At 35.7% G+C, this 144,179-nt stretch overlaps 1 protein-coding gene and 5 pseudogenes across 1 annotated transcript; 3 read left to right on the top strand and 3 right to left on the bottom strand.

Annotated features, from left to right (window-relative positions):
* Window positions 1–14,554: 14,554 nt before the first annotated feature.
* Window positions 14,555–16,363, bottom strand: LOC141553097 (WW domain-binding protein 11 pseudogene; annotated as a pseudogene).
* A 16,655-nt stretch (window positions 16,364–33,018) lies between these two features.
* Window positions 33,019–37,435, top strand: LOC141553084 (WW domain-binding protein 11-like; annotated as a pseudogene).
* Window positions 33,186–34,377, top strand: LOC141553075 (uncharacterized; annotated as a pseudogene).
* A 50-nt stretch (window positions 37,436–37,485) lies between the features above and the next one.
* On the top strand, window positions 37,486–38,547 carry LOC141549414 (SAP30-binding protein pseudogene; annotated as a pseudogene).
* Window positions 38,548–49,211: 10,664 nt separating this feature from the next.
* Window positions 49,212–74,022, bottom strand: LOC141549407 (pre-mRNA-splicing factor 18-like; annotated as a pseudogene).
* Window positions 74,023–77,403: 3,381 nt separating this feature from the next.
* Window positions 77,404–106,219, bottom strand: PSKH2 (protein serine kinase H2). Its single transcript, XM_074278936.1, has 3 exons — window positions 105,993–106,219; window positions 100,086–100,752; window positions 77,404–77,763 (listed from the first exon to the last, which is right to left on the bottom strand). Exons 1-3 carry the CDS (start codon window positions 106,217–106,219, stop codon window positions 77,470–77,472), a joined length of 1,188 nt encoding a protein of 395 aa, XP_074135037.1. The 3' UTR covers window positions 77,404–77,469.
* Between the last annotated feature and the right edge of the window lie 37,960 nt (window positions 106,220–144,179).

Raw genomic sequence — 144,179 nt, 5'->3', positions numbered from 1 at the left:
TCAATTGGAGAATGGTTCGGTTTCTTATAAATTTGGGTCAGTTCTCTATATATTTTGGAAATGAGACCTTTGTCAGAACCTTTGTTTTTAAAAATATTTTCCCAATTTGTTATTTCCCTTCTAATCTTGTTTGCATTAGTATTATTTGTACAGAAACTTTTTAGTTTGATGTAATCAAAATCTTCTATTTTGTGATCAATAATGATCTCTAGTTCTCCTCTGGTCATAAATTCCTTCCTCCTCCACAAGTCTGAGAGGTAGATTATCCTCTGTTCCTCCAATCTATTTATTATCTCCCTCTTTATGCCTAAATCATGGACCCATTTTGATCTTATCTTGGTATATGGTGTTAAGTGTGGATCCATATCTAATTTCTGCCATACTAATTTCCAGTTTTCCCAACAGTTTTTTCCGAATAATGAATTTTTATCCCTAATGTTGGAATCTTTGGGTTTGTCAAAGATTAGATTGCTATAGATGTACCCTTTTTTGTCCTTTGTATCTAATCTGTTCCACTGATCTACCGGTCTATTTTGTAGCCAATACCAAATGGTTTTGGTGACTGCTGCTATATAATATAGCTTTAGATCAGGTACACTTAGACCACCTTCCTCTGAGTTTTTTTTCATTAGTTCCCTTGCAATTCTTGACCTTTTATTCTTCCATATGAATTTTGTTGTTATTTTTTCTAGGTCATTAAAATAGTTTCTTGGGAGTCTGATTGGTATAGCACTAAATAAATAGATTAGTTTGGGGAGTATTGTCATCTTTATTATATTCGCTCGGCCTATCCAAGAGCACTGAATGTCTTTCCAATTATTTAAATCTGATTTTATTTTTGTGGCAAGTGTTTTGTAATTTTTCTCATATAATTCCTGACTTTTCTTTGGTAGATGGATTCCCAAATATTTTATACTCTCAACATTTGTTTGGAATGGAATTTCTCTTTGTATCTCTTGCTGTTGCATTTTGTTAGTGATATATAAAAATGCCGAGGATTTATGTGGATTTATTTTGTATCCTGCCACTTTGCTGAAATTTTGAATTATTTCTAGTAGCTTTTTAGCAGAGTCTTTGGGGTTCTCTAAGTATACCATCATGTCATCTGCAAAAAGTGATAGTTTGATTTCCTCATTTCCTACTCTAATTCCTTGAATCTCTTTCTCGGCTCTTATTGCCGAGGCTAGCGTTTCTAGTACTATATTGAATAGTAATGGTGATAGTGGGCAACCTTGTTTCACTCCTGATCTTACAGGGAAAGGTTGCAGTTTATTTCTATTGCATATTATGCTTACTGACGGTCTTAAATATATACTCCTGATTATTCTAAGGAATAATCCATTTATTCCTATACTCTCAAGAGTTTTTAGTAGGAATGGATGTTGGATTTTGTCAAATGCTTTTTCTGCATCTATTGAGATGATCATATGGTTCTTATTAATTTGATTATTAATATGGTCAATTATATTAATAGTTTTCCTAATATTAAACCAGCCCTGCATTCCTGGAATAAATCCTACTTGATCATAGTGTATTATCTTGGAGATGATTTTCTGAAGTCTTTTTGCTAATATCTTATTTAAGATTTTAGCATCAATATTCATTAAGGAGATTGGTCTATAATTTTCTTTCTCAGTTTTCGATCTACCAGGTTTAGGTATCAGTACCATGTCTGTGTCATAAAAGGAGTTTGGTAGGACTCCTTCATCCCCTATTTTTTCAAATAATTTATATAACATTGGGGCTAATTGTTCTTTAAATGTTTGGTAGAATTCACATGTGAATCCATCTGGCCCTGGGGATTTTTTCCTGGGGAGTTGATTAATAGCTTGTTCTATTTCTTTTTCTGAAATGGGACTATTTAAGCAATTTATCTCCTCCTCTGTTAATCTAGGGAGCCTATATTTTTGGAGAAAGTCATCCATTTCACTTAAGTTATCAAATTTATTGGCATAAAGTTGGGCAAAGTAACTCCTTATTATTTCTCTAATTTCCTCTTCATTGGTGGAAAGATCCCCCTTTTCATTTGTAAGACTATCAATTTGATTTTCCTCTTTCTTTTTTTTGATCAAATTTACCAAAGGTTTATCTATTTTATTGGCTTTTTCATAAAACCAACTTTTGGTTTTATTTATTAATTCAATAGTTTTTTTACTTTCAATTTTATTGATTTCTCCTTTTAATTTTCGTATTTCGAGTTTAATTTTTGTTTGGGGGTTTATAATTTGGTCTTTTTCTAGCCTTTTAAGTTGTAAGCCCAATTCGTTAATCTTCTCTTTCTCAATTTTCTTCAAATAAGCCTCTAAAGATATAAAATTTCCCCTTATTACTGCTTTAGCTGCATCCCAAAGATTTTGATATGATGTCTCATCATTATCATTATCTTGGGTGAAATTGTTAATTGTTTCTATAATTTGCTCTTTCACCCAGTCATTCTTTAAGATGAGATTATTCAGTTTCCAATTACTTTTTGGTCTATTTACCCCTAACTTTTTACTGAATGTAGCTTTTATTGCATTGTGATCTGAGAAGAAGGCATTTATTATTTCTGCCTTCCTACATTTAATTTTGAGATCTTTATGTCCTAATATATGGTCAATTTTTGTATAGGATCCATGAACTGCTGAGAAGAAAGTATATTCCTTCCTATTGCCATTCAGATTTCTCCAAAGGTCTATCATACCTAGTTTTTCTAATGTTCTATTTACTTTTTTAATTTCTTTCTTGTTTGTTTTGTGGTTTGATTTGTCTAAATCTGAGAGTGCAAGGTTGAGATCTCCCACTATTATAGTTTTACTGTCTATTTCTTCTTGCAGTTCTCTTAACTTTTCCTTTAGAAAGTTAGATGCTATACCACTTGGTGCATATATGTTTAGTATTGATATGGCTTCATTATTTATGCTACCTTTCAGCAGGATATAGTTTCCTTCCTTATCTTTTTTAACGAGATCTACTTCTGCTTTTGCTTGATCTGAGATAAGGATAGCTACCCCTGCTTTTTTGGCTTTACCTGAAGCATAATAAGCTCTGTTCCAACCTTTTACCTTTACTCTGTATGTATCTCCCTGCTTTAAGTGTGTTTCCTGTAGACAACATATTGTAGGGTTCTGCTTTTTGATCCAATCTGCTATCCGTCTCCGTTTGATGGGATCGTTCATCCCATTTACATTTACAGTTAAAATTACTAATTCTGTATTTCCTGCCATCGTATTATCCCCAGATTATACTTTTTTCCCTTGACCCCCCTGATCCCCCTCCCCGATATTTAATTTACAGACCCCCCTTGTGACGCGCAACCCTCCCTCTTTTTTTTTTTTTTTTTTTTTAGGATCCCTCCCCCCTCCCTCCAAGTCCCTTCACTTATTCTCCTTTTCCTTTCCCCTTTTCCTCTCCCCCCTTTTAATGAGGTGAGAGAAAATTCTCTGAAAAACAAATATGTTAATTATTTACTCTTTGAGCCTCTTCTGATGAGAGTAAGATTCACACAATGATTCTCCCCCTCACTAAGTTCCCTCAGATATGGTGTATTTTCTATGTCTCTTCCTGGGATGTAGTTTCCCTCTTTTTATCACTCCTTCCCCTTTTTCTGAACCGACCTCCTTCCCTTTACCACACCCCCCTTTTTTTCTTTTATATCAGTAAAATCAAATTATCCTTGAGTATTTTTTATATACCCACAACAAAGTTACAGTTCTCAAGGGTTCTGTGTACCTTTTTCTGTTTCTCTTCAGTCTTGTGGATGTAGATCAAATTTTTTGTTTAAGTCTGGTTTTTTTCTTAGAAACATATAGAATTCCTCTGTTTCATTGAATGACCATCTTCTTCCATGGAAAAAGATGCTAAACTTAGCTGGGTAGTTCATTCTTGGTTGCAGTCCTTGATCTTTTGCCTTTCGGAATATCAGGTTCCAGGCCCTTCTATCTTTTAATGTGGAGGCAGCCAGATCTTGGGTGACCCTTATTGTGGCACCTTGGTATTTAAATTGTTTTTTTCTAGCTGCTTGCAGGATTTTCTCCTTTGTGTGGTAATTCTGCAGCTTAGCCACAATATTCCGTGGTGTTCTTTTTTTAGGGTCTATTTCAGAAGGAGTTCGATGAATTCTTTCCACATCTACTTTCCCTTCTGTTTCTATTATCTCTGGACAGTTCTCTTTGATAATTTCCTGTAAAATAGAATCTAGGCTCTTTTTTTGGTCATAGTTTTCTGGAAGTCCAATAATCCGCAGATTATCTCTCCTAGATCTATTTTCCAGGTCTATAGATTTTCCCAGTAAGTATTTGACGTTGTTCTCCAGCTTCTCATTTTTTTTGTTTTGTTTGACTGATTCTTGGGTTCTCTGTGAATCATTCATTTCTATTTGTTCCATCCTGACTTTTAAGGAGTTATTTTCTTCTTTCACAGTTTTTAGTTCTTTTTGTAAATGCCCAATTTCGTTTTTAAATGAATTATTTTGCTCTATTGAGTTTTTTTCCATTTCCCTAATTTTTTTTTTTTGAGAATTATTTTCTTTTTCCAATTCAGAAATTCTATTTTCTTGAGACTTTTTTATCTTTTCCAATTCAGAAATCCTACTTTCCTGTGTTTTTTTAACCTTTTCTAATTCACTAATTTTGTTTCCCTGCATCTCCTGTGAATTCTTTATTTTTTCCAACTCCAATTTCAGGACATTATTATTCTCTATCATAACTTCCCTTTCTTTTCCCCATTTTTCTTCGATCTCCCTCAATTTCTTAAGAGCTTCTTCTAGGAGAGAGTTATGTGATGGGGGGCAGGAATTGTTCCCCTTTAGGTTGTTATCTGATTCTCTGCTGTCAACTTCCTCGGGGTTGGACACCCGCTCTTTCTCTGTATAGAAGGAATCTATGGTTTTTCTAGCTTTTTTGTTCATACTTAAAAAAAATCTTTTGGGGTCTGTCTCTGGGGTAGGAAATTATTTACTTCTTTACCAGCTTCCTCCCAGACGGGATTGATGCAGCGGCTCCTGAGCCTGAGCTAAGAGAGAGCTCTGGGAGAGAGTTCCCCACCCTCTCCCTGGGAGTGCCTCAGAGGTGATTAGCACTGCTGTGCTTTGAGGGCGTAGAATAGTGAAGACAGCAAGAAGCTCAGCCTATGTGTCCGGGTGGGGAGTGGGTGTCTGCAGCAGGTGACGTAAGAAGCCCCTGCGCTCAAACTGGAAGTGTCTGCCAGAAACCGCGGTCCCTAGTTCAAAGGTTCCGCTTCTCTGGGACTTCCTGGAGCTGAGTTCCACTCCCTCCAGCTAAGCTAGGCAGTGTGTGTTGCCTTGGGCCGTATCCACCCACTTGTCAGTCTCTTAACTATTCTCAGGAGGTAGCTGAGGCCACACCCCCTGGTGCCGAGTCACCCCCAGGGTCTGGGGAAAATTTAATCTGAGTTTTAAAATATTTTGGCTTTCTCTTCTGAACTGCTAAATAATTAGCAATGAAGAGCTAACAGCCTGTGCCAGATTCCTTTACCTCAGTGGCTTCTCTGATCCCAGAGCCCTTCCCAGCGCAATGGGCGCAGTGTGCCCCTACCCCACCGTCTGTGCTGGTCTTTCTTATTCCTCCCCTGAGAACTGACCTTTCCTGTTGAAACTCCAGATTCTCTTCAGCTGGTAAGTCGTGCTTCCAGTCCTTGTGGTATCTATCAGTCCTGAGCTAATTTTGAGACTTAATTTATCTAATTGGTTGTGAGGGAGTGAGGACGTTCACTGAGTCGTGTGTTTCCTCTCCGCCATCTTGGCTCCGCCCCGATTTGTCTTTTTCTTTAGAATTGGACCAAAATTTGCTAGATGGGGGGAACTGAAAAAGCAGGGTGAGATTCCCCTAGGTTTTAATGTTTGAAAAGGAATAAGTATAAGTGGAAAGAGATTCTCTTTTTTGATTATGACTTAACAGTTTTGGAAGTGAATCTGATGAGGGGTTTCCCTCTCAGGAAAAAGAGGAAGATGCCTTTTGGGTGCAGCTTTAGCTACTACTTTAGGTATATAATACTACTTAGGGGATTGTCTTTAACTTAAATGGAATCACTTGTAGATTTAGGTAACTTTTGGAGGACACATTTTAATTCCCAAGTGTATTAATACTTTACAAAGACTTGACTGACTACTTAATAGAAACAGTTTTCCAAATTAAAATTCCTACTCACACTCCTATCTTTTCTTTTAGAATCTGGAGAGTTAATAGCTTTATTTCTCTCACAAGTCTTGCTAACATTACTTATAGATTTTTCAATGGTAAAATTAATTTTAAAATAAAATTATTAATATCCTTAAGTGATAGTATTTAAGGCTATGATAGGAATGCCTGGATGAAAGTTTCATAAGTACAAATTCAAAAAACAAACAACAACGTAACTTTTGGAACTTTAAACACATTGCTCTGATGTGAGAGATACTGGGGCGGGGAGTGAGAAGCAAAGATGGTCACCCAGATACAACTTAAACTTCATCTACCAACTTTCTTTGGACTACTATAGAGTAACCCACCCCCCAAAAAAACTTTTCCCTAGTGGCATTAAATTGGCATTTAACTTAATTAAATTTGCTTAAAGTACTTGTTAAAACTCCACCCAAAGAGGAAAAAGCACCTTTTTTTGAGAGAAAACTTTTTATTGGATTCCACCTCCAAAGGTGTAAACTCACAATCAAGAAACAAAGTCAAATTAAAATTAACTCCTTTAAACTTCCTAACTCACCATGGGAGATATAAATACCAAGTGCTGGGAAGTTTCTCCAGATCCTAGCCTGGCTCTCTGGTTGCAGGAGCCTGATGTGCTTTGTGAAGTCTGCCAACTGCCTATATTGTTGCTAAGGGGAAGGTCTCCTATCTCCCTCAGGAGAGACTAAGTAGGGCTTTACAGCTGCTGAGGCAGGCCTGTGGCCCTCACTGGCTCCAAAGAGCAGCAGAAAGGGGGTGTTTCACAGTGTGATGATCATATCATCTTAGCCTTTTACTGATAATACTTTTAGAGTACTGGAGTATTGGTTTGATTGAAAAAGTTTCTGTCTCTCCTTCTCTGAGTAAACCACAGAAGTTGTGGAAATGGGGCAGTGATCTGCATCATCCCCCAAGAGTGGGAAGGTCATGAACCCCACTGACCAGGCTGGAAAGGAAGTTTGGAAGAAGGAGTTTAAAAAAGAATAAGATTTTTCTGGTCTCCAGAGAGTGCGGGAAGAGGAACAAGCGGCAGAGGCGCTGGACTTGAGAAGATGGCTCCCTCTCCCACCAAACATCAAGACAGAACACATGACAAATCAGAGGATTGGTCTAAAGATAAAGAGGCCACCAAAAAGTCAAGTGAAAAGGACCATGGAAGAGACAAAGCTTGGAAGAGGCGCAGTGCCTCCAGTGGTAGCAGTACCTCCAGGACTAGCTCCACTTCCACCTCCAGCTCTGGCTCCACTACTAGCACTGGCTCTCACAGTAGTTCTACCTCTTCTTCAGCATCTAGCTGGTCTTCAAGTTCCATTTTGAATCAAAGTCTTGGGGCTCTGCAGTAATTGGAGGTGTCTTCTGAAAGAATTCAGGCTCTCTCCAAATCAAGTAAAGGCATTGATTTTATGTGATCAGCAGATTCCTTTCTTGTTTTTCTTTTTGTTTTTTTAGATTTATACATGTGTAGTCATGCAAAACATTTTCATATTACTCACGTGATAAAAGAAAACAAACACCAAAAATAAACAAATAATCTAAAGAAAAATACAGTAAAAAAAACAAAAAACCTTTCAATTTGTGTTTAGACATCATCAATACTTTGGATAGGAATGGATAGTATTTTTTTTTAATAATTTTTTCCACAGTATATATGCATGAGTAATTTTTTTTTATAATATTATCCCTTGTATTCATCTTTCCAAACTCTCCCCCTCTCCTTCCACACCCTTCCCCTGATGACAGGCAATCCCATACATTTTACATATGTTATATTCACAGATACAATATATGTGTGTAAATACCATTTTCTTGTTGCACATTAAGTATTAGATTCCGAAGGTATAAGTAACCTGGGTAGATAGACAGTGGTGCTAACAATTTACATTCAATTCCCAGTGTTCCTTCTTTGGGTGTAGTTGTTTCTGTCCATCATTGATCAACTGGAAGTGAGTTGGATCTTCTTTATGTTGAAGATATCTACTTCATCTTCATACAACATTGAAGTGTACAGAGATCTTCTGGTTCTGCTCGTTTCACTCAGCATCAGTTGATGTAAGTCTCTCCAAGCCTCTCTGTATTCCTCCTGCTGGTCATTTCTTACAGAACAATAATATTCCATAACCTTCATATACCATAATTTACCCAACCATTCTCCAATTGATGGACATCCCGAATGGATAGTATTTTTGATGGTAAGTCCTTTGAAGTTGTCTTGGATCACTGAATTGCTGAGAATAGTTATTCATTTTACAATACTGCTGCAGCGCTTTTCACTTTGTATCAATACCTATTTATTTAATTTTTAAAATTTTTTCTTAAAATTTTTAAAACTAATTTTATAATTATAACTTTTTTTTTGATAGTACATATGCCTGGGTAATCGTTTACAACATTATCTCTTGTACTCAATTCTATTCCAAATTTTCTCCTCCTTCCCTCCACACCCTCCCCTAGATGGCAGGCAGTCCCATACTTGATAAATATGTTATAGTATATCCTAGATACAATATATGTGTGCAGAACCAAATTTCTTGTTGCACAGGAAGAATTTGATTCAGAAGGTAAAAATAACCTGAGAAGAAAAACAAAAATGCAAACAGTTTACATTCATTTCCCATTATTCATTCTCTGGGTGTAGCTGTTTCTGTCCATCATTGATCAATTGGAACTGAATTAGATCTTTTTTGTTGAAGATATCCACTTCCATCAGAATACATCCTCATACAGTATCGATGAAGTATATAATTGCCTGGGTTCTGCTCATTTCACTTAGCATCAGTTCATGTAAATCTTTCTAAGCCTCTCTGTATTCTTCCTGCTGGTCATTTCTTACAAAACAATAATATTCCATAACATTCATATACCACAATTTATCCAACCATTCTCCAATTGATGTACATCCATTCATTTTCCAGTTTCTAGCCACTATGAAAAGGGCTGCCACAAACATTTTGGCACATACAGGCCCCTTTCCCTTCTTTAGTATTTCTTTGGGATATAAGCCCAGTAGTAGCACTGCTGGGTCAAAGGGTATGCACAGTTTGATAACTTTTGGGGCATAATTCCAGATTGCTCTCCAGAATGGTTGGATTCTTTCACAACTCCACCAACAATGCATCAGTGTCCCAGTTTTCCCACAGCCCCTCCAACATTCATCGTTATTTGTTCCTGTCATCTTAGCCAATCTGACAGGTGTGTAATGATATCTCAGAGTTGTCTTAATTTGTATTTCTCTGATCAGTAGTGATTTGGACCACCCTTTCATATGAGTGGAAATAGTTTCAATTTCATCATCTGAAAATTGTTCATATCCTTTGACCATTTATCAATTGGGGAATGACTTGGTTTCTTATAAATGAGTCAATTCTCTACACATTTTAGAAATGAGGCCTTTATCAGAACCTTTAACTGTAAAAATGTTTTCCCAGTTTGTTACTTCCCTTCTAATCTTGTTTGTAATCAAAATTTTCTATTTTTTGATTAATAATGATCTCTAGTTCTCCTTTGATCACAAATTCCTTCCTCCTCCACAAGTCTGAGAGGTAAACTATCCTATGTTCCTCTAATTTATTTATGATGCTGTTCTTTATGCCTAAATCATGGACCCATTTTGATCTTATCTTGGTATGTGGTTTTAAATGTGAGTCCATGCCTAATTTCTGCCATACTTATTTCTAGTTTTCCCAGCAGTTTTTGTCAAATAATAAATTCTTATCCCAAAAGTTGGGATCTTTGGCTTTGTCAAACACTAGATTGCTATAGTTATTCACAATCTTGTCCTGTGAACCTAATCTATTCCACTGATCAACTAGTCTATTTCTTAGCCAATACCAAATGGTTTTGGTGACTGGTGCTTTATAATATAGTTTTAGATCAGGTACAGCTAGGCCACCTTCATTTGATTTTTTTTTTCCATTAATTCCCTTGAAATTCTCAACCTTTTGTTCTTCCATATGAATTTTATTGTTATTTTTTCTAGGTCATTAAAATAGTTTCTTGGGAATCTGATTGGTATAGCACTAAACAAATAGATTAGGTTAGGGAGTATTGTCATCTTTATTATATTCGCTCGGCCTATCCAAAAACACTTAAAGTCAGATTTAAATAATTGGAAAGACATTATTTTTGTGGCAAGTGTTTTGTAATTTTGCTCATATAATTCCTGACTTTCCTTTGATAGATAGATTCTCAAATATTTTATACTATCAACAGTTATTTTTAATAGAATTTTTCTTTGTATCTCTTGCTGTTGGATTTTGTTGGTGATGTACGAAAATGCTGAGGACTTATTTGGATTTATTTTGTACCCTAAAACGTTGATAAAGTTGTATATTATTTCTAATAGCTTTTTAGTAGTTTTGTTCTTTTAGTTAGATCCTGACTATAGACAGTTATTTTAAATGGAATTTCTCTTTGTATCTCTTGCTGTTGGATTTTGTTAGTGATGTATAAAAATACTGATGATTTATGTGGGTTTATTTTGTATCCTGCAACTTTGCTAAAGTTGTGGATTCTTTCTAATAGTTTATTGGTTGATTCTCTAGAGTTCTCTAAGTATCTCATCATATCATCTGCAAAGAGTGATAATTTGGTTTCCTCATTACCTGCTGTAATTTCTTTAATCTTTTTGTCTTCTCTAATATAATATTGAAAAGTTATAGTACTAGTGGCAAACTTGTTTCACTCCTGATCTTACTGGGAATAGTTTCAATTTATTCCCATCACTTATGATGGTTGCTGATGGTTTAAATAGATACTACTGAGCATTTTTAAGGAAAATTCCATTTATTCTTATACTCTCTAGTATTTTGAATAGGAATGGATGTTGGATTTTATCAAATGCTTTTTATGCAGCTATTGAGATAATCATAAATAGGTTTTTGTTATTTTTATTATTAATATAGTCTGTTATGCTAATCATCCTAATATTGAACCAGCCCTGCATTCCTGTTATAAATGCTGTTTGGTCATGGTGTATTATCCTGGCTATGACTCTCTAATGTCTTTGATAATATTTTATTTATGATTTTTGCATCAATATTCATTAGGGAGATTGGGTCTATAATTTTCTTTCTCTATTTTCCTCCTCCCTGCTTTAGGTATCAGTATCATGTCTGTGTCATAAAAGGAATTTGTAGGAGTGCTTCATTCCCTATTTTTTTCCAAATAGTTTACATAGAATTGGAGTTAATTGTTCTTTAAAAGTTTGGTAAAATTCACATAAGTCTATCTGGCCCTCGAGATTTTTTCTTAGGGAGTTTATTAATAGCTTCTATTTCTTTTTCTAAAATGGGACTATTTAAGTAATTTATTTCCTCTCCTGTTAATCTAGGTAATCTATATTTTTGCAGGTATTTCTCCATTTCACTTAGGTTATCAAATTTGTTGGCATAAAGTTGGGCAAAGTAACTCCTAATTATTGTTCTAATTTCTTCTTCATTGATGGAAAGTTCTCCTTTTCCATATTTGAGACTACCAGTTTAATTTTCCTCTTTCCTGTTTCTAATCAAATTACCTAAAGGTAAATCTATTTTGTAGGTTTTTTTCAATAAAGTCAACTCTTGGTTTTATTTATTAATTCAATAGTTTTTTGGGTTTTTTAAGTGTCAATTTCATTAATCTCTCCTTTTATTTTTAGAATTTCATGTTTGATATTTGGGGGTTTTTAATTTGCTTTTTCTAGCTTTTTAAAATTACAAATCCAATTCATTGACTTTTCTTTCTTTATTTTATGCAAGTAAGCATCTAGAGATATAAAATTGCTCCTTAAAAGCGATAAACTGGGAAGACATTTTTACATTCTAAGGTACTAAGGAACATTTTTACATTCTAAGATGCAGACCTCATTTGCAAAATGTATAGAGAATTGACTCAAATTTATAAGAAATCAAGCCATTCCCCAATTGATAAATGGTCAAATGATATGAACAGACAATTTTCAGAGGAAGAAATTGAAATTATTTCTAGTCATATGAAAAGGTGCTACAAATCACTACTGATCAGAGAAATGCAAATTTAGACTACTCTCAGATACCACTAAACACTTCTCAGAACTCATATCTCAGGAAAAGATAATGACAAATTTTAGAGGGGAGGTGGGAAAACTGGGTCACTGCTACATTGTTGGTGGAACTGTGAACTGGTCTAGCCATTCTGGAGAGCAATTTAGAACTATGCTCAAAGTTATCAAACTGTGCATACCCTTTGACCCAGCAGTGTTACTACTGGACTTATATCCCAAAGATCTAAAAGAAGGGAAAGGGACCCACATGGGCAAAAATGTTTCTGATGGTCATATTTGTAGTGTCTAGAAACTGAAAACTGAGTGGATGCCCATCAGAGAATGGCTGAATAAATTGTGATATGTGAATGTTATAGAATATTATTTTTCTATAAGAAATGACCAACAGGATGATTTCAGAGGCTCCTAGAGACTTACATGAACTAATGCTAAGATTATTATATGCGGCAACAACAAGACTATACAAAGATTAATTCTGATAGACCTGGCTGTCAGCAACAATGAGATGATTCAAACCAGTTCCAGTTCTTCAGGAATGAAGAGTCATCTACACCCAGAGAGAGAGCTATGGGAAATGAGTATGGAATACAACATAGTATTTTCCACTCTTTGCTTGCATTTTTGTTTTCCTTCTCAGGTTTTTTTTTCCCCTCTTTCTTTCTAGATCTGATTTTTCTTGTGCAGCAAGATAACTATAAATGTGTATACACACACATACACATACACATATACTTTAACATATTTAATATGTATTGCACTACCTGCCATCTAGGGAAGGGGGGAAGGGGGAAGAAGGGGAAAATTTGGAACAGAAGATTTTACAAGGGTCAATGTTGCAAACTTACCCATGCATATGTTTTATAAATAAAAAGCAATAATAATAAAATAAAATAAAATTTCCCCTTATTACCACTTTGACTGCATCCCACAAATTTTGTCTCATTATTGTCATTCTCTTGGATGAAATTAATTATATCTATGATTTGCTGTTTTACCAATTCATTCTTTAGGATGAAATTATTTAGTTTCTAATTACTTTTCGGTCCATTTTTCCCCTGGCCTTTTATTCAATGTAATATTTATTGTATCGTGGACTGAAAACAATGCATTTACTATTTCTGTCTTTTAACATTAGATTTTGAGATCTTTAGTTCTAACATATGGTCAATTCATGGTAGGTTCCATGAACTGCCAAGAAATTATACTCCTTTCTGTCTCCAATCACTTTTCCCCAAAGATGCATCATACCTAACTTTTCTAGTCTTCCATTTACCTCTAACTTCTTTTTTATTTATTTTGTGGTTTGATTTATCTAGTTCCAAGAGAGCAAGGTTGGGACACTATACGAGCTATGTTTTCCAGAGCTAATGAATGGATAACTTCAAAAGCCTGTGATATAGTTTGTTTGCACTAAGAAAAGGCATTGTTCCAATGGTAATGCTACATGGATGTAAGGGAAAGACCAATAGTAGTAATAAGGGATGTGGGGATTGAGCTCTGTTCAGTGATGAAATTAGGTGACAAACATCATCTTCTATGCCAACCTCCCCCCCCCCACAGTGAGTATCTGATGATCTTTTGCCCTGTTCAAGGGAATAATATATTCAACCAAAAATTTTGTTCTTTTGCAAGAGTGGCTGCTTCATAAAACCATCACCTACTTTTCCAGCCTTTTTATCTAATAGATGAATATCTGGACACCTAAATGTATCGTGCCTTCCAATTTGGGTTTACAGCCTTTGGGTTTTTCCTCTGGAGACAAGATTGAAAACAAACTTCCTTTTTTTGTAAAGCATTTATTTCTTATATAAGAGACACAGAACACAACTAGTTTTGTCACTGAGAAATCATTTTAGTTAACACATATGTCTAGTTTCCACCCCCAGACATCCTGCTTCATTGAATGGAAAAAACACCATCTATATGCTATAATCAGTAAAACTTTTACAGAAGAATTACAAGGAAAGTATTAAAAAATGAAGTTAAAAATCCCAAAAGAGATAACATTTGATTTCTGACAAATTTCTCCTCCAGTGCCTGACCCAACTCACTTGAGGAAAATCCTGTCTATCTCATGCTTCAAAAGGAAAAAGAAAATGGTGAGAGTGAATATAGGACACATATGAAAGAATACTTCTATAAAAGTTTATCAGTCTACTCAGTATGGAACATCTTTATCTTCTGTACAATTAAATCTAACCAAAGCTAAATAACATTAACTTATTAAGTAACAATACACTGAAGTGAGAAAACGCTATGATAGAGTACAGGTAAAACTCTTCTGCACTTGGGTCCAAGATATAAGAACTCCTACCTTTAGGAACCAAGTTTTCTACTATGACAGTCTATGATATCTGCGATCTTTAAACCAATAAATTCAGAGTAACCCCTCCATCTCTTTCATGAAAGCTTTATACACATCATCCTTGGTCTGTCCTGAAACAGGAGCAGAGGGGCCAGATTGAGGGACAGTTTTGGCAAGGGGTATAGTAAAATCCTTTTCTGATGTCCTTTGGGAAACAGCAGCAGTAGCTCTTTTGTTTTCTCGTCGAATCCTCAGTGCAGTGGGCACAAATCTGACCATTTCTGCCTTGGGATTGGTGATTTGTGGCTTGGCACTGATGATAGCTGTGACTTTCTTCTCAATGGTAGCTGCGGTAGTATCATGCATTTTAGGTCTCTGGATCAAATTGGGTGGAGAACTTAAATTCTGTGCATTGGGCAAGGGAGCTGAAGGAAAAAGCCCAGATGGAACAGGTCCAGCTTGGAGTACAGAAGGTGGGCCTATCTTCTCAGGAGGAGGCAAGGGGCTGGCTAGAGGCTCTGGGGGACACAACCTTGGTGGTCCCTCTTGAGGAGAATGGCCAGAAAGTAAAACCTTAGGTGAAAGTCCTCTAAACCCTGGCATTCCAAGTGGTCTTAAGAAGGGAGTAGCTCCTGGGGGTGGACCAGGAAGGAGCCCAAGAGCTGGTAGTAGTGGTGGAGCAGGGTGGAGTCCTGGTATGGCAGGCAACTGTCTTTGGGCAGGAAGAACAGACTGTGGAGGTAGTTGCTGTTGCTGAGAAGCAGTTGATGAGAATGTCACATCAGGAAAAGATACTGACTTGTGCTGCTGCTGCCTTGTGTCCTTTGAGTCCTCAGAATCCTCCTGATCATCATCCTCTGAAAATACCTGAGCTTCTTGCCCCTCTTCAGGAATTTCCTGACCTGCCATTCTAAGCATAGTAACTTGAAGAGGTGTTAATTGCTTCATGTTTTTCTTTTTCTTTCCTGATTTTCCAGTGAGAGCTGAGATTTTTCCCTCATTATTCTCCATCTCTTCATCACCATAAAGGAACTCACCCCCTTCCCAGGTGACATCTGATTTGTCACAACTGCTGTTATCATGCTTATCTTGATCCATGTCTTGAGAACAATCTTCTTTTTCAATGGTGCTGAAAGCATCATCACCATGACATCCTTGAGCAAGTTCTGGACTATAAAAACTATCCTCCTCCTGCTGAGGAGAAACAAGTTCTAGAGCAAAGCCCACTTTATGGCTGTACATCTGAAGAACTTGGAAAGGAGGTGGCCCAGGGGGTGGGCCTGGAGGAATTTTGCCAGGAGGCAAAGGAGGAACACCATGTCCAGGCAAAGGAAGAAGAGAAATTGCCCTGGTGGGAGGTCCATAGGCAGAAAGATTTTTGAGAACAGACGATGACTGAACAACAGGCAACTGCATTCCTTGGACCGAGATGTTAGAAGGAGCATGAGGCATGTTGGGCAGTGGGATGCTTTCTACGTCAACATTCTGAGCATTCTTTACAGCATCAAAGTATTGACTGAGCTGGGCCCTCTTCTGCTCACACTGCACCTCTAACTTTCCAAGTTCTTTTGCTATATCTGGATTTTCCTTTTCGTAGACTCGGACAATTCTCTGATAAGTTTCCTGAAGTTTTTTGCGTTTACTTTTGAGCACATTTTCATTCAGCTGTGGCTGCTGTAGTGGATTAAACTCCATCTCATCCAATTTCTCAATGTCGCAGATAATCTGTTTGGGATCCTTCATCTTCAGTACAGCAGCTCTTGCCATCATTCGTTGTTTCTTGTTCTTTTTTAATTCCCTCTTCCGAGCTTCCTTTCGAGCCTGGTCAGTGGGGTTCATGAACTTCCCACCTTTCGTGCATGATGCAGATCTTTTCCCCATTTCCACAGCTTCTATGGCTCAATCAGAGAAAAAGGGACAGAAACTTTTTTATTCAAACCAATGCTCCAAAAGTATTATCAGTAAAAGGCTAGATGATCATCAGACTGAAAAACATCCACCTTTTTGCTGCTCTTTGGATCTAGTGAGGGCCACAGGCCTGCCTTAGCAAGCTGGAAAGCCCTATTTCTCTCTTCCGAGGGAGATAGGAGACCTTCCCCTTAGCTTGTTGCTCTGGGCCTTAGCTACTGCCCAGCCTTTGGAGATTCACCTTCTCCCTCAAGTCACTACTCTTTTATAGACAGCTGGCAGACTTCACAAAGCACATCAGGCTCCTGCACCCAGAGAGCCAGGCCAGGGTCTGGAGAAACTTCCCAGCACTTGGTATTTATATCTCCCAGGGTGAGTTAACAAGTTTGTTTTTTTTGTTTTGTTTTGTTTTGTTTTCCTGAGGCTGGGGTTAAGTGACTTGCCCAGAGTCACACAGCTAGGAAGTGTTAAGTGTCTGAGACCAGATTTGAACTCGAGTTAACAAGTTTAAAGGAGGTAATTTTAATTTGATTTTCTTTCTGTCTGTTGATTTTGAGTTTACACCTTGGGAGGTATTTTTTTTTTTCTTTTTTGGGTAGTTTTCACAACTACTTTAAGGAAATGAAGGTAAGTGCCAATTTAGTGCCACTTGGGAAAAATTTTCTTGAGGGGCAGGTCACTCCATGGCATCTCAAAGTTAAAGTCTGCAGATGAAGTTTAAATTACACCTGGGTGACCATCTTTACTTCTCACCTTCCCCTAGTATCTCTCACATCTGGGCAAGGTATTTAAAGTTCCCAAAGTCCCAGCATTTGTTTGTTTTTTGAGTTTTTATTTTTTAAGAAACTTTGATCCAGTCTTTCCTATCATAGCCTTAAATACTCACTTAATTTCAAAATTAATTTTACCACTATAAAATCTAGTCTTATAAGAAATGTTAGCAAGACTTGTGAGAGAAATACAGCTGTCTTGGTCTGTACCAAGGTCTGTCTTAGGTGTTAACTCTCCACATTCTAAAAGAAAAGATAGGAGTGTGAGTAAGACTTAATTTGGAAAAGTGTTTCTGTTAAGTAGGCAGTCAAACCTTTGTAAACTGTTAATACATTTGGGAATCAAAATGTGTGCTCAAAAAGTTACTGAAGTCTACAAGTGATTCCATTTAAGGTAAAGACAATCCCCTAATTAGTGTTATAGACCTAAAGTAGTATCTAAAGCTCCACCCAAAAGGCAACTTGCTCTTTTTCCTGAGAGGGAAACCCCTTATCAGATTCCACTTCCAAAACTCTAAAGTAAGTCATAATCAAAAAAGAGAATCTCTTTCCACTTATACTTTCTCCTTTTCAAATATTAAAACCTAGGGGAGTCTCACCCTGCTTCTATAGTTCTCCTCATCTAGCAAATTTTGGTCCAATCCTAAAGAAAAAAAACCAAATCACAGACCAAAAGTGCATGTAGAAATCAAAGATGAGATGTAAAAGCTTTGTTGGAAAATGTGCTCCCCAGGACCTGGAGCTTTTATGAGTGTCAATAACCTCCCAGCTGACTTTCAACTCTATCTACAATAAGCATCAACTACTACCACAAAGATAAATTCCCAGGAAAACCAGAAAAACAGGGTATTGGAGAAGCTACTTCAAGTAGTATGGATTCCTTTTAGAATGTTTCTTCCACATTCTCATCAAGAGATCATTGAGGGTCTACTCCAGTAGTCTTGTTCGTATATTATTACCTCCAAATGTTTTAGAAGCTTTTACTTCAAGCCTACATCTGTTTTCTTAATCAGTGCTCCTAATCTGGGGCTGATCCTAATGAGTCTAGTGTCTCATCCAATTGACAAGCCCATAGATATTTCAAAATGAGTACTATGCTTACTCTAATTCTCCTGAAAAAATTAGACCTTTTTCTCCCCCTCTCCAGGACTTGACAGTGAACTGCAGTCCCTAACAGAAAATAGTCTGCAAGGCTAGAATTTTAAATGTACCACCTAAATATCTCCTGATAAAATCTCAGAGTACCCTGGGTACTGATGTAAGGCCATCACCACAGTTTAGAAACTCAGGAAGCTTTATTAGGGTACCTTGTTGTGGAATGCACAATCCATGGAAATGCCAGAAATAAGACCAGCTCTTCTAGCTCTCATGGATCATGAAAATGGAGAGAAAGAAAGAAAAAGACTAGAGAAAGAAAGACAAAAAGACTCAGGTTACTTCTAAAGGGAAGCCTAGTAAAAGTGAAGATGAAGATTGTTATCATTAACTGTACCCTTAAATGCTTTCTATCCACAATGTTGATAAGCAAATACAAATGAAAACAAAACAAAAAAAGAGATAAATTAGTCAGTATATAAAAGTTGGGTTCAAGGAGAAATTTTAACATTCTCAGACAAATTGTCTCTCCTCCTATCTGGGCAGGTGGCTTATCATTCCTGCAGTTGTGTTCCCATTCATCTCAAGCACTTCTGATCCCCAAACTTCCAGGCTACCCACCAAGCCAATGAGCAAACTGAAGTGGGGGGTTATGCCAGGACAGAATGATGGGAATTACTGCAAACCGAGGGAAAATTAAGCAGGCAAGAATGCCTGGGAAAGGATATATATGTAAACTTATCTATAGGCATATATATTGGAATATAGCAAACAATGCACAGGCTAGGCAGGTGTGACATCACCAAGCAGGTGTGATTACCTGAGAGGTCACACCTTGTGCTGGTGAATTCAAAATTCTAGACAGAGACTTTGAAAATTGGATGATTGCTTAATTTCCATGGATTTTAAAATTAAATTGGAGAAAGGCAGAGAAATCAAACTTAAATCTTAGATATGAAATTGAAACCTAAAGATTAATCTGATGTGGAATAAAGTTAACAAAACTTGTAGATATGAGTCATAAATTAGAAAAAGAAATACTTTATTAGATGTCATCAGAGATGAAGATCCACACTCTTTGGGGAGAAACCGATGCCTTGCATAGGCTATAACCTTGGTAGTACCCAATCAATGGGGAATCAGAGGAGCCACTTGAGTTTTGGGGACAGGGTATAAAAAGGCATGTCTTATTAAGTGTACCCAATAGCTTAGACACCCATTCTTGCAAGAACACAAAATGAAATTCTTTCCTTCCTTCATGCTATAGAGGAGGGGGCTCTTTAGCATTCTTTGTAAGAAAATTGTCTCTTACAATTCGGGTGTTTATCTGCGATCCAGACATCCTGAGTAAAAAGAGCCTATATAATCAAAGGACATAGATTAGTCCCTTTGCTATCAATGGTGTGGTAGATTGGCTATATGTGTCCCAGCTCATTGAATGCTCAGGACTTTAGGACTATGTTGATGATTAAGGTTTATGAATGCAGAAAGAGGAAAGGAGACTATCGACCAGGAAACTGTGGCATCAACCAATGGTGAGAAAAATTGCCTATTGCATATTGCCATTGGTAGTCAGCATCTTGTGAGGGAAGGGGGTCTGAGAGATCTCAGACAAATAAAATACATGGAGAATAAGAAGAATTTAAAGGGTGCCAAAAAATTAAGAGGAAATAAGGATATCTCTGTGATTGCCGACTTGCTCCAAATAGTCCAGAAGGGAAGATATTGAAGAAAACAACAGGGAGATACAGGCTGTATTAGATAAGAAAGATATGAGATTGAAAATTCAAACTTTCTTTTTTCTGTTAGCTAGAATGCAGGTGGCTCTTGGTGCTTCAAGCCAAAATGAATGTTCTTAAAGGTTCGATTTTCCAGAGATTAAAAATGTAGCTTCCAAGTTGTTTGCTTTAATTAGGTTTGCTACACAAGACACAACAGTCAAAGACTATAGTAATTTATTGTTTAATAAACCTATTGACTCCAACTTCTGGGATAAGAAGTCACTATTTGACAAGAATTGTTGGGGAAACAAGATAATAAAAGTAAGCATAGACCAGCATCTCTCTCCCTATATCAAGATAAAGTCAAAACGGTGATATTATTAAAAATTAGGAAAGCTAAGGATAGTTTACCTGACAGATCTTTGGAGAAGTGAGGAATTTATGATCAAACAATAAAGATCATAAAATTCAAAATGGTTAATTTTGATCACATTAAATTTTTTTAAAAATTGCACAACCAAACCCAATGCAGCCAAGAATCTTAGGGAAGCAGAAATCTGGTAACAATTTTTATAGCCACTGTTTCTGAAAAAGATCTTATTTCTCAAATATATGGAAAACCGAGTCATATTTATAAGTCATTTCCCAATTGATATGAAGTCAAAGAAATGAAAAGATCATTTTCAGATGAAGAAATTAGAGAAATGCAAATTAAAATAACTCTGAGATCACTTCATATCTATCAGATTGGCAAAGATGACAGGAAACAATAAGGATAAATCTTGGAGGGGACGTGGGAAAACTGGATCACAAATGTATTGTTAGTGGAGTTGTAAATTGATCCAGCCATTCTGGAGAGCAAGTATGCCTAAAGGGCTATAAAACTGTACATATCCTTTGATCCAGCAGTGCCACTCCTGGATCTGTAACCCAAAGAGATTATAAAAAGGAAAAGGATTCACACATTTAAAAAAAAAAAAAAAAAAAAAAAAAAAGGTTTATATTAGTTTTTTTCGTGCTGGCAAAGAATTGGAAATGGAATGAATGCCCATTAATTCGGGGGGATGGCCTGAATAAAATATAAAGTATGAGTGTAATGGAATATTACTGCTCTATAAGAAATGATAAGCAAGTTGGTTACAGAAAAGCCAGGGAAAGAGATGAACTAATGCTGAATGAAGTAAGCAGAACATGGTACACAGCATAGCAATATTGGATATGATTATTTGTTAGACTTAGTTCTTGCCAGCATTGCAGTGATCCAAGACAATTCCAATAAAATTGTGATCAAAATTCTATTCTCTTTCAGAGAAAGAATTATGGAGACTGCATGGGGATTGAAGCATACTATTTTCAACTATTTTTTCTCTTTCATGGTTTTTCCCCTTTTACTTTGATTATTTTCTTTCCCAACATAACTAATGTGGAATGAATTTAAAATAATTGTACATGTATAATCTATGATATTGTTTGCTGTCTCGAGGGAGGGGAAGTAAGGGTGGAATAGAGGAAAAAATTGGAACTAAAAAGCTTACAAAAATGAATCCTTAAAAACCATCTTTACCTGTAATTGAAAAAAAATAAAACTTTTGAAAAGTCTGAGGGAGGGGGGTGGAGAATAAGTAAAAGTCAGCCTCAAACATTTCTTTCCAATCATTTACTGACAAATTGCATGTGAGACAGGAAAAAATTAAATGCAATCTGTGGTATGCTCCCTGAAAGAATTCGGGACTCAGGAAATATCCAATCAAGTAAAGGCATTTATTATAATTAATTGAGAAACACACACTTGGATTGGGAGGGAGGGAGAGAGAATGGGCATCTTTTAGGAATTTACTAGGAGTTATCAGGAGTCAACAACCCAGCAAAGCAAAATAAACTATTTAAGGAATCAGATTTTATCGACAGAGAAGTGGATTTTAAGATTATAGGAGTAGTTTGCTAACATGGGGAGGTTTTAGAGTCTTGGTGAAACTACATATGTAGTTATCCAGAATGCATACAGAAAAGCCCAACTAGTTGGAAAGTTTAATATATAATAATATTATGATTAGCCTGCCTTCATTATAAATTCCAATAAACATCAAATAACAATAGTGGAAAAGTGTTATGTTGGTCAAATTAAGAAAAATTAATTAAAGTGAGTAGTTTGATGTGTTTATTTACATCATGCTTTCTATGGTATGTTTAGATTCCATAGGTGATGAAACTATGGACTGGGTGGAGCTGAGTTTGTACCTGTCAACTAGTGACTGAGGATTTCTGTGAGGTTTTAGCAGGGGGTGGGAGGGGCAGGTTTGGAGTGGAGCAATAATCAAAATCTTATCAAAAGAATCTGTTAGTAATTGTTACCTTTGTGCTTCAACTGTTAGAAAATAACCCTTGGTGATTGAGTTTTTTGGGTTGTTTGTTTTTGGTTTTTGAAGTCAAAACATGATACAACAATTAACAGTTCTAATAAAAAGTGATTTTACCCACCAGAAAATAAACAAAATAAAGGTAGTTTGAAATAATTCAACAAGATTTAATTGTTGAAGTAAACTAGTGAATAAATCACTTAAATCGAATTAGATTTTACAACTCAAAATATAAATGTATAGCAGTAGAATGTTAAACTAGAATATTAATGAGAAATAAGATGACATAGACTTGGAGAAGGTAAAGAGAAGTGATGAATCAGCATGTAAAATGAAGAGTCAGGTTCAAGATGGATAGGCTTTATTCAAAGATCAGTGGAAGAGGAAAAAAATGAGAGAACAGGTAAGAAGTTAAAGTTGGAGTCTATTTACATTGACAGTGGGAGCAGAAGGTTTGAAAGTCAAGAGTTTGGAGTTTTGGAGAGATTTGAGAAGGTTTTTGATTCCATTAAAGGATAAACTTTTTGGAGAAATGCATATTAACTTCAGAAAGACAATATTGTATCAAGATATAATATTTACTAAAGGAAACTATGTAAATAAATTTGCAACATGAAATGATTTTAGCAATAACTCACTAAAAAGCTCCTTGAAGGAACATTTGAAGATATCTAATCTGCATACAGATAATCTTAGAAACAATCTAATCAAAGTTTGAAGTAGCCATCATGTGTTCATGGTATGTGTGAAATTCAAGAATATTATTATTTTAATGTGATTATTTCAAGTTCATAACAATTTCAGAGTAGGTAAATTGAACAAGTTTTTATTGTAATATTAAATCTACTAGTTAATAAATTAAATCTAAAACATCTGAGTTTCATATTTGCATGTATTATAGTAAGATATTATTTTTTATCTGAATTTTTGGTCAACTCAATATTTTTTTCATCTAAGTATGAGTTCTTAAGCTTGCCATTTGTATGCTAATTGTAATACTCATGTTATAACATTAAGTCTTTAAAATATCTTTTTTCTGGATGATATGAGGATAATAGATTCTTAAAAGAGGATGTAGGGTAAACATGTAGAATTGTTGGTTTTTTTTTTTTTTTTAATTGAGTAGTAAACTTTGAGAAAGCAACAAGATTAGACTGCTTTCTCTGGAACTAGGATATATCTACATTTATCTACCTAAATGGATATATAGCGAATATATGTGTGAGTGTATACTTCCAAAAGCTTTAAGTATAAATTTTAATAAGTCCTCAAAATTAAGTTAAAACTGCATTAATAATTGTAAATTTTAAAATCATGTCTCCACTTTTCCTCCTCTCTCTCCTCTCCTCTCCCCCCACACCACCTTTCCATGTTGAAGTCCTGTCTGACAATATTAAGAGACAGAAGATCTCATTTTACAAGTCATGTTTCCGTGGATCTTTTTTTTTTTTTTTTTTTTTTTTTAAATAAGCGCAAACACTGCAGCGAGGATTTGGGCAGCGGGGGCGATGAGGGCCCCAGCAAGAGTGCGGCCCATGTGGGAAGCAGTCACCTTCTGAGCGAAGCTGATGACCGCAACAGGAGCCCGCACGGAATCCAGCTCGGCCAGGGCTAGACTGCGGAGAGAAAAGGAAAGAGAGAAGGTTGACGACTCCGAATCTACCCTCGGCCTCAAGGCTGCCTCGGGAGGTGGCTCATCTCTCCGCATCAGGGACACCGCTGGGCTCCAGATTGAATGGGGTGGATCGAGATCCCTCCGTGAGTCTCCGGAAAGGAGAAGCTTTCTGGTACTGCAAAGCTCAGCAAGCCTTTGGAAGGCGGATAAGAAAGCACTAATTTCCTTCTCTCCAGTGGTATAACTAGACCCGACAGGGGAAAAGTTGCCAGTGAATCTTTCCAGGCAAGAGATCGTGTGGCGTTTGAGAGAAAAAGGAGAATTTGTGAGATAGTTTGGAGAAAGGGATTATGATGCAGCGGTTAAGACTTAGAAATTCTCGAGCCTGAGGTTAACAAAGATTTCAGCACTTGAAGGCAACTTTGGATGAGGTTGAGTAACAGAAGAAGACACAGAATGATCTGAAAGTCCAGGAAGAAAAAACTCCTACTTGGGACTTCAACTTAATTTGCATTGGGGCTGTTCTTAGGAAGGAGGGATCTGTATCCTTGTTAGAACTGGGCATGAAAAGCTCTTTCCAAGCATGTTGCACATGTTCTAAAAGATGAGACACAGAAAATTTATTCAGGGTTTAAAAAGATTAATGACCCTTTGCCAGAAGCACTTCTCTGCACCTCCATCAAAATGTATGGAGTAAAATGCACTGTGATAACTGCCCTTTGTGGAGCTATCTAACACAAGAAGAAACAGTCCTGTGGTCTCCTGGGGAATTGCTACCAGGAATGATAGAGAGAGAAAGCATCAAGTTAGGGGAAATTTTCTACCAAATTGATTTGTTTCTTTCAAAAACTCTGCTTCTTACATCAATTATGATGTAAGACTGTTGATTGTAGACTGTTAATTGTTGTATTATGTTTTTGACTTCAAAAACCAAAAACAAAACCCAAAAAACTCAATCACAAAGGGTTATTTTCTAACAGTTGAAGCACAAAGTTAACTATAACTAACAGATTGTTTTGATAAGATTCTGATTATTGCTCCACTCCAAATCTGCCCCTGCCACCCCCTGCCAAAACCTCACATAAATCCTTAGTCACTAGTTGACAGGTACAAACTCAGGTCCACCCAGTCCATAGTTTCATCACCTATGGAGTCTAAACATACCATAGAAATCAATCAATAAGAAAGCACCAATATGATGTAAAAAAACACATTAAACCATTCTCTTTAATTGTTTTTTATTAATTTGACCAACATAGCACTTGTCCACTATCCTTATATGCTGTCTGTTGAAACTTATGATGAAGGCAGGCTAATCATATTATTATTATACATTAATACTTTCCCATTAGTAGGGCTTTTCTGAATGCATTCTGGATAACCACATGGGTAGTTTCACCAAGTCTTTTAAGACCTCCCCATGTTAGCAAACTACTCCTATAATCTTAAAATCCACTTCTCTGGCGATAAAATCTGGTTCCTTAAATATCTTGTTTTGGTTTGCTGGGTGTTGACTCCTGATAACTCCTAGTAAATTCCTAAAAGATGTATATTCTCTCCCCACCCAAGTGTGTGATTTTTGATCAATTATAATAAATGTCTTTACTTGATTGGATATTGCCTGAGTCCTGGATTCTTTGAAAGCCCATTTAATTTTTTCCTGTCTCACCTGCAATTTGTTGAAAATTGTGACTGGAAAAAAAAAGTTTGAGGCTGACTTTTACTTATTCTCCAGCCCCATTCCCCACACTTTTCAATGGTTTTATTTTTTTTTTTCAATTACAGATGAAGATGGTTTTCAACATTCATTTTTGTAATCTTTTTAGTTCCAATTTTTTTCCTCTATTCCACCCTTACTTCCCCTCTCTCGGGACAGCAAACAATATCATATAGGTTATACATGTACAATTATTTTAAATATGTCCCACATTAGTCATGTTGGGAAAGAGAAAAATCAAAGCAAAAGGGGAAAAACCATGAAAGCGAAAAAAAAAACAGTTGAAAATAGTATGCTTTGATCCCCATGCAGTCTCCATAATTCTTTCTCTGAAAGAGAATAGAATTTTGATCAAAATTTTATTGGAATTGTCTTGGATCATTGCAATGCTAGGAAGAATTAGATCTAACAGAGATGATCATATCCAATATTGCTGTGCTATGTATAGTGTTCTGCTGGTTCTACTCACTTCATTCAGCATTAGTCCATCTCTTTCCTGGCTTTTCTGTAACCAACATGCTCATCATTTCTTAGAGAAAAATAATATTCCAGTACACACATTGTTTATATTTTATTCAGTCATCCTCTCAATTGATGGGCACTCATTCATGTAGTGTCCTGCTGTCTCTCAATTGTAATCCTTCTCTGGGAGGTTTCTTTTCTGTAAATCGATTTCTCTGTAAGCAGATTTCTTGGGAGGCTTCTGGAGCCTCCAGCAAGAGGGAATGTAGAATCTGGAATCCTCTTCTTCCTGAATCCTGGCTCCTTTTATCCTCCCAGAGAGGGGCAGCTAGTGGCACAGTGGATAGAGCACCAGCCTTGAATTCAGGAGGACCGGAGGTCAAATCTGGTCTCAGACACTTAACACTTGCTAGCTGTGTGACCCTGGGCAAGTCACTTAACCCCAGCCTCAGGAAAAAAAAAAAAAGAAAAGAAAAAAGAAATCTATCTTCCCAGAGAATGGGCTTGTGGGTATTCCAAAGGTGTAAACTCCTTTGAAGGTATAAACTCCTTTCAGAAGACTAAAGGTGTAAACTCCTCCTAAAAGTGTGAATTCTGAGCTAGAAAATTGTTAAATACTGTGCTAAATTAGACAACCAAGTTAGCACCTAGTAATCCTAACATCTTCCCCTTTCTTTTGATTTAGAACATAGGATGGTCATGACCTTGAAACAGATATACATAAATCCATCAATATGGGGGATATTATACATAATTACATAAACACATAGTACATAACACATGCTAGAAGTGATGTAATAAGTAACATGATCAAATAATCATAAATTGAGAATTTATACATGTCCATAAGTCCATTGTCCATTAGTTCATGTGCCAAAAATCCAATAATTCCTGCAAGTTTTAAAGTCCTACCATAGTCTTCATCAACAATTTTTCATCTCAAGGAATCCAATGATCTCTGCTGGTTTTCAAGTCCTTTAACAGTCTTGTTATTAGCCATGCTCTTTCAGTTTCAGATGTTCTTAGATTTTTCTCCTTTGTTTTGGGGTCTTTCTCTTTTTCTGTCTCTCTCTGATGGACAAGGTGAATATGACTCGTTGGCACCCATCTGATTCCTTCTCCATCTGAAGAAATACAAGCAAACCCTCTCCTCCAAGCAGTTAACCAATCTGGTCCCTTTCATTCACCACTTTTTGGGTCTCTCCATATCACCTGGCAATTATCTAAAGATAGTGGAGTTGCTTGTACTGGGCACTGCCCTTCTGGTGGGTTATAAAACCTGTCTGCCAGAGCCAAAAATTTTAAAATTAGTGGTATAGAGAACTAAATTTAGAAGTTTTCTAGGGTTACCTGTGGCTCCCCCTTTCTTTTGTTTTTGGAGGAGTGTCTTAATGTCTCTGTTTCTTCTCTCTACTGTTGCCTGACCTTGAGAATTAAAAAGTATGCCAGTGGTGTGTAAAATCTTATACTGTGCACAAAAGTATGCAAAATGTTTAGAAGTATATGCAGGTCCATTATCTGTTTTTATTTCTTGTGTCACACCCATAATTACAAATGTTTGGATAAGGAATTCAGTGACCACTCAGGCTGTCTCTTTTGTTGTTGGAACTGCAAAAGTGAATCCTGAAAAGGTATCTACCACCACATGGATAAAAGACAGACGACCAAAAGATTTATAGTGGGTCACATCCATTTGCCAGATTTCATTGGGTCTCAAACCATGAGGGTTCTTCCCTGGATGGATTATAGGAGCATGGAAAGGAAGGCAAGTTGTACAGCTTTTTACTATGCTCCTAGCTTCGTCTCTTGTTATTCCAAATTGTAAATGTAAAGCTTGGGCAGCCTGATGATATTTAGAATGAGATTCTTGGGCTTCCTGAAATAAAGGAGTACTGGATAACATAGTTAAAAGGCTATCTGCCTTTGAATTTCCATCAAAAATAGGACCTGGAAGTCCACTATGTGAGTGGACATGCAAGATATAAATCTTGCCTGGATGCTTTCTCACTTGCTCTTGAAATTCCTTAAAGAGCTGATAAATATTAGAGGCTATAAAGTTTATTTGGGTTGTGGAAATTCTTTGTACCACACCTAATGAATAGACAGAATCAGGAATTGTATTTATGTCTCCCAGGTAATAAGTAAGAACTAGCATGATTGCAAATAATTCATTCTGCTGAGTGGACTGAAAAGGAGTTCTGACTACTCTCTTTATGGTTAAATCATGAGAGTATACAGCACAAATATTTTCTTTGGCAGCATCTGTAAAGATAGCTGGTCCTTTAAGAGGAACCTTAGAAACCTTTTCTTCAAAAATCCATCACCAATTATGTAGTTATCTTTAATGGAGACCCATGTGCAAAATTTGGAGCTGTGGCCAATAAAACTTGCCATTCTGGGATGGTCTAGCAGCATACATTAAGTTGTGTGTTAGTATAGAATGTGTATATTTTGTCAGGACTTATCCCAGATAATTGTACTGATCCCTTGATGGCCTTTAATAAAATTCTAGCCACAAGCACTGGGTAAGGAGTAAGGCTTTGTTCTGGTTGTGCTGGGATGTTCACCCACTCAATCATACTGTCTTCTTGATGAAGGACTGCTGTGGGTGCCTCTTTTGTAGCAAAAACTGATATTTCCAAGGGTTTTTGAGTGTCTCTTTCAACCACTTTGGATACAGCCAGTTCAACTTGTCTCAAAGCCTCTTTAGCTTCTTTTGTAAGCTGGCGTGGTGAATTTAAAGCACTGTCTCCCCTTAAAATGTCATATAGAGGTTGCAGTTGGTTGGTAGTTAAGCCTAATACTGGATGCATCCATTGGATATCTCCTATTAATTTTTGGAAATTATTTAAGGATTTCCAACTTCTCTGTTCTTAAAGAAAGTTTTTGTAGTGTAAGTGCCTTAGGATATACTTCATATCCTAAATATTGAAAAGGAGCATGTCTTAGAATTTTTTTTCCGTAGCTATATGCAGTTTGTAGCTCCTTGGTGTTTTCATGGTCTTTTGTAGACATGCTTCTAACATTTGTTCCTCAGGTGCACATCCCAAAATATCATCCATATAATGTAACAATGTTACTTTTGGAAATGCTTTTCTTACTGGAGGAAGAGCAGCAGCAACATACATTTGGCACATAGTAGGGCTGTTTTTCATTCCCTGTGGTAAAACTGTCCATTCATATCTTTTACAAGGCTCAGACAAACTAACACTGGGCACTGAAAAAGTAAATCTTTTCATATCCTCCTTATCTAGAGGGATAAAATAGAAACAATCCTTAATGTCTATAACCCAAAGAGGCCATTCTCTTGGCAACTGAGTTAGCACCTAGTAATCCTAACACATTCTATTTACAATTCCTTGCCACCACAAAAGGAACTAATACAAACTTTTTTTTTTTTTTTTTTTTTTTTTTTTTTTTTAATGTGTGAGTCCTTTTCCTTCTTTTATGATCTCTTTGGATTACAGATCCAGTAGTGGCACTGCTGAATCAAAGGATATGTACAGTTTTATAGCCCTTTAGGCATAATTGCTCTCCAGAATGGCTGGATCAGTTTACAACTCCACTAACAATACATTTGTGATCCAGTTTTCCCACATCCCCACCAAGATTTATCATTATTGTTTCCTGTCATCTTTGCCAATCTGATAAATGTGAGGTAGCCCCTATAAAAATTGTTCTCCAGATTTCTGCTTCCCTAAGATTCTTGGCTGCATTGGGTTTGGTTGTGCAATTTTTTTTTTAAATTTAATGTGATCAAAATTAACTATTTTGCATTTCATAATCTTTATTTCTTTTTTATAATAAATTCCTCTCTTCTCCAAAAGTCTGAAAGGTAAACTATGCTTAACTCTCTTAATTGTCTCCTAAGAGACACTTGTCTTTCTAAGAATTCTATAAAGCCCCCTCTCCCATACTATAAAGGAAAGGATTTCATTTTGTGTTTTTGCAGGAATGGATAGCTAAGCTATTGGGTACACTTAAAAAAGACATGCCTTTTTATACCCTGTCCCCAAAACTCCAGTGGCTCCCCTGATTCTCCATTGATTGGGTACTACCAAGGTTACAGCCTATCCAAGGCATCGGTTTCTCCCCAAAGAGTGTGGATCTTCATCCCTGATGACATCTAATAAAGTATTTCTTTTTCTAATTTATGACTCTTATCTACAAGTTTTGTTAACTTTATTCTACATCAGACTAATCTTTAGGTCAATTTCATATCTCTGATTTAAGTTTGATTTCTCTGCCTTTCTCTAATTTAATTTTAAACTCTATGGAAATTAATCAATTATTCAATTTTTGAAATCACTGTCTAGAGTTTTGTGTTCACCAACACAAGGTGTTACTCCTCAGGTAATCACACATGCTTGGTGATGAAGTCACACCTACCTAGCTTGTGCATAGCTGGTTATTCCAATATATATGCCAATAGGTAAGTCTACATATATGTCCTTTCCCAGGTATTCTTGCCTGTTTAATTTTTACTCAGTCTGCAGTAATTCTTGTCATCCTGTCCTGGCAAAAATCCCCACATCAGTTTGCTCATTGGTCTGGTGGGTGGTCTGGAAGTTTGGGGAGCAGAAATGCTTGAGACAAATGGGAACAGATCTGCAGGAATGATAAGCCACCTGCCCAGATAGGAAGAGAGACAGTTTGTCTTGAGAATGTTAAAATTTCTCCCTGAACCCCACTTTCACATGGTCCTTTCATACACTGATTTTTTGTTTTCATTTGTACTTGCTTATCAACATTGTGGATAGAAAGCATTTAAGGGTACAGTTAATGATAATAACTATCTTCACCTTCACTTTTACTAGGCTTCCCTTTAGAAGGAACTTGAGTCTTTCTTTCTCTCCATTTTCATGATCCATGAGAGCTAGAAGAGCTGGTTTGATTTCTGGCATTTCCATGGATTGTGCATTCCACAACAAGGTACCCAAATAAAGCTTCTGGAGTTTCTAAACTATGTGGTGATGGCCTTACATGAGTTCCCAGGCAGGGAACTCTTAGATTTTATGAGGAGATATTTAGGTGGCACATTTAAAATTCTAGTCAGTGGTACCAAAGACCAGCCTGTTAGGGACTGCAGTTCACTGTCAAGTCCTGGAGAGGAGGAGAAAAAAAAAGGACTAATTTTTCAGAAGAATTAGAGCAAGCATAGTACTTATCTTGCACTATCTATTGGTCTGTCAATTAGATGAGACACTAGACTCATTAGGATCAGCCCCAGATTAGGAGCACTGATGGGAAAACACATATAGCCTTGAAGTAAAAGCTTCTAAAACATTTGAAGGTATGATATGAACAAGACCGCTAAAGTAGCCCCTGAATGCCCTCTTGGTGAGGACTCAGAATAAGAATTCTACAAGCGATCCTTACTATATGAATCACATCTACTTTGCTTTTCCAATCCCTGTTTTTCTGGTTTTCCTGGGAATTTCTTTCTGGTAGTAGTTGATGCTTCTTGTAGGTAGAGTTGAAAGGAAACAAGTCAGCTGGGAGGTTATCAACACTCATAAAACTCCAGGTCCTGGGGAGCACATTTTCCAACAGAGCTTTTACATCTCATCTTTGATTTCTACATACTCTTTTTATCTATGATTTGTCTTTTTCTTTAGAATTGGACCAAAATTTGCTAGATGGGGGGAACTGAAAAAGCAGGGTGAGATTCCCCTAGGTTTTAATGTTTGAAAAGGAATAAGTATAAGTGGAAAGAGATTCTCTTTTTTGATTATGACTTAACAGTTTTGGAAGTGAATCTGATGAGGGGTTTCCCTCTTAGGAAAAAGAGGAAGATGCCTTTTGGGTGCAGCTTTATCTACTACTTTAGGTATACAATACTACTTAGGGGATTGTCTTTACCTTAAATGGAATTACTTGTAGATTTAGGTAACTTTTGGAGCACACATTTTAATTCCCAAGTGTATTAATACTTACAAAGACTTGACTGACTACTTAACAGAAACAGTTTTCCAAATTAAAATTCCTACTCACACTCCTATCTTTTCTTTTAGAGTCTGGAGAGTTAACAGCTTTATTTCTCTCACAAGTCTTGCTAACATTACTTACAGATTTTTCAATGGTAAAATTAATTTTAAAATAAAATTATTAATATCCTTAAGTGATAGTATTTAAGGCTATGATAGGAATGCCTGGATGAAAGTTTCATAAGTAAAAATTCAAAAAACAAACAACAACGTAACTTTTGGAACTTTAAATACATTGCCCTGATGTGAGAGATACTGGGGCGGGGAGTGAGAAGCAAAGATGGTCACCCAGATACAACTTAAACTTCATCTGCAAACTTTCTTTGGACTACTATGGAGTAACCCACCCCCCAAAAAAACTTTTCCCTAGTGGCATTAAATTGGCATTTAACTTAATTAAATTTGCTTAAAGTACTTGTTAAAACTCCACCCAAAGAGGAAAAAGCACCTTTTTTTGAGAGAAAACTCTTTATTGGATTCCACCTCCAAAGGTGTAAACTCACAATCAAGAAACAAAGTCAAATTAAAATTAATTCCTTTAAAATTCCTAACTCACCATGGGAGATATAAATACCAAGTGCTGGGAAGTTTCTCCAGATCCTAGCCTGGCTCTCTGGTTGCAGGAGCCTGATGTGCTTTGTGAAGTCTGCCAACTGCCTATATTGTTGCTAAGGGGAAGGTCTCCTATCTCCCTCAGGAGAGACTAAGTAGGGCTTTACAGCTGCTAAGGCAGGCCTGTGGCCCTCACTGGCTCCAAAGAGCAGCAGAAAGGGGGGTGTTTCACAGTGTGATGATCCTATCATCTTAGCCTTTTACTGATAATACTTTTGGAGTACTGGAGTATTGGTTTGATTGAAAAAGTTTCTGTCTCTCCTTCTCTGAGCAAATCACAGAAGTTGTGGAAATGGGGCAGTGATCTGCATCATCCCCCAAGAGTGGGAAGGTCATGAATCCCACTGACCAGGCTGGAAAGGAAGTTTGGAAGAAGGAGTTTAAAAAAGAATAAGATTTTTCTGGTCTCCAGAGAGTGCGGGAAGAGGAACAAGCGGCAGAGGCGCTGGACTTGAGAAGATGGCTCCCTCTCCCACCAAACATCAAGACAGAACACATGACAAATCAGAGGATTGGTCTAAAGATAAAGAGGCCACCAAAAAGTCAAGTGAAAAGGACCATGGAAGAGACAAAGCTTGGAAGAGGCGCAATGCCTCCAGTGGTAGCAGTACCTCCAGGACTAGCTCCACTTCCACCTCCAGCTCTGGCTCCACTACTAGCACTGGCTCTCACAGTGGTTCTACCTCTTCTTCAGCATCTAGCCGGTCTGGAAGTTCTAGCTCCTCCCAAAGTTCCTGATCCAGCAGTTCCTCTCGATCTCCAAGTCCCTCTAGAAGACGGCATGACAACTGGAGGCGGTCCTGTTCCAAATCAAAACCATCCAAAAGGGATGAAAAAGAACAGAAAAGACGAAGTCCTTCACCCAAACCCACCAAAGTACACATTGGAAGGCTTACTAGAAATGTGAAGAAGGATCACATCATGGAAATATTTTCCACTTATGGGAAAATTTAAAAGATTGATATGCCCATGGAAAGGATGCATCCTCATCTGTCTAAAGGCCATGCATATGTGGAGTTTGAAAATCCAGACGAGGCTGAGAAGGCATTGAAGCACATGGCTGGAGGACAGATTGATGGCCAGGAGTGCTGCAGTGCTGGCCCCCTGGCCCAGGCCCCGACCCGGACGATTTAGCCTACCCAGAAGGATGTTGCCATCACCCCGGAAATGCCATACATCTCCACCACGAAAGAGAAGAAAGTCTCCATCTCCTAGGCACAGAGCTCCATCATCCCCAGTATGCAGTAGATCTCCACCACGAATGAGGAGAAGGTCATCTCCTAGGCGCAGATCTCCATCATCCCCAGTGTGCAGTAGATCTCTGCCACAAAAGAGGAGAAAGTCTCGATCTCCTAGGCACAGATCTCCATCATCTCCAATGTGCCATAGATCTCTGCCACGAAAGAGGAGAAAGTCTCTATCTCCTAGGCACAGATCTCCATCATCTCCAATGTGCCATAGATCTCCGCCACGAATGAGGAGAAGGTTACCATCTCCTAGGCGCAGATCTCCATCATCCCCAATGTGCAGTAGATCTCTGTCACGAATAAGAAGGTCACCATCTCCTAGGCGCAGATCTCCTGTTCCCCTACGATCCTGCTCCCCAGGCAGCCACCACCACTACAGCAGCTCTAGCTCTAATTCTTCCTGATAAAGCAGAGCAGTTGTTCTCACTTTGTAACTTAAGCTTGATTCAACTGGAGGATTTGTGCTGAGAGTAGGGGAGAGGAAAAAATGGGAAGGAAGCACTCACTAGCAAAGGTTTAAAGCACTGGATGTCTCCTGTCCTTGAAAGCTTCTAGACAATAAATTTAATTCATTTATCCTGATTTTGGCTCACAGGGATATTGAAGGTTCAGAATTTCAATCTGAACACTTTTTTTCTGGCCCCAAAATAAAGCTCAGCTGTTAACTTCTGAGAAAATCAGGAAAACAGCAGAGCCAATGAAGCAAAGAAAAGATCAAGATGCTGAAGCCCTGTCCACCCCAAAGTAGCAGTGTTTTGTGTTTTGTTTTGTTTTTTTAAATCTTCTCGTTAAGTAAATTTTTGGCAAACATGAAGACTGGATGCTTGCTTTTGGCCAGGCTGATGTCCACTTTAGCTCCTGCTAAAGCAAGGCCAATAGTCTGCTGCTTTGAAATTTTTTTTCTCCTGATTTTGAGGTCCAAAAGACCCTGGGAAGTATAGATTTTTCATTGCACTCCTTACACACTGCTGTAAGTGGTTCTTAACACACTTCTCTCATTAATTAGTGGGCAGATCATGGGCCAGCCCCTGGATGCTGCCTCATCAAAGAGACAGCCTTTTGAGGCTGTGGCCTCTTGAAAAATTAACAGCTTAATTTTCCAAAATGTAAATTGCATTCTTGGCTTTTATTGTACAGTCGATACTAGAAAATTTGTGTTGAGTTTTATATTTTTGTAGTATTTTAGATAATGTTGCATTTGTACTTTTGTTGTGTCAAATGTAAAAAAAAATTTGTATTAAATAAACATCAAGGATTGAAATATTAAAAAAAAAAAAAAACAGAATAAGAAACAATGAATGATGGCACGAGCTGCAGTAATGAAGATGAAGTATCCCAAACAGATTATTTGGGACATGGAGAAATACTCTAGATAGTACTTTTGGTACTCAATCAGTGGGGAAACAAGGGAGGTACTTGCGCTTTCAGATAAGGAGTAAAAGACTGCTTTTGCTCTCCAAGGGTAACTTTATATTCTACCCACTTCTGCAGTTGTGTAATTAAAGACTTTTGACATCACCTCTCCCAAATAGGAAGGAAGGAAGAAAGGAAGGAAGGAAGGAAGGAAGGAAGGAAGGAAGGAAGGAAGGAAGGAAGGAAGGAAGGAAGGAAGGAAGGAAGGAAGGAAGGAAGGAAGGAAGGAAGGAAGGAAGGAAGGAAGGAAGGAAGGAAGGAAGGAAGGAAGGAAAGAAAGAAGGAAAAAAGGAAGGAAGGAAAAAAAGAAGGAAGGAAGGAAGGAGCAATCAGATGAGATGGAGTCCAATCCAGTACAGCAGCCACAGCTAAATGAAACATAACCAAAATTAAAAGAAAAAAACTTCAGGAAACTTTTCAAAGCATTGTCCGACTCTATGAAAAGGAAAATCCAGATATCACCAAATCTGCAGTGTGAGCAGAAGAAGGCCCAGCTTAATCAATACTTTGCTGCTGTAAAGAATGCTCAGCATGTTAAAGTGGAAAGCCTCCCACTACCTGACATGCCTCATGCTCCTTCTAACATCTCAGTCCAAGGAATGCCATTGCCTGGGGCACATTCACTGTCTGTTATCTCTCTGCCCTTGGACCTCCCACCAGGGCAATTTCTCTATTTCCTTTGCCTGGGCATGGTGTTCCTCCTTTATCTCCGGGCCCACCCATTGGGCCACTGCCATGTTCTGCAGATGTATGGCCATAAAGTGGGCTTTGCTCTAGAACTTATTCTTCCTCAGCAGGAGGAGGATACTTTTTATAGTCTAGAACTTCTTCAAAGAGGTCATGATGACAATGCTTTCAGCACTATTGAAAAAGAAGATTGTTCTCAAGACATGGATCAAGATAAGCATGATGACAGTAGTTGTGACAGGGACACTGACAAGTCAGATGATCCCTGGGAAAAGGAAGAATTCATGCATGCTGATGAAGAGAGAGAACAGGAAGGAAAAACTCAGCTCTCAATGTAAGATTTGCTGGTGTTCCTAGAAAATCAGGAAAGAACAAGGAAAACATGAAGCAATTAACACTTCTTCAATCTACTATACTTAGAATGGCAGGTCAGGAAATTTCTGAAGAGTGGCAAGAAGCTCAGGTATTTTCAAAGGATGATGACCAGGAGGATTCTGAGGACTCAAAGGATATAAGACAGCAGCAGCACAAAGAAGGATCTCTTCCTGATGGGGCATTCTCATCTCCTGCTTCTCAGAAACAGCAACCACCTCCACAGTCTGTTCTTCCTGCTCAAAGACCTGTCATACCAAGCCTGCTCCACTGTTACTACCAGTTCCTGGGCTTCTTCCTGGTCCACCCCCAGGAGCTACTCTCTTCTTAAAACCACCTGGAATGCCAGGGTTTAAAGAGCCTTCACCCAAATTTTTACTTCCTGATCCTTCCCCTCAAAGGCTGTCATCCAGCACCTCTAACCAGCCCTCCACCTCCTCCTGGGAAGGTAAACCCACCTTTAGTACCCCAACCTGGACCAGCTCCACCTGGGCTTTTTCCAGCAGCTCCCTTGCCCAATGCACAGAATTTAAGTTCTCTACCCAATTTGATCTAGAGACCTAAAATGCATGATAGCACTGCAGCTACCATTGAGAAGAAAGTCACAGCTATCATCAGTGTCAAGCCACAAATCACCAATCCCAAGGCAGAAATGGTCAGATTTGTGCCTCCTGCACTGAGCGTTCAACAAGAAAACAAAAGAGCTGCTGCTGCTGCTCCCCAAAGGAAGTGGGAAAAGGATTTTACTATACCCCTTGCCAAAACTGTCCCTCAATCTGGCCCCTCTGCTCCTGTTTCAGTACCAAGGATGAAATTAGGTGACAAACATCTTCCATGCCAACCCTTTCCCCCCACAGTGAGTATCTGGTAATCTTTTGTCCAGTTCAAGGGAATTATATATTCAACCAACAACTTTATTCTTTCACAAGAGGGGCTGCTTCATAAAGCAAGGATGAAGCTTTCATGAAAGAGATGAAGGGGTTACTCTGAATTTGTTGGCTTAAAGACTACAGGTATCATAGACTGTCATAGTAGAAAACATGGTTCCTAAAAGTAGGAGTTCTTATATCCTGGACCCCAATGCAGAAGAGTTTTACCTGTACTCTGTCATAGCATTTTCTCACTCACAAAGACAATCTTATTTTCCTTAAATGAAGCAGGATGTCTTCGGGAGGAAACTAGATATGTGTTAACTGAAATGATTTCTCAGTGAAAAAACAAGTTGTGTTGAGTGTCTCTTATATAAGAAATATTCTACAAAAAAAGGAAGTTTGTCTTCAATCTTGTCTCCAGAGGAAAAACCCAAAGGCTGAAAACCCAAATTGGAAGGCACAATGGTGACAGTAATATCAATACTTTCAGTTGTCCAGATATTCATCTATTAGACGAAAAGGCTGGAAAAGTAGGTGATGGCTTTATGAAGCAGCCACTCTTGCAAAAGAATAAAGTTGTTGGTTGAATATATAATTCCCTTGAACTGGACAAAAGATTACCAGATACTCACTGTGGGGGGAAAGGGTTGGCATGGAAGATGTTTGTCACCTAATTTCAGCACTGAACAGAGCTCAATCCTCATACTGCTTCTTACTACTATACTATATGAACAGAAAATAAAGGAAAAGATGGACATGAATTACCTCATTCAGAGGAAGAAGGAATTTCGGAATCCCCAGATCTATGAGAAGCTTATCCACTACTGTTCAATTGATGAATTTGGCACCAATTATCCCAAGGATATCTTTGATCCCTCTGGATGGTCTGAGCATTCCTACTATGAGGCACTAGCTGAAGTGCAGAATATTGAGATGGACAAATTGTTAAAAGCCACAAAGGAGAGAACGAAATTTGAGGTTGAGAGAGGCCCCAGTAAGGGCACCACAAGCAATGCCCCAGTCACAGCCAGCACCGGAGCTCCAGCTGCTCAGAAGAGAAAAGGTAAGTGGGACTATGCTATCCCAGGGACCAGGGCAGCCCAGCCTATCATCCTTTCCCCAACAACTCCCTTGCCAGCCATTGTCACAGTGACAAGCAGAGCTAGTGGCTCCAAAACTACAGTCATCTCAGCTGAGGGCAGCATTGTGAAGAAAGCCAAGCAATGTTAGATACAGAGCTGGACATATTTTTGGAGGGACAGCTACTCCTGGACCTTGATATAAATATGAACCTTAGATGTGGAATGCACCACATGGGCTCACCAGGCTGAAGCTTTCCATCCCTCAAAAATATCCTCTTTCTTGTCCAAGTGAGAGAACCTAGTGAGAGAGCTCAGTCATTTAGAAGGATTTTTGTTCTCACCAGGGTGGTAAAAATGCAAGAATGGGATTATAATGTTACTAAGAACAACAATAATGACATTGTATGGTGCCTTAAGTTTTGCAAAGCACTTTACAAATGGACCATTTTGGATGTCCATCAATTGGAGAATGGTTGGGTAAATTGTGGTATATAAATGTTGTGGAATATTATTGCTCTGTAAAAAATGACCAGCAGGATGAATACAGAGAGGCTTGGAAAGATTTACATGAACTGACGCTGAGTGAAATGAGCAGAACCAGGAGATCATTATACATTTTAACAACAATATTGTATTAGGATGTATTCTGATGGAAGTGGATATCTTTGACAAAGAGAAGATCTAATTCGGTTCCAATTCATCAATGATGGACAGAATCAGCTACACCTAGAGAAGGGACACTGGGAAATAAGTGTAAACTGATTGCATTTTTGTTTTTTTCCCAGGTTACTTTTATCTTCTGAATCCAATTCTTCCTGTGCAACAAGAGAACTGTTGGGTTCTGCACACATATATTGTATCCAAGATATACTATAACATTTAACATGTATAAGACTGCCTGTCATCTAGGGGAGGGGAGGGAGGGAGAGAAGGGAAAAATAGTAACAGAAGTGAGTGCAAGGGATAATGTAAAAAATTGCTCATGTATATGTACTGTCAATAAAAAGTTATAATTTTAAAAAAGAAAATAGCACATTTTTAAAAACTGCTTCTCAATTTGTAATGAAGACAATATTTTGGGGAAAAACTTTGTTTCATAAACATATTTTATTGTGTGTTAAAAATGTAAAAAACAAAACAAAACAAAAAAAAAAAAAACAAACAAATAGACCATTTTATCCTCTCAATGATGCTGGGAGGTAGTCTCTGTTATTCCCATTTATTCCCATTTTATAAATGAGCAATCTGAGGCATGCAGAAGTTAAGTGACTTGTCCAGTTTCAAACAACTAGTAAATGTGTAAATTAAGAGTAGAACTCCATTCTATTTCAAAATTTCAGATACTTCTTTTCCATTATTTCAAATGCCTTTTGTGTATGTTTCATGTTCTAATTCTATTCTGCATGTAGTTATTAAATAGTTTTGCCAGTCAATTGAATGGGTCATATCTCCATGCATTCCACTCACCCTTTAATTAAAGGTTCCATGAGAGCAGGAGTTATGCCTTTATCTTTTCATCCATCCCCAATGCCTATCACAATTTTCTATCTGGACATCAACTGGAAGATAATGACCAGTAAGGAAATGCCCTCCAACATTTGCAGCACCTGCTTCTGATCTAAAATTGGGAATACTGAAAGTTAAAGGATTTACCCAGAATCATTTATAGCCAGGAGGACCATGTAGTACAGGTCAAAGAATGCTGGCTTTAATGTTACACTGTCTGAGTTCTGAGCTTTGTCACCAGTGTGACTTTAGAAAATTCACAAGACCTGGGGCCTCATTTTGGTCCTACTTACCAGACCTCTTAGGTAATCAAACCTGCTTGGTGATGAAATCACACCTGCCTGGCCTCTGCATAGCTTGCTGTATTCCAAGCTGTCCTATCCCAGGCATTCTTGCCTGCTTAATTTGCACTCAGTCTGCAGTAATTCATGTTATTCTGACCTGGTACAAATCCTCACTTCAACTTCTTCATTGGCTGGTGGATGGATGGCCTGGAAGTTTGAGGAGCAAAAATGCTTGAGACAAATGGGAGCAGATATGCAGGAACAATAAGCCCCCTGCACAAATAGGAGGAGAATTTGTCTGAGAATGTTAAAATTTCTCCTTGAACCCAACTTTCACATAGTCCCTTCATACACTGACTGATTTGTCTACTTTTTGTTTTCATTTATGTTTGCTTAGCGACATTGTGGTTAGAAAGCATTCAAGTTAATGATAATAACAATCTTGATCGCTTGTACTAGCCTTCAATTTAGAAGAATACCAGAGTCATTTTCTTAGCCCTCCTCTAAATACATTATAATGGTTCTTTATCACTTCTATGATTAAATATATAATATATAGCAGTGCAAGAGTCCCTTGTAAGGAATTTACAGACCTGAAAACCTAGATTACTAAAAGAGGTTTATTTAGGGTTTGGAAGTAAGGGTAAAGGTAAAAAGACACCAGGACCAGGTTGGCACCAGGCCGGCATAAGGATGCCATGTTTGGGGCTCCTGCAAGGAGTGGACTCCAGTTTCCCCTCTTTTATAATGGGGGTATTTTAGTGAAGGGGCCTGTGGGTGGAGTCCCATGTTGGCTCCTGGTGGGTTTTGGCCAGGGTTGGAATTGAATAGAATACAATGGGTTTTTAGATAAGGAACTGTTTGTGCTGGGGGTGGGGGTTGGGGAAACCTGAGCAGATCATTACAGTGGGGACTGGGACAGCCCAAGTTAGCTCAGATCCAGTGGGAGCTGGGAAAGCCCAGATATCTCCCATTGGGATTCATGGGGGCTGGGAATTAGAAAGGAATCTTTAACTTCCCAGAACTTGGTATCTGCCCTTGTGAGTTAGCAAGTTTAAAGGAGGCAATTTTAATTTGACTTTCTTTCTGTTTCTGGATTATGAGTTTACACCTTTGGAGGTGGATTTAAAAAAAGGTTTTCCCTCTTTGGGTAGAATTTTACAACAACTTTAAGGAAAGAAGTTTGGGGGGGGTTTTTAGGGGGAAGGGACACTCCATGGCATTCCAAAGATAGTTTGTAGATGAAAATTAAATTACATCTTGGGGATCATCTTCCCTTCTCTCTTCTCCGAAGTATATCTCACAATAGGACAAAGTATTTAAAGCTCGAAAATCTATATGGATTCTTTTGAATTTTTGTTTTTTAAGAAAATTTGGTCCAGGCTTTCCTATCATAACTTCAAATACTATCACTTTAGGATTTCACTAATTTCATTTCAAATGGTATTTTACCATTGTAAAATCTAGTCTTATAAGTAATGTGGGTGAACATTGTGAAATACAGCTGTCTTGATCTGTACATTATTAGGTACATTACTGTTTCTATTAAGTAGGCAGCCATGCCTAATTTTGGTAAGATATAAATATGCCTTCCAAAAATGACTCGAGTCTTCAGGGGATTGCATTTTAGGTAGTCCATTTACATAAAGCAAGTGCTAAAGCTCCATCCCAAAGGGAACTTGTTCTTTTTGCTGAGAAATTTATTCGATTTCCAAAAGTGTAAAGTCATAATCAAAAGAAAAATATCTCTCCACTTAAAATTACCCCTTTTCAGGATCTCACCCTGCTTTTTCATTTACCCTCATCTATCAAATTTTAGTCAAATCCTAAAAGAGAAATCACAGCCCAAAAAGACATGTAGAAATCCAAGTTGAAATGTAAAAACTCTATTGGAAAATGTGCTCCCCAGAACTACATAGGGTGCTCTGGTTCTTATCATAATGACTGTAGTGTGTCATCCAATGGACAGGCCTATAAATACTTCAAGATAAGTGGGAGAGTGACCCTTATTCATAGTTAAAATCAGACTCTCAAAGTAAAAAACAAAAATGGATTTATTATGAGCTCTCTAGATAGGGCAACTCCCAACAGACAAGGTATTAGTAGAGAAATGCAAAATGCAAACTGCAAGACAAAAGAGTATATAGACCCTAAGGAGGACACTCCCCCCCTTCTGACCTTTTCTCCCCTTGCCTGGCAGAGTTCCAATTTACCCAGAAACTAAATATTGATCCCAGAACACACTTTACCTGTTAGGTATTTAAATGCTAATGAAAGTGTGTGAGGGGCCAGAACTGGAAGGAAATGTTTGTTCATCTGAGATAACTGAACACCTGCAGCTTTTAGCTACAGCTCAACTTATTGCACAGCCCAAGTCACAATTAGGGCACAGATCAAGGGCACATCCTTATGAGAGGTCTTCACTCAGTTTATCCCATTTAATCCCTCCTACTTATTTATTAACTTTTGAAGACCTTTCCTCTCATACCATTCTTGATACATTTCTTCAATGGTCTTGTTCTCAGTCTCCTTTGGTTATCCTTTTTTCTCTACTGAAATCCATCCTCATCTTTTTTAATACTCCCAAGTTTGTCTGGATCTCCCCCTCCAGGTTGTTTAATCTTACTATGCTGCCCACTGATGTCTGTACTCCTCTTGTACTCCTCTTGTGATAGATACATGGTATCACAAAGGGGCCCACAAAACAGGGAGTAGTATGACTCCATTTAAAGCTATCATCAGGGAAGAAAGAACCCATTTCAAACAGCTGCCTCCAGACCAAGACCACCAAGAGGTGTTAAATGAGGACCACCAGGTCTGGAATGGGATATTGGGCCAATTTTCCAGTATCTTTGGCAACTTCCTTCACTACCTGTCCATTATAATCAATTTTTTACACAGCAAGTGGATAGATTACACAAACTCTACCTTCTTCAGAGAATAAGTAGTCTAATACCAGTCTATGTTAGAGTACTGCTTCACTTGTCTGGTCTGGTCTGCTAACAAATCTAGTGCCCAAGTCTCTTCTGGCTATTTATTGTTTTGACAATGACCTGTCATCTAATGAGCCTGTTCAGCATACAAATTGGGGTTCTGTGTCCACAATTCCCATATGGGGCCATAATCCTTTGTGTCCCCAGTAATTAGAATAGGTAACACTTCACAAGAAAGATGCCTATTAGGAAAGTCAGCAACAACAAAATTACTGAAAGAAACACACAGGTGCATCTAGTAACAGGTGATTAGACCAAATACTCACTTAATTGGGATACAATGAGCACATTTTCAGATTGAGCACAATTCAAGTTTGTAAAATCTTGCAGTGTTCTCAGTTCCTCCTGAACACTTGCCCTGATTATTAAAATTTTCCATGAGAGGGAAAAACAGGGGCATCATTATAATCAAAAAGTGGTCCTTCAAGCCTCACCTTGGGAGTGTATACATGACAGGATTAAGTATCCTTAACTCACTTTGACTGTAGGAAATTGTGTGCAACGATAATTCATTGCTTAATACAATTGCTAAAGCTCTATCCAAAGTAAAAATAAAATGTCATTTTAACTAAGAAGGTCCTTGTCACATTCACCTCCAAAATTTTAAACTTACAATCAAAAGACTGAAAAGGGGTGATTTTTGTTGGAAAGATTTTTTTCTAATGCCCAAACCCCAGGAAGTGTCTCTGCTTTTTCATTTAACCCCATCTAGCAAACTCTGGACAAATCCTAAAGTAAAAGACATGTCAGGGACAAAAAAAAATATAGAAATCACAGTTAAGATGTAAAAGCCAAATTGGAAAATGTGCTCCCCAGACCAGTAGCTTTCATGAGAATTCATACTGTCCTAGGAGATCTGTCTCTTCTCCTATAAGAAGCATCAAATGTTATCACAAAGAAAAATGTCAAGGAAAAGCAGAAAAATAGGGGATTGGAGGATGCAAGAGAACATTAAGGATCTATTCTAAGGCCTTTCCACAAGGAGAAATTCATGGTTTCCTATAGCAGTCTTGTTCACATTTGGTTATCTCTAAATACTTTAGAGGCTTTTACATCAAAGCCTACATCTGTTTTCCTGATCATTGCTCCTGATGAATGGTATGCTCTGGACCTGGTTATAATGAGTCTAGTATCTCATCCAATGGACAAGCCTATGGATCCTTCAAAATGAGTACTGTGCTTCCTCTAGTCTACTGAACAATTAATCCTTTTTCTCCCACTCACCAGGACTTGACAGCAAACTGTAGTCTCTAGCAGAACATTCTTTGCTAGCCTGATCATGTGGCACAACTGGCTAGAGATCTAAATGTACTACCTAAATAAATCCTGATAAAGTTTCAGGATGTCTTAGGTACTTGTGTAAGGCAATTATTGGCTAGGTTAGGCACTCCAGAGTCTTTATCAGGGTGCCTTGACCTGGTGAATACAAATCTCTAGACTGGGATTTCTAGCTGTCAGTGGTAACAAGAGATGTAATGGTTGGTTTTCAAATTGCATTTGCATCATCTTGAATTTGGAAGAACCCCAGTTAAAGGCTAGAACCAGGTAGAAATAGTCTTCCTTATAGGGTCTTCTGCTGATAATGGGATTGGGAGCACATTTTATGCTTCACAGCATGTATGTGATGAAATTGCAGTGGTATTCTCTTTGCCAAAAGATACCTTTTATTTATGTGAAAAGGTCATAGACAAAATTCAAAAATGATTTTCTGACCTCTGGGGGGAACAACTTTTAATAGCTCAAGAAAGGAGGTGGGATCTAGGGAGTGACAAGATGCATAAAGCTGAGGCTGTCTTAAATAGGATAATAAGGCAGTTTAGGAAAACTCATCTGCTTTTGTGTGGTCAGTTTAGGAAAGCTCACCTGCTTTTGTGTGGGATTATGATGGATAAGAAGAAGAAGATGGGCTTGTTTTACCATTTCCTGACAAGGGGACACAATTAGCTTGTTTAGAGTTCACATCATTCCCCATTCTTTTGACTGTTAAAGTGGCTGGGAGGTGTCCCTGTAAAGGAAGAGATCTTGAAGGACAATGTGAAATTTTTAGAAGTCAAATCCAGAGATACTTGTTAAGTGCCCAGAAGCTCAAAGTTCAATAATATTGGGTAGAAAGGTACAGTAGTGAAGATCAGCTACAGGTTGAACTTGCTCTTTACTGGGCCCCACTCAGACAGGATAATATTTTGCTGGCAGTATTTCACCTGATCCATCAGTTTCCCTCCCCTCCAGCAAATAGGACCCAAATTCCTTCAAGGTTATGAAGTTGATGGTCTTCTAAAACTACTTCCTGTGGGAAATAAGCTTAGAGCTGTGTTCTAGTCGGAGTTTCCTTTGAAGAGATCCAATCAATAGCAACTCAATGCTCTAATTGAAACAACAGATATTCAAGAAATAACTGGATTTTCTCCAAGGTCTCACCACTTGGAGAAATAGGACTTAATAAACTGGGGGTGAAGAGGATTCCTTTATCTTCTGGCTAGGAAAAAGCTCATTGGCTTTCCCACCAGATGATGATGGTTGGCGGAATCCATACCATACTCACACTGGTGTTCTTTGACAAAGATATCTTTTATTCACATGAAAAAGTCATAGACGAAATCCAAAAATGATTTTGTCACATGCTTTTGGGGGGAATAGCTTTTAATGGCTTAGAGGGAGAAGGCTGGATCTGAGGAGTGACAAGATGTGTAGAGAGACAATTGAAATTATCTAAAATATACTAATAAGACAGTCTGGGGAAAATTGACATACTTTTCTGAGGGATTATGATTGATAATAAAAACATGATGGATTTGTTTAAACCAGCTAATTCCATCCTCTTGTCAGGAAATGTTAAGAGTTCAAATCACTGAGGAATGAGGAACCCCTAAAGAAATCTTTCCACAAACTATTTCTGGTATGATAGCAGCAGAGAAATAGAGAGGGAGAGATATTTTTTATTTCCCTTTTTCCTTCCACTTCTTTTTTTTACTATAATTATAGCTTTTTATTCACAAAACAACATCAACCCTTGCAAAACCTTCTGTTCCAACTTTTCCTCTCCTTCCCCCACCCCCTCCCCTAGATGGCAGGTAGTCCAATACATGTTAAATATGTTAAAACATATCTTAAATCCAATACATGTATTTATATTTATACAGTTATCTTGTTGCACAAGAAAAATAGGATCTAGAAAGAAACAAAAAAAACCTGAGAAGAAAAACAAAAATGCAAGCAGACAATAACAGAAGGAGTGGAAATGCTAGGTTGTGGTCCACACTCATTTCCCATAGTTCTTTTGCTGGGTGTAGCTGGTTCTGTTCATTACTGAACAATTGAAACTGATTTGGATCATTTCATCATTGAAGAGAGCCACATCATCAGAGTTGATCTTGTTGTTGCCCTACATAATGATGTTCCGGTTCTGGTTATTTTACTTACCATCAGTTCATTTAAGTCTCTCCAGGGCTCTCTGAAGTCATCTTGTTGGTCATTTCTTACAGAACAATAATATTCCATAACATTCATATACCACAATTTATTCAGCCATTCTCTAATTTATGGTCACCCATACAGTTTCCAGTTTTTAGCCACTACAAAAAGAGCTGCCACAAACATTTTTGCCCATGTTGGCAGAGCACTTCAGAATTCATACCATGTATGTGACATACTCAAACTGGTGTTCTTTGGCAAAGATACCTTTTTAGATTCACATGAAAAGGTCATGCACGAAATCCAAAAATGATTTTGTGACATGCTGTATGGAATAGAGAGATAAGGTAAAGAACTTAAATGTATGAATTCTTATTCTGTATTTTATTTTCATTATTTCTATGTTTCCCTTATCGCCTGAATAATGTGTGCTGGCTCATATTTACTTGAGCCTTGGCCAGCAATAAACATATTTACTTAACCAGCACTGTTGACATTTATCAGTATTTGACATTTATCGCTATTTAATTCTATTAGCTTGATCACTATCTGCTTGATTATTTCTGAAGGCCTGATTTTCTGTTTCTTAGAAATCAGGAGATTTTGGGGAAACAGAAACGTTCCATTCCAATCTCTCCGAATAGCAACAACCAATTAGATGCCCCCTCCCCTTTTCAATGCTCTCTTACTTGTCATGTAATATCTTGCATAAAAGCTATGTATCTTTACTACTTCTTTAACCTTCCTACCAGGAGCTTTCTCTTTTTTATCTTGTGATAGGACTACTCATCCTCCAGAGGTTTTCAATAAACAACTTTTCTGCTTTCTACTGAGTGATCTCTGAGTAGTCATTTTGGGTAAGGGTCTTCTACATCCCTCACAATGCTTTTGGGGGAATAGCTTTTTTTATTATAGCTTTTTATTTACAAGATATATGCATAGGTAATTTTTCAGCATTGACAGTTGCAAAACTTTTTGTCCCAACTTCTACCCTCCTCCCCCCCTTTCCCCCAGGTGGCAGGTTGACCAATACATGTTAAATATGTTAAAGTATAAGTTAAATACAATGTCCAAACAGTTATTTTGTTGTACAAAAATAATCACACTTTGAAATAGTGTACAATTAGCCTGTGCAGGAAATCAAAAATGCAGGCAGACAGAAATAGAGGGACTGGGAATTCTACTTAGTGGTTTATAGTCATCTCCCAGAGTTCTTTCACTGGATGTAGAAGGTTCAGTTCATTACTGCTCTATTGGAACAGATTTGGTTCATCTCATTGTTGAAGAGGGCCATGTCCATCAGTATTGATCATCATATAGTATTGTTGTTAAACTATATAATGATCTTCTGGTCCTACTCATTTCACTAGAATGAGTTTATGTAAGTCTCTCTAGGCCTTTCTTTCCAGATGTCTATGTCCCCCCCTGTAACACTTGATAATATTGCACTCTGTGAGCAGGTCTTATCATTTTTCTTGGAATGGTGTAGTATTTTTTTAAAATCGTTCAAACACTTGCATCCGTACACAATACTTAGAGCAAATCAAATTATAATCCTAAAAGATCCTCACATAACAAGTTCCTGCTTAGATCAGGGTATAGCTGTCCCTTACGTTAACAGTCATATCAGTAAATTTGCAATATATAATAATTTATAAAAACTATTTTCCTTAGCACATAAGATATTTCCCAAAGTTTTTAGATTGTTTTTCTTTATTTTTAGTACACCTTGATACAAAAATCTATTATGACACATTTCTTAGATAATCACAATCTGGAATATTATACATAAAATCAATGCATGACAGTGAACAATTCTGAATTGTTCTGGATTAACATTGACTAGCACTGGTTAAGCTGGAAATCTTGCCATATTACACATAAACAGAGCAAAGTCAAAAAATAATATTTAAAAATATTTATTTTATTAATTTCATTACATTTTGAAGTTCAAATTGTAAGTTGTCTTCATACCTTCCACTCAACTCTTTATTATATAAATATACACATTCACTTTAAACTTCCCAAGGTCTAGGTTCAGAGGAAAATTTTCTTTGGCTGCTGCCAGTTTCTCAAGTACCTTCTTGAGATGCCAAAATACCATGAAATTAATAAAGTGACCTCCTTGACTTCCTTGACTGGTGCTGGACTTCTGTCTTTTTGTCAATAATAGGTGCTAAATATTTTCTTCGAAGAAAAAAAAAAGATACTTTTATCTATAAAAATAATTTTAGCATGAATAGTATCATATTTTACCAAAATAATTACAAGTCAACCGCTGTTTCTTTCTAATCATTTCCCAACAACTTGCACATTAGGTAGGGAAAAAAAATCCAATAGGAATCCCTCAATGATTGTTGTCTGTGTACTTAAATTATGGGAAAATGAGTCTGGTGCTTCATTTTGATTTTGAGCCTATTGAAAGTTAACAATCAAGAGTCTGCTTATTACATCAAATAGGACAGTAAAGAGTTTTTAAAATAAGCCAAAAAAATCACTTAGAAAACAGCTGCTCCCCAAACTTGATGCTTTCACTCTCCATCATTCCTGGTAGCAATTCCCCATGAGACCACAGGACTGTTTTTTCTTGTGCTATATAACTCCACCGTGGGCAGTTATCACAGTGCATTGTACTCCACACATTTTGATGGATATGTAGAGAAGTGCTTCTGGCAAAGGGTCATTAATCTTTTTAAACCCTGAATAAATTTTCTTTGTGTCTCATCATTTAGAACGTGGGCGATATGCTTGGAAAAGATCTTTTCACGACCAGTTCTGGCATGATACCGACCATAGTGACTCCAATTGGCCAGGGGGCATTTCCAATGGCCATCTGAAGATAAGCCTCGTTGGCCTTCACATATTCTCTCTGCAACATGAATTTAATAATTTCTGTTATTGATTCTTTAATATCTGCAGGAAGAGTCCTGTTATGCAGCTTTCTGAAAAGCGGCCTCAGATAGAATTCTGTCTGTTTCTGAGCGGCACTGCTCAGTTTGCCCTGCACACTGCATTTTACATGTTCTTCTCAAGCCTGGAGCTCTTGAGTCCAAACTCCAAGAAGAAACTTAAGGAACCTGGTGATGATATTCATGTCTTTGTAATCATCCCCCTTTCCTAAGGATTGTCCCAACGCCTCAAACTCTTCAAAAGTAGTGTTTTCTTCATGGGCTTTCAGATCATTCTCTGTGTTTTCTGCTACTTGACAAGCAACAATGTCCTGGAAGTGTTGCTGCTCAACCTTATCCAAAGCTGCCTGCAAGTCATTATTCAATCAAACCCTTGTTAACCTCGGGCATGAGAAGCTCGATCTTTCTTAATCGCTGAAATGTATCATAATTCGTTTCTCCGAACAATCTTATAGGTTCGCCTCTTCCTCTCAAACACAACACTATCTCTTGCCCGGAAAGATTCACTGGCAACTTTTCCTCTGTCGGGTCTAGTTCTGCCACTGGAGAGAAGGAAGTTGGCTGGTTCTCATCCTTCTCTTGCGGAGGTACCTTGGAGGCACATCTTTCAAAGTTCGCCTCCTCTTCTTTTCTGGCAAGATCACTCCGTTTAAAATATCTTTTACTTTTAGAGCAGAATATGTAGTTAGAAATTCTTCAGGCAGTTAGTTGGTGCAGTGGATAGAGCTCTGAAGTCAGGAGGACCTGAATTCAAATTTGACTCTACCACTTAACACTTCCTAGCTATGTGACCCTGGGCAAGTCACTTAACCCCAAATGCCTCAGGGGAAAAATTTTTCAGGTGCGAACTCCTCTCCATGCTTTAGTCAGAGGACCTCTCTTCTCCAGTGGAGGCGGGCCTTTATCCTGGTTCTTAGTAAAAAAAAAAAAAAAAAAAAAAAACTTTTGAAAGCCAATTATATTCATCACTGCATCATATTTTTGTCCTTTCTCCCGTTTAATAATAGTTTCCTCAAATCATCCAGAAAGAATGAGATACTTTAAGGACCTAACACCATACAAGAATTTTTCCCCTGAGGCATTTGGGGTTAAGTGACTTGCCCCTGGGCACACAGCTAGGAAGTGTTAAGTGGTAGGGTCAAATTTGAACTCAGGTCCTCCTGACTTCAGGGCTCTATCCACTGCACCAACTAACGGCCTGAAGAATTTCTAACTACATATTCTGCTCTAAAAGTAAAGGTTAATTTATTCACAGATGCCTTATTCACAGGATACTGATCAGGTGCAGAATTCACTGCTGTAAGAAATTTTCCTGTTCAGAAATTAATCCTACCTTCAACTATGCCCCTCAACTTTTTCAGGCATAGACATAAACAACACTCCCTTTCCTGAATGATGGGTTCAGTGATAACTTAAATAATCATATCCAAAATTAAATCTCAGAACAATATCAAACTGAAGTTGCAGGAGATTTTATCTAATCACAGTTTTATACCTTTATAATTTTGTCTTCCCATGTTGCAGTAACAGTTAACAATAAATACATATGTCTCATACATCATTTTTAATTTAAACCCATCCAGGTACAGACAAATTGGAAATTAAGAAAATAATTGCATTCTATGATTTTACACACATAGACAGTGAACATATGAAAGTTTACTCAAACCCAGAAAACATTGGTCTCCATAAGCTTTGAGCTTTACAAATATTCCTATTAGAAAGTATTTGCCCATTAACTCCTATTATTGACTCAAAGATAACTTAGATACAAACTATGCAGGAACATTTTTAAACAGGTAAACAGTGTTTCGATGTCTTAAAATAATATTTTATTTTTTCTAATTACATGTAAAAGCAATTATCAACATTCAGAATAAAAGTTTGGAGTTCCAAAAATCTATGCTTCCCAATAAATTGAGAAAACATTTTTACATTCAAAGGTTCTGAAAAAGGCCTCCTTTCTAAGATACAGAGAGAATTGACTCAAATTTATAAGAAATCAAGCCATTCTCCAATTGATAAATGGTCAAAGTATATGAACAATTTTCAAATGAAGAAATTAAAACTATTTCTAGTCACATGAGAAGGTACTCTAAATCACTATTGATCAGAGAAATTCAAATTAAGACTACTCTGAGATACCACTAGACACCTCTCAGATTGGCTAAGATGACAGGAAAAGATAATGAATGAATGAATGTTGGAGAAGATGTGGGAAAACTGGAACACTGATTGTTAGTGGAACTCTGAATGGATCCAACCATTCTGGAGAGCAATTTGGAACTAAACCCAAAGGGTTATCAAACTGTGCATACCCTTTGACCTAGCAGTGTTTTGCTGGGCTTATATCCCAAAGAGATCTTAAAGGAGGGAAAGCGACCCACATGTGCAAAAATGTTTGTCGCAGCCCTCTTTGTAGTGGCCAGAAACTGAAAACTGAATGGATGCCCATCGATTGGAGAATGGTTGAAGAAATTGTGGCATATCAATGTTATGGAATATTATTGTTCTATAAGAAAAGACCAACAGGATGATTTCAGAAAGGCCTGAAGAGACTTATATGAACTGATGCTAAGTGAAATGAGCAGAACCAGGAGATCATTATACAGGGCAAAAACAAGACTATGCCATGATCTATAATATTGCCACTAACATTAATTTTTACAGTTATCTTTTTTTTTATTCATTTTTCCAAATTATCCCCTCCCTCCCTCCCTCCACTCCCTCCCCCCATGACAGGTAATCCCATACATTTTACATGTGTTACAATATAACCTAGATATAATATATGTGTGTAAATACCATTTTCTTGTTGCACATTAAGTATTAGCTTCCGAAGGTATAAGTAACCTGGGTAGATAGACAGTAGTGCTAACAATTTACATTCACTTCCCAGTGTTCCTTCTCTGGGTGTAGTTATTTCTGTCCATCATTGATCAACTGGAAGTGAGTTGGATCTTCTTTATGTTGAAGATTTCCACTTCCATCAGAACACATCTTCATCCAACATTGAAGTGTACAGCGATCTTCTGGTTCTGCTCTTTTCACTCAGTATCAGTTGATGTAAGTCTCTCCAAGCCTCTCTGTATTCCTCCTGCTGGTCATTTCTTACAGAGTAATAATATTCCATAACCTTCATATACCATAATTTACCCAACCATTCTCCAATTGATGGACATCCATTCAACTTCCAGTTTCTAACTACAACAAAAAGAGCTGCCACAAACATTTTGGCACATACAGGTCCCTTTCTGCTCTTTAGTATTTCTTTGGGATATAATCCCAATTGACCCGACCTGCGGGTCTCGAACTAGGGGGGTCTGAAGCCCCGTGCCAACCTGTAAGCAAAGCTCGTAAGGCGACAACCTGGGAATGGGTGAAGAAAGCAAGAGGCGGAGACAACTCTGTGTAAGGCAGAATAGCTCATTTATTAAAGGGAAATACAAGGTTTATATATGTTTCCAGAGTATAGGTTTGAAAAAATAGTTCTGTGACTAATTAGGGGGACTTTTGATGATTAAAGAACATCTGGTGGTAGATATGTGTGTCCTTGTGATGTTTTATGGCAGGATGCTCTCAGGCTAAGAGAGAATGTTTCATTGCTAGCACCTGGGCTTAATGATCTTCAAGGCAGGATGTTCTCATGCTTCACTGTATTGCTTATCAGTTCTTTGGTATTTGGGGTGTGGGGCAAGGGGCTCCAGCACCCAATAACAGCAATGCTGGGTCAAAGGGTATGCACAGTTTGATAACTTTTTGGGCATAGTTCCAGATTGCTCTCCAGAATGGCTGGATTCTTTCACAACTCCACCAACAATGTATTAGTGTCCCAGTTTTCCCACATCCCCTCCAACATTCATCATTATTTGTTCCTGTCATCTTAGCCAATCAATTTATACAGTTATTTTGCTGCACAAGAAAAGTCCATTATTATTCTGTAAGAAACGACCAACAAGATGTTTTCAGAGAGGCCTAGAGAGACTTGATCCAATTTTTTCTTGTGCAACAAGATAATTGTATAAACATGTATGCATATATTAGATTTAACATATATTTTAACATATTTAACATGTATTGGACTACCTGCCATCTAGGGGATGTGGTGGGGGGAAGGAAGGGAAAATTTGGAAGAGAAAGTTTTGCCAGGGTCAATGTTGAAAAATTACCCATGTGTGTGCTTTGTAAATAAAAAGCTTTAATTAAAAAAAAAAAATTGGGGGCAACTAGGTGGCGCAGTGGATAGAGCACCAGCCCTGAAATCAGGAGGACCTGAGTTCAAATCTGGTCTCAGATACTTAATACTTCCTAGCTGTGTGACCTGGGCAAATAATTTATCCCCAACTGCCTCAGCAAAAAAAAAAAAAAAAATTCTATGCTTCCCTCTTTCCCTGAAATGGTAAGCATCTGATATAGGTTACATATATGCAATTCTGTAAACAAATTTTCCATCTTATCATTTTGTGAAAGGAAACTTGAAAAAAAAAAAAAGAAAAAGAAGAAAAGTAAATACTTGAAATGCAGGTTCTTTCTCTGGAGGTGGATAACACTTTCATCTGGTCCTTTCCCTTGTCAATTATTAAAAACCCCTTTCCTTGAAAATTGTAATGTGTTAATTCACATAATAAATAGAACCCTTTTGTGCCTGTTATAGATGTCTTGTAATGATTGCCCCATGTTATGAACTGAATCTTTATTATGCTATTTTTATATGATCTTTTTTCAATCAATTGCTCTCTTAACACTTTTGTCATATTTACCATTACTGGTGCTTATTTTACCTCTCCAAAAACTAAAAATCTTGGGGAGCAAATTAGAATTCAACATGGTTAAAATTCTACCCAAAAAGAGAGAAGTTCTCTTAGGGTTTTCAGACAGGGATGTGTTGAAGAAATTGGGCTAAAAGTAGAATTGGGTATCTCAATGAAAAAAAAAAAAAAAGGCAGAGTAGAAAGCTCTCCCAAGCAAGTAGTTTTTAATCTCAACTTTAATTTCTGTGTTTTTGTCAGTATTTTATCTTTGTTTTTTAGGAGATGGCCTGTATTTACTAGGTGGGGGAAACTGAAAAATCAAGGTGAGACTTGTAGTTTTAAAAAGTTTTCTTTCTGTCTTTTGTGAGTTTACAATTTTGAAAGTGAAATCAGAGATGGAATTTCTGAGTAAAAACTCCAAATTTTTCCTTGAGTGGGGCTTTAACTACAGCTTTAAGCTGATAACATCTCAGGCCAAGGTGCCCCTAATATGGCTGTAGGAGCAAGGAGCCACTTAAAGCCACTTGAATTAAGTATAAATTTAATCTAGAAAATTGCCAACTCACCCAATTATCTGTCATCATATGACAGCAATGTGTCTATAAACTACCAAAATTAGTCTTTTTTCTTTTAAAACACTTTGATCAGGGCTTTTCTATCATAGCATTAAAACAATTACTTTAGAATTTCAGTCATTTGTCAGAGATGGACTTTTTCTCAGAGTAAAAACTCCAAATTTTTCTTTGAGTGGGGCTTTAACTGCAGCTTTAAGCTGATAACATCTTAGACCAAGGTGCCCCTAATATGGCTGTAGGAGCAATGAGCCACTTAAAGCCACTTGAATTAAGCTTAAGTTTAATCTAAAGAATTGTCAACTGACCCAATATATCTGTCATCATATGACAACAATGTGTCTATATTACCAAAATTAGTTTTTTGTCTTAAAATACTTTGATCAGGGCTTTTCTATCATAGCCTTAAAACATTCATTTAAAATTCCAGTCATTTATGTTTGTAAAAGCAGTTTTTATATTTAATGTTGGTGAAAAGCTTAAGAGAAATATAACTCTCTTGATTTGTAAATTAAGTGTTAACTCACTCCAGATTCTAAAAGGTGAAGAGTAGGGACAAAAAGAAGGATGAATATAGTTATTGATTTGGAGCTTGAAAAACTATTTTTCTATTAAATAGGCAATCAAGTCTTGGGTAAAATGTTAACAATCTTGGGAAACAAAATGGAGGACCAAATACTTATTCCACTTCCAGTTTCTGTTATAGATGATTAGGGGTAATCTAATGAGCAATGTGTTCCTAATTTGTTATAATTAAAAACTTCTTATATAATATCACTTTAAAAATCTTTGGCAGTGAACTATCAAGAAATAGTGAATTCTCTAATATGAAATGCTTGGAGTAAATACCCCTTGTATAAAATATAATACTAAATCACAAGAATTATAAAATAGGTTTATGTATGATATTATTCGGGGAAATAAATCCAGATGTGCATTTTTATTATAATTATATAGTTAAAGAAATTTGTTAGTAAGCCAAGTCACCCAGATAAAGTGATCTGTAATGTGTTAAAGAAAATCGCCTAACATTAATTTGATCATTTATTGTATTAGAAATGTTTTTACAAATATGAAGTTTACTTTTATTATTTTGGGTTATGGATTTAATTATTAAAAGACTGATGTTAAATATGTTTAAAGAAATCAGGGCAGATTGGTAACTGAGTATGTCAGTATTTTAAGATTTCAAAATCTATCCCCTCTCTCCCTTCCCCCAATCGCATCCCCACCTTCACCCATGCACTAATTTGACTTCAGTTAAGAACTAGAAATTGAAGGGAAAAAAAAAAAAAAGATTTTTAAAAATCAATTTGTAAGCAAAAACAGTCTATGAGTAAAGTTGGATAATCATCATGTTCACCCATTTTTTAAAAATTTAATTTAATTTATTTATTTTTATTTATTTATTTATTTATTTATTTGCTGAGGCAAGGTATTAAGTGACTTGCCTAGGGTCACTCAGCTGTGCTCTGTACACTGGGCCACCTAGCTGCCCCTCTACCCATTTTTCAAGATGAATCTGTAGGAATCCCTTATTAAATCTAATACAAATATTGGCTATGATAAAGATATTAGTTATTGTGATCTGTGTTTATCATATAAAATCTTAAATGTTTCTTGTACTGTCCAATTATTTAATTAACTCCCTCAGTGAAAATTGTTGAAGGTTTCTGCTGAGGAACCTGAGATGAGCCAAAAGCATACTTTCAACTTAGAATCTAATAATAGTTTAGCCTAGCACACTTTAAACTAACCTAATGATAACAGAAGTGAATTTAAACTGTGGGTAAAATTTTAAATGTATTTCCTAATATATGTAGCTTGCATATCCCAGGAGCGTGGGAATGTTACATTGGTATACTTAGAGCAGATCTTTATCTGCTAAATCTCAAAGAAAGGCAAAAATTTCTGGGGATTGAGAACTGATCCAACTCTTTAAGGAAGTAAAGGAAGATTGTATAAAGCTGGGAATTATCACCATGCATTTAAAAAAAAAAAAGGAAAGAAAAATATAAATTTGTGGATAATATTTGTTTTCTTTTGAAAACTAGATCTTGGAAATTAAAATGTTACTGTTGGCAATTATAAATCCAGATTTTATTTAAGCCAAAAACTGTCCTGAAGGAAATAAGAACAGGATCAGAGTGCTCTCCACCAGTAATTATGGTAAATTATAACCTTACACAAAAGATACTTGTTATTTGGCATTAGGGAAATTATTTGTTGTATGATCCTAATCAAATTATCTTATGTCTCTTTATTTCAGTTTACTGATTTGTAAGGATATTTCGCTGGGTGTAGCTTGTTCTCTTCATTACTAAACAATTGGAACTGATTTGGATCATCTCATTGTTGGAGAGTCATGTCCATCAGAATTGATTATTATATTGTTGTTGAAGTGTATAATGATCTCCTGGTTCTGCTCATTTCACTTAGCATCAGTTCATGTAAGCCTCTCCAATCCTCTCTGAAATCATCCTGATTACACTCTTCTTAATTCATTTTCCTATACAAGAAATCTACTTGGTTCCATATGCTAAGATACTTATTGCAGTATAGATCTTGAGGCTTTTATAACCATGTCCCTGCTAATAACTCTCATACCAAATTTCTATTATTAGGATAGACATACAGTAGAAGTTTGTTATTGTAGTACTGAATCTATTAGTTATTAGGCATCTGAATTACTGTAATAAACTGCAAGTAGAAAAAAAAATCCTATAATTTTAATCTGAATTTGTTGTCCTTCCATGGCCTAAACAATAGTTAAATCAGTGCTTGAACTTGTCATATGTATAAGATTCAATTTCTTAATTATCTCATTCTTTCAAAATAATATGAGTATATTTAACTTATTTAACGTGTTGGTCAACCTGCCATCTGGGGTAAGGGGTGGGGGGAAGGAGAGAAAAAGTTGAAACAAATGGTTTTGCAATTTTCAATGCTGGAAAATTGCCCATGCATAAAATTTTTGTAAAAATTAATTAAATTAATTAAAAACAATAATATAGGAAAAAAAACTATTATGCAATACAATTATATTTTATAAAAGATTATTAAAGAATAGATTAATATTAAAAATAATAATATGAGTATAATTGGACAAGGGTAGAGAAGCTTATTAAACTAAAATATGAATCTATGAAGTTGTGAAATTAAAGTCAAGAACCACTTCTGTTTATATTTTAAGGAATAGGATTTCAGTATAGAGAAGAGTAAGTAGTAACTTAAGAACTAATCGTGTATCACTTAAAAGAAAATCTGATTTTACTTATGTTTGCTATTTAATCTTAGATTAGAAAATGTGTAGAAACACATGTGAACTACTTAAGTCACTTTAAAGATGATGATTAAAGATTTTTCCCCACATTTAAGAACAATTTTTTCGTATAAATTCATTTTATTACAATTAATTGAGATTCTGAGAAGTGGCTTTTCTATGATCTCTCAGTGAAGCTGATTGAGGTCATCCAAAGCCAAATCTCTACCACTCAGTAAAAAAAAATTAAAAACTAATACTGCAAAAAATTCCCTTTAGGAACAGTGAGGACAAGAGCCTGATTGGGGGTTAGGGGACAGAGACAGATGAAGAAGAGAACATTATGGATAGAACCTGGTATATCTTACCCATGAAGTCTCAATCTTAAACATTAAGGAGAATGGGACTGGTTCCACTAGGCTAGATTGTTGCTAATCTAAGACCTGGATATTGTGGATCCATGCTTCAAGGAAGGACCAAAGACTGGGCCCGATGCAAATTTTGCTAGTTAGACTTCACTTATAAAGTCTGGGGGTAAGGCTGGTAACCTGATAAGCCTCTCAGCCTATGAATGAATCCAACTCTTAGGCCCAATCAGCTCTCATGGGTGAAAGTTGAGCAATCAGATCAGGATGAAATGTAGGGCTTCCTCCTTAGGTTATACTTGCTTCCATCTAGGCCCTCACTCAGGTGCTGGAAATTGGGCTCTCCCTAGAACTAGTTTCCTGACTAGACCAGGGGCTGCTGAAGCTCATCTCAAGGTGGTGGGCAGCAGGTCCAAGGCCCAAGAGATCAGGGACTGGGCCTCTGTATCAAGGATTTGAGAGCAAGGGAGGGCAACCTCTCAAAGCTGTACAAATAGAACTGCTATTTCCCCAACCTGCCAGAAATTAGGAGGTGGATCCACGATGACAGAGTTAGACAGGGACTTCCCTGAGCTTACCCCCAAACTCTCCCAATATTTTTAGAATTGCTTCTCAATGAGATGAGATTTTAGGGTTTTGTAAGTGCTTTTCTATAGAATTGTCTCCCAATATCTTTAAATAGTTACTCCAAACAAATTCTAGAGTCACAGAACTTCCAAAAAGAGAAGGGAAACAAATTTTCAGTCCAGGACAACTTGGAAAGTGATCAGGAAAGGTCTGTTGCAGCAGGGTAAGAGTAGAGCACAGTCCAGCATAGGCCATTCCAGCTTAGTCCCAGCTCTACCAAACTAAGAAGGCCGCAGAATGACTGAATCAATGATAGCAGTGTTGTTTTTCACACTTCTCTGTCAGTCCATAAATTGTAATGGGGCTGAACAACTGGTGAGAACAAGATTATAGGGTTCTCTTTGCTCATATTCTTGTTACTTTGCCCATGTTCAAATTCAGATCACATTCCTAGATGGCAGTCCTAGAGCAAGAAGGAGCACTAATACACCAAAGTTTGTGGCCACAGTAGAGAGGGGATACTCTTCACAGTTCCAGGGCAGAAAAGAGTCTTGTGATCACTCAAAGACCAGGGCACAGGCCAGGAGAGTAGTAAACATACCTTCTTTAGATCATACCTTGAAAGAACTGAAAATGTATAGGTCCATAGAAGTATCTCTGAAAACAGCTACACAGAATCCCTGAAATTTGGAACAATGAACCCTCCACCCAGAAATCAGTCCCTACTTTTACAAAAAATTAAAGGCAAGTAATAATCTAGGAAAATGAGCAAACAGGAAAACATTCTGACTATAAAAAGATACTACAGTGACAAGGAAGATCGAAACATACTCAAAAGAAGACATGACCAACAGGATGATTTCAGAGTGGCCTGAAGAGACTTATATGAACTGATGCTGAGTGAACTGAAAGTGAGCAGAACTAGAAGATGATTGTACAAGGCAACAAGAAGATTATATGATGATCAATTCTGATGAGTGGCCCTTCTCAACAATGAGATGATTCAGATCATCACCTAGAGAGAGAACTGTGGGAACTGAATGTGGTTCACAACATAACATTCTCACTCTTTGTTGTTTGCTAGCATTTTATTTTCTTTCTCATTTTTTTCTGGTTTGATTTCATTTTTCTTGGGCATCAAGATAACTGTAATGTGTATGTATATATTGGATTTAACATGTATTTTTACCATGTTTAACTTATATTGGACTACTTGCCATCTAGGGGAGGGAGTGGGGCTGGGGTGGGGGATTGGAACACAAGATTTTGCAAGGGTTAATGTTGAAGAATTATCCATGCATGTGTTTTGAAAATAAAAAGCTTTAATTAAAAAAAAAGTTAGTCCTATACTATCTCTGAATCTGAACTGCTACTTCTTTAGCATTTGGTATTATAGATGTTATTAAAATTCTTCCAAATAATGTTGCATTTAAAATCCTTATGTGATTTTTTTGATAAAATTTGTTATTCTTAATCTGGAAGTCTGCTCTATTTTTTGATTGTCAAAAATTGCAAACCAGATAAAAGTAGAATGCTAAAAATATTTGGTAATACTTGTTCTATTACCATCTTCCCTGTTTAGTGGTATCTCTGATACTTCAGTTAAAAATATCTGAGAAGCATCCACATCAATGGCTTCATCATTAATTTTATTACTTCATTACATTTCCTGAGGGACTTGTCCTATGTCAAATTAATTTCTATTCACGTTCATTTCCAAATCTCATAGCTTGAGCTATCTCTAATGGGGCTTAAATAGACCTATTAATAAGCTTTTGGGCTTTCTGCATGTGTACTGAAACTAAGGCTCTTTACTCTTGCTAGTACTTTACTGTTTTGGATTATCCTCCACAAAAGACATGGAAGACAGGATATGTCCTTTTAGCATAGATGGAGGTATATGAAATCTAAACAGAGTAAAACTTCTTAATAATATCAGGTATTGTTGTGATTACTGGATAAAGTGCATCAATGAGTTCAAAAGAGCACAGTCCTTATTGAAACTTTTTCTGCTCTTTAACATGACAAATATTATCTAACCTCTTATATCATTAAAAAACAAACTTTTATCTGGGATTTTCTGACAGGGTTTGATAAGCCTCCTGCTGCTCACAGAACTTTGAAAGTGAATCACATTGACACCTAAAATCTATAGCCAACACAAAATTCACTATACAATTTTCTAAACCAATCTCTTCTTCATCTGATATCATTACTCAAGAGCTAATTTCAGATTAAAATCTAATTGGAGAATATCAAAACTTCTCATCACTAATCCTAAATCTATGTTTAATCTTAAATCATTATTTACCCAACCCTAAAACTGTCTGTGAACCATACTAGTAAGTCTAAGGGTGTATCTTTGATTCTCTTCATTACTACTTGCCTATCTTGATCTTATAATATTCCACTATTCATAAAAAAGATCTGTGGAGCACTCAAGCTTTTGTTTGGAGCTTTAAAAAATTAAAGAAATAGGGACAGCTGGGTGGTACAATAGATAGTCCACCAGCCCTGTCAGGAGGACCTGAGCTCAAATCTGACCTCAGACATTTAACACTTCCTAGCTGACCCTGGGCAAGTCACAACTCCAATTGCCTTAGCAGCCAAAAAAAAAAAAAAGCAATAAATTAGGAAAATTTGTGAATAGAAGGAAATCTTACCCAAAATGGAAATCATTCTATTCTAGAATTTAGCCCTGAAATCAATTTTAGTTTTGTTTTGTTTTTTAAATATGGACATATAAGAATCTTGAAAGATTTGGAAAAAGTCTCAAAATATATCTTTTATGTAATAATCATCCTAATTCTTTGTTATCCAAATAATGTTAAATCATTAGCAGGTGATCAAAATGTTGACAAGTGGTTCCATCTAGTGTTGAAGATGAATTTCCATTCTGTATTTGATACCTAGTACAAACTGCTCCAGATTGTGCTTTAATCTCCCATCACTCCTCAAGAAGAGACTCAGGCCCATGAAATATCAGAATCAATGATTTTGTGCTTTCATAAGGTGCTTTAACACATACATCGAAACAAAAGCAAAAGACAATATGACCCCCTATTTGGGGATTGGTCATCAGAAATTAGATATAAAATGTAGGTTATACTGTAACACATGTAAAATATATGGGATTGCCTGTCATCTAGGGGAGGGAGTAGAGGGAGGAAGGGGAAAATCTGGAAAAATGTATACAAGGGATAATGTTATAAAAAAAGTACCCATGCATATATACTGTCAAAAAAATTTATAATTATAAAATTAATAAAAAAATTTTTAAAAAGAAATTAGATATAATGTGTTAAATGCAATCTTCTCTCACTATAAGAAGGAAATTGTCTTTTTTTTTTTTCATTTTAGTTAACCTTCTAAAAAAACTTCCTCTCCTTCAGCCTTGAAACCTGGACTTAGAAAGAAAGGACATAACTCCTAATGTCTGACTAGGCACAACCAGAGTTCTGTGATTTGGTAACTAGAATGACTTGGTAATTTCATAAATCCATTTTTCAGAAGCAGCTAAATTTTGCCAGAAATGTAACAAAATTAAGCCACAGCCTTTGCTCTCCTCCTTCTCCTCCTCAACCCTTAACTTACAGAGCTTTCCCTCTTGGAACTGATACAGTGGTTGTTTTTGGTGCCTGAGGCTTTGACTATATGCTATTTCCTAAATCTATATGTATAACTAAGGCTCCTGAATCTTGTTGAGCCCCTGAGGTGGTTTGCTTCCTTAGGTTCAGTTCCTAATTACTTTTTCTTGATTCTGCTGCTACTTACCCATTCATATTAGTGACTACTTCCCTCTTTCTCTTACATCATTTGCCATCATTCAAAATTACAATGATGTATTTTCTATTGTTTGTTTACTAAAGGTTAGAATATATATGAATCTATAACTTATGCCCTAAGTTAAAATAACTAGGAATACAAATAAATCTACTTAGTCTAGGACTATATAATATTTAAATTTGCTAAGCTACTTTATTGTAGACACTTAGTTCCACAAGTCTATTTTGGCTTGACATACAAATAAGCTATATATAGGATAAAAAAAGAATTTTATTCTGGACTTAAAGGAAGCCACAGATGTTAGTAATTGGAACAAAGAAGGGAGAATATTCCAGGCCTGAATGCCCAGAGCTGAGAGATTAAGTGTCTTATTTATGGAACAATCAGAAGTTAAGTATCACTGGACTGAAAGTCATTACTGAGGAGAAAGCGTAAAAAGACTGAAAGAGTAGGGGGGTGAGGGGGAGGACCAAGCTATGAAGGGCTTTGAACACCAAATAGTACATTTTGAATTTGTTCCTCAATTGAGGGCATAGAAAAATCTTGGAGTTTACTGAAAAGAGAAGTGACACAGTCAGACCTGGTTTTAGAAAAATCCCTTTAGGGATGGAATGAAGTATGGATTAGAATGAGGAAAAAAATGAGGTATATTTGCCATAGGGCATGAGGTGATAAGAGCCTGCATGAAAGTGGTGGCAATGTCAGAGGAGATAAAGGACCTATTTTAAAGATATTGAAATCAACAGACCTTGGCAAGAGATTGAAAATGGGATAAGCTGATAAGATGAGAAATCCTGGATGACACCTAGGGGAAATAGGTGGATAATATAGCCCTCTACAATTACTGGGGTTGGGAGGGTTTAAAAGAAAAGGCAATAAACTCCATTTTAGGCATATGTAATTCAAAATATCTTCTGGATATTCAGAGATGTCTGAAAGGCAATTGAAATTGTCAGCAAGAGGTCAGCAGAGTGATGGGGCAGAATAGGTAGATTTGATTATTGTCAGCATAGAAATGATAACTAAATCTATGAGAGCTAATGCTTAGTATAGAAGGAGAAAAAAAGATCCAGAGGAGAACCTTGAGGAATACCTGGGCTTAATGAGTATGATCTGAAGGAAGATCTAGGAAAGGGTACCAAAAATGTAGGAGAGCAAGAAGAGAGTGATATCCTGGAAAATTAGAGAAAAGAGAGTATTCAACAGTGTAAAAGGCTGCAGAGAATCAAAGAGAATGAGGATTGAGAAAAGAAAGTTGAATTTGGTAACTAAGATCATTGCTAAATTTGGATTATTATTATTAAGTTTTGGTAGAATAATATAGTCAGAAGTCAGATTGTAAGAGGTTAAAGAAGAGAGTAAGAGGGAAAAAAGTGTAGACACCTATTGAAGATGACCTTTTTGAAGAGTATAAGGATCAAAGGAGAGTTTTTCAGAATAGGAAAAAACAAGAGCATATAAGTAGGCACTAGAAAATGAGCTGATAGACAGGAAGAGGTTGAAAGAGCAGGTATGATACACAGGGGTCAATCTATGGGAGGATTCAGAATAGAAAAGTATCCTTTGAACAAGTAGAGGGATTAACTTTTGTGAAGAATAATTCCCCTTCATCATGTGAGCCAGGGATGAAGTAGGATAAAATATGTGAGTGATAGAAAATGAGGAGGAAAATTTATAGTTAACCCAGTCATAATGGTTGCTATATGATTTCCTTTTTTTTCCTCCTGAGGCTCTCTTTCTCTTTAAAAAAAAAAAAAAATATTTATTTTATTTTTAATTTATGAAGTAAAACAAGGATTTCAATAACAGTAAAATTCTAAAAAGATGATTGCACCCAAAATTGCAAATCTATTAAGTATAACTTGCTATTCATTTTAAATATATAAGAAAATCATTATGTAATATTTTCTTCCTTTCCTTTACCCTAGAGATATTACCATTAGACACAAATACATACGCACATATGTAAAATCATTCTATACATATCTAATCAGTTTTTCCTCTGGATGCAGGGAGCAGCTTCATAGGTATTTGTTGTTAATTTGAATGCTTAAATAGTCAAAATGACTTAGTAGCTCAAAGTTGTTCTTGAAACAATGCATACAATGTTCTATTGATTCTGCTCATTTCATTCTTCATTACTTCATGCAAGGCTATACATGTTTTTCTAAAATCAACAAGCTCATTATTTCTTATTGTAGAGTAGTATTCTATCACAATCATACCACAACTTGATCTGTGCATGATTTTCTCCACCTTCATTCAGTAGTCCTTTTCACCATCTCTCAAGTGCTTGTTCTTGAGAAGCCATATCCATTCTTCAAATACAGCATTTTTCATCACTCTATATTTTCTGAGGCAATAAAAACTTTATAAGTGCCAATGTCAGCAAGTTTGGCTATGTGCCATGAGTATATGAAGGAAATATTTTCTTGAATAAATTTAACAAATGCTTTTTTGATTGATAGAATTTTTTCTTAAAATAAAAGATCATATTATTCCCCAACTCAATAAATTTTAGTATCTTCTTATTCCTCTTGGGATCAAATATAAAGTTGTTTTCTGTTTTACTTTTTTAAAGTTCTTTAAATGTGTGACCCTAGACAAGTCACTTAACCCCAATTGCTTCAGGGGGAAAAAAACCAGTTCTTTACAATCTTAATTGTCCTATACTCTAAAATCCATGGAAACTATCTTTCTTGATGTTTCTTACCCATAATACTAAGTTAAACTTCCTTTGTCTCTGCTTTTGCACTAACAAAATATTTGTGATGCATTCCATCCTCACCCTGCTGCAAAGATTTTTCCACCAGTTAACTGTTTCCTTTCTAATTTTAAATGTCCTAGTTGTACAAATTTCAATTCTATATAATCAAAATTGTTTTATTTTCTGTCACTTTTATCTCCTCGTGAATTCTTATTTTACCCATAAATATAAAAAGTGACATCATAAAGAAAGGGGAAAGGTAGAAATTATCTTTGAGATCTGATGTAACTCACTTGTAGCAAATAGGATCTAGTACCAGGGGTAGAAGAAATTGTGCAGTTTTAATCCTTTATTCTTTCTTTCCTGTGACTGGGCTTATACATCTTGGGCTCATATTGTGAGTAGTGGAAAATTCAGGTTTGATTGTAAGCAATCTTTGATCTCTCATTTATCTTTCTGCCAAATGGCTAGATTTGTATAATCCTAATTATCTCAGCTCTAATGAACAGAAAAGGAGGGTTGCAACCAGGGGGATTGAGGCAGAACAATTCAAGGAACTGAGGCAGAACAGTTCAGGGAAACTGAGGCAGGACAATTAGGGAAATTGAGGCAGGACAATAAAAGGGTACTGAGCCACAACAGAACAAGTAAGAAGAATCATCTGTAGACTACCTTACTTAGACCTGGAATTTACACAAGGAGTCCTAAAACCCAGCAGAGACCCTGGGATAAATAAGCAGGGGCAGGCCAAAAGCTGTTGTCCAGCCCTAGGTATCTTTGAAGCCCAAAGTCTGAGGTCTATCACTATAGGATAAACCAAGAAAACTACTTTAGGGTCCCTCCATAATAGCCCCAGAAGTCTAAACATAGCAATATCTTGGCCCATCATCCTGAGCCATCATTCCAAACCAGAAGCCTTTGGCTACAGGAAATTAACCACAGAGAGAAGCTGTGGAGCATTCTAGGTTGGATTCAGTATGGCTTGGATCTAGAAAGAGAAATTTTATTCAAAATAACTATGAAAGTTATAAAGTGCTTAGAAACATAGCTACCAATATTCACCCAGAGCTATATAAATCTATACTTTGCTTATATATATAAAGCATATATTAAGCAATATATATATAATACTTATATATATATATACATATATATATATATATGTATAACTGTGAAAAATTAACTGCTCATGTATAGTTAGAGCCAATATAATAAAAATAATCCAAACTAATTTCCTTATTTGTTGCTATACCAATTAAATTACCAAAAGAATATTTTATATAGAAAAAAGAGAGTAATAATAGATCAAGAATTTCAAAAGTAATAATGAGAAAGAAAAAAGTGAAACAGAAGGTGATCTAATAGTATCAGATCTCAAACTGTGCTATAAAGCAATACTCACTAAAATGATTTTGTTGTTTAGCCATTACAGTTGTGTTTTCTTGGCTTTGGATTTTTGTTGTTGTTGTTAAAGAAACTAGTGATTAAAATAAAAAGGTTTACCATTTCCTTCTCTAACTCATTTTATTGGAAACTGGAAAGGATCCTAGGAACTGATACAGAGCAAAATAAATAGAACTAGAACAACATATATATTGACAATGACACTCTAGTAAAAAACAATTTTGAAAGACTCTAGAATTGTACTCAATGCTATGATAAGCCATAACAAAAGAATGAAGTGAATTATACCACTCACCTCTTGACCGAAGTGACAAACTTAAAATGTCAAAAAAGATATACCTTTTCAGTCATGGACAACATTAGAATTTGTCTTGTTGGACTATATAGTTATGTAGGAGAGTTTTGTTGTTTGTTCAATGAAAGGTATAGTAGGATAAAAAAATTAATAAAAGAAAAAGAGAGATTCTCAATACAAACTCAACTGTATTTTCTTTTTTCCCTTTTTTTCCTGAGGCAATTGGGGTTAAATGACTTTTCCCAGGGTCACACAGCTAAGAAATGTTAAGTGTATGAAGTCATATTTGAACTCACGTCCTTCTGACTTCAGCACTGGTGCTCTATCCACTGTACCACCTAGCTGCCCCTCAACTATATTTTTCTAAAAAATAAAGAATCACACTCTATTCTGACTGGCTACATAAGATTGGAATACATGGGAGGACAGGAAACTAAATACAGTGAAGAAACAGATGCCTTAACAAGATAGAGTTGATAGATAGCACAGACTATTAACTATATAAAGAAACATCAGTTCAAACAGAATGCAGGATATAAAAAATTATAGCTTTTGCTTTTCCAGTCAGCTAGAGCATTTCTGTAATTGAACCCAAGAATCTCCATCTTAGTTTTAAACAAAGTTGCTTCAAACTCCATTTTACAAGTTAACATCAGTAATAGAGTATCAGGTGGTCATGGTGAATGATGAATGAAACAGAAGAATGGATTTGGAAAAAATTAAGATAAAAGGTCACTGAAAGGACATATATTTATAAAGAATAGAGCCTATAAATAGAGATAAGGTAGGAATAAATGAAAATTTAATTTTTTTCAGAAAAAAAATGTGAGAAGAAAGGAATATAAAAGGAACAAACATTAAAAGGAAGGAAAGGCAAAATGGAAAACTATCAAGATTTTAAAATAACTCCCGATGTACATACACTCCTAGTCACTATTACCCCATGCCCCTACCTCTCAACACACACACACACACACACACACACACACACACACACACACACACACACACACACTGGTCCTATACAGTCAAGCTCAAATAAAGGAACCAAAAGAACATGGCAATGTTTGAACTTCACAAAACTGCATTACCTAAATTCCACCAGAGGAGGGTGGAATAGGACAAATCCTGGTAGAATACGGAAAAATGCTTAATTCATTTTTTTCCTTCAGAAGTTGTTAACCAAGATAATAAATGACAATGTCTAATTTGTAAAGGTCATAAAGCTCTCATTAAAAAGCCACTGACAAAAAAAAAAAAAAAAAAAAAAAAGCCACTGACAGTTTAAATCAAAATCTGGAGTCTGAGGTGGTGGAAAGTGAATACCAATCTTGGGAAAAAAAAAAAAAAAAGACCAAATACTGATATTTCTCATACAGTCAATTCCAGATTTGCATTTCAAAGATATATTTCAAAATAGGTTTTATAAAACAATTCATGGTAAATCCATAAAAGAGAAGTGACTATACCACAAAAGATTGAAGAGAGTTATTAAAGAAGCTTTATAGAGAAACATTTGAGCTAGACTTTAAAGAATATGCAAGGTATCTTTTCAAGAAATGGGAGGGCATTCCAGGAATAGATGTGGTCTGATTATGGCAGCACACGATGGAACTGTTCCTTCCATGTTGATTAGTCATCTTTCAGTTTTGGGACTTTTTTGGTAACTCCCTTTTGGGTTTTTTTGTTTGTGTTTTGGTCAAGATAGTGGAGTGGCTTTCCATTTCCTTTTACAGAGGAGGAAACTGAGGCAAACAAGGATAAATTATTTGCCTAGGGTCACATTGCTAAGTCAGATTTGAACTCAGGAAAAAGAATCTTCTTGATTCTATGCCTGGCACTCTACCTTCTGTATCACTCTGCTGCCATGTCCCTTCTCTAGTGATGAGAATTATGGCTCTTCCTGACGTTAAGCCCAGCACTCTGTTCACAGCACTATCTCACCATGAGCATGACCCCCCCAAAAAATCCCTCCCTTTACAATCTTCAACCTCAACTTCCCCGTTTGTCAAATGAAGTTAATAATACCATCTATTTTGGTAAGTTAAAGATTAAATGATGTAACATATGTAAAGAGCTTTGCAAATCTTTAAATACTAAGTAAAAGTTGTTATATAAATGTATATTATATTCCTCCTTAAATTATAAGCAAATAAAAATTATAATTAAAACTCTGAAAACTATAGATATATAGTAATCTATCCCTCAAATATATACACTTAAATCTCTTCTAATTTAAAATATAAACACCTAAAATGACCAGAGATTCAAAACATACAATAGTCATTGTCCCCCATACTGCTAAGGAGATAAATACACAAATGACTAGTTTTAATGAATGCACAGGTAGTAGATTTGGAAGTGGAGAAATCATACTTGATTAAATTATACTGCTGATAGAAACATTCTATCTCTATTGAAAAGCTGAAATATATTTTTCATAAACTAATTTGTAAAAGAGCAAACCTCAAAACTGTGATATAAACCTTGTTTATTAATTCCAAATTCTCATTTTGAATGTGCCTTGCATTATAAATGTGTTTAAAGGACCAAATTAATTGGATCAGATCTTCATTTATATCGTCTTATAGAATCTCAAAATTTTTCATAAAGGTCACTTACTCTTATCAGGAAAGCCTACTGTCTTCAGGAAGTCTATTATAATAAAGGATTAATAGGACAGTCTTACATTTTAAACTCTTCTAAAACATGAAAATTTCAAAATCAATTTCTATTACATGGCAATAGTTATGAAAGTAAAATTCTCAAAGAAAGATTAGAATTTATTCTTCCCTTGATTCTTCAAGTACAAAATTTCTCTTCATTCAAATAATTCCACGCAACAAATTTATTTCTATATTCTTCATTTAGTAACTGCCTTAACTAATTAGGATATTGCACCATGTGAAAGTTAAGTCAAAGGTAGATAGTATTTTTTTTAATTTCTGGTAATAGAAGAAAATTGTTTCTATGTAACTATTATTATATAATAAGAATGCAGGGCATGCACATCACAACTTTTTATCAATTGACTATGAAAAAATGATTAAAGTTATACCTTTCAAAGATATGAAAGAACAAAATGATTCTGCTTTTTATGCACATACACACGTACACACACGCACATACACATACATATAGATTAGTAGAATTATTTTGTGTGCTACTGGGAAGACAACTGATGAGAATGTATTGTCTTACTATAGATAATTCATCTGGGCTGTTGCACCAACAACAGCCTGTTTTACATTTTATGTAGCAATTTATGACTTCCCTACAGAACCAGGCAAAGTTAGAAGCTAGAGGAAATATGACTTCAGGACTGGGCTAAAGACAGTGCATAGTGTATTAACTAATTTTTTAAAAATTCTGCAAAGTTTAAAATTAAATCTCTTTAAAAGAAGTGAATTTTATACAGGATGGGTTAATTGCTTTAAAGAAAAAAAATCTAGGAACTATTTTTTTATCATCATCTTAATCTTCTGGTTTGTTTATTTTTGCTCTTCTCAGCCTTGACAGTTGTTTTTTCTTAAACAAGGTTTTCCTCTAGCTCAATATGTCACCATAACCTTTAAGTATTTTTCCTTTAGTTTGCTGCCTTCCTTTCATAAAGTTGCTTATCATTGCAGCAGTGTTATTCCATATTTCTGCTTGTTCCTTTGTCATATCTTTGATCAAAGGACCAGAATGCTCTGCTTAGAAATTTGGGGGATGGTGAGAACAGAACAAGAACAAAACCAAAGAAGACTTTTTTTTTTAATTTTAATTTTTTTTTATAATATTATCCCTTGTATTCATTTTTCCAAATTACCCCCCCCTCCCTCTACTCCCTCCCCCCCATGACAGGCAATTCCATACATTTTACATGTGTTACAATATAACCTAGATACAATACATGTGTGTAAATACCATTTTCAAAGAAGACTTTTAAGGCACATTGGGATTTTTAAAGTTATTTTGTTTCTCTGATGGGTAGGATCTAGTAGCTCATTGTATATCTATGGAAGAACATTTCACACTATGCTTGAATATGAGTTCTTCAGTTATTAGTGTAATATTTCTAGACTATTTTTTTCAGAAGATTATGAATGAGCCTGCAACATAGCAATGTTATGAGGAGGAACAGATTCTAATGATCCATGAAAGTTCTTCTAGGTAGAAAATAAGGTGTGCTAGAGGATAGAGAAAGTATGGGTGGCAAAGAAGCCATGTTAGCACAAAACAGGAACATTATCAGATGTATGTGCAGATATAATCATTGAGTCCTCATGGTCCCTTAGTCATCTTTGGAATCTGGAGAGGAGGTAGAACTTCAGCATCACCACACTCAGTTCACTCCTGACTCTTGCCACATAGCCCTTCACTCTCATCAACGTTACTACTCCTGTTATCTACAAGTTCTGTCTTAGGAGACTCTTCACCCAACCAAAGTATACCCTGGATGATGTCACCATAATACATCCCATGCTTAGGCTTCTGGAAAATATACACCAGGACATTTTCCTAAATGGGCAAATGTCTCTAGGCTTAAAGCATTGTAGGAAATTAACTTCTTCCATGGACAGGCCCTCTATATAATTTTGATTTTCTTCATAACATTGTCAACTTCACGGGAATGGGACAAAGAGGGAGGGAAAGAGTGAAAGAAAGGAAAGGGTGAAGATGGAGTGTATCAGGGAGGAATCATTGTAGGAAGGTCAAAATTAAGCAATAGCAAGGTAGAAGTAAGTAGAAGTAAAAAAGAGAAGCCATCAGGGATAGGAAACAAGAGATACACACAAAAATAATAATAATGATCAGGAATAGGATTCATCAGGAAAAAAAGCAGAGTAGTAATCATCAAACTCAGACAAAGTTAAAGTTAAAATACATTCAATCAAAAAAGAAAAAATTAAGGAAACTCCACTATATGTCAGACATATTAATCAATATTGTTTTAGACTATTTAAAACCATTAGATAATAGAAGGTTGGATAATTGCTATGGTTTAGGAAACAATGAGTCGATGAATTTAGAAAAATATGGAGACTTGGACCTAAGAAAGATGATATTATCCACCTTCAGAGAAGCAGAGGATAAATTTTAGTACAACTTTACTTAGTTCCTACATAGTACAACCTTATATAGATATGTATAGATAGATATGTGAATGTATATGTACATAGATGTGTGTGATTAGATATCTATGTATATACATATGTGTATATGCATATTATATGTATATGTAAATATATTCATGTTTAACTATAGCCTGCTTGGAGGAAGTGGGGGGAGGAGGGAGAGAGGGAAAAAGGGAGAAAAAAAAGAATAAAGCAAAAAGTGCACAGCAGAGGACAAAAGAAAACTTACAAGAAAGCAAATATGGACAGTTCTAAAGACAATGTGTGTAGTATTTATTATATATGCTTTCTTGAAATGGAAATTTATTGTTTCATATTTTGAGTCCTCTCATGTTCTTCTGTGCCCATGATAATTTTTTTTCTTTTTTGGTTTTTTTCTATTTTGTTTTTCTTTTAAATAAATACATGTTTAAAAAGAAACTTATACTATTTTCCTATATACTGTACAGCTAGAGTATTTCAGTTTTTGATGAAATAAGCACAATATCATCTGTAGAAATGGCTATCTGGAAAACCTCACCATCTATCTGGAAAAATGTTTTTGTTTGGATAACATATTCTTCTATGAATCTGGGAAACCTCTCTAGTGAACATAGCTTTTCCCTTTTCCATTCCTGAATTGATATTGTTGATCTATGGTTGCATCTATGAAGAAATGTTTGTGATCCTAACAAATTTTTAGGAGACTCCTAATGAGGCACATGCTTTCAGAGTACATTTTGTTCTACCAAGTCAAATGCCCTAACAAAATAGGACTTCTTATTTTTTCTATCATTTGAATGACTGTGAAGAAATCATGGCCAAAAGGTTTTCTTTGTGAGAAATTATGTGCGAAAGGTTTTTTTTTCCCCTTCATATTTTTGTTATTTATTGTTAATTTTTAAACTGATAGTCTTTATTTTTTTTTACATTTTTATTGTAGCTTTTTATATACAAAACATATGCATTGGGTAATTTTTCATCACTGACCCTTGCAAAAATTTGTTTCAACTTTTCCCCTCTTTCCCTCCATCCCCTCCCCTAAGAGGCAGGCAGTTCCATACATGTTAAATATGTTAAAGTATATGTTAAATACAACATATGTATACATATTTATACAATTATCTTGTTGCACAGGAAAGATTGGATTTAGAAAGAAGGTAAAAATAACCTGAGAAGAAAAAGCAAAAATGCAAGCAAACAATAACAGAAAGAGTGTAAATGCTATATTGTAGTCCATACTCAATTCCCCATGTTCTTTCTCTGGGTATAGCTGGGTCTGGTCATTACAAATCAATTGGAACTGATGTGCATCCTCTCACTATTGAAGATAGCCACTTCATCAGAATTGATCCTCATATAGTATTGTTGTTGAAGTCTGTAATGATCTCCTGGTTCTGCTCATTTCACTCAGCATCAGTTCATGTAAGTCTCTCCAGGCCTTTCTGAAATCCTCCTGCTGGTCGTTTCTTATAGAACAATAATATTCCATAACATTCATATACCACAATTTATTCAGCCATTCTCCAATTGATGGGCATCCATTCAATTTCCAGTTTCTAGCCACTATGAAAAGGGCTGCCGCAAACATTTTTGCCCATAAAATTTTGGTATATAAACCCAGTAGTAACACTGCTGGAACAAAGGGTATGCTGATAGTCTTTATTTTTAAAGAACTTTCCCCCTCACATATTTTCATAAACAGTGCCCATGATAGGAACCTAGACCATTTTATAAAAATTTTATAATGATGAGAAAATAGTCATAGGGAATGGTAGTTGCTTTGTTGTTGTAGTTGCAATAATATCACCTATATGTTTCTCTTTCTTTTAGAATCTTCCACTTTTTAATATATTTTGAAAATCAGTCCCTAACAACCTGTTAAATCATTATTACCACTAACACAGATTTTTTTTTCCATAGCCATGTGGTCAAATACAGCAGCTCTTTTTGATTTACATCTATCACCTTCCTCATACACTTCAGTGTCTTTTTATCATTTAGATTAAATACCAGAATAGTGGTTATCCTCATGCCCTCTCTTCCTTCTAAAGAACAATATTGCCTCTAAATCTAGTTAAAATTTAGCAGATCTTTCTGTTTTTTGTAAAGAAATAGTTTGAGCAGATGTTGAGGTGGTTGAAATTCCTCATTTTAACAACAGCATGACTCTATGTTCTGCTCATAGGATCTACTGCCACACAGATCTTGTGTGATCTGCTTCCAGAATTAGTCATCCATTGTCTCCTTCCAGCTGGGCAGTCTAGTATACTCCCACCACAATATTGCTTCTGTTTCTTCTTCCATTAATCTTTAACCAAATGCTTTCTATTATGCTTTCTCCATCTGGTTCACAGATTTCTCTGCAGTAATATGCTTTATTGATACGTACTTCTTTTTTGAACTAACTATATCCTTTGAACTAAACTCCAAATAACTGCAATGACCAATCTTGGTTCCAAAGAACAAATTAAAAATTATGCCTTTCTTCTTTTAGCAGAGAGATATAGAGGACTACAGGAACAGAATGTAGCACACATTGTCAAACACAGTCAATGTGCTTATTGTTTTTGCTTAACTGATTTCCTTTCTGATAAGGTAACAAAGACCTCTTCCCAAGGTTCAATTCCTAGGAAAATAGAAGTCTAGACAGAAATTATAGTTATATAAAAATTAAAGGCTTAAATAAGATTTATTTATTTAAATGGGAAAAAGTATTGTTTAATCTTCAATACTATAATTTCTATCAATCTTATCCTTCCTTCTGTTAAGTTCTCCAGTTCTATTTCTCAATCAGATTGTTTAGACAGTATAAACACCTGGGACTATTACTATATTACTTCCTCTTTTCCCAGATATGAATAAATTACTGTGCCTATTAACTGATATTAATCTTCCATTTCATACCTACTACTCCTTGTGGTATCTGGATTAGTAAGTATGCAGTTTTCTCCATTTCCAATTAAACTCCTCTTAGATCCATAAATCTTCACAGGCAAATATCTTTATCCTATTCTTTTTACATTCACTCTATGCCTGGCAAAGAGTCCATCATTTTTTAAAATAGTAAGCCTAGACCCAAAAAATGTAAATATCATCTTCATTGTCTTCTTAATGTATTATTCACTTCCTATTAATAGTTTTTGAGACAATGAGGGTAAAATGGCTTACTCAGAGTCACACAACTAGTAACAATCTGAGGCCAGAATTGAACTAGATTCCAGGGCTGGGTATTCTATTCACCATGCTTTCTAACTGCCCCCTTAATGCTTTCTTATTATGAAAGCCCTATCTTAAATTAGCAATAGTGATTAAAATAACTCTTTTGCCCTACTGTCTTTCCCATAGTGTCATAACCTCTAACGATGATATCTAAGTTTCTTCTGACATCATTTATCTCTGCTTTTATTACCAGAAAGTTATTGTTATTATGATTAAATAGACAGTGATATTCCAAATATCTGTCCCATGAAAACAGTATGGGACAGAAATAAAGATTCTAGGTATTTATCCATTTCCACTCTAAATGTGGAAAATATTTTTTTCTCTTTTCTATCCCTCTCCACTGCTCTCTCCTCTCCACTTCTCTCATCTCTAGCCATTCCCCTGATTTCACAGCAGGACGTTATGGACCAAACCTGTTCTCTGTGTTTTATTCTCTATCATATTCCACTGCTACAACTGTTGACTTTTTTCATCCAGTGTTGAACATGTTAGGTATGTTTCATCTTATAGATTTATAGAGAATAGTAGTATGTCAGAATTAGGACAGGACTTAGAGAATATTCAGTCAATTTTTTTTTAAGATAACTAATTTTTTTGTTCCTTTCTGTCTTCCCACAATTTCTCTCAAATTATCAGTGTTAAATAACTTTTCTTGAATGATCATTAAATTTAGTGTTTCTACAAGTAAGTTGAAATTCAAACTCTTTATCAATAATTAAAACTGTACAACAATTTAAAACTTAGGGGGCAGTAGATAGAGCACCAGTCCTGAAGTCAGGAAGACCTGAGTTCAAATCTGACCTCAGACACTTGACTCTTCCTATTTGTATGACTCTGACAAGTCACTGAACCCCAATTGTCTCACAAAAATAAAAGTTTTTTAAAAAGAATAATTTAAAACTTAATCTCTTTACAAATAGCATAGCTCAGGAAAACTAGGTGGTGCAGTGGATAGAGCATCAGTCCTGAAGTCAGGAGGACCTGACTTCAAATCTGTTCTCAGACACTTAACATGTCCTAGCTGTGTGACCCTGGGCAAGTCACTTAACCCCAATTGTCTCAACAACAAACAGACAAAAAAAAAAGAAAAGAAATGCTTAGAGCAAAGAGATGTGTGTCTTATTCAGGTAGCCATAAGGAAGCAAATGTTACTGGATCAAAAAGTACATAGAAAATACAACATTGTATTGACTCCTCTCTTATTTATTATTCCTATAACCACAGAACCAGACCAATTAATGAGATATATTCTCCATTTGAGTATAATCTCTGCTTATTTGAGTTAATCTAAAATTTGTATAGAGTAAATCTTTTTGCAATAATATCTTTTAGGAAATAAATATTTTTCAGATGCAAAAGAAATGAGATCCAAGGAAGATGAAAGCAAAATTCATCACCTAATAATCAGTCTTATTATCTCAATTCTATAAGGGAGATCACATAAAATAATAATTTTGTTAGGGTGCTTTCGTGTGTGTGTGTAGAGAGAGAGATAAATATGTATCTATATTTTTCCTCATAATGAATGCTATTAAGACATATGTATAGTACATATACATATGTATGCATATATATATGTGTATACTCATACTTACAAATGTTTTCATAGCATTCATTATGAAAAAAATGGGTAGAAGAGGAGTAAGTGAAAAGTTTAAAGAGTGATTAATAGTCTGTTTCTTTTAAAATATGTTCTATTGATAACTTTTGTAAGGACATCAATCACTTCAACTCTTCCTGTCAGCTGCTGATTGATTCAGTCCTAGCTATTTTCTATATCTCTACTATAAGGAAAAAGACATGATAAGTCATATTTATACTAAGCATATGTAATGACTATTCATTATAATATTTCAAATGAGTCCCAAGTATAAAGTAAGTCTATTTGATTAAAATGTGAAGTAATACGTGAGAAAATATCTCTAACTTCTTGTTCATTCAAGGATACCAGTCTTATTCACCAGCTTCTTTCCCCAACTATGTTTTGATACACTAGAATGACAAGACTCAGAGGCCCGTGCTGATTTAGAACACTGAGAATGGGGTGATGTCCTGAGCATCAAGTTCCAGGAGATGGATCTTTGAAGATTCTTCATGGGAGATGTTATAGCCATGGTCATTACCCAGGGGTGATTCAGAGCCTGCCCAGCTGACATGCGATGATTGGAATCCAACGTTAATAGTCTGTCTATAAAGTCCTTTGCCAAATTGGAAACATTTGTCCAAGGCTGAAATGGAAAAAGAAAAGAAAATTGGAATTTAGATATTAGTCTATTCAGAAGGAACATTTAGAAGGCTGGATTTAGAATTAGGAAGAACTGGTTTCTGGTTAGATTCTCTTTATAAGCCATTTCCCAATTGATAAATGGCCAAATGATATGAATAGACAGTTTTCAGTTGAAGAAATTAAAATTATCTATAGGTATATGGAAGAAGTGCTCTAATTCACTTTTGATTAGAGAAAAGCAAATTAAAACAATTCTGAGGTACCATATCACATCTCTCAATATGACAAAAAAAGGAAAGTGATAAGATTGAAGAAAATGTGGAGGGAATTGGGACACTAATGCCTTGTTGGTGGAGTTGCAAACTGATTATTCTGGAGAGCAATTTGGAACTACTCCCAAAGAAAATCAAACTGTTCATATTCTTTGACCCAGAAATACCACTAGTAGGTCTGTATCCCAAAGAGATAATTAAAAAAAAAAGTGGAAAAGACTTACATATAGAAAAATATTTATAGGGCGAATCACTGCTAGGTGATGTAGTGGATAAAGCACTATCCCTGAAGTCAGGAGGACCTGAGTTCAAATCTAGCCTCAGATACTTAATACTTCCAAGCTATGTGACTCTGGGCAAGGCACTTAACCCCAACTGCCTGGGAGGGGGGGGAAAGGGGGAATATATATATATCTATATATATCAGCTTTTTCTTTTAGCAGAGAGATATAGAGGACTACAGGAACAGAATGTAGCACACATTGTCAAACACAGTCAATGGGGAAAGGGGGAATATATATATATATATATATATATATATATGTCAGCCTTTTCTGTGGTGGCAAAATATTTAAAATTGAGAGGATATGCATCAATTGGGGAATGGTTAGACAAGCTTTAGAATGTGGCATTGTATTCCAAACATAATGGAATACTATTGTGTAATAAGAAGTGAGGAAGAGGCAGATTCCAGAAAAACCTGAAAAGACTTGTATAAACTGATGCAAAGTGAAATGACCAGAAACAGAAAAACATGGTACACAGTATCAACAACATTGATTGATGTTTAACTATGATTGACTCAGCTCTTCTCAGCAACACAATGATCCAGGACAAGTTCAAAGGACTCAGAAAGGAAAATGCTATCCATAACCAAATAAAGAATTGATGGACTTGAGATACAGAATGAAGCATATTTTTTCACTTTATTCTTTCTTGTGTTTTTATTTCTTTTGATCTGTTTCTTCTTTCACAACTATGACTAATATGGAAATATGTTTATATGATAACATACATATAAACTATATCAAACTACTTACCATCTTTGAAAAGAGGAGGGAAGAGAGGGAGAGAGGAAGAAAAACTTGGAAATCAAAATCTTGTAAAAAGATGAATGCTAAGAATCTTCACAAAGTTTTACATAAAGGAATGTTGAAAATTCTTTAATCTATTTGGAAAAGTAAAATACTATTGGAAAAATCCTCTTGAGATATAAGTGGGGGAGGAAGAACACTATTTTAAAAAAAAACCTACTTGCTGTACTTAATAGCTATTTGACTATAGACAAGTTACTTATGATTTGCAAAACTGGGATAGAGATATATAGAGCACTTCTACTTCACAGAGTTTCTTAGAGCTTTAGAAGAGACAGTGTATATTTTAGAAGTGCTATGCAATCATTCTTACATACAAATATCATTATTATTAAGGCCTGAGTATATCCAACTCAGAAGCTTTTTTGTCATAAGAATACATGACTATTAACATAAAATAAGCCTAAGGCTCCTTTCCCCTTTAAGAGAATGTAGCAGCACATCCTATTTACTGACTAATTCTCTATTTAACAAAAGAGAATTCCTAGAGTAATACATCAAAAGCTAGAAGGAATTTTAGAGATTATCTAGTCTAATCTCCTCAGATGAGGAAAGTGAGGTTCAAAGAAGCTAAGTCCTCAGGTAATATGATTCTAAGGTCAGTGTTCTTTCCATAATACACTGTGTCTTTATGGGGAATTCTTTCTTAGAAACTAACAAGCTTAAAAATTACCATACTAAAGGTTTAGAAGGGACAAAAACAACATTAGTTATATGGAACCCAAGTTTCCAGGAAACCCTGGGACATCTGTTGCATATGTAGGAGATTTATTAATTTGAGAATGTTGGTATTATGTTTTATACCTGTGTGGGGAGCACAGTTAGTGCAACAACTTTGGAGAGAAACAAAATATTAATTGAAAGAATATTTCTTCATCACACATGAACCAGGTTCTTTGGGACAATTTTAAACATGTAAAGATAGAGGAAGAGACTCAGGAAACTGCAGACATCTAAAGGAAGACAGTTTTCCAATATATACTTGGTTTCAAGCTTTCTTCTGTAGGAACCCTTTCATGAAATTGGGAAGCGTCTCTCTTGGTTTGAGAAAAGATCTCATTAAGGTCAGCCAGATGGTGTAGTGGGATAAAGCACCACCCTCCTGAAGTCAGGAGGACTTGAGTTCAAATTCGACTTTAAATACTTAATACTTTCTAGCTAGGTGACTCTGAGGAAGTCACTTAACCCCAATTGCTTCAGGGGAAAAAAAAAAAAAAGAGAGAGATAGAAGATCTTCATAATTTCAGAAAAATAAATTATCCTTATTTTTTCTGTTATATTCTAATTTGCATAAATTCTTTCATTTTTGTTTTCCATTTATTAGGTTAATGGATTTTATTTGCTATTCACTTTTTGCAACCTTTTGTATAAGCAGTGTTGGTGGGAAGGTATTAAGTTTCAAATAATGTGCTGAAGAAGTATAAGTCTCCTTCTATAAGATCAACCAGAAAAGAAGCTTTCTGTTTTAAAAGCAAAATTGCCACCTTACACCAGCAGTATTTAAGGGAGTATATAATGTAATTCTATTCTAGTACACTCCTCAGATACTGGAGAAAAAAGGCACTTAATCTTGTAGTCTTTCTCCTACTCCCTTTAAAGCAGGAATGGCAGTGTCTCTTAGACAAGGTAGGCAAATTCCAGAGATATTTATTAATGCTTCTTATGAACACATTTAATGTGAATATATACATTTACAGATATATTTTGGATTATTGTGAGAATCAAATGAGATAATATTTGTCGAGTACTTACCATAGTGCTTACCACATAGTAGGTTCTTAATTCTTGTTCCTTTTGTCCTAGACCCTTTCTCTTATATATACAATTGGGAAAATACCTAATTCTGTGATTGCTATGCCCAATTACTTTTGGGTCCACTGAATTCTATAATCCCACAGAGAGCATTGCTCTGTGGGTTTATTACAGTTCTATGTTCACAACTATGGAAAGGGAAAGGGAGGGAGAGGGGAATAATTGTTGCATTTCAATGAAGAGATTCTCCTGAATACAGAGTTCTCATTGTCTTCAACCAGCAGACCGGCACAGGAATTTAGTGTGCAGAGGAGATAGGATATAGCTCAGTAACAGCTACTAGCTCTATCTGACATTCGGATACTTTAATCTGGCTATGTTTACCGTGTTTAAAATACATTATAAATACAACAGTAGCAATTCACATGGGAGGTGGAAGGAAACAATGTTCCCTATTGTCAAACAATCCATATTATCCAATGACCCACAGCACCTGAGAAAAATGGATAGTCGGCCTCCTCCTCCCACTATCTATAAGAAATCCTATGAAAGACTTGAAGATTCCTTTGGTTTATCTCAGGCGCCGTAGCTGTTGTTTTGAATTTCATTCAATTTTAAATGTAAGGTCAGAATAACCTAGAGGAAACAATGAAGGGCCTCCCTCTGAAATTAATTACTTATATTCCCTCAGGGTAAGAAAGTAGGAATAGGATATGGTTCCATACACAGACATTCTACATAGGCATAGACATTAGTGTATGTCTGCACAGACATAAACATTCAGAATATGAACTGAGAAAAACCAATTTCTTTGTTGGACATATATATACAAACATAATAGCAGCTCTTTCTGCTGTAGTGGCCTAACAAAATAAATAAATAAAGCCAAAACAAGCAAACAAACCTGGAATCCAAGTAGATATTCATTCATCTATTAAGAAATAACTGATCAAATTGAAGGTTATAAGGCATGAAATATTCTTGCCCCATAAGAAATAAGCAATGTGAGGAATTCAGAGAAATACTTGAAAACTTGAAGTGTAACTGAGTTAGAAACTAGGAAAGCAAGATACTCAATGATCTATGATCACGTAAATGAAACAAAATACTGCATGCACAACTGTAATGACCAATCTTGTCCTGGAGAGAAGAGGTGAGGAAATATACCTCTTCTTTGGAAAGGTGAAGAACTATACAGAACACTGCATAAGCCATCCTATACTGAAGCTGCGGTTGTTGGTTTAAATTATTTTTGTAACCAGGGAAAGTTCAACATGTGTACAGTAGGCAGGATAATGTTAGGTATATCTGGAAATTACCATGATGTAAAAAGAAGTTTTGAAAATTTTATTTTAAAAAAGACATTAAAATTCTGTGGGGTTTTTTTTAAGAGAATACGAATAAATCAGGAAGCCACTTTTCCATTCCTTTGAATTAGCAATATCTATCTTAAAGTAATGCACAGAATTCAAGTACTGTCTAAAATGAAATAACTACCCTGAAATCTAGACAAAGCATTCTATTGGACATCAAAGTAGCAAACATTTTAATGTTGTCCAAATTTAGCTCTGAATTCTTATAGTTTTATCTGGATTCCATTCTATTTAAATAAAGATTAAATTGCAGGTATCCTAAGTTTAAAAGATAGCATGAGGTAGCTGATAAGAAAAGGTAAACAGAGCAGATGTAGATTCAATGTACCTTAAACACATAACTTTTTTTTGGGGGGGGGAGCCATTTAACTATTTGATGCCCTCAGACAACTCTCTAAGATTATAAATTGTAGAACACTTTTGAATCTGCACAGGTATAAGGAATTTCCATCCCAGGAATTCCTCATATATGAAATCAGAGATCTGAACCAAAGTAGCAACAACAGCCATTCCAAAACATACTGATTTTTAAATCCTGCTTAACAGAAAACAAGACTAAATGTAGGTGATATCTAGAATGAGAATCCTTCATTGTTGTTTTTCTCCTTAGAAGCTCAAAAGATTGGTTTCATTGAAAATTTTTGTTTAAGCTATGAACATCCTACCTCATTCTCATCCACAGTATTTCCACTCCATTTCCTTAGATAATTCAAAGTGTTCTGCCTCCTAATTTCATTGCTATCTGTTAGCAGTTGTATCATTTTTCATTTTCTCAGCCACACAAATGCACTGATTTAATGGTTTGTAATGTTTTCTATGACTATATTTTTCTTTCTAAATATTTGTAGGTAAATACATCTTTGTTTTAATATTAGTAGGTTTCAGTGAACTCTTAGATATAATTTTTTAGTCTTAAGTTATTCAGAATTTAACTTCCAAGTTCATTCTATAGCTTAAAAATAGATGGCTCAGATCTGTCACATGCTCGTCTCTTTAGATTCTAATTACCAGGGCTAATGATGATGAAAAGGCACTTTTTTTGTGTGCTTTATTAAATATTTTTTATTTTCCTCAGTCTCATGCAAAATAATTTTGACATTTGTTTTTAAAACTTTGAGTTCCAGATCCTCTCCCTCCCCCCTTCCCCTTAGCCCCATGGAAAAGACATGTAAAGTTATGCAAAACATTTCCATAAAATCGTGTTGTGAAAGAAAACAGATTCCTGCTAGCTCTGCCACCCCCAGGGAAAAAACCCTCAAGAAAAATAAAGTAAACAAAATATATATTTCAATCTGTATTCCCATACAATCAGTGCTTTCTCTGGGTATAGATAGCATTTTTCATCATAAGTCCTTCAGAGTAGTCATGGATCATTGTATTGCTAAGAATAGCAAAGTTATTCACAGATAATCACCCTACAATATCGCTATTACTTTGTACACAGTACATTTCACTTTGCTTAAGCTGATGGAAGACTTTCCAGGTTTTGGGGGGAGTATCCTGCTCATCACTTCTTACAGAGCTCAGCATTCCATCATAATCACATTCCATAATTTTTTCAACCATTCCCCAATTTATAATAATCTCCTGAATTCCAATCTTTGCCCTAAGAAAAGAGCTGCTATAAATATTTTTGTATATATTGGTCTTAAGAAAAGCATTTATTACAAAGTTGTTGATACAGTCGTTATATAACTACAAAACAACCAACCAGGAGATTGTTCATTCTTTCATCTTGATCTTAATTTTTTTAAACTGTGATCAACTTGCTGAATATGCTACTTGCTGAAGTCTAAGTAATTAACAGTAGATTTAATTACAGAGTTTTCAGAGTGTTGGAAAAACTAACTAACATCCAAAAATTTGAGTAGATGGCAAGGCTATAATTCAATGCATTAGGCTTAGAGCCAAATAAAAAATTAACATTTTCCTTGAAAATTAGTGGCAACTTTAAGCAAAACTGCCACTGGTGATCACCCTCTTAAATTAGCACCATCTTAATGCATCTCACAATGCCTAGTTATTGCTGAATTTAGCTTCAAGTTGTACAACTAAATTATACCTCTGTGTATCACAACTCTAGGACCCATTTTCTATGCTTTTATTGGAAATAAATTAGCAACACACTTAAGCACACAAAGAGCATGTGATCCCCTATATCACTCACCTTTATTGGATGACACATAACTCTAGAAATAATGTTTATGTAGTAAATTTGTGATCAAAGATCCCCCCATTTTTTTACTCTAGGATCCTTGCTTTGTTTGACTTTTAATTAAAATTATAACAAGGAATAGTTAAGAATTTTATTGTAATATTTCATCTACTTGAATATATGTCAACTTTATAGAAGGTAATGATTGTAAAGATATTCAGGACAGCTTATTTCCTAGGTGATGACTATTGTCTGAATAAACACTGCAGTAACCAAAATTCACAATGTGCAATGTAAATAAATATAAATATGTAAATAAATAATATGTGTAGGTATAGTATGTGCACATGTATCAATATAGAAAAGTCCTGGAGAAAACTGCTTTGATTAATGCATATCAAGAACTGTTTTTCAACTCATAGTGTTAAATTTTTTTCTGAGGCACTGAGAAGTGAAGTAATTTGGCCATGGTCACAAAGTCAATATGGATCAGACACACAGGAGCTGAATTTATGAATATATGAGAAAACACTGAGGGAGTTAATGAGCAAGTATAAAGAGACCCAGGAGAGGGCAGTGTTACAGAAGTGAGAGAAGAAAGAGTGCAGGACCATAGGATGCTTGCTGATACCCAGCTATCTCTTCCACATCATGGAGGTTAGGGACAAGGCATTCCTGTGATCCCTAATATCTGCATAAAAGTTTTTGGCCTTCTCTTTGTGCCAGAGCAGGTCTGATTTTTTTTTTCTTTTATGGCATGTTTACAGTAGCTTCTTGTAAAATTTAGGTTGTTTGGTCATAGGCTGCGTCATCTGATTGATCTTCGTGTATCATCTGCTGCTTCTACAAAACTCCCCCCAAATTCCCATTTAGTTTCTTATGCATTCATACAGTATATCAAAACCGTGATGGGGAAAGTTGCAATATGGAAGGTACAACAGTAAAAAGCCACATAAAGATCAATAAGAAGAGACACAAAATCAGAGAAATCTTGTCCCTATGTTTATCAACTAGCAAGCATTCATTAAGCACCTATAAAGTGCGAGGTATTGTGCTAAAAAATGGAGATATGAAGAAAAAGTTCTGCTTGCCCTTAAGAAACTTATAGTCTAGTGAAGGATATAATATGTGCACATTTGAATAATACAGAATGGATAAAAATGAATTTTAGATAGTTTGGTGTAGGTGGAGCAAGATAGCGGAGTAAAGGCAGGAACTCGCCCAACTTCTCCAAAAAGCTCCAAATCCCTTTAAATAATGACTCTAAACAAATTTTAGAGCATCCGAACACCTAAAAAAGATGGACTAGAATATTTTCTAGTTGAAGGCCACTTAGAAGGTCAGCAGAAAAGTCTGTGACACCAGGATGGAAGTCCAGTGTGCAGTCTCAGAGCAGTCCATGCTAGCACAGCCCTGGCCCCAACCTCAGCAGCCCTAGAGACAGCAAAGCAGGACCCTGTTCCTTTAGCACACTAGATCTAATAGCTTTCGATCAGGTTCCTAGAAGGATTTCTGAAAACAGTTGCACAAAACCCCAGAAGTTTAAGACAGTTCACTCTCTACCCTAGAAACAGAATCTTACTTTAACAAAGAGATAAAAGCCAAGTGATAGCTAGAAAAATGAGATGACAAAAAAAAAGTTTTTCTCCATTGAAAGTTATTATGGTACAAGAAAGATTAAAATACACACTCAGAAAATGATAACAAAGTCAAAGCTTCTACATCCAAAGCCTCCAAGAAAAATAAGAATTGGGCTCAGGCCATGGAAAAGCTCAAAAGGCATTTCAAAAATTAAGGAAGAGAGATAAAGGAAGAATTAGGAAAAGGTAGTTTGGGGAAGAAGATTCTCGAGCAGCTGGGAGTAGGGAGTGGGGAAGGGAAAAGCAGATCCAGAAAGGCTTACTAATCAAGGTAACACCTGAGCTGAATTTTGAAGGAAATTAGGGATTCTAAGAGACAATGGCAAAAAAAAAAAAAAAAAAAAAAAAAAAAAAAAAAAAGGGAGTGCACCCAAAGCATAGGGGACACTCAATGCAAAGGCAAGAAGGTAGAACTCCAAAGATTCCAGTGTGGCTGGAACACAAAATACAAGGAGAGAATTAGCAAATTGTAAAATTATAAATTATTGGGGGGAAAAACCACTGGAAAGGGAAAGAAGGGATCAGGTTATAAAGAATTTACAATTTTTCATATAGATATAAATATTTACATATATAGTTACACATTGTAACTCAACTCTAACATAGTGATGTAATTTTGGTCTTTGAGAATGGACAACAACCAAGTTGTATATGTAGATAGATATTTATATATAAATAGATAAGTACATAGAGAGTTCTCTATTTGATTGAGGCAATAGAGAATCACAGTAATTTGCTGAGCAGTAGAGGTGACACAATCAGAACTGAGCTTTAGAAGCACCCCTTTGGCAGCAACATGAACAGGATTGGAACTTGAAGGCAAAGAGACCAAATAAGAGGCAGGACTCTAGAGCTGATGAGATCTTGTACTAGGGCAAATAACTATATGAGTGGTGAGTGAGTAATGAGAAAAAGTATTTTATTTTTATTTTTTATTATTTTTTCATTTATAATTACTATTTATATAAATATATATATATATGTAGACTATTATATTAAACTAATTGTTGAAGCAGTAAATAGAGAAACAGCCCTGGAGTCAGGAGGAACTGAATTCAAATATAGCCTCAGACACTTACTAAACACTCAGACCCTGGGCAAGTCATTTAACCTCAATTGCTTCCTCCCAAAACATTGTTAAACAGGGGTATAAGCTTTTCTTCTTTGTCCTTCATTGATACCCATCTCCTGTAAAAAGTCAGCCTCTGAAGGACATGACCAACTGAGATTACCCCTAACCCAGAGGAAAATGCTATTCCATCTTGGGCCAAACCCCACTCAGGTAGGAGACCTTAATTAAAATGTTCAGAGTATAAACAGAATCCAATCTAGGTGAATTCTTAATAATCACCCCCACCTTTACTCCTCAATATGAATTTAGGGAGACCCAGCTCACAAAGAAGAAAATCAACCATAGTGGTCTGGCAGCTGAATCAAGAAATGTTCTCAGCTCATAAAAAAGGAAAAAGGATCTATATGTGCAAAAATGTTTGTGGCAGCTCTTTTTGTAGTGTCAAGGAAATGGAAACCGAGTGGATTCCCATCAGTTGGGGAATGGCTGAATAAGTTGTGGTATATGAATGTTACAGAATATTATGGTTCTATAAAAAACAACCAGCAGGATGATTTCAGAAAGGCCTGGCAAGACATAAGAACTGGGGGCAGCTAGGTGGCACAGTGGATAGAGCACCAGCCCTGAATTCAGGAGAACCTGAGTTCAAATTTGGTCTCAGACACTTAACACTTCCTAGCTGTGTGACCCTGGGCAAGTCACTTAACCCCAGCCTCAGGGGGCGGGGGGGAAGACATAAGAACTGATGCTGAGTGAAGTGAATAGAACTAGGAGAGCATTGTACACAGCAATACAAGATTATATGATGATCAATTTTGATGGACATGCCTCTTTTCAACAATAAGATGATTCAGGTCAATTCCAATGGTCTTGTGATGAAGAAAGCTATCTGCACCCAGAGAGAAGACTCTGGGGACTAAGTATGGATCACAACATAGTATTTCCATTTTGTTGTTGTTTGCTTGCATTTTAAGGCAAAAATTTTAAAATTTTCTTTCCCATTTTTTCCCTCTTTGATTTGATTTTTCTTGTGCAGCATGATAATTATAGAACTATGCAAAAAAGAGTTGCACATATTTAACATATATTGGATTATTTGCCATCTAGGGGCAGGGAAGGAGGGGAAGAGAGGGAGAAAAAAATTTGGAACATAAGGTTTTGCAAGGGTGAATATTGAAAATTATCTACATATATGTTTTTTAAAAAAAGCTTTAATTTTTTAAAAAGTTCAAGAAAAAGAAAGAAAGAAATATTCTCAGCAGAAGAAAGTGAAGACTTCTAGCCTACTTCATTAAATGTCCACTCACCAGGGTTGCATTTCATTTGGCAGGGGCATTCCCTTTCAAAACATATTTAAGACTTTCAGGCTCTTCGTGTTTTTGTCTTTGGTTACCAAGAGAAACCACTAATCATCAGTTTGTTGATTGCAGGCTAGCCTAATTTAAAAATTGATTATTAATTACCGGGAAACTCTGTCTCTCAGAGTTTTGCTTTTTGTTTTTTTATTTTGGTTTTTTTGGTCACAGAAGAAAGGAGGAGACATATGAAAGAAGTGGACAGAAACAAGAAATTAAGCAATTTCTGGGGAAGGGGTGTGTATGTTGAATAAGAATAAGGAATCAAGAATGACACTGAGATTGTAAGTCTGGATGGCTATAAAGATGATGATACTCTGGACAAAAATAAGGGCATGTAGAAAAGACGAAGATTTGGGATAAAAAGCAGTGAGTTTTGTTGAATCTGAGATAACTCCAGAATATTTAATTAGAGATCTTCATAAGGTAATGTAAGACTGGAGCTCAAGGGAGATACTAAAACTGTTTATAGAGATCTGCTAGCTACCTGTGCAGAGGTGAAAATAAAGGGAATTTCTCCAAAAGAGAGGTTAAGTGACTTGGCCAAGATTACATAGGAAGCAAGAAAATAGGTGAGTACCCAGAGAAAGAACTATGGAAAATGAGTGTGGACCACAGCATAGCATTTTTACTCTTTCTATTGTTTGCTTGCATTTTTGCTTTCCTTCTCAGTTTTTTTTTTACCTTCTTTCTAGATCCGATCTTTTTTGTGTAGCAAGATATTTGTATAAATATGCATACATATATTGTATTTTAACATATACTTTAACATATTTAACATGTATTGGACAACCTGCCATCTAGGGGAGGGGATGGGGGGAAGGAGGAGAAAAGTTGGAACAGAAGGTTTTGCAAGGGTTAGTATTGAGAAATTACCCATGCATATGTTTTGTAAATAAAAAGCTATAAAATAAATAAATTACATTAGATGCCTTTTTTTCTATGGCACTGATAAAGGAAAATCCTTATAAAAAAAAAAATAAGTGAGTAGCATTTCAGGTGCCTGTTATAATGTAGACATTATGCTAAGTGTTAAGAATACAAAGAAAACCAAAAAACAAAAAAAAAAACAAAGAAAAACAAGGAGTTTATAGTCAAATGGAAGAGACAAGATACATATGACTATGTACAAATTAGATATAGAGAATAAATTGGAGAGCCAGTGTTCTCTACCATTTTGATGGAATCAGTTTTTGTTTATAAAGCATATAAATTTATTTCTCAATATATGATATGTAATTTTAAACATGCCCCCTCAAATTAAAAAAAAGGATGAGGCAAAACAGAAATAGTATATATATACGCATATATGTATGTGTGTATATATATATATATATATAATTAATTTAAGTCAAAAGATAAAACAATCACAATGCCCCAACATCTTGAAGATACTTTCTCCCCTCCCCTACCCCAGTTTCTTGAACAGGAACAGGCTTGAACTTATTTTATTTCCTACCTAGTATTGTTGTAATTTATTCCTTCAATCATATCTGCTTCTTTGTGAATCCATCTAGGTTTTGTTTGTTTTTTTGTTTTTTTGGCAGAGATCCTGGAGTGGCTTGCCATTTCCTTCTCCATAGATAGGCAGGCAGAGGTTAAATGACTTATTCAGCATCACACAGTTAGAAAATATCTGAGATCAAATTTGAACTTACTGACTTCAGAGCCACTGTTCTATCTTCTGAGCCACCAAGATGCTTCTAGCTCCCTACATAGTATAGGTCACCAAGCTCTTATCTAGATGCAGCATAACTACCAGATGAACCTGTCTCTGCTACTACTGAGTTGGGGTCTTAAAGGTCACTCCTTGATACTCAATTCCGTAACGCTTTTCTGCCTTTGAAACTATGACTCTGGAATTCCAAGACACCACGAGTGAAGAAATCACCAAGATCTCCCAGAAGCAAATGAAACAAAGTGAAAGAATATAGCTGAAGCTGATAGGACTTTTAAATTCTTCCTCAGTCAATCAAAAAACCTCCTCTTTAACACATGGTTAACCGACCAACAATAAGCACAATAAACAAAAACAAAAAGAAATCATGATACCTCTATATCTTTTGAAGCTCAAATGCCCTCTCTTATGGCCAAAGAAGGGAGAAATGAGACTAAGCTGAAGTTAAAGTGCTTCTATCCTCTCCCATCCACCAAGTTATTTCTCTGGGTAAAGGTTTTTGTTTTTGTTGTTATTGAATTTTATTCTATTTTCATTTCTAAATTCTCTCCCACCCCCACCCATTGAAAAGTCAAGAAATGTAAATATGAAGTTATGCAAACAAATTTCTATATTATCCATGCTCCCCATCCCCTGCCAAAAAAAAAAAAGATAGAAAAGGAAAGAAAAGGAAAAGAAAAAGAAAGAGGGGAAAAATATGCTTCAATTGGCACTGAGTCCATCAGTTCTCTCTCTAGAAGTAAAAAGTATTTTTCATCATGAATATTTCATAATTGTGATGGGTCATTTTGTTGATCAGAGTTACTAAATTTTTCACAGTTAATTATCTTTACAATATTGCTATTATTCCGGTTTTGCTCCTTTTGCTTTGTGACAATTCATATAGATCTCCCTTAAGTTTTTTTTTTTTTTCTGAAATCATCCCTTTCATAAAGCACAATAGTATTTCCTTACGATCTCACAAACCTCAGTTTGTTCAACAATTCAACAACTGATGGACATATCCTCAGTTTCTATTTTTGCCACCACAAAAAAAGAAAGCTGCTATGAACATTTTTTGTACATATGGGTTCTTTTCCTTTTTCTTTGATCTCTTTGGAGTATAGACCTAGTAGCAGTGTTGCTATGTCAAAGGGAATGCACAGTATAATAGCTTTTTTAATATAGTTCCAAATTGTTTTCCAGAATGAACTAATTCACAGTACCACCAACAGAGCATTAATGTATCTATTTTTCCCTATCCCCTCCCCATTTATCATTTTCTTTTTTCCTTAACTAATTTTCTAGGCATGAGGTACTTTAGAGTTTAGGTTTTTTTTTTTTAATTTGTAGTTCTCTATTATTGATTTAGAGTATTTTTTCATATGACTATTGGTAGCTGTGATTTCTTCCTCTGGAAACTTCCTGTTCATATTCCTTGACCAATTATAAATTGTTCTTATGATTTTGAATTTCTCCTTCATTGGTGAACTAATATAATCATCCAAGACAGCAGCTTTTGGTAGCAAGGTTTACACTGGAAACCAAGAACAAATTGTATGCATACTCTAAAGTTATACTCAAAAATGGCCAAAAACCCAGCCCTTTTCGTAGTGGCTAGAAACTGGAAAATTAATGGATGTCCATCAATTGGAGAATGGTTGGATAAATTATGGTATATGAAGGTTATGGAATATTATTGCTCTGTAAGAAATGACCAACAGGAGGAATACAGAGAGGCCTGGAGAGACTTACATCAACTGATGCTGAGTGAAACGAGCAGAACTAGGAGATCATTATACACTTCAACAATGATACTGTATGAGGATGTATTTTGATGGAAGTGGATATCTTCAACACAGAGAAGAACTAATCCAATTCCAATTAATCAGAATCAGCTACATCCAGAAAAGGAACATTGGGAAATGAGTGTAAACTGTGAGCATTGGTTTTTTTTGTTTTGTTTTGTTTTGTTTTGTTTCTCTTCCCAGATTCTTTTTACCTTGCGAATACAATCCTTCCTTTGCAACAACAACAACAACAACAAAATTCGGTTCTGCATATATATATTGTACCTAGGATATACTATAAGATATTTAATATGTATGGGAATGCCTGCCATCTAGGGGAGAGGGTGGAGGGAAGGAGGGGAAAAACTTGGAACAGAAGGGAGTACAAGGGATAATGTAAAAAAAAAAAAAAAAATTTACCTATGCATATGTACTGTAAAAGAAAATGTTATAATTATAAAAATTAATAAATTAAAAAAAAAGAAAAGAAAAGAAAAAAAATGGCCAAAAACCTGTACCATGCCTAAGAGGAACTTCTTGAGTCCCATAAAGGGGAGAAAAGGACTTTCAGAAACCAGGATCTGTGATTTACCTCAATGTCACATTTGATCACTGAAACTGAGCCCATTCTTCACTAGAGGAAAGTGTGTCATAGACTTTTGGTAGTATGTTTTGCACCAACTATTCATATTGCACTTCCTTAATAAATGCCACTTTGTAAAAGCTATTTAAGTCTGACCAAATGAATGATTTTTAACTAAATTCTTGAGGATAAGTAAGGAGAGAAGAATAGGGAAGCATACTGGCAGAGACACTCCCCAACCCTCTAGGGTACTCCTAGAGCCTCAAAGAAACAGAGTATACACATTCTGGGGGCCCAGAATTTCAAAATATATTTGAAATATTTTTGTTTGTGTTAATGCTCTTTCCCCTTTCTCCCTTTCATACTAATTGAATATGAACTCCTTGAGGACAAGATTTGTTTTGTTTGTGTCTTTGTATTGCCAGTACCTGTTACAATTCCCTGAACCCAGTAGGTGATTAATAAATTTTGAATTTAATTAAGTCAATACAATCAATACAATGTCATCTGGGAACAGAAAAACTTTACCATCAGTAAAATGCATAATTTATAGGGAGAACAAAGCAAGTATGACTCTCATTTTCCAGCTTCCAAGAATTTCCAGTCAATTTCTTTCAGTGTTCTTCCAACTCTATTTAAGCCTACCTCCAGATTGTAATAAAAACAATATACCTACTGCCTTTATCATTCTTACATCTTTTGTCCTCACTTTTAACAGAATGACGTCTATACAGCCAAAGTAAAATGCATTCTTGCCATTTTGGGTCCTTGGAAAATTGATCATTGTTAATGACTCATACGTGAGAGAGAACACAGCCTCTTAAATTTAAGTAAAGAAAGACAAGGAATAGAAAGAGAACAGTTAATATCAGAAAATGGAATTAAGTCCATCTTGCCAAATAACAACAAGACTTTCTAATTAGCTTCCATCAAAGCAATATGTTTTCACTAATGACAAATTTTTGAGCATCACAATTTTAATGAACATAATTGCAGAGAAAATAAGCCATAGGAACTGAAAACTGAAGCAAATTATAAAAATTATGACTTGGCAAGCAACCTGAAATATATAATAATTATTACTGGAATTCCAGCCCTAATGGAAAGAGAATGGGAGAAGATTGAAATGTATAATCTTTCTCTAGTCCAGCCTGTACTCTTCTACCTATTTAATAATCTGGAAGATGCAAGAAAAAAAGTATAATACAAATTATGGAAAATGGGAAAAGGTATGAAAGGAGAAAATGAATATCATCAATCAGACTTTTCATTACAGGACCATAATCTAGTGTGCAAATGCAACACTCTGAGTGGCTCTTTCTTTAATGAGAGAATCATTGGCAAACCATGAATTTCTTCCCAATTAGCCAGTGCTAGTTCCTAAGATTCCTAAGAGTTTTTATTTATTGAATTCTGCTTAACCTGTTAGTTTGGTGGTTATGTTTATTCCATTACCAACTTCTGCATTCAAGTTACTTGAGGTGTCATGAATGTACATGACAAGAATGTATGAAGTTCCTTCTTCCCTTCATTAGCAATAATAGTGAAATTCATCTTTCAGGTCTCCTGAGCTAATATTTAACTCAACTTCTGAGACAACTCCATTTTGAAGATGACTATGAACAATTAAAATATTTGTATTGTAATATACCATATAAAAATCTAGCAAAAAAAAACGGACATTTAAATTGATAGTCTTAGAGGTTTTCATGCATTTCAGTTAACATCAGACTCGACAAACATTTATTAAGTACCTTCTATGTACCAGATACCATTCTAAGCATTAGAAATATTAAAATAAAGACATAAAAAAACCCAAGCCTTCAAGGAATTACCACACTCTGCTAGAATAAATAAATTCAGAAACTTTAAACTTTTTTTTTCATATTTCTTAATTATGGAGTCTTAATAAAGGCATTATCAAAGGACTTAAAGGAAGAGTTATTTCTAGACAGCATTATAATATTCTGTGCTTTATTCACAATATAGACAAAATAACCAAATATAAATAATAGCTTTCGGACTTTGGACCAAAATGTACCTCCTATATTTCTCTTCCAAGTGATTGAGAAATAGAGTTTTAAGGTTTCACAGACAGTTAAAACTTCTATTCACTCAAGAGCGTGTTTCTCCAACCCTGACATGAACTCTGTGCTACAAATGTGGAAAATAAAAGTCATTACAATGGCCATTTAATGTGAATGTGGTCTCATCTAAAGTCCTTTTCTCTATAAATATGTTTTGGCTCAACTCTTACTGTGTTTATTTGAACCCTTTGACTCAACTGAACAACTCCCTTCTAAAGAATAAATATATATATTTTTCCACCTTTCTTCATTTTCTATAGATAATGAGATTAATTTTAGTAAGAAGTGTTAGGATATAGTAGTATGTATGGGAGGTGAGGGGTTGTTAATATAGAAAGGGTAAAATATTTTAAATGGCCTTAATCTGATTTTGAGTCCAACAACCCAATGTAACATAGGTAGTAAAGTAAGTTTTACTTACTTCATCTGAAAAATAAGGAGATCAGATTAAATGATCTCTAAGATCTCTTTCAATTTTGAGATTTTATTATCTGTGGAACTGATTAAATTCAGAAAACTAATTTCAGGCTAGCTCTCATAAATCAAAAGCTTATACTTTATTGAAACTACTGAAAGCAAATGCTCAGAATAGTAGAATATATGAGATACAAAGATAAGTTCTGTCATGTATTATAATTGAGCGTTCCTGACAACTTCATAAGTTTTTATTAAATGCCTTCTATGAGAAGTAACACTGAAGCATAACATGGTAATACATATGAGAGATTATAATACATAATTCTTACTCTCAAGGAATTTACAATCTCAATGGGAAAATTAAAATGTAATTTATATCTACCCAAGTTTGGGTCAGTTTTATGGGAAAATTGACCTATGTTGTGTAAACAAGAGAGACATCATCTACTTGAGAGAATTTAGAGTGTGATACTATTTAAGGGACTTAATTTCAAGAGTTTCCAGGACATTGGAAAGACATTTTGGAGAACATGGAAAGGGGAACCTCTAGGGAGGTTGTTTGAATAAGAGAGAGACTTTTAAATAGTGGACCAGCCCAGAACCATCTTCAGGATTAATCATTTAGAGATTGCTAAAAGTAGATTTTTTTCTCCTTGTTTGAGTTCAGATTTTTTTCTTATTCTCTGCTTAGGAGCTCATGTATTCTTGTGTATTTGTAAGTATATCTTAATCCGTAAAACTCCAGCTTCTATTTGCTGTTTCATTTGGAAACAGGTTTATTTACTTCATGATTTATGATATTCATTCATGATACATTCATGTAACAAGCATTTGATAGGAAGGACCTAAACTGCCAAATGAAGGTAAGGACTTTACTTAATGATCAAGGGAGAATGTTTGTTTCTAGGCTAGATATTTGAGGAGTGACAAAGATTCAAGTCTCACTGGTAATCATTCTTGGAAACTAGTATGTATGTGCTGTATACTGGTGGTATCAACACAGCTTTTCTCCTACTTTCTAAAAAGATAGGCCAGACCTCATCCATATCATCAGAAGACTGTGTCTAAATATTTAGACAGTCTCACTCATACAGCCATACACATACAAGCCTTACATATAGACATGAAGTAGTTAGGTAATCCTATATCACCTTTTTTTATTATGCTATTAAATGACAAAAATAAGCAATGAAAATAGTATGTGCTATAGGACTTCAAAGGCTGCCAAGAATAAATTTGAATTTGTAAAATTGAGAGGGGGGAGTGGAGAAGAGGAAGAGCATGAGGATATTTTAGGTAAAAAATTGACAATTAAGTGACTCATATAGATCATCAACATCCCAAAATGAAAGAGTTAATCTTCAACTTATAACAGATTTAGTATTAATGTAGAATGAGGAAATGGAATATTACACACAAAAGGGACTTACCAAAATATCTGATATTCATAACAAATTTTTCTCCTCACTTTGTTCAAAGAAAGAATGTATATGTTATTCTCATTCCTTTTCCTATTTAATTAAATGAACAATCACAACTAACAATATGAAAGCAAAATCTATTCCCTATACACGGATAACAGATGCTAATGGATTGCATAGAAAAGGGCAAACAAAAGTATGTAGTCAACAGTGTCCTTGAGCTAGGGATTCATATATGGTCAAAAGGACATTTTTATCTGATACACAAACACTATAAATCAGTGTCTATCTAGCTTCTATTTTGTTGTGATGGTTATTAATATAGCAAAAATTTCATGGATTAAAAATGAGATTATGGAATTATCATGTCCAGATTCTCATTTGTAATAATAATAGATGCCACTTATATAGTGCTTTAAGATTTACAAGACACTTTACAAATATTTCATGTTATCTTCCTAACAACTCTAGGAGATGGATGCTATTATTGTTCCCATTTTACAGAAAAGGAAACTGAGGGCAAACAGGGTGAGTGACTTGCCTAGAATGGCACAGTCAGTAAGTAGCTGAAGCTACATTTAAATTCAAGTCTTCTAATTCCAACTTCAACTCTCTATCCACTTTACCATCTAACCATCCCCTTTCCTTTAACATGAGAAAGAAACCCACGTAGTTTAAGAGACTTGTAAAATATCACATAGTAAGTTGTTATTATTGTTCATCCTTTATTTTCAAAGAGAACTCATGACATCCTGAGGATGATATCTGAACTTGAGCAGGAAATAGAGGTAAGTGAATGAGAAATTTAAAAGATCATCAGCCTCACACTGTCCTCTGGAATCATCAAAGTCCAGTAATAAGACAAAAATCAAGATGACTGTTGATTGTCCAGGATGCTGTTGGTGATCCCAACCTTCCTATATTAAGGTCTTTTCCAGATCACAGTTTGGATGAGGCCATGATCACCAATGACTACAAAACTAGCAATCTGGAGAGGAAGACTCTTAGAGTTTTTGGGTAGAACAGAAAAAAAAAAAAAAAAAAAAAAAAACGCTATTTACTCTCATTCTAAGCCATCAAATGCTAAATAATAAGTTACAAAGGTTTGAGTTGGGGGTCATTATTAACCATTCAGAGAACCTGAGTGATTTAGTTTTAAAGGTTTGTCATGTAGCTCCATTTGAAAGACCATGGACTTATTTTTTCAGAGCTATATTTCAAGAAATCAAAAATTAAACCTGTACAGGGCAAAAAGTAAATTGTCCTAGTTATTTTTACTTTTTTTTAAGAAAAAATAAGAAATAGAAATTTAAAACATTGTTTTTAAAAAGTCTATACTCTAAACTCTAAAATGTCTTACAAAATATAAGTGATCAGAAATTATATTCCTATGGTCAAAGTACCCATATGAAAGGAGAAGGATCACATTTGATGAGGGAAGAAAAAAAGTAAGAGAAGGAAAAATAGTAGTATACCCCGGTTTCTACTTGAATTGGCAAGTTGGATCCCCAAAAGACAGCTACTACTTATTTATGTATGTGTTTATTTATTTTGTTTTTTGAGGCTGGGGTTAAGTGACTTGCCCGGGGTCACACAGCTAGGAAGTGTTAAGTATCTGAGACCAGATTTGAACTCTGGTCCTCCAGAATTAAGGGCTGGTGAAGATAGCTACTACTGATGTGATTATAATCTCAGAAATGCTCTTTGAAGGAGAATAATGTGATTACAATCAGGGATACTGTACCATTTTTCCAAGTTGTCTTGATCATTTAGATTGTCTTAATAATGGGGTGGTAGCCCCTTTAAGATTCCTTGTCTGATCTCCAATTTCCTTTGGGACTGACCTTTGATTTACAATATCTGGTCAAAACCACCCTTTTGTGGGTGGGGAAAGATCTGGATCTGAGCCAGTTTGGGCTATACCCAGCCCCCATTCTAATGATCTGCTCAGATAGCCCAACCCCTACCTGGTGGGTTCTGGCCCTCAAGGAATCAACCTGTGCTCCACCCTATGCCCCTTCAAGCAAATAAAAGAGCCAAGCTGAAATCATCTCTTGGTGGAGAGTTGAAACATGCGGGCACCATGCTTTGCATCACAGACTCTCTGTCCTGCTGCTTTTGGTGTATTTCTTCCTCTATCTGATACCTTTTACTAACCAGACTTTAACCTTGCTTCCAAACCCTACAATAAACCTCTTTTTACCAATCTAGGTTTTCGGGTCTGTAAATTCATTACAGGTCTCGCTACCGCTAGACCTCTTTGTATCCTTGCACCGAATCCAAAGGGGTTGCAGGGGAGCTCCATTTGACTGCCTGTACCTCAATCCTGCTACTAGACCTCAATTAATCCTAATTTTATTGAGGTATAGACCTCATCATTAGGAATATACCTCATCATTAAGGGTATACTTTTTAACTCCAAGATGGCTGTTCTTAGGAGTACTGTATCTTCCATTAGATTATTTTTGGGTTACCTAGGATATACTATAAGATATTTAATATGTATGGGAATGCCTGCCATCTAGGGGAGGGGGTGGAGGGAAGGAGGGGAAAACCTTGGAACAGAAGGGAGTACAAGGGATAATGCATATGTACTGTCAAAGAAAATGTTATAATTATAAAAATTAATAAAAAAAAGATTAGTTTTGGGTTATGATTTTATGACTAAGATATTGATTTCAAAAAGGAATGATTCTGTTTACTCTGATGCTGGCTCTGGTAGGAAGATGCCTAATCCTAATTCCTACTAACCTATAAGCCATAAAACTGGAATATCAGAATATCTTGGAACTGATCCATTAGCATATCAGTATCATTAACTAGCAGAGGCTTTCTATGAAATTGAGTTCAAGCCATAGAAATTAGTATCTTAAAACAATAACCTAACCTCCTCACCCCCAAAAAATCCTTTTACCTCTGTAAATAATATGTTCCCTCCTACTTTACTAACTTCTCTTTTAGATCTTAGCCTACTAGTCAGTGACATAATAATAAAATCTTTGCCTCTTTATTTGGAGAGGGTCTAAGCCTACAATTCTTTTGAGATACCTCACAAAATTGGTCTGGAATCTCAGTATATTTTGGAATTCAGCTTCTAAATCCCATCACTACTACACTCAAATAATATGGTAAAGATGGTTAATACAAAAATAGTTCCCCTAAAACTTGGTTCACTCCTTCTTACAAAGAGATACAACATTTATGAGAAGGGTAAATTTAAATTTAAATTATAATAATAGTGAGGCAAATATATAAGAAATAATGTGCGATAATGGCAGAGCCAGATCCTTGGATTCTAAATTCATTGTTTTTTTCTTTTACACCACAATGACTTCATTAGTCACATCCATTACACATCCATAAAAACCAAAAGTTCCCATAAAAGATTAAAAGTCTCACAAATTGAGAGTCTGGAGCACTGAAGCTGCACTCTGTAACAGACTTGAGGGCCTTCCAGAATACACTGACATTCTTAGCAAACACTTAAAGATCAAACTGAGAATGCCATACCATCAGCACACTCAGCTATTCAGGACTGTGGTGCTGAGTATGGACAAGGGGAAAAGAATTAAGCGTTAAACAATCCAACAACAACTCAGTAATCCAATCAAACTATCCAATAAGCTATGTTAATACACATAAACATGTTACTCACTTCTCCCTTGTAGCTGTACTTGCCCTTTAGAATCTTCCTATAAAGTCTCATGTGGTTTTCATCCTCAAATGGCAGGGAGCCACTCAGTAAAATATATGTTATTACTCCGAGGGCCCACATATCCACTGCGTTTGTGTAGGGTTTTCTGGACAGAATCTCTGGTGCTATGTATTCCGGTGTCCCACAGATAGTATTCATAGACCAATCACCATTTTTGTTACCAGAGGCTGCCAGCCCAAAATCTGTGATTAAGATTTTTGACTCAGCCCCTGGGTGATAGTACAAAAGATTTTCAGGCTTCAGGTCCCTGTGAGTTATTTGCAGACTGTGCAGATACCTTACTCCATCAACAACCATCTTGAGGATTATAATGGCATCTCTCTCTGTGAATGTTCCCTGGGAAATAATTCGATCAAAGAGTTCTCCTCCTGTAGCCAGTTCCATCACTATGTAAACTCGATCCTGGGCTTCAAAGACTTCTATGAGCTGGACAATATTGCAGTGACTGACTCGCCGGAGGACATTCAGTTCTGATTCACATGCTTCTCTGCCTTCCTTCACTCTGGTTTCCACCATTTTTATCGCAAAGGGTTTCTTTGTGAATTTCTGCTCCACTCTCACAACCTTGCTGAAACTTCCTCTTCCGATAAGAGCTTGAATATCATATCTAACGAAAAACAAATAGACTTGTCATCCTCTAACATATACCTCTACAAAATGGAAATTAAAATTTTAATTAGTTTGTTTTCTCTAGCAATCTGAGATTTACAAAATATTTTTCATTCAACCCTGTGAAGTAGATATGTTGTTATTGTTACATGCATTTTACAGATGAAGAAAATGAGATTCAGAGAAGCAAACTGTCTACACAGGTAACTGCCAGAATTTCAACCCAAGATTTCAAGATCATTGCCAAAACATAAATCTGATATTGACCATACTGTCACCTCAGTTGATGTGCTATTTGACTTTGTTAAACTCTACCCCTGCCCCACTTTTAGTCACTTTTCTTTAATTTTTAAAATGCACAGAAGAGAATACAAGAAAAAGACATAATCAGAACAGCTTTGAAAATTAATCTTGAATGTCATTTTAGTTAGTCATTTATTAGTGTGCTGAGACACAAATTGAGGCAATCACACAATCTCTATCCTAAAGGAGATCACATTTTAAATAGACGGGTGGAGAGACAGAGCAACATGCAAATAACTACATATATAAGGCAGATAAAATATAAACGGAAGGTTATTTCAAAGAGAAGGCACAATCAATAGAAGGGGGGAGAGAGGAGATCAAGAAAGGTCTTCTGTAAAAGGTAGGGTTCGGTCTGAGCTTTGAAAGGAAGTCAGGAAATTTAAAAATTTTTAATTTTTTTTTTTTTTAAAGAAAGGAATTCAGGGAAGCTAGGAATCAGAGATGAAGAGGGAAAACATTCTAGGAATGAGGTTGGCAGTAAACAGATATGGAGTATCTTGTGCTAGAAAAAGCAAAACCAATGCTGCTGGATCCTAGAATATTTGAAGGGAAGTAAAGTATAAAAAAACTAGAAAGGTAGGAAGGGCATAGGTTGTGAAGGAGTTTAAAAGTCAAAAAGAGGACTTTATATTTGCTCCTGGAAGCAATAGGGAGTCACTCAAATTTATTAAGTAGAAGAGTGTCATGTTCATTTCTGTGTTTTAGGAAGATCATTTTGACAGCTATCTAGAGGATGGACTTAAGCAGGAAGAAACTTATAGCAGGGATTCCACCCTGCAGGCTATTACAAGAGCCTAAGGTAACACTGCAAAGGTAACACAGACAGGACTGGTCAATATATTGGATAGGGGGAGATGAGAGCAAATGATAAGTCAAGGATGATACTGAGCTTATGAACTGAGAATGGTGGTACCCTGCATAGTAATAGGGAAGTTGGGATTAAGGGAGAATTTGTAAGGAAAAATAATGAATTCTGTTTGGAACATGTTAAGTCTGAGATACCTAATAGTTGGAGATTTGAAACTGGAGGGCAAGAAAAAAGTTTGGATTGAACATATAGAGCTAAAAATTATATAAAGATAATTGAATCCATGGGAGTCACAATTGAACATATTTCATTATACATATAAAATCTTTTTCTGTTCTACTTTGTATAAGGAAATTCTCACATATTTTGCTCAAGCTCAAAACAAAAATAAATGGAAAAAAAATGTGCCCAGAAGTATGATTGTTTATTTATTTATTTATTTATTTCTGAGGCTGGGGTTAAGTGACTTGCCCAGGGTCACACAGCTAGGAAGTGTTAAGTGTCTGAGGTCACATTTGAACTCGGGTCCTCCTGAATTCAAGGCTGGTGCTCTATCCACTGTGCCACCTACCTGCCCCTGATTACTTATTTTTAATGGAAGAGAAAGAGAATATCAGACCAGAAGGTTGCAGACTATCACATATAGTATATAGCTTCTGTTAGTAATAATTAATTTTGCTCTCAAGATAAGCTCCATGAGGGCTGGAACTATCTCACTTTAGTCTTTATAGCCCTTCACTAATTAGCACAGTGCCAGACACATAGTGGACACTTAATAAATTTGTGTTGTTATTAAAAGTCTCTTGAGAACAAGAATTACATATCTTTGTTTCTCTTCAAGTGTTACCAGTATATAGCAATTACTCAATAAATATTTTTAAAATGACTCAAGGAAAAAAGAAAAGTGAGCTATGGCAACAAGCCTCAGGTGCATTCTTTAGGACTCAGAAGCTATCTTCCTATCAAACAGTAAAAACTGAAAGTAATAACTTTTCACAAGCTCCTGCCAACTCCTTAGGTGAGGAAAAGAAAATCCCCAACACCCCATTTGAGAAAATTCATTGATGAAAAAATGTTGCTGACATTTGCTATTTCTAAGCAGTAAACACAAGCTTTAAGAGAATGTAAAATCTTTATCAATAATATAGGTTACTTTCTCGAAGAGAAAGCAACCCAGCCAGGTAAAACAACATCAACTGAAAATAGTTCAAGAGTTCCCCTCCTGACCTGGATTTATTGTGCAATCTTGTGAAATTAAACATTTAGAACATGGAGAAAGGCAATGCTAGGTTCAGGATCTTAAAACCTACTTCACTGCTCTTTTTCACTACAGACAACTGTGTCACAAAAAGAAAAAAGACACACACATATACATGACTTGAAAGGAAAAAAGGAAGGAACATGCAAACTAATAAATAACAAAAAAACTTATGTAATATTTTATATCATAATGAAGATTCCTATTTTAATTTCAATGTACTTTTAAAATGGGGAGGGGATTCTTTCAATTTTTTGCATTTTTATCATCTCTATCCCAATTTATTTCCTTATTTTATACTGCTTAGAGTAAAAAAAAAAAATGATATTTCTACTGACAATGAAAACATCTTTGTTCTAGGAAATGCTTTTTAATTTTCTGGTCAATTAGTTTATCAAACTAGGTAGCAATTTAGCCATCTTCAAACTATTCTTTCTCTTCCTTTTCTGGTTATTTATTCACACAAATATTCATTGTGTTCTCTGAACACAATCACAGGCGGTTTCACTTCTAGCACTTTGTGGACTAAGAAGACATATCAAATACACGTTTTACCTTCACGCTCAAGTAGATGAAAGCATTTTGCAAACACTAATTTATTGCATTCCCCCTTGAACTGAAAGACAGATTCATTTGCTCACTAAATTAATCATCAGTTATCAGACAATAGCATTTTTGAGAGTCCAATCTCATTTGCTAAAATAAAGAATCCTTTAGTCAATAAAGATAAACTGCATTTATTCAGCAAGTATTTAACGAGGATGTCATTGGCATTCAAGGAAAGGGCAAAGTTTTTTAAAAAGTCTTGCTTTAAAATGGTTGAAATGAAATTGGTTCAAGAGGAATGACAAATATTCAGAAGCAATATGCCTGGTCTTACTACATTATAAAACTTAATTTTACTATTTCCCTGGATTCTGATTTTCCTTAATAGATGACAGAATCATAAATTTAGGGTTGGAACCTTAGAGACTAGCTAATAATAATAGCTAGCCTTTATCTAAAGCTTTAAATTTTGCAAAATATATGTGTTATCTCAGTTGATTCTCAAAACAAGTCTGCCTGGAAAGTATAATTATTATACGTTTCCCCTTTCCCCCTTCCTTTTTTGCCTCCTCCCCCCTCCCTTCTCTTTTCCTCCCCTCCCCTGTTTTTTTAAATAGATGAGGAAACTGAGTATCAGGAAGATGGGAGAAAAGGGATTTAAATCTGGGTACCCTGACTCCAAATTGTCACACACACCCACACATACACACATACATTTCACGAAGTGGCCTAGCTTCTGGGAATGAGCTTCTAACTGAACTGTTCTGTTCTTTGGATAACAGTCTATCACTAGGCCCAAAGTTTTGAACCTGGTATAATCTGCCAGAATTCATATTTGGGTACCATGACTTTAAAGAGCCCAGGATCATTTCTACAATATTAGGTGTATGTGGAGGGGGGAAGGAAAAGGAGGTGATAAGGACTTTATTAGAAATACAAAGCCTGAATGTTGTTTTTTTTTTGGGGGGGGGGAAGATGATAAGTATTTTTCAGTGGTCTCTGCTTTATTTTCCCCCACTTCTACGCAGAACAAAACTAAGGCTGTGGCTCCTCTACAACAAAAGCAACCAATAATGCAATTTTCCAACTTCAAAATGTAGTAAATTTTAGATACAGTTCAAGTTAACTACATGCTACAAATTTGGATTTTCTGAACCTAAAGTTAAAGGTGATACACAGCATGTAGAATAAGTACTATTATAAGAGTAACACCATAAGGAAATGAATATGGCTAGTTGGGACTTTAGAACATTACTGAAAGTATAAGAACCCCAAAGAAACTCAAATGAGATAATACAGGCAAAGTCTTGGGGGACTTGGGGGAAAGGGAAGGAAAGAAACATTTTTATAGCACCTACTTATGTGCCAGAAACTGTGCTAACTTCTTTACATATCTCATTTGATCCTCACAAAAATTCAGTGATGTAGGTGCTATTATTACTCATATTTTACAGTGGAGGAAACTGAAGTAGAAATTAAGTTGTTACTCCCCCAGGATCCCCTCACTAGAGTCTGAGGAACTCAGATCTTTCTGACTATAGGTCTAGCACTTTATAATATCATCTGCACTTAAATTTTAAAGTGATATTTAAATGTTTCATGAAAAGGAGGAGAAAGAGGAGGAGGAGGAGGAAAAAGAAGGAAGAAGAGGAGGAGGAGGAGGAGAAGAAGAAGAAGAAAGGAATGGAGTTCAGATTTTCTATGACATAATGAAAAGATGTCTGGACTAAAAATAAGGCAGGTTCTACCCCACAATAACTGGAAAAAAATAATTTAATCACTTTGCCTGTTTCCTTACCTGTAGAAAGAAGAGATTGGACTAGATGTAGGGCTTGGACTTAACGAACCCTAACTTACCTTCTAAACTTTAAACTCTAAACTCCTCTGACCCTATTCCCTATAGAATCCTTTTTGGTTCAAAGGTACTACAGCTCATTATTTGATCTACTCCAGATAGCATGGGAGGTCTTGGGTTAGTTTAAATACAGGGAGCTGATGATAAGTGGAGAGATGCAGGTTACATTGTACTTAATCTCCTAGTCTTGCAGCCAAATGCCAAAAGACCTCCAGGTCACTGGAGTTGTGACCTTAATTTATTCACTCGTAAAACAAAAAGATTATGCAAGACAATTTCAAAGCTCTTTGATTCTAAATTCACTATTTTATATTTTCTAAAGTACTTTAGTTTCCTAAAGTACTTCTTTTTTTCAGAGAACTTTTAACATCTGCTAGCCACCTCTCCATCCCTGTCGAGAAGAGACAATTCTCTGCCCATCACACCGTGCCCCCCAAAGCTCAGGGGATCTCTGAGGTGCTTTACCTGGCTGTGACCCGCGGGTCGAACTTGGCCCGGTATCTGGCCACCTGCATTTTCTGAGCTGCCTCTGCTGCCGCTTCACGAGTTCCCCGATGTCCCATGTGCCCAGCTTCCCCCTGCCCCATCTGCAGCGGACCACAGTTTCCTCTCCCTACTCCTTTTCCCCAGCTCAGGTGAAGGGAAGACCCCGGCAGCTCTGGGACTACTTTGCTACTGGTCCCACAGCCCATAGTCGGTCTGCAGGAACAGAGCCCCTCCCGGAGTAGCAATTAAGTAGGGGACAGACAGGGGACTGACACTTCTGAGACACTTGTGAGGTTTCCCAGGGAAACCGCCCATTTATCCATTCAGGAGACCGAATGCCTTTCTCTTCTATTTTACAACTGGGAGAGGGGGAGGGCACAGGAGGAAGAACTGTGTCACTGCCCCAGGTCCTAGAGCTGGTGGTTAGCTGCTGCCCTTCCTCCCTTCCCCTTACCCCGGACCTGAGTCGAGCCTGAAGCAGGAGCCGAGGAGCACACCTGGTTACACACACACACACACACACACACACACACACACACCTCTCAGCAGCTTCTCTTCTTCCTGGTCAGAGACAACTTTGGCACTTATAAAATCCAAGATTTTGTTTTGAAAAGATAGTCCCTCATATCTGTCATTTGTAAATGCTCACAGAGAGATTACCCCTGTTATTATAAGTTGATTGGAATTTATTATTAGAGGTAGCTACTTCTTCTTCTGTCTAAAAATAAAAATAAAAAGGGGGATGTGGCCTAAGGTCACTTCCAACGCCGGTATTTTATGATCTCAAAGAACAGGGAGTAAGAGCATCACCCCTCTGATTACTAATTGAGCTATCATAAGGTCTGTATCTCTCTCATAGGCTGAGTATAATAAAAAATGACAGTATCACAAGGTTTACAATTTTCTTTACAAACTGAGGCAAGTAATAAAAACGAAAGTATGATAAAAGTTTGCAAAGTGTTTTCTTCACAACACTGAGCAGGTAGAAAAAACATAATTATCCTGTAAACTTTTTACAGATTTAAGAAATTACAGTTCTTGATCAGAGAAATGCAAATTAAGACAACTCTGAGATATCATTACACACCTGTCAGATTGGCTAAAATGACAGGAACAAATAATGATGAATGTTGGAGGGGCTGTGGGAAAATTGGGACACTGATGCATTGTTGTGGAGTTGTGATAGAATCCAGCCATTCTGGAGAGCAATCTGGAATTATGCCCAAAAAGTTATCAAACTGTGCGTACCCTTTGATCCACCAGTGTTACTACTGGGCTTATATCCCAAAGAAATACTAAAGAGCGGAAAGAGACATATATGTGCCAAAATGTTTGTGGCAGCTCTTTTTGTTGTAGCTAGAAACTGGAAGATGAATGGATGTCCATCAGTTGGAGAATGGTTGGGTAAATTATGGTATATGAAGGTTATGGAATATTATTGCTCTGTAAGAAATGACCAGCAGGAGGAATACAGAGAGGCTTGGAGAGACTTACATCAACTGGTGCTGAGTGAAATGAGCAGAACCAGAAGATCACTATACACTTCAACAACAATGCTGTATGAAGATGTATTCTGATGGAAGTGGTTATCTTCAACATAAAGAAGATCCAACTCACTTCCAGTTGATCAGTGATGGACAGAAATAACTATACCCAGAGAAGGAACACTGGGAAGTGAATGTAAACTGTTAGCACTACTGTCTTTCTACCCAGGTTACTTATACCTTCGGAATCCAATTCTTACCATGCAACAAGAAAATTGGATTTACACACATATATTATATCTAGGTTAAATTGTAACACATTTAATATGTATGAGATTACCTGTCATCTAGGGGAGGAAGTAGAGGGAGGGAGGGGAAAATTTGGAAAAATGAATACAAGGGATAATGTTTAAAAAAAAAAAAAAATTAGGGGTATCTAGGTGGCACAGTGGATAGAGCACCAGCCTTGAATTTAGGAGGACCAGAGTTCAAATCTGACCTCAGACACTTAACACGTCCTAGCTGTGTGACCCTGGGCAAATCACTTAACCCCAGTCTCAAAAAAAAAAAAAAAAAAAATTACTCATGCATATATACTGTCAAAAAATTATAATTATAAAATTAATAAAAATAAAATAAAATAAAAGCTAAAAAAAAAAGAAAAAGAAAGAAATTATGGTTCAAAGGAGGATGCCCACAGGCACACAGAGCTAAAAAACAGTGGAATTGGGCTTTGAACCTAGCAATCAGGAAAAATAGTCACCAAAAGCTTTCCTAGGACTTTGGACGTTTTTTCACCTTCGTTTCTTGCATTTGTGGTATGGTAGACCATTTTACTTTTAATCAGGGAGGCCTGGATCCTGAATCCTGCCTCACACATTTAATTACTTTATCTGTAACTTTAAGCAAATCATTTAATCTCTTTCGTTTTGTATTCTTCATCTGTAAAATGGGGATAATATTAGGCCCTATCGCTCTCAAATAAGATATAAAATACTTTGTAAAATTAAAGTACTTGTCTGTAGTTAATTCCCATTGCATTTGGCTTGAAAATTGTGACTTAACTTAAAAACTTAACTATAGTTTGTGAAGGAGATGAAAAAATCTACCAGCTCTCCATCAGAGAAATGAAAGACTCTAACTGAAAACTATTACACATACTATTAGATTCAGCTAATGCCTTGATTGACTTTGCAGAACAGACTTTTCTCATTTTTCCTTCTACCCTTTTTGTTCTGTATAATAATAGTGGATAGGGGAAGAGGAAGGAATATATTTGGAAATGAAAATAATTTAATAATAAAATATAACAATAAAAAAAATGATAAAAAGTAATAATAAGTAACTGAAACACTAAAACTAAGGCTAAGTGAATCCCAAGCAAGACCTATTTATTTCTCAATTCTTATGAGACTTTTCAGATGAAGTCTTAAAAATCAAGGAACCTCATAATGTTCTAGAATAAATAGAAATTTGACCTGAGTCTGAAAGATATCTTTTATCCTAAGATTTCTCTTAAATTACAGGAACAGTCATTTATGTAACTTATGATGCATTAAACTCAAGAAACCTTTTGAGATGTCTATATGATTAGTAAAATATATTACTTTTATTTGTTGTAATAATAGTTCACAGTTCTGTAGCTCTTTAAGGTTCTGTAAAGTGCTTTTCTCACAATAGTCCTATGAGACAATGGAAGGATAATTACCATTTTATAGATATGGAAACAAGTTAAAAGAAAATTAAATAATTTGCCCATCTTCACACAGCTAGTGTCAAAGTCAGGATTTGATTTCCTGTCTCTTGACTCCAAGTCAATGGCTCTTAATAATATGGCCTCCATCAAGAAGCAACTAGATGACACAGTGAGTAGAGTACTGTACCTAGAGTCAGGATAGACCAGAGATGAAAATCTGACCTCAAACACTTACTAGAGTGAGACTCTGGGAAAGCATTTAACCTCTGCTTCAGTTTTCTCATCTGTAAAATCAAGGTTATAATAACAACTACCTCTGGGTTGTTGTGAAGATCAAATTAGATAATATTTGTAAAGTACTTAGCAAACTTGAAAGCATTATATAAATGCTATTATTATTTTTAAAATGTATTAGCTTCTATGTACATAAATAACATCATGCAAATTAACCCTGTTATAAGAGAGAAAAGTTTGGATGGCAGAACCAAAAATCATCTTTGCATATGAATTACTACTAAGCAATTAAGTGAATTCAACATGCAAATATAAAGAATATTAATTTTCTGTATAAACAAAGGATGGGTGAAGTGTGAAGATCCACCAAGAGAGTGAATGTTCATCATAATCAGCAGGATTATTAAGACAGAATGAATTAAATAAGATACTGGCTTCTTTAAAAGAAATTTAAAGTAAAAAAAAAAAAAAAAATCAAGAATACACCCCAGAATCATTGAATCTGAAAAACAGTGACCTCCTGATTCTGTCAGCCCAGGAGGATACATTTGTTTTGCTCTCCTTCAGACTAGTTTACAACTATGATTAACACAGAGTTCAAGGAAGGTGCATTCAGCTACTGAGTAAGTACTTTGTCATTGCTTATTATCCTTCCATGCTGTGGCTAGATAGACCTTTTTGGAGAGAACAGGGAGGAATAGGGAGAAGAGAAAGGAAGGAAGGAGGGAACAGAAAGGGAAAAGGAGGAAGGAAAAGATGGAAGGAATTGGTTTGTGTGCCAAATTCCCACGAATTCTATCTTTTCTCATTTTGGCTATCTTGGCAGGACTGAAATATTCAGGTAGCTTCCATCTTGTGATGAGGAGAAGTGCCCTTAGACTTAGCTGTTTAAAAAGTTAGAGAGATGCAATTAAATGTACTTATTTGATAGCCATTCAGGAGAAAGAGCTGAATACAGGGGATAAAAATAGTGGGAGGAGGGGAGAGGTAGGGAAGATAGCTGCAAGTAAAAAGCCATGGGTGAAAGTCTTTGGCTGCTCTGAGATGGGAGTTACAGAATCTGAACTTTCAGAATTTTTATCTGTCTGGTTGTGGGGGAGAGATGAAGGGAAATGGAAGGAAAGTTGATTTGGAAACTAAATGATTTACAGATTGGAAAGGTGCATGCTATGTATGTTGTTAATTTGTTGGTACTATGAGCTCATTGCCACATTACAATTATAGTTCCCAGTAGTCCATGCAGTTGAGATGTATGTACACTATCATACTGAATTATTTTTGCACTTTTATGTCTTCCAAGTAAACTTTTAATGAATTAATGGGTATAGAATGAGTGGGAAGTTTTTTCTTTTTTCTTTTAAATTTAATTTTTACTTCAATTTTTTTCTCTATTACATATAAGCAAAATTTTAAACATTCTTTTAAACATTTTTTTAAGTTATTTATGGATGTTCTTTTTTTTTTTCTTCATCTTTGGCTTTTTTTTTTTTTACATATTTCTATGAGTCATATTGGGATAGTAAAATCAGAACAAAAGGGAAAAATCATGAGAAAGGAAAAAAAAACAAGAAAAAATAGGTGGAAATAGTATCCAATTCATACTCAATCTCAATAGTTGTCTCTCTGAATGCAGGTGGCATTTTCCATCCAAAGTTTATTAGAATTGCCTTAGATCACTGAATTGCTGAGAAGAACTAACTCTATTACAGTTGATCATCATATTGTCTTGCAATTGCTGTGTTCAATGTTTTCTTGGTTCTTTTAACTTCAACATCAATTGATATTAAGTTTTTCCAGGCTTTTCTAAAATCAGCCTGCTCATCATTTCTTTATATAATAATAATATTACATTAGCTTCATACACTATAACTTATTAAGCCATTCCCCAACTGATAGCTACAATCAGTTTTCTAGTTCTTTGGCATCACAAAAAGAGTTGCTATAAACATTTTTGCACATGTGAGTCTTTTTGCCTCTTTTTTGGTTCTTTGAGATACAGATCCAATAGTGCCACTGGTAAGTCAAAAAGTGGCACAGTTTTATAGCCCTTTGGGAAGAGTCCCAAGTTGCTCTTCAAAATGGTTATTATCAATTCACGATGCCACCGAATTGTCAGCCCAGGAGGATACACTTGCTGATAGCTTCCCAGTTTTTCCACATCCCCTCCAACATTTATCTTATCTTTTCCTGTCATCTTAGCTAATCTGATAGGAGTAAGGCAGTACCTCAAAGTTGTTTGAATTTGCATTTCTTTAATCAACAGCAATTGCATCATTTTTTCATATGACTATAGATGGCTTTAATTTCTTAATCTGAAATTGTTTCTATCCTTTGACCACTTATAAATTGGGGAATGACTTGTATGCTTATAAATTTGATTCAGTTTTCTATATATTTTAGAAATAAGGCCTTTATCAAAAACACTGGCTGTAGAAATTTTCCCAGGTTTCTGCTTTCTTTCTAATCTTGACTACATTTGTTTTGTTTGTACAAAACCTTTTTAAATTTAATGTAATCAAAATTATGAGTTTTGCATTTTATAATGTTCTCTATTTCTTGTTTGGTCATGAATTCCTCGCTTCTCCAAAGATATGAAAGGTAAACTATCCCTTGCTCTTCTAATTTGCTTACAGTATCATCCTATATGTCTTAATCATTTCATCATTTTTTAAAAATTTTGAGTTCCAAATTCTCTTCTTCCCTCCTTCTCTGAAGTGTTTTTTCTAAGCAGAATAATTGGAGTCAAATTTATTACAGTTTCTGACAGATATTAGGCACTTAATGTTTATTGATTTATTGCAAAATCCAGTTATTATCCCTAGAGTAAGCACATGGACACCACCCACAAAGAGGTGGAACTGAGTGGATGAGTTGTAGCCAGTTATTCTGAGAGTCTGAAAGAGGCATAGGGAACTTGGCAGATACATCATTTTCAGTACTAGTTAACAAGTCCAAGGTCCTAACAGCAAAATGTAGCCAGGAACTGATCCCAATATCCACTCCAAGTTATATGTTTTACTCATTTCCATCCTAGCACCTAATGAATTATACAATATATATCTGTAGAATTGAATTGAATTGTTGACAAAACATTTTACTACTTCTTTTCTCCAACAATAATTATATATGACCATCTATTTGAATTCCTTTTTTTTCTTCAAAGCTAAGAGTACAATTCATCTGCCTTCCTAACAAATGAAATTATAATCATATTAAATATGATATTCTAATTGTTAACTCTTACTGAAAACAATCAAGAAATATACTTTCTAACAGTTCTTATGTCTTGAAACATATGCATAAATGTTATGATACAGTTTCAAGATTTGGGATTAAAAAGAAACATAATAAATGGACTGATAATATATATGCTTCTCTGAATTATGGGTCCATATCTGTGTATCATTCATATACATTTTATTGGTAAAGAGATTTGCCATATTTATTTATATATGTAATATGTTTTATCCCATCTAGTAAATTAACTAAAAATTTAAACCACCCTGAATCAGTGCATTTTTAACACATATGCTAAAAGTAGATTGCTGTAATTGAAATATTCGAGCCAGCTGAATAAATGGAAGCTGTACCCAGCACCTTGTATAGTGTCATACCCCCAGTGGTGCTCAGTAAATATTAATTCAATAAATTGAAGTCTGAACAGAAAAATCTCCCCCATGCTCAATGCCTACTTATTTCCCAAAACTATCAAAAGCTTTGCTTAGAGTTACTTGCTATTAGAGTGTTACATTTACAACAACATGCAATTTAGCTTTCTATTGAATTATTCAATGCAGTTGCTGTGCTTTTCCCTACATCACCTTCTAAATTCATTTTGGCACCAAAGATGGGAATCAACACAGCTGAGCAAACCCTAGAATCAGTGTTTTGGAAACACAAAGACTTTGGATCCAGAACTTCTCAAGGCCAAGTCCCTGCATTTGTGTAGGTAAGAGATTTTCTTCATAAAAGGTATCCTCACCATTGACCTCTCAAGCTTCCAAGAGCTATCCTTATGTAGTTTTGTTTTGGAATTTTGTTTTGTTTTGTTTTAATTGTGGGACAGCTAAATGGCACAGTGGATAGAGCACCAACCCTGAAGTCAGGAGGGTCTGAGTTCAATTGCAGCCTCAGATCAGACACTTATTAGCTGTGTGTTTGTGGGCAAGTCACTGAAACCCCAATTGTTTCCCCCTCCTCCCAAAAACTAGTCATCTCGCTGTTCACACAAGATATTCTATCTCCTATATTCTCTAGGCTTTCATTCTATTCTTTCTTATCTCCAAATGAGAATACCTAATTTTCTTCACAACTCAGTTTCAGGGCCACCTTATACACACAGTTTCATGAATTCTCCAGCTGATTGTGTTCTTCTACCCTTCCCCCATTACTTTGTATAAACTCATATGTATACATGTTGATTTTTTCAAATAGAATACAAACAAGCCCTTGAGGGTAGCTCCTGTTTCATCTTTATCTTTAAATTTCCAATAGCCAGCAATACCATGCACAATTTTTTTCTTACTATAGGGAATGCCTGAAGAGGAGCTTCCCTTTACCTTTCTAGTCACCTAGGTTCACAATTTTGGCACTATCTGTGACTTTTTTTCACCCCACATATCAAGTCAATTGCCATATCATACTATTCCTACCTTTACATTCCTTGCCTCCAACCTTTCTCTCCACTTATATACCCACCACCTTTGCTCAAGTCAGACCTTCATCATGCAAAGATTATTACAATAGCTATTTACTGGTCCTCTTGACTCAAGGCTTTCCTCACTCCAAAACATTCTACACACAACAGTGATTTTGGACAGCTAAAATAATTTTCCTAAAGCACAGATCTAACTATGTTACTCAACCAACTCCAGGGAACTAAAAAGGGAGGAGGGGAAATCAGGGTGTAACCAGCACATGATGTTCTGTGTATTGAAAACCAAACTATTGCCTTTAGGTCCTAAAGTTGAGAATCAAATATAAACCTCTGTTTGGATTTTAACATACTTTATAATCTGTTCCCAATCAATCTTACCAGTCTCCTTGGACAATATTCCACCTCTTAATTTAGCAATCCAGCCAAATGACCCCTCTCTGTTCCTCACACGTAACACTCTACCTCCTGTCTCCATGCTTTGGACTCACCATTCTACAAGCCTGAAAGGCATATCCTTTTTACTCTTGTCCATAGAGTCCCTCTCTTTTTACATTATACTCATGGACCATCTTCTGAATAAATTCTTTTTTGTTCCTCCAACTGCTTTTCCTTCTAAACATTTAACCTCTTTGTTTTTGTTTTAAAAATTTTAATAACCATAAAGTTTAATAAACACAAGTTCCTGCTATATGCAAGGCACACAATACACAAAAAGAAGCTGAGAAGGGGAAGGCACTAGAGTGATACCCAGCACATGAGTATAATGTAGAGTTGAAACCAAGCACAGCTGCTGATGGAAAATGGAAAGTAATTTGGAAAGTTCTGATGTGAGCCCTCAGCAAAGGAAGGCATTGGTAGGAGTTCAAGTGATCAGATTAATTTGGATGAGGAATGATGTTCCTTAAACTCTAAATCCAGTAGAGCTAATGATATAAAATGAGGAGTAACATTTGTATTTATTCACTTTATTTTTTTTATGCTGTGCATACTGATATATGGATTTTTGTCCCTAGTTAATTAGCACAGAACTTCACACATAGTAGGCACTTAAATAATATTTATAGACTAATTGAATAGCACTTTTTCTACTATTTATTATCTTAAAGAGTTGCCTTAACAGGAGAGGGACCTGTATGTGCCAGAATATTTGTGGCAGCTCTTTTTGTTGTAGCTAGAAACTGGAAGTTGAATGGATGTCCATCAATTGGAGAATGATTGGGTAAATTATGGTATATGAATGTTATGGAATATTATTGCTCTGTAAGAAATGACCAGCAGGAGGAATACAGAGAGGCTTGGAGAGACTTAAATGAATTGATGCTGAGTGAAATGAATAGAACCAGAAGATCACTGTACACTTCAATGCTGTATGAAGATATATTCTGATGGAAGTGGAAATCTTCAACATAAAGAAGACCCAACTCACTTCCAGTTGGGCAGAAATAACTACACCCAGAGAAGAAACACTGGGAAGTGAATGTAAATTGTTAGCACTACTGTCTATCTATCCAGGTTACTTATACCTTCGGAATCTAATACTTAATGTGCAACAAGAAAATGGTATTTACACACATATATTGTATCTAGGTTATATTGTAACATATGTAAAATGTATGGGATTGCCTATCATGGGGGGGGAGGGAGTGGAGAGAGGGGGGGGATAATTTGGAAAAATGAATACAAGGGATAATATTATTTAAAAAAAATTACTCATGCATATATACTGTGGAAAAAAATTCTAAAAAAAAAAAAAAAGAGTTGCCTAAGAAACTGAGAAATGAAATCATTTGCCCAAGATCTCATAGATGGTCTGTTTGGAGACAGAAATTGGACCTTATTCTTAACTTAACAAAGTAGATCCTCAATAAGTACTTGTTAATTGGTTGATTCATTGAAATTATCCCCCATCAAACAGTGATTAAAGACTAAAAGGGTAGGGGCAGCTAGGTGGCGCAGTGGATAAAGCACCAGCCTTGAATTCAGGAGGACCAGAGTTCAAATCTGATCTCAGACACTTAACACTTTCTAGCTGTGTGACCCTGGGCAAGTCACTTAACCCAAGCCTCCGGGAAAAAAGAAAAAAAAAAAAAGACTTAAAGAGGAAAAAACAGTTATTCTTGATATAAACAATATTGGTGAAGGGAATGATAAGAAATGAGAGTCCACATGACTTAATAACTGCAGTGCTCGATGTGGAATAAAGAAAACAAATCACTCTACCTTTCTGATCATCAGTTTTCCCAATAAATTGGTAATAATAATAATATTAGCAAGGCCTTCCCCACAGGGATATTATAAGGATCAAAATCAATAGTATATGTGAAGGAATTTCCAAACTTTATAGTGACATATATATATATATGAAAAGAATCCATGTTTTAAAACTATTTTGTTTTGCTTTAAACCTTCAATCTCTTTAGAATTGTCATATCTGCTAATAAAAGTGCAGAAAAAGACCTGTGGTAATCGTAGAGTCTGTGGGAAACTCCATTTCTAACACCCCTCTGATTCTGAATTATGTTTATTTTCAAAATAAGTGAAGAAAGAAGACCAAAAAGGAGGGTTTGTTGTAGATAAAATGAGGTATTAGCTCCATTTAGGATGATTACCCCTTGGAGCAGCTGGGAGTTTGCTTTTTCTGTCACATCTTCTTTGATTTGAAAGGCCTCCTGCTGAGATTAATTTTCTTTCAAGCAATCCTATCACTGAAACATCAGTTTGAAGGTGTTCATTTTGTCAGCTTCCTTCTCCCCAAGGTGTAGACTGAGGGTTTGCAATGAAAAGTTGCATGGGGTTTCTTTCTTTAAACTCATCTCACAAGCTATAGGACATGTTGACAGAGCAATCTGGAAAGCTTTTCTGTGCTTTCCCCCTGTAAACAAATAATAATGAGCCTTGAACTACTTCAAGGATATCTCTGTGTGAAATGAAGATGCTGAATACTTTGTCACTTTCATCGCTATCCGATGGCAAAGGACTATGTCAGGCTAGACTGAGATCTCTATTTGAGGTCAAGCAATTGCAATAGCTGAGAAAAAAATCTTGGTTTTTCAGAGCTAATGGCAAATTGTTTTGTATGGGTCCAACATATTTGTAAATAACTATGCACTTTTGCTTGTGTGATCCTGACAAGTCACTTAACCCTGATTGCCTTTAAAAAAGGGGGGGGGGCAGCTAGGTGGTGCAATAGATTTTTGAGTATTTTATACTAAAATACTATAAATAATATTTGAGTATTTTAAAGTATTGCCCCTGGAGTTGGGGGGGCCTGAGTTCAAATTCAGACTCAGACATTTATCAGCTGAGTGACTATGCAAATCACTTAACCCCCTATTGCTTTCAAAAAAGGAAAAGAAATAATTATGCTTTCCTTCTATAAGGTAAAATAAAGAGCCTCATGGCTTTCATGGTATACCTTAAATTTTAAAATTTTTCTTTGTTATTATACATGCAAAAAAGGAAAATATTTATAACAAACCATCATTTAAGAAAAATGTTACTTTAGATTTACAGCTGTAAGATACCTTAGAGATCATATGGTCTAAACTCTTCATTTTATGGAGGCATAAACTGAGGCACAGGAAGTTTAAGTAAGTTGTCCAGTATCACATAATTTTGAAATCATAAATGTCTAAAATGGAATTTGAACTCAAGTCTTCCAGTGCTCTACCACAAATTTTGATTCAGATCTTTGATTACTTCAGCTATGCAGCAAAATTAGTATTTTCAAAAGCCTGTTTCATAAAATAGCCCAGAACTCAAAGATGACCTGTGTTGTTCTACTGCTGTTTTTGTCCCTTAAAAGTTGTATAAAGCCACACAAGCTACTTTACTTTTCTCTGATTTGTTTCCTTTTCTGCAAAATAAGGAGAATGTTACTATGAGAAATTAATCTGAAGAGAAAACAGGATGAATTGATGCAAACTGAAGGAAGCAGAACCAGAAGAACAATCTAAAAAAAAATACAAAAAAAAAACCCAAAGATTGTGCAATTTAGATTAATGAAATGAGCATTTGTGTCTTCAGAGGACCTGAGGATGAACTCTACCTCCCACCTAATCAGCAAAGAGATGGCTGAAGGGAGAACTCTTTTTTCTGACTGAAATATTAACCCAATCACCTCACTTTCTCTTTCTAGAACAAACTAGGATTAATTCAAACCTTATATAGTCATTATTAAAAATATACCTAAAGGATCCAAGATATTTCTAATAGATTTGAAATGGAAAATGCCATTCACATCCATAGAGAGAACTATAGAAACTGAATGTGGATTAAGCATAATATTTTTATCCTTTTTGTTTGTTGCTTTTCCTTTCTTGTGGTTTTTCCCTTTTAGTCTGATTTTTCTTGTGCAACATGACAAATATGGAAATATGTTTAAAAGTATTGTTATCTTGAGGAGGGGATAATTAGGGAGAAAGGGAGAAAAAAAATTGGAGCACAATGTATTTGGAAAAATAAAATATTATTGAGAAAAAAAAATCTACCTGAAACATCAAGAATTAAAATATACTGCTAGTCTATGTGATTTACATATATTTGGAAAAATAAACTACTTTGGAGGAAAAAGAAATTTATCTGAAACATCAAGAACTGAAATATACTACTAGTCTATGTGATTTATAAGATCTCCTTTATTAATACAATGCTAACTTTAAAGCATCCATTTCCAGCCTTGAACAATGTGTTGATTTGTTTTGCTTGATTATGTTTATTGTTAGAGAGAATGACATTGGGGATGGAGAGCTTTTGGGAAATGATCTTGAGAATAGTGTTAAGATCAAGAAAAGAGTACCCATAAAACATTTATAAAGGGGTTGTAAATTTTGGACTAGATAATCTCCGATATCCCTTCCAGCTCTAACAAACTACGATTCTATAACAGTAAATAAAATTTCCATTATCTATACATAAATAAAAGTTTCCTCATACTCTCAATACATGAATTTAGGGGCATGAGGCAGGCAAAAATCCCACTCTATTTTACAAACTTACCCAAATGATTTTAGTGGTTCATCATTTTCTAACAAATAAATACAAATATCAAAGACCTCCACAATCTGGCTGCAATCTGCCTTTTCAGCCTCATTCCACAATTCCTTCCTTTTGTAGTCCAGTCAAACTAGACTATCCATCCTGTCTCCATGTATTTTTGCACATATCTTTCCCCAGATCAGAAACAGACCTGACATATTCAACTATTGAAATCCTTCACTTTCAAAAATGCCCAGATCAGAGATCATTTCCTGCATCTTTTCCTGATTACCCAGATTGAAGTATTAGTTATGTTCTTGAATAATGTATAACTTTTATTGAGACATGGACTCCTTTGAATGTCTGGTGAAGGGGAGTGGGAGGAGAAGAGTAACAACAACTTATTAAACAACTATATGCCAGCAATTATACCCCAACTATATATATTTGCTTAAGCACATTACAAATATTATCCCATCTTTATTCTCACAACCACCCTTGGGAGATAGGTGCTATTATTATCCCCATGTTATAGGTGAGGAGACTGAGGCAGAAGTTAAATGATTTGTCCAGTGTCACCCAACTAGTAAATATCTGAGGCTGGATTTAAACTTAAGTCTCTCTGATCCAAGTCCAATTCTCCATTCTCAGCCTTCACCTAGGAAACAGGTGGTATTCTTAGAATAATGTTTTTAAATATAAAATATATAAAATTACAAAGGAAAATAAATCTTAGTGAAGAGTAAAATGTAATTTTTCCCCCATCCAAGTTCACATATTCCTTGAAATAGCCATAGACCTCAGCTTGAAAATTCGTAATCTAAGAACTCCATTTCTTTGTTGGTCTCTCCTCTATACTTTATCTCATTCTACTTTGAATTATATGTATCTGTGTACACATTTTACTCTCCTAGACAACTAGATAGTACAGTGGATAAAGTGCCAGGCCCAGAGACCGAAAGACTTATCTTCCTGAATTCCAATTCTGTTTCACACGCTTACTAACTGTTGTTTCACACGGGCAATTCACTGAACTCCAATGATCTCAGTTTCCTCATATGTAAAATGAGCTGGAGAAGGAAATGGCAAACTACTCCAGTGTCTTTGCCAAAAAAACCTCAAATGAGGTCATAAAGAGTCAGCCATGATTGAAATGACTGAACCTTAGCCCACTCCCCTTTTGTAAGACTGTAAGCTCCTTGAAGAGAGGCAGTTTTGCTTTTCATCTTTCTCTCCTCAATTCCTAGTACCAAGCCCTAAAATATGTATTTGAAAAATGTTGACAGATTAAATTGAACTGTTAGCAAACCTCACATCTTCCTGCTCTGTTTGAAATAACTTCCTAATTACCTCACTTCTTTCTCTTTAAATTGAAATGGGAGAGTTGAACTTGATTGTCCTACCACAGGACAAACTATAATCAATTTAAACCTTAGATTGCTATAGTTAAAATTTTATTTGAAACACTAAGAATTGAAATATACTTCTGGCCTATGCAGTCTATAAGATTCCCTTTATTAATATCGACTGTTTCAAGGGTAGAAAAGGGCTTAGATTATTTATCTCTATAGGTGTATTAGTGCCACCTCAGGAGAGCCAATTATTAAATTTGATATGTCAGTATTTATACTTTGGGAAAATAGCAAATTCTATACATCAGGACTTGATTTATGCTTAATTTGGTTATCTAGATCAGTGTTGTCAACATGGATCCTAGAAGGCTATATATTGACTCTTCCATTGTTCATTTGTCCAGTCATGTCTGACTCTTCCTGTTTCCCAATCTAATACTCTTTCTATGATGTTATAATGTGCCTATGCTAATTAATATCAATTATACACAGGGCAACCACTCACATGGTAGTCCAAAAAAGTCTCTCTTCAGAACTTTAGCATTGACTGTTTGACATGGGGAACACTGGCCCAGGACTTCCCAGCCCTCACCAGTGAAGATGCTGTGCTCTATGAGCAAAGCAGAACTGAATTAGCCCAAAGGAAACACGAGATGTCCAAAGTTCAAGAAGCCTCCCAGATGTTCCTAGAGACTATTTGTGTCCAACCTGTGGCAGAGCATTCCAAGTTCCTATTGCTCTGATCAGTCAGTGGGACACACTGTAATCCAGCTCTAACATAGTGATGTCATTTTGGTCCTCTTCAAGAGTGAAGGACAAACAACCCAATCCAATCAGTTACAGAACAGTTCTTCTGCATTTAATCCTTTTATACAACCCTTCTATATTTAAACCACCATTGGTGATACTCACTCCTGACCTCTAGCTTCCTAATAAGAAGTGACCTAATAGAAGTGACTTTCTCTATCACGCCCATCCACACTTTTTGTGTGTGGCAGTACTATCTCCCTCCTCCAGGATGTGGATTGATCCAATTTGACTTTCTGCCCATGTCTCCATTGCCTGGAAAGCTCTGCCTTTCTCCCTTCTGTATTTCATTTTTACTCAAGGACCCTCTAGAAGGAATTATAGAATAAGAGAGATGACCACCCAAGTTTTAGCTATTGTAATGCCGGAGAAACTGAGCAAGATAGAGATTAGAGAGTATTCAAAACAGAATTTATTAAATGGAGAGATTTACTGGAACCAATGGATCCATGGTTTGGTCCCAGGGCTGAAGGAGACTATCCTCTCAAAGAATCCAGCCCCAATGCACAAGATTTTTTATAGGTTAACAAGAACAATGACATAATGGGGGAGGTACCTGGATGGGGATGACCTAATGGGGGGAGGCACCTAGGATAGCACAATGGAGGGAGGTACTGGAGAGGCTCCCGAAATTCTAATGATGTCTAAAATGGATAAAGACCTTTATCCCATCAAACATTAAGCCTAAGGTCTAAGAAATAAGACCTTTATCCTAACATTCTAAGGGAATGATTATAACCTGAAGCAGAGTAACTGAATAGGACAATTAGGGAAACTGGGTCAGAACATTAAAAGAGAATTGTGGCACGATGCTATGTACAGTTGCTTTATCCCCTACTGTAATATGAAAAAGAATAAAATTAGAATCTCTTAAAAACCACTACCATGCATACTATGTGCTTTTAACTCCTTTCAGATCACCTGAATATCTATGATCTAGTACCCAGCTTCTTTTTTTTTTTATTTAGAATTTTTTTTCCACAGTATATTTGCATGAGCAATTTTTTTATAACATTATCCCTTGTATTCATTTTTCCAAATTATCCCCCCTTTCCCTCTACTCCCACCCCCCGATGACAGGCAATCCCACACATTTTACATGTGTTACAATATAACCTAGATACAATATATGTGTGTAAATACCATTTTCTTGTTGCACATTAAGTATTAGATTCCAAAGATATAAGTAACCTGGGTAGATAGACAGTAGTGCTAACAATTTACATTCACTTCCCAGTGTTCCTTCTCTGAGTACCCAGCTTCTTAAACATGGTTCTCAAACTCATATGAGGTCTTATAATGTAGAGGTTGTGAAATAATGATTTATCAATAAATATTTGAATTGTGTACCTATTTTATATTTCAATATAACCAGAGTCACGTAAAAATTTCTCTGGCAAAAAAGGGGTTGCAAGTAGAAAAAGCTTTAGAAACCCTGACCTAATCTATATTCATAACCCAAATTCAGGAGTTCCCAGCCAGGTACATGATGAAGTCATTCCATTAGCCATTTATACAAAGAGTCAGCAAATGTCCCCAACCAATATTTTAACAAACATTCCTAATATTGCAGCTAACATTCTCAATTCTGGAGTTAAAAAATGTCACCAATGGCAAAATGAGCTCCCTTAATGAGCTTTCACTTTATTATAACTTCTTGGAGAATTATGATAGGAAAAAGTTTGAAAGACTTACTTAGTTTCTGAATGATTAATCATTTTATTAAGTATGACTAATGAAGAATTAATAAAAAGATGATCATTTCCCTTCTCTTGTAAACCAAAGATCTGGGTCTTAAATTAAAGAAGACTCTTGAAGCTTATAAACCCTAGAAATTGTAGGTTTTCAACTCTGATTCATGAACAACGGATGAGAAAATAACTATAATCAGTAAGAAGTGGGCCTATTCTAATGAAGGGCATGTGACTTTGATTATGTCAGTCTTACTCCCAGACCACCTCTAACCTAGGACAATCTAGAGGAAAGATTTACCCCTTCCACCTTTCCCCACCCAAGCCTGACAAGAACATAAAAGGTCAGAATTCGTCTAAATTAGATTCTTTTCACTTTTTAATCAGAATTAAGCTTCCTAGGTTGTATGGAGTCTGAACAAGATTGAGGAGAATGTTATATCCAATCTCATCATCCGCCCTATTCCTCTGAGGCTGATTTGACCTAATAGAGAATGAGGAAATAGAAAAGTTAAAAAAACAACTGGAGCTCCTGATAGTAATTGATTAGAACTCTAAGAGAGAAATTATTTCTCTCATTGATCTATTCACATAGAAGAAATTCAGGACTTTATAGAATATCAGAAGCACTGCTACTTGGCTCTAAATTCTGTTTCTGGAAGCAACTTGTCATTGTTATCACAACTAGATCATCAGCTGAGTCTCTGACTTCAAATAATGGATAATTGAATAATTGAAGCAAACTTATGAGCCTTAATTAATATGCGGGACCCTAGATGACTTCCTTTGAGCCACATATATTGTTGCTCAGCACAGAAGGATTTAGAGCTTTGTGAAGATGCAGCAAATGCTGAAATGGTCTTTGGTTGTCTCCCTTTTACCCTACTATGGGCTCTATAAGGAAAAAGGTAAAGGCAAAGTGCCCAGCCAGCCTACTACACTGCAAGTTTCATGAAGAAACAAGTTTCATGTCTTTGTGTTTAACATATCAATGTTAACATTAAATAGTTGTCTAGTCTCTGTCAGCAAGGGAAATGAGATTAGTTTGATTTTGTCTGATTTTTTTCAAAAACATATGCTAGAATGTAGTGATTCGAGACAATTCCAATAGACTTGGGATGGAAAATGCCATCTTCATCCAGAGAGAGAATTAAGGAGACTGAATGTGGATCAAAGCATAGTATTTTCACCTTTTTGGTTTTTTTTTTTTTTGCTTATTTGTTTTTTCTTTCTCGTGGTTTTACCCCCCTTTTGATCTGATTTTTCTTGTACAATATGATAGTATTGCATATGTATAACCTATATCAGATTGCTTACTATCTTGGGAAAAGGGAAGGTAAGGGAGGGATGGAGAAAAAAATTTGGAACACAAAATCTTATAAAAATAAATGCTGAAAACTATCTTTACATGTATTTGGAAAAACAAAACACTATGTGGGGGGGGAGAAAGAATATTGGCATTAACTCTAGTTAAGAAAAAGAGTGCTTAACTTAGACTGAGAAAATCATCATTTGAATGTTGGTGACAAATATTTATTAACTATATACCCTTACTTCTTCCCGAATACTAATTGAGGAAAGATTGCTACAAAGGAATCCATGTTTCAGAGTTCTGACCTTGTTCCTTCATCTCTCAAAGGCAGGAAGGAAGGGTTTCTTGTTCCAAAACCCAGTGGTCTGAATTAGAATTCTGCCTCAAACACTTCCTAACTATATGTTATGTAAACCTCTATTTGCCATAGTTTCCTTAGCTGTAAAGTGGGGGCAATGTCCCTACTTATAGGGAATCAAATGAGAAAATATTTGTCCGGTATATGGAATATAGTAAATGCATATAAACACTTATTCCCTTCCATCCCTGTCTATTCCTCATCTGGGATGCAAATCCTTCTCACCTGTATCACTTAATTCTTTTTTTAGTCTTTTATTTTATTTTTCTTCCTTTTTTAAAATTAAAGCTTATTTTCAAAACATGCACAGATAATTTTTCTTTTTTTAATTATTATATCTTTTTATTTACAAAACATATGTACATGGGTAATTTTTTCAACATTGACCCTTGTAAAACCTTCTGTTCCAAATTTTCCCCTCCTTTAGCCCACTCCTTTCCCCAGATGGCAGGTAGTCCAATACATGTTAAATATGTTAAATTATATGTTAAATCCAATATATGTATACATATTTATACATTTATCTTTGCTGCACAAGAAAAATCAGATCTAGAAAGGAAAAATAAAAAACCTGAGAAGGAAAACAAAAATGCAAGCAAACAATAACAGCAAGAATGAAGGGGCAGCTAGGTAGCACAGTGGATAGAGCACCAGCCCTGAAGTCAGGAAGACCTGAATTCAAATTAGACCTCAGATACTTAACATTTTCTAGCTGTGTGATCCTGGGCAAGTCACTTAACCCCAATTGTGTTAGCAAAAAAAAAAAAATAAAAAAAAAAAAATACATTCACTTTAAATTTAAATTAAAAAAAAAAAAAAATACAAAGTTAAGTTATTTGCCCAGTATCACACAGCTAGGAAGTATGAAGATTTGAATTCAGGTCTTCCTGACTTCCAGTTATCCACAGAGTCATGTTGCTGCCCATGTATGTGTATATGTGTGTTTTCTTGTGTGTATTATACTTAATATAACTAGAATATGCATAGTTGCTCATATATTTTCTACTCTATTAGACAGATCCTTGAGAACAAGGATTTGATTTTTGCCTTTCTTAATATTCCCATTGATTAGCACAGTGCCTGATACATAAATGTTTAATAAATACTTGTTCACTTGTCTGCCTAAATTTCTAAATGTCAAATGTCACTATTATGGCCAACCACATGCCAAACTATTACAAAAAGAGGAATGTCTAGGGCAAGAGAAATATTGCATAATTATTCTAAGTTGCAATATACAATTAAATTGCTTTATCTACATCATTTTCTATTGTGGTTATTACTGGAATAGGAATCATGTGTTGTTGGTTTTTTTCCTCTGCCCATGAATTCAAAGAATTTTTACATAGTTAAGTGTTGCACATAATTGAAGCTTTAAGATGTTTCTCTTCATTAAGCCAAAACCCCTTAGCTATTTCATGAAATATTTAATTTTAATGTCCTATTTCCCTACTGCAAAATCTCAACCAGAGCAAGCCCTAAAACAAATATTCTTGTCTAAGGAGAAAAAAGAAAGAACCCAGTTCATTCTCTGATTGTGGGCCTTTGTGCAGTTCTAAACTCTGTTCAAGATAAATCTCAGACAAATGAAAATTCCTCTCTCCATCAAAGGACAATCCATTCTTTTCAACAATGAAGTGATTCACGCCAATTTTAATAAACTTGTGATGGAGAGAGCCATCTGCATCTAGAGAGGGGGCTATGGGAGCTGAGTGTGGATCACAACATAGTATTTTCACCTTTTTGTTGTTGTTTCTTTTTTCTTTTTTCCCTTTTTGATCTGATTTTTCTTGTGCAACATGATAATTGTGTAGAAGAATTATATATGTTTGGCATATATTGGATTACTTGTCTCTAGGGAGGAAGTCTGGGGAAGGGAAGGAGAAAAATTTAAAACAAAAGGTTTTGCAAGGGTGAATGTTGAAAGCTATCTTTGCACATTTTTTTTGAAAATAAAAAGCTATTATTTTTAAAATTAACAAATATCCATTTTTTCCCCTAGTGGGAAAAAAGGACAAGCCACTCTGTCTCTGGGATAAAGTACATTTATTCCTAAAAATATCATTAGTCCCATTCCTGACCATGTTGATTTTTTCAGTCTGTTTGTCAAATTGCCTTTCTCTAACATTTTGGAGGTATCTGCTGTGGACTGAAAATTAATGCAGCAGGTTCCTTCCAAATATTAAAACCAGAATACTGCACACAGTCTTGCCCTAGAAAACCATGATGTCAAATGAAAGCAAGGGATGAAATTCTAGTGTTTAAAATTACCAGAATAAGGTGGATTGGCGGAATATTTTTTTTGTTTATACATTTCAGTGGTGTCCCAAGCTTTATGATCCCATTTAGGGTCTTCTTGGCAGTGATATCAGAGCAATTGGTCATTTCCTTCTTCAGCTCATTTCTTACAATTGAGAAAACTAAGGCAAACAGAGATTTTCCCAGGGTCACACCTTTGAATTCAGGCAGATTTGAATTCAGTTAGATAGTCTTCCTGACTCCAGGTCAAGTCCACTATCCACTGGGTGACCTACCTGGTAAGATTATTAGAGAATGATAACACGTCAGTGGTCTGCAATTTTATTCTAGTCTTGGAGAGTATTTTGAAGAAATTAGACAACCAATATAGGGTCATATATAAATGTCTGGGATGAAATTTGAGTCCAGGTTTTCTTGATTCCAAGTCTAGCACTCTACATCACTGCCTTTCACATGATGAATTATAGTCCTGCTCTATTCTTCCCTTGGTTAGATTACATTTTTTGGTCAGTTTTGGGGTCCTATTTTTTGGGGTGGAAGGCATTGAGGAAAAAAAGCATATCCAGAAGAGGGCAACTAGAAAATTCAAAGACATTCCCAAATAGGACAATAGATGAAATTGAGGGTGTTTAGTTTGGAAAAAACCTAGAAGGGAATATGATCATTGGCTTCAAGAATTCAAGAATTTAGACATGTGTTGCATCCTCTTTGGGCAGAGCTTAAAACCCTTCTTGGAAGGTGTTAAGAGACAAATTTCAGCTCAATCATGCAAACTTCCCAACACATAAAGGTCCCAAACAAAAATGAAATTGAGGCACCTTAGGAGAGAAGGTATCCCTCCTCAATGGAGAAATTTTTAATAGAGAATTTAAGTAGAGAGACTGAATGAATGCTTCCTATGGATTTAGAACTTAGTTGTTTTCCTGGCTGCAGAAACCCTGCACTTATCTTTGGAGTCAGCATTGCATTTTTCTTTGCTTTGTGTCTAGTTGGAGTTTCTTCTGGTTAGCACCCTAGAGATCTTTGGAATTCCTTTTGGGTCTCTATAGTGAAGTGGGATTTGTGAAATTATAATTTATTGTCAGTAAATATTTGCTTTGTGTACCTATTTTATATACCTATATACTTAGGGTCACATAAAAATTTCTTGGGTGAAAAGGGATTTCAAGTAAGAAAAGTCTAAGCCTATTCTAGTCCATAGGTGTGCATCAGGGTATATACATATGTGCAAACACAGCATTCCCACATGCAGCCCAAACCAGATTAAAATTTACTTGAGAAATATTTAACCAACTAAAAATATAAATATAAAAATAAAATAGATTATAACAAATATAACAATATCAAATAAGACAAATAATATCAATATGCAGTTTTCTAAAGCAATATGCAGCCTATAGAGAGCCTTTTGTGCAGTTTATTGACTCTTGTTTCTATTTGAATTTGACACCATTGATCTCTTCCCATCTCTTTATTTTATTGATGAAGAAAGTGAAGTCTAGAAAATGTTAAGTGATTAGCTCAAAGTCATGCAACTAGTAAGTCTCAAGGTTGGAACTAGAAACCAGGAGGGATATTTGCTCAGATAGATTAGATGAAGACAAAAGTCTTCAACTCTGATGTTTTATTATTCTATGATTTTTGTCTATGGATTGAATTTTTCCTAAATGCTTATTTTTCACAGTTGACAAATTTCTTCTCAGGCTCCTTATTTCAACTTTTGAATACATGCTGGGTGCTTTAATGATGTAGTTTATTTCTAGGGAAGAGAAAACAAGGCTATTAAAATTGCATTACTAATCTGTCCCTTCATATGTTTTTGAAGATGATAAGTATCACTATCTGGGGAAAAAAAAAAAAAAAAAACCAATAGCAACCAAAGCTTAGAAGAAATGGGCAGTGAAGTGATAAAAAGAATATGATCTTTTTAGTTAAGCTTTTTAAAAAATTCATTTGCTTTTGCCATCAAGGACTAAGTGTGTGAAATCCCTCGGGCCTACTAAGCTATCATTGTCTCTAGGCACAAAAAAATGCATACATGTGGTCCAAGGAGCCACTTTGCAGGAGAATTTGATATGAGAGTAGAAACTTATAGTTTCTACCAGGTAAAGGAAGAACATTTTTAGTACATTGTACATCCCAAGAGACATGGAGGTAATAATCTTCACATATGTCATATCATCAGTTAGGCTGTGTTATTTATTCATTGGCTAAAGAGAAATATCAAGAGCAGCTAGCACCAACCCTGAAGTCAGGAGGACCTGAGTTCAAATCTGGTCTCAGACACTTAACACTTCCTAGCTGTGTGACCCTGTGCAAGTCACTTAACCCCAATTGAGAAAGAAAGAAAGAAAGAAAGAAAGAAAGAAAGAAAGAAAGAAAGAAAGAAAGAAAGAAAGAAAGAAAGAAAGAAAGAAAGAAAGAAAGAAAGAAAGAAAGAAAGAAAGAAAGAAAGAAAGAAAGAAAGAAAGAAAGAAGGAAGGAAGGAAGGAAGGAAGGAAGGAAGGAAGGAAGGAAGGAAGGAAGGAAGGAAGGAAGGAAGGAAGGAAGGAAGGAAGGAAGGAAGGAAGGAAGAAGCAAACAAACAAAGGAAGGAAGGAAGAAAAGAAGGAAGTAAGGAAAAAAGGAAGAAAGAAACAAAGAAAAAAAGAAAGGAAGGAAGAAAGAAAGAAACAAAAAAAGGAAGGAAGAAACAAACAAAGAAACCAAGAAAGGAAAAAATAAACAAACAAAGGAAGGAAGGAAGAAAAAACAAAGAAAGGAAGAAACAAACAAAGAAAGGAAGGAAGGAAGGAAGAAACAAAGAAAGAAAGGAAGGCAATAGAGAACTGACTTTTGTAAGAAATCAAGTCATTCTCCAATTGATAAATGGTCAAAGGATATGAACAGACAATTTTCAGATGATGAAATTGAAACTATTTCCACTCATACGAAAGAGTGTTCCAAATCACTATTGATCAGAGAAATGTAAATTAAGACAACTCTAAGATACCACTACACACCTCTCAGATTGGCTAAGATGACAGGAACAAATAATGATGAATGTTGGAGGGGATGTGGGCAAACTGGGACCCTGATGCATTGTTGGTGGAGTTGTGAAAGAACCCAACCATTCTGGAGAACAATCTGGAATTATGCCCCAAAAGTTATCAAACTGTGCATACCCTTTGACCCAGCAGTGTTACTACTGGGCTTATATCCCAAGGAAATACTAAAGAAGGGAAAGGGACCTGTATGTGCCAAAATGTTTGTGGCAGCTCTTTTTGTAGTGGCTAGAAACTGGAAAATGAACGAATGCCCATCAATTGGAGAATGGGTGGGTAAATTATGGTATATGAATGTTATATAATGTTACTGTTCTGTAAGAAATGACCAGCAGGATGAATACAGAGAGGCTTGGAGAGACTTACATCAACTGATGCTGAGTGAAATGAGCAGAACTAGGGGATCATTATACACTTCAACAACAATACTGTATGAGAATGTATTCTGATGGAAGTGGATATCTTCAACAAAGAGAAGATCTAATTCAGATCCAATTGATCAATGATGGACAGATTCAGCTGTCCTCAGAGAAGGAACACTGGGAAACGAGTGTGAACGGTTTGCATTTTTGTTTTTCTTCCCAGGTTATTTTTACCTTCTGAATCCAATTCTTCCTGTGTAATAAGAAATTCGGTCTGTACATATATATTGTATCTAGGATATACTATAACACATTTAACATGTATGGGTCTGCCTGCCATCTAGGAGAGAGGATGGAAGAAAGGAGGGAAAACTTGGAATAGAAGTGAGTGCAAGGGATAATGTTTTTTAAAATTACCCATGTATATGTACAATAAAAAAAGTTATAATTATAAAATTAATAAAAAAATGTAAAAAAAAAAAAAAAGGAAGGCAGAAAGAAAGAAACAAACAAATAAAGGAAGGAAGGAGGGAAGAAACAAACAAAGAAACCAAGAAAGAAAGGAGGGAGGGAGGAAAGGAAGGAAAGGAAGAAAGGAAGGAAAGGAAAGGAAAGAAGGAAAGGAAGGGAGGGAGGAGGAAAGGAAGGGAGGAAGAGAAGAAAGGAAGGAAAGAAGGAAGGAAGGAAGGAAGGAAGGAAGGAAGGAAGGAAGGAAGCAAGGAAAGAAGGAAGGAAGGAAAGAAAATAGGAAGGAAGGAAGGAAAAAAGATCAGCTCCAGCAATCTTAATACAAAGTTTTCACTTTCTGCTCACCACAATTAGTAGAGACCCAAAACAAAATGTAAAGATTAGACTCAAAAGTCTATAGGTACCATCAGCAGGGTAGTACAGTAAATAAATCACTGGCCTTGGAATCAGGAGCATCTGATTTCAAATCCAGTTTCAGTTACTAGCTGTAATACTGTGGGCAAGTCACTTCACCCCATTGCCTTAAAAAAAAAAGTCTATAGATCTAACCCTAAAATTCTACGGTAATTTGTCAGGAAAAGGAAATAAAAACAGAGATATAAAGTATCTGCGAAGCTGTGGAGCACAGATGGATAATTAAATACCAGTTCTCAGAATCAGAAAGATACCTGTGTCCAAAACCAGCATTTGACACTTAACTTTCTATGTGTCCGTAGGAAAGTGGCTTAATCTCTATGTACCTCAGATCCATCTCTATAAGTTATCCATTAAGTTTATTGGGGTTTTTTTATTACTTTTTTATAAAGCTTTTTATTTTCAAAACATAAGTATGGATAATTTGACAACATTGACCCTGCATAGCCTTGTGTTTCAGATTTTCTCCTCCTTCTCCTTGTCCCCTCCCCTAGATGGCAAGCAATCCAATATATGTTGAACATGTTAAAATATATGTTAAATCCAATATGTATAAACATATTTATATAATTCTCTTGCTGCACAAAAAAGATTCCAGACCCAACATTCTACCCACTGTACCACCTAGCTGCAAGATTTTAGTGAAACATTTGACAAAGTCCCTCATGTTTTCCCCCTTGGAAAATTACAAAAATTTGATCAAATAAAACCATCAGTATTACCACAATACATCAAAGTAAAAGGCTTCATCCTTTTGTTCGGTTAATAATCAACACACTACAAGAAAGGTGGGAAGTGCACTTTTGTAAGAAGGAAGTTTGTTGGAAAGCATCCAATGTGTTAAAACAAAATTAGGATGAGAACTTGATCTGTGATTTCTTTGGCTCAAGGAATTCCCAGATGAAGAAGCCCCTTTACCAATGCAAGTCAGCATCTTTTCTACAAATTTTAGAGTTTGCTACAGTAATATCAAACATGGATCAGTAAGCCAAATGTAACGTGCTCTCCTGGCAGTTACAATTACTAGTCTATCCTAGACCCACCAGAGTACCTTTGACCACTGTCCTTTGCAGTGTGAGCTCTACCCGGCTCGCCTCCTCTGAGGCCTTCTAAGGTCTCTGGCCACAATCTCTTGAATCTATAGCTTAATAACCGGTAGCGCACTCAAGAACAACCACGTGTAATCTTAAAAGCCTTTATTATACCTACTCACATAATGCCCTAACTGATGCCCTGACTTGTTGGTTCCCTGGTGAACACCTGGTCAGAAGACCCATGTGTTCACTACCAAAACCCTTACCTCTTTCGGCTACCCATCTTGGCTTGGCCACCCAGGCTAGGAGCCAGGGTGAACAGCACGAGGTTAAAGAGGGCGGTTGCTGCCTGCAGTGGGCTTACATAGGGCCTGTGAGGTCACACACACAGCCAATCAGCGAGAGAGTCACCCATTACGAAACTATCTCAATATGGCCAGGATCCCGCCCAAGGGCAGTCCTAATACTTCTGGGCCTCAATCTCCCGATGCACTGTGTCCGCCCATTTAAAGGGCCCTTACAATTCCCTTTCTCTTGTTTTGCGGGAACCGCACATCTCATCAAGCTAAACTTTTAGCACCAGCTATAGTTCACTTGATCCATGAGATGACAGAGTGTTATGCCCAAGGAGGTACAAAGCAGCAAATCAGTAAACAGAAGTATGACAATGAGAACCAGGCTCAACAGTGGCCCAAGTGTTCAACCCATTCATCAAAGTCATACTCGAGATAATAAGCCAAAGAGGTTGGATGCCAATGAGGTAGGATGTCAACACTGAGGTGGGAAGTCAACAAGGTAAAACATCACAATTCTAGTTAACAAATATCAGTGAGGTAGGTTGTCACAATTCTAGTTACATTTATCACAGTTCTAGACCAATTCTAGTTTCTTACAATTTTCTGTTGCACTTTTCACACTCCTAGAACAATTCTAGCTTATCACAATTCTCAATTGCACTTGTCACAATCCTAGAACAATTCTAGTTTATCACAATTCTCAATTGCACTTTTCACAATTCTAGAACAATTCTAGCTTATCACAATTCTCTATTGCACTTTTCACAATCCTAGAGCAATTCTAGCTTATCACAATTCTCTATTGCACTTTTCACAATTCTAGAACAATTCTAGTTTCACAGGTGCACATAAGCAAAGTCATGTCCAGTAACATTGTCTCAATAACAATGGCAGGTGGGTGTGTTGGTTTTTCACCCACTAATTTAAAAGCATAGTCCTTCAATAGAAAGCATAGGGCAAAGCCTCTTCCCAGGCCACCATATGGCAAGTGGCCACGGGAGAAGCAAGCAGGCCCATTGTCCATTTACAGTCTTTATATTGCGTATCACCCAAAACAGTCCATTTCAGCTGCAACACTGGAACTGTGTCTGGTGTCTCTGGTCACGGTCAGGAGGGGCATCGCTGCCATCAGCGTCTGAAGGGCTGCGGACATCTGGCTGGTCTCTCTGGACTGTTGTCTGGTCCTTCTCTTGGATCCCCAGGTTACAAATGTCTCTCGTGGGGATGAACTCTGCTGCTGGATCTGCACCTAGGAAGGAATGTCCCCGGGGCCCAACTTGGGCCTTTCCAAATGCCATCCAGGCCTTTCCACATCACAGTGGAAACAAAGTTGTTGTCAAAAAGATCAAAAGTCAGACAAAAGTTAGTCAGTCTGTCACTTAGCTGCACTTTCTGTGTATGCCCGAAGTGCATTGCTAAGGTAAAATGCAAAGAATTTAAAAATGTAAAACCAAAATAATTTAAAAGTGTAAAACCGAAATAGATTAAAAATATAAAACCAAAATAACTTTAAAATGTAAAATCAAAATACTTTGAAGATGTAAAATCAAAAATGTTTAAAAATGTAAAATCAAAATTTAAAATTGTAAGCAATCACATATCCCAAAGCCAAATGTAACTTGTAAGAATCTAGGGCAAAGCAAAACCAAATTAAAATATTATTGGAAAATATTTTTAAATGAATAAAAAATACAATAGAACATAGATAATGTTAAGAACTTTTCTAAGTCAATATGCATGCCAAAGAAATCCTTATGCATGGTTTGGTAGCCCCCATTTTTATTTGAGTTTGACACCAATGACCTAGAATAGTGAGAGGTTATTGACTTGCCCAGGATAATAATGCTGGTAAGGCATCAGGAATGGGACTTGAATCTTATAACCTAGGCTAGCTCACTATGCCGTATTGTCTCCATCAACATAAAATGTTTCAATAAATTGTTTTTTTAATATGATTTTTAAAATAAAATGCATATTAAAAAGCTAGCGATTATTCAGGGATAAGCTATCAGCATCATGAGAGAATTCAAAACCATTATTTGTAAGGGAAAGTTAAAGGAGCTGGTATGAGTCAGCTTAGAAATAAGACTCAGTATAATCATTATCTTTAAATATTAACCCATAAATCATAAAAGAGGAAAGGCTCCACCTGTGCAAAAAATGTGTGTAGCAGTCCATTTTGTAGTGGGAAAGAACTGGAAATTAAGTAAATGCTCAACTGTTGGATAATGGCTAAATAAGTAATGGTATATGAAAGTAATGAAATAGTATTGTTTTATAAGAAATTATGAGCATACTGATTTCAGAAAAGCCTGGAAAAATTTGTGCTGAGTGAAGTGAGCAGAACCCAAGAACATTGTACATAGTAACAACAAGATTATGTGATGATCTACTATAATGGATTTGTTTTTTTTTTTTAAATGAGATGATGCAAGGTAGTTTCAATGGACTTGGGATAAAGGGATAAAGGGTGTATCCAGGGACTGAGTATTGGTCAAAGCATAATATTTTCCCTTTTGTTAGTGTTGTTTGTTTGTTTGTTTGTTTTTTCTTTCTAGGTGGTTTTTTCATTTTGATCTGCTTTTTCTTTCACAGCATGATGAATATGGAAATATTTTTAGAAGAACTGAACAATTTGACCCATAACAGATTGCTTGTTATCTTGGGAAGAAGGGAGGAAGGGAAGGAGAAAAATTTTGAATGTTGATTCCCATTATTTTATTTTTTTCTAGTAAATGTATTTATTTTCAATACACATTATTTTACGAATCATGTTGAGAAAGAAAAATCAAAGAAAGCAAAAGGGAAAAATGTGGGAGATATTAAAAAAAACATAAAAAAAAGAAGTGAACATAACATGTGGTGATTTACATTCAGTCTCCTTAATTCTCTGTATGTAGATGTCATTTTCTGTCCAAAGTCTATTGGATTGCTTTGGATCACTGAATCACTGAGAAGAACCAAGTCTTTCATAGTTGATCATCACACATTCTTGCTGAAATGTGTACAATGTTTTCCTGGTTCTTCATGTTTCATTCAGCATCAATTCATGTAAATCTTTCCAGGCCTTTCTAAAATCGTCTTGTTCATCATTTTTTGTAGAATAATAATATTCCATTATATTCATATATATCACAACTTGTTCAGCCATTCCCCAATCAATGGACAATTACTCATTTTCCAGTTCTTTGCTACCACAAAAAAGAGCTGCTACGAACATTTTTGCACATGTGGAGCCAAAAGTGAATGTTGAAAAATGTCTTCATGTATTTGGAAAAATAAAATGCTACTAGAAAATAAATATTATCTCATGGCCAACCATCATGTGGAAGAAGATATAGTTAGTTGTTCTATAGAATATAAGTAGGATGGATAAGTGAGTGTTACAACTAGTTTTCACTTAGTTTAGTATAACCAAGCATTTAAAATATTAAAAATATCCAATAATGTAGTAAGATCCTTTGCAAGATAATAGAACTGTGGCAGTGGGAAGCATTCAAGAAGTATCTGACTCAACAGGGAAACAAAAGAAGAAGGGGAGAATGAAGCAAAAAGTAAAGTAGATTAAGGGAAGGATTAGTCCTAAACAAAACAACCTCTAAGGACTAACAGTATAAAAATACTTGTAGCTTTTTAGAGTAGCAAAGAATTGGAAACTGTGGAATTAACCATCAAATGAGTAATGGCTGAAAAAACAATAATATATGAATGTGATGAAATACTATTGAGCTATTAAAAAAAAAAATTAAGAAGGGAATGGCTTCAGAAAAACCTGGGAAGACTTGGATGAACTAATATGGAGTGAAGGAGGCAGAACCAGGAAAACAATTTATAAAATTACAACAATTTTATAAAGATAAACAACTTTGAAACACTTAAGAACTCTGGTCACAGTAATGACTAATCAAAATTTCAGAGGATTCATGAAGAAATGTGCTACCCACCTCTAGATAAAGACAATGGACTTAGAATCTAAATTAACTCTTTTTTTTTTGGGGGGGGGAAGGGTTAATGCATAAATGTGGAAATTTTTCCTCAACTGTACATGTTTATAAGACAGGTTTTGTTTTTCTTAGTATATCAAGTGGAAAGGGGTTGGAGGGAGGGAAGATAGAAGGTTTTTGTTCATTAGAAAACAGAAATTTAAAAAATTAAATATTTAAAAGTCTAGATTAGAATATAATTGAGAAATATTTAACAAAATAAATAGAAATACATAGAATATAGTTTATTCAGCCTTTCATTATCCTTTATATAAGTTTAATGATCCCTTTCTGTGCATATGAGAAGAGTAGTCTGACAAACCATTGGTTAGATCTGAAAGAGAATTTACAAAATATTAGGAGAGAGTCTGTACAAGATGATTTCTAAAATCATATTGCTCTATCCAATTAAATGCAATATATATGAAAATAAAGTATTTTCCTTTAAGATTTTTGTAGAATTATAACCCTTTCCCCTTGAGTTGCTTTTTCTTGTATTTCTATTTTGTTCTAAATATAATTACTTTATGCTATGATATCATTTCCTCTTCCTTAGTTTTTTCCTCCCATCATTTGTAAGAATAATTAAGTGTAATTATCTTACCAGCTCATTGTCTTAATGAGAAATGTCCTGGGAATGTTGCCATTTTGATGGAGAAAATAAAATAACAGAAAAGAGTTCAAGAAAAAAAGTCCTTTTAGGACTATGATGTTTTATATTGGATTACTTGCCATCTAGGGGAGGGATTTGGGGGGGAAGGAAAGGGGAGAAAAATTTGGAATGCAAGGTTTTGCAAGGGTCAATGTTGAAAAATTATCCATGCAAATGTTTTGAAAATAAAAAGCTTTAACAAAAAGATTAAAAAAGACTATGATGTTTTTAAGACACAATAACTGGAGGGTAAATATTTTCTTTAAATAAATGAGATATTTAAATTTTTTATTTTTTAGTATTGTATGCTTTTTTTAAAGTGGTATCTAAATTTTGTAGGAATTCCTTAAAAACAAAAGGTATTTTTTTCTAAATGGGGAGAGTAAATGATGAGTTAATATGAGATTATTAGGGAAAAAAAAGATTGTTGGGGCAGTTGTTAGAAAGGGAAGATTGTTCCTCACTATCTATGTCTCCAAGCTGTTTAATAATCTTATCTGTGGCTTGAATTGATGGCATAAAAAGCATGTTTAGCAGATTTACAGATGACAACAAATCTGGGAGGAGTAGTTGCCCTGTGATTAATCAATATTCAAGAAGTTCTTAATAGGTTAGAGCATAGAATTGAATCTACTAAAATTGTTTTTTTTTTATTTTTAAAAAAAAATTTTATTAAAGCTTTTTATTTTCAAAACATATGCATGGATAATTTTCTTTTTCTTTTTTCTTTTTTAATAATTTTTATTATATATATTTTTATAATATTATCCCTTGTATTCATTTTTCCAAATTATCCCCCCCCCTCTACTCCCTCCCCCCGATGACAGGCAATCCCATACATTTTACATGTGTTACAATATAGTCTAGATACAATACATGTGTGTAAATACCATTTTCTTGTTGCACAATAAGCATTAGATTCCGAAGGTACATGTAACCTGGGCAGACAGATATTAGTGCTAACAATTTACATTCATTTCCCAGTGTTTCTTCTCTGGGTGTAGCTACCTCTGTCCATCATTGATCAACTGGAAGTGAGTTGGATCTTCTTTATGTTGAAGATATCCACTTCTATCAGAATACATCTTCATACAGCATTGAAGTGTACAGCGATCTTCTGGTTCTGCTCATTTCACTCAGCAACAGTTGATTTGAGTCTCTCCAAGCCTCTCTGTATTCCTCCTGCTGGTCATTTCTTACAGAGCAATAATATTCCATAACCTTCATATACCATAATTTACCCAACCATTCTCCAACTGATGAACATCCATTCATCTTCCAGTTTCTAGCTACAACAAAAAAGAGCTGCCACAAACATTTTGGCACATACAGGTCCTTTTCCCATCTTAAGTATTTATTTGGGATATAAGCCCAATAGCAGCAATGCTGTTTCAAAGGGTATGCACAGTTTGATAACTTTTTGGGCATAGTTCCAGATTGCTCTCCAGAATGGCCGGATTCTTTCACAACTCCACCAACAATGTATCAGTGTCCCAGTTTTCCCACATCCCCTCCAACATTCATCATTATTTGTTCCTGTCATCTTAGCCAATCTGACAGGTGTGTAGTGGTATCTCAGAGTTGTCTTAATTTGCATTTCTCTGATCAGTAGTGATTTAGAACACTCTTTCATGTGAGTGGATATAGTTTCAATTTCTTCATCTGAGAATTGTCTGTTCATATCCTTTGACCATTTATCAATTGGAGAATGGTTTGGTTTCTTATAAATTAGGGTCAGTTCTCTATATATTTTGGAAATGAGACCTTTGTCAGAACCTTTGCTTTTAAAAATATTTTCCCAGTTTGTTACTTCCCTTCTAATCTTGTTTGCATTAGTATTATTTGTACAGAAACTTTTTAGTTTGATGTAATCGAAATCTTCTATTTTGTGATCAATAATGATCTCTAGTTCTCCTCTGGTCATAAATTCCTTCCTCCTCCATAGGTCTGAGAGGTAGACTATCCTCTGTTCCTCTAATCTATTTATTATCTCCCTCTTTATGCCTAAATCATGGACCCATTTTGATCTTATCTTGGTATATGGTGTTAAGTGTGGATCCATATCTAATTTCTGCCATATTAATTTCCAGTTTTCCCAACAGTTTTTTCCAAATAATGAATTTTTATCCCTAATGTTAGTATCTTTGGGTTTGTCAAAGATTAGATTGCTATAGATGTACCCTTTTTTGTCCTTTGTATCTAATCTGTTCCACTGATCGACTAGTCTATTTCTTAGCCAATACCAAATGGTTTTGGTGACTGCTGCTATATAATATAGCTTTAGATCAGGTACACTTAGCCCCCCTTCCTCTGAGTTTTTTTTCATTAGATCCCTTGCAATTCTTGACCTTTTATTCTTCCATATAAATTTTGTTGTTATTTTTTCTAGGTCATTGAAATAGTTTCTTGGGAGTCTGATTGGTATAGCACTAAATAAATAGATTAGTTTGGGGAGTATTGTCATCTTTATTATATTCGCTCGACCTATCCAAGAGCACTGAATGTCTTTCCAATTATTTAAATCTGACTTTATTTTTGTGGCAAGTGTTTTGTAATTTTTCTCATATAATTCCTGACTTTTCTTTGGTAGATGGATTCCCAAATACTTTATACTCTCAACATTTGTTTGGAATGGAATTTCTCTTTGTATCTCTTGCTGTTGCATTTTGTTAGTGATATATAAAAATGCTGAGGATTTATGTGGATTTATTTTGTATCCTGCCACTTTGCTGAAATTTTGAATTATTTCTAATAGCTTTTAAGCAGAGTCTTTGGGGTTCTCTAAGTATACCATCATGTCATCTGCAAAGAGTGATAGTTTGATTTCCTCATTTCCTACTCTAATTCCTTGAATCTCTTTCTCGGCTCTTATTGCCGAGGCTAGCGTTTCTAGTACTATATTGAATAGTAATGGTGATAGTGGGCAACCTTGTTTCACTCCTGATCTTACTGGGAAAGGTTGTAGTTTATTTCTATTGCATATTATGCTTACTGATGGTCTTAAATATATACTCCTGATTATTCTAAGGAATAGTCCATTTATTCCTATACTCTCAAGAGTTTTTAGTAGGAATGGATGTTGGATTTGTCAAATGCTTTTTCTGCATCTATTGAGATGATCATATGGTTCTTATTAATTTGATTATTAATATGGTCAATTATATTAATAGTTTTCCTAATATTAAACCAGCCCTGCATTCCTGGAATAAATCCTACTTGATCATAGTGTATTATCCTGGAGATGATTTTCTGAAGTCTTTTTGCTAATATCTTATTTAAGATTTTAGCATCAATATTCATTAAGGAAATTGGTCTATAATTTTCTTTCTCAGTTTTCGCTCTACCTGGTTTAGGTATCAGTACCATGTCTGTGTCATAAAAGGAGTTTGGTAGGACTCCTTCGTCCCCTATTTTTTCAAATAATTTATATAACATTGGGGCTAATTGTTCTTTAAATGTTTGGTAGAATTCACATGTGAATCCATCTGGTCCTGGGGATTTTTTCCTGGGGAGTTGATTAATAGCTTGTTCTATTTCTTTTTCTGAAATGGGACTATTTAAGCAATTTATTTCCTCCTCTGTTAATCTAGGGAGCCTATATTTTTGGAGGAAGTCATCCATTTCACTTAAGTTATCAAATTTATTGGCATAAAGTTGGGCAAAGTAACTCCTTATTATTTCTCTAATTTCCTCTTCATTGGTGGAAAGATCCCCCTTTTCATTTGTAAGACTAACAATTTGATTTTCCTCTTTCTTTTTTCTGATCAGATTTACCAAAGGTTTATCTATTTTATTGGCTTTTTCATAAAACTAATTCTTGGTTTTATTTATTAATTCAATAGTTTTTTTACTTTCAATATTATTGATTTCTCCTTTTAATTTTTGTATTTCAAGTTTAATATTTGGTTGGGGGTTTTTAATTTGGTCTTTTTCTAGCCTTTTAAGTTGCAAGCCCAATTCGTTAATCTTCTCTTTCTCTATTTTCTTCAAATAAGCCTCTAAAGATATAAAATTTCCCCTTATTACTGCTTTAGCTGCATCCCACATATTTTGGTATGATGTCTCATCATTGTCATTGTCTTGGGTGAAATTATTAATTGTTTCTATAATTTGCTCTTTCACCCAGTCATTCTTTAAGATGAGATTATTCAGTTTCCAATTACTTTTTGGTCTATTTATCCCTAACTTTTTACTGAATGTAGCTTTTATTGCATTGTGGTCTGAGAAGGAGGCATTTATTATTTCTGCCTTCCTACATTTAATTTTGAGATCTTTATGTCCTAATATATGGTCAATTTTTGTATAGGATCCATGAACTGCTGAGAAGAAAGTATATTCCTTTCTATTGCCATTCAGTTTTCTCCAAAGGTCTATCATACCTAGTTTTTCTAATGTTCTATTTACTTTATAAATTTCTTTCTTGTTTGTTTTGTGGTTTGATTTGTCTAAATCTGAGAGTGCAAGGTTGAGATCTCCCACTATTATGGTTTTACTGTCTATTTCTTCTTGCAACTCTCTTAACTTTTCCTTTAGAAAGTTAGATGCTATACCACTTGGTGCATATATGTTTAGTATCGATATGGCTTCATTATTTATGCTACCTTTCAGCAGTATATAGTTTCCTTCCTTATCTCTTTTAATTAGATCAACTTCTGCTTTTGCTTGATCTGAGATAAGGATAGCTACCCCTGCTTTTTTGGCTTTACCTGAAGCATAATAGATTCTGCTCCAACCTTTTACCTTTACTCTGTATGTATCTCCCTGCTTTAAGTGTGTTTCCTGCAGACAACATATTTTAGGGTTCTGATTTTTGATCCAATCTGCTATCCGTCTCCGTTTGATGGGATTGTTCATCCCATTCACATTTACAGTTAAAATGACTAATTCTGTATTTCCTGCCACATATTATCCCCAGATTATGCTTTTTCCCTTGACGCCCCTGATCCCCCTCCCCGATATTTAATTTACAGACCCCCCCTTGTGATGCGCAACCCTCCCTTTTTTTTAGTATCCCCTCCCCCTCCCTCCAAGTCCCTTCACTTATTCTCCTTTTCCTTTTCCCTTTTTCTCTCCCCCTTTTAATGAGGTGAGAGAAAATTCTCTGAAAAACAAATATGTTAATTATTTACTCTTTGAGCCTCTCCTGATGAGAGTAAGATTCACACAATGATTCTCCCCCTTACTAAATTCCCTCAGATATGGTGTATTTTCTATGCCTCTTCATGGGATGTAGCTACCCTCTTTTTATCATTCCTTCCCCTTTTTCTGAAATGACCTCCTTCCCTTTACTACACCCCCCTTTTTTCTTTTATATCAGTAAAATCAAATTATCCTTGAGTACTTTTTATATACCCACAACAGAGTTACAGTTCTCAAGGGTTCTGTGTACCTTTTTCTGTGTCTCTTCAGTCTTGTGGATGTAGATCAAATTTTTTGTTTAAGTCTGGTTTTTTTCTTAGAAACATATAGAATTCCTCTATTTCATTGAATGACCATCTTCTTCCATGGAAAAAGATGCTAAACTTAGCTGGGTAGTTCATTCTTGGTTGCAGTCCTTGATCTTTTGCCTTATGGAATATCAGGTTCCAGGCCCTTCTATCTTTTAATGTGGAGGCAGCCAGATCTTGAGTGACCCTTATTGTGGCACCTTGGTATTTAAATTGTTTTTTTCTAGCTGCTTGCAGGATTTTCTCCTTTGTGTGGTAATTCTGCAGCTTAGCCACTATATTCCGTGGTGTTCTTTTTTTAGGGTCTATTTCAGAAGGAGTTCGATGAATTCTTTCCACATCTACTTTCCCCTCTGTTTCTATTATCTCTGGACATAATAATAATTGATAATTTCCTGTAAAATAGAATCTAGGCTCTTTTTTTGGTCATAGTTTTCGGGAAGTCCAATGATCCGCAGATTATCTCTCCTAGATCTATTTTCCAGGTCTATAGATTTTCCCAGTAAGTATTTGACGTTGTTCTCCAGCTTCTCATTTTTTTTGTTTTGTTTGACTGATTCTTGGGTTCTCTGTGAATCATTCATTTCTATTTGTTCCATCCTGACTTTTAAGGAGTTATTTTCTTCTTTCACAGTTTTTAGTTCTTTTTGTAAATGCCCAATTTCGTTTTTAAATGAATTATTTTGCTCTATTGAATTTTTTTCCATTTCCCTAATTTTTTTTTTGAGAATTATATTCTTTTTCCAATTCAGAAATTCTATTTTCTTGAGATTTTTTTATCTTTTCCAATTCAGAAATCCTACTTTCCTGTGATTTTTTAATCTTTTCTAATTCACAAATTTTGTTTCCCTGCATCTCCTGTGAATTCTTTATTTTTTCCAACTCCAATTTCAGGACATTGTTATTCTCTATAATAGCTTCCCTTTCCTTTCCCCATTTTTCTTCAAACTCCCTTAATTTTTTAAGAGTCTCTTCAAGGAGAGAGTTATGTGATGGGGGGCAGGAATCGTTCCCCTTTAGGTTGTTATCTGCTGTCTCTCTGCTGTTAACTTCCTCGGGGTTGGATACCTGCTCTTTCTCTGTGTAGAAGGAATCTATGGTTTTTCTGGCTTTTTTGTTCATATTTAAAAAATCTTTTGGGGTCTGTCCCTGGGGTAGGAAGTTATTTATTTACTTCTTTACCAGCTTCCTCCCAGACCGGATGGATGCAGCGGCTCTTGGGCCTGAGCTAAGATAGAGCTCTGGGAGAGAGTTCCCCACCCCCTCCCTGGAATTGCCTCAGAGGTGACTAGCACTGCTGTGCCTTGAGGGCGTTTTGTTCTAGTGGCTTCCCTGACTTTTGAGATTGAAGTAAAGAAGGCACAAAGCCCAGCCTATGCTTCCTGGTGGGGCGTGGATGTCTGCAGCAGGTGATGTGAAAAGCCCCTGTGCTCAAACTGGAAGTGTCTGCCAGAAACCGTGGCCCCTAGTTCAAAGGTTCCGCTTCTCTGGGACTTCCGGAGGTGAGTTCCACACCTGAGTTCCACCCCCTCCAGCTAAGCTAGGCAGTGTGTGTTGCCTTGGGCCGTATCCGCCCACTTGTCAATCTCTTAACTAGTCTTAGGTGGGGGCTGAGGCCACACCCCCTGGTGCCGAGATC

The sequence above is a fragment of the Sminthopsis crassicaudata genome, chromosome 1, assembly GCF_048593235.1.
Source record: "Sminthopsis crassicaudata isolate SCR6 chromosome 1, ASM4859323v1, whole genome shotgun sequence".
Classification (NCBI taxonomy): domain Eukaryota; kingdom Metazoa; phylum Chordata; class Mammalia; order Dasyuromorphia; family Dasyuridae; genus Sminthopsis; species Sminthopsis crassicaudata.
The sequence above is the reverse complement of the archived record's forward strand: the minus strand, read 5'-3'. Positions and strand labels throughout refer to the sequence as shown.

Excerpts from the sequence above, each read along its gene's own strand:
- PSKH2 (XM_074278936.1), bottom strand. The coding sequence starts at position 106,219 with ATGGGCTGTGGGACCAGTAGCAAAGTAGTCCCAGAGCTGCCGGGGTCT. Across the intron at positions 100,753-105,992 it reads GACCCGCGGGTCACAGCCAG|ATATGATATTCAAGCTCTTA; the intron begins GTAAAGCACCTC and ends GTTTTTCGTTAG. Across the intron at positions 77,764-100,085 it reads AGTACAGCTACAAGGGAGAA|CCTTGGACAAATGTTTCCAA; the intron begins GTGAGTAACATG and ends TTTCCATTTCAG.